This window comes from Rutidosis leptorrhynchoides, chromosome 1 (genome assembly GCF_046630445.1).
Source record: "Rutidosis leptorrhynchoides isolate AG116_Rl617_1_P2 chromosome 1, CSIRO_AGI_Rlap_v1, whole genome shotgun sequence".
Lineage (NCBI taxonomy): Eukaryota > Viridiplantae > Streptophyta > Magnoliopsida > Asterales > Asteraceae > Rutidosis > Rutidosis leptorrhynchoides.
The window spans coordinates 271,600,825-271,745,003 of record NC_092333.1 but is presented as its reverse complement, the minus strand read 5'-3'; positions in this window follow the sequence as shown (position 1 = coordinate 271,745,003).

Genomic DNA, 144,179 nt, shown 5'->3' with positions numbered 1-144,179 from the left:
CATTGCGTCTAAAGGAATTAAAGCTTAAAAGGAATTTTATATCCAAAACGGCAATAACTTAAATAGGCACTAAAATCTATTGAATATTAAAGCGATAAGCGACGTCGTAAAATTTAAAGCGCCTAAGTCTTAATCTAAAGAAAAAGCACTTAAGGGATTTTACGGCAAATCCTAAGAATCTAGAAATATAAATTAACTACGACAAAAGCTAATCTTTATACTAATTACGAACGAAAAATATACAAATTACGAATAAACAATAAAAATATAAAATTTATAAAAAGGAAAAAAATATATGATAAAATTACTTATTTTTATAAAAATATTATTTTTATATTATTATTTTATAAAAGTATTAATTTATATAATTATTAATAATATTAAAACTTAATATTACTAATTATAAATTTAAACTAAAAACTAAATACTAATTAAATAAATCAAAACCTAATTATGTTAATAATAATTAATTAAATTATTAAAACCCTAATCAATAATTAATACGTACAAGGTTGCAGGTGTCAGACATCTTCGCGAGTGCGGATGCTTGATGCCCAAAAAGCTCCGCGAGTGCGGAGAATGCAGGTTAAAATTGAGTGCAGACTCAAAAATCGCAGGTTCAGTTTTCCTTTTTTTTTTTTTTTTTTTCACTTTGTAACTCTTACAAAATTTAAAATATAAGTGATATTTAAAATTATATTTTTAAGAACTGAAAAAAATACTTTTATACTTTATATAAGTTATATAAAATATATTTTCTTTTAATTTAAACACTTAAATAGATATATATACTTTTTTTTTTATATTTTTGTATTTTTTTTCAAACTTATATATAATTATATTTTTACAAATATAGATTTAAAAATATAGTGTTTCGCCGATTCCCTGGCAGCGGTGCCAAAAACTTGATGTGTGCAGCGGTGTATACGAAATAGTATTATTTTTAATATGAAATACGGCGAAATATGATACAAGTTTTATTTATTTATATAGAATGGGATATACCTAAACCTTGCTACAACACTTATAGGCAGTGTACCTAATCGTAGAGTAGTGTAGTTTTTAGTAAGTTCGGTTCGTTCCATAGGGAGCTAGCTAAGTTTAACGCTATATATATATATTAAACTATATTTGTATAAAAATATACATAATGTCAGTCTTTGAAAGTGCGCTGTTTTACCCTGTTTTACATATGATAAACTACAAACATATATACACATACTTTTACATATATATGTATTTTTTTTATAAAACCTTTATTTATTAAAACAATTTAAATGAATAAATTTTTTTTTTAAATTTTGTTTCCTTTTACTTTAGGTACTTTCGGTATGTTTACCAAGTCTGTCCCTCGACAAAATTTAAAATTTGTCGTTAAAGCGATTGTTTTAAAAGCAAATATTTTTGGGTTTTTTTTTTTTGGTATACTTTAGATCAATAAAATCAAAAATAATGATAACAAAATTTTTCGCCCCGCCTTAGGGTAAAGCAATTTCGGTTCCATGACCTAGTCTTCAACTTACGATGAATTTTAGAAATCATTTTTTTAAACTTAATGAAATAAAGTAATTTTTGTTTTTTTTTATCACACAAAAATTAAATTTAAAAATGCAAATTAATTTCATACAAAACCTACAAAACAAAAAAAAAATTCAGAATGGGGGGAGAAAACTAGTTCTTTAGTGTCTGCTAGTGGAAAAGATCAATCGGATTCCATTCTCGGAACTACACGAGAACATAACAACTAACTCTAGACAGCATTTTCTTTTTAGAACTTCTGAATCTCCCCACACTTAGGTAGCTATGGTGTAAAAATTGTGATTAACTTCATCGTCAATTTCTTTTGGACCATAATCAACTTGCATATCTGTGACTTTTGCTTTAAGCCATTGGTCGGATTCCTGTGTAATATCCACAAATTCAACGAGTTTCGCCTTTTCTTTAGGTGATAGATTGGATACTAACCAGTTACATAACTTAAAGTTTCCCTTGGTTCTAGCATCGCGAATCCGTTTAATAAGTTTCTTCATTGAACTGTTAATAACGGGGTCATTTAGTTTTGTATCAACAACGGGGTTCTTTGTTATCAGGTCATCATTAGGTGTTACTTCATCTTCCCCACACTTAGGCATTTTATTATTGCTAAGCACTATCGTTGGAGTTGGTAAAACAATATGGTTCATATCAATCGTTTTTGTTGTTTCAACGATTTTGGTTGGTGGAGATTTAGACTTGCGACTCACAAAGGTGATCGATTTTTCATCATTACTAAGTGTCATTCTACCTTTTCTTACATCAAATAACGCCCCGGTGGACGCTAAGAATGGTCGACCTAAAATTAGAGGAATGTTTGAGTCCTCTTCTATGTCAATGACAATAAATTCGACTAAAAAGGTTAAATTACCCACTTGAATGGGTAGGTTGTCAGCAATTCCAACTTGGTGCCTAATGGTTTGATCAAAGAGTCGAACACTCATCTCTGTTGGACTTAACTCACCTACTCCTAATCTCTTATATAATGAAAGAGGCATAATACTCACACTCGCACCTAAATCTGCTAGTGCATCATACATGACACAATCACTAAGTAGACAAGGAACAATAAATTTACCCGGATCACCCAACCTGGGTGGAGGTTTTGGTGGATCTATCTTCACTGGTTTTATCTTTACGGTTTTTGTTTCTTGTACTTTCTTATTCTTCTTCTTCTTTTTTCCAAAGGTATCACAAACTTTATTACCCATCACTTGCTCATACTCAACTCCTTTTCTTGGAAACGGGATGGGTGGTCTGTATGGTGCCACCACAGGCTTTACATACTCGGTTGGTTTTGGTGTTGTAACTTCTTCATTGTTACTCACATCAAAAACCTTATCATCTTCTGATGCTGGTTTTTCAGAATTTGTTGACACCATATTAACATTCTCATTCTGAGGATTTACTTCAGTATTACTCGGTAGCTTTCCTTTTTCACTCTAACTCATCATGCTAGCAAGAGTACCTACGTATTTTTCTGGATTCAAAATGGAAGCTTGTTGAGTTCTTAATGACTGATCAAACCTCTCATTTGTTTGGGTTTGAGATGTAATAAATTGTGTTTGAGATTCCAGTTGCTTTGCCATCATTTCTTCCAGATTTAGCTTTTTCTCTTCGGTTTATTGTGGTAGTTTATACAAGCTAGGTCTTTGTTGATTGAAAGTGTTGTTTTGAGTTGGTTGGTTATTCGGACCATGTTGGTTATACGAGTTATTGTTGGGTCCATTTGGATTGTAAAGAATTTTTTGATTTCGATTGAAGTTTGGCCTTGGCGGTTGATAATTATTTTGATAATTATTTCCCGGCCTTTGGTTCATGTTGGAAACATTCTTACGTTGTTCCATCGTTTGCTCAATGTGACAATCTTTCATTAAGTGTGGTCCACCGCATTGCTCACCACTGATTCATATTGCGTGAATATCTTTATTCATCTTTTCCATTCGTCTTTCGAAAGCATCTATTTTTGCGGAAATAGAATCTAAGTCATGGCTAGAATCGGCTCTAGCCGCTTTAGATGAACGAAAGATATCTTTTTCTTGATGCCACTCATGTGAGTAGGAGGCTGTGTTATCAATGATTTTATGAGCTTCGGTTGCGGTTTTCTTCATAATGGAACCACAAGCTATTATGTCGATGTCTTTTCGTGTAGCAACGTCGACACCTTGATAGAATATTTGTACTATTTGATAAGTGTCTAAGCCGAGTTGAGGACATCCTCTCAACAACTTTTCAAATCTTGTCAGCGCCTCATATAATGTTTCATTTGGCTTTTGTGCGAACGTAACAATTTCTCCTTGAAGTCTCAAGGCTTTATATGCCGGAAAGAATCTTTTAAGAAATTTCTCAATTAAAACATCCCATGTATCAATCGCCCCTTCAGGTAACGATTCTAAGCAATCTTTGGCTTCTCCCTTTAAAGTCCAGGGAAATAACATGAGATAGATCTGTTCATCCTCAACTTCTCTGATTTTAAATAGAGTACAGATCCTATTAAAGGTTCGAAGATGTTCGTTTAGATCTTCTTTTGGCGTACCACTATATTGGCATTGATTAGTTACCATGTGTAGGATTTATCCTTTGATTTCATAATCTGGCGCATTAATGTTTGGCTTAATAATGGCGTGGCCTTGGCCCGTGCGTGTGGCTCTCATTCGGTCTTCCATACTTAGAGGTTCCGTTACTTCCATAATTGAAATTGTTGAATACGAATCACTAGAGGATTCTGATTTAACGGTTTGTGGTTCAGGAGGAATGATTAGTGGTTCTGGATCTTGGAATTGTCCTTGAATATCCTCCGGGTTTTCAATTTTGAAGTCGGGTTCAAAAAATGGATTATCGGAAATTTGAGTTGGAGAACTTGTTCGACTAGATGATGATTCTAAAGAAAAATCAACGGCGATAATATTGGCTAGATGTCTTGATCGAGTTACAGGTGGTGAACGTATGAAAGGTGGTGAACGTTTTGCTCGATGCATTCACTGAATATCCTATTAGTTATAAAAAAAATTATTTAAGTTATCAAATTAATAGACTTTTCTGAGTTTACCCACGTTTCGAATAGCCAATAGATGCAGCAGGTAGCCAGGACCCTTTAAATCGGAAGCCAACAACTCGCCACTAACAAATCCAACTATTACTACGAACCAGAAAATTTTAGATGTCTATCAATTTAACCGCTTAAAATAATTTTTCGTCAAAATTTAAAGAAAAGAAAGAAAATTATATGTCCTAAAAACTAGAACGTCGAGAAATAAGAAAGAAAAAGAGTGCGTCGTAAAACGTTGAAAAATAAAAGGTCGAAAAATAAGAAAGTAAAACGTTGAAACTTAAAAGTCTAAAAACTAAAAATTAAAAATTGCATCTAAAGGAATTAAAATTTAAAAGGAATTCTATATCCAAAACGGCAATAACTTAAATAGGCACTAAAATCTATTGAATATTAAAGCGATAAGCGACGTCGTAAAATTCTAAAGCGCCTAAGTGTTAATCTAAAGAAAAAGCACTTAAGGGATTTTACGGTAAATCCTAAGAATCTAGAAATATAAATTAACTACGGCAAAAGCTAATCTTTAAACTAATTACGAACGAAAATATACAAATTACGAATAAACGATAAAAATATAAAATTCATAAAAAGAAAAAAATATGATAAAATTACTTATTTTTATAAAAATATTATTTTTATATTATTATTTTATAAAAGTATTAATTTATATAATTAATAATAATATTAAAACTTAATATTACTAATTATAAATTAAAACTAAAAACTAAATACTAATTAAATAAATCAAAACCTAATTAGGTTAATAATAATTAATTAAATTATTAAAACCCTAATCAACAATTAATGCGTACAAGGTTGCAGGTGTCAGACATCTTCGCGAGTGCGGATGCTTGATGCCCAAAAAGCTCCGCCAGTGCGGAAAATGTAGGTTAAAATTGAGTGCAGACTCAAAAATCGCAGGTTCAGTTTTCTATTTTTTTATTTTTTTTTATTTTTTTTTACTTTGTAACTCTTACAAAATTTAAAATATAAGTGATATTTAAAATTATATTTTTAAGAACTGAAAAAAAATACTTTTATACTTTATATAAATTATATAAAATATATTTTCTTTTTATTTAAACACTTAAATAGATATATATACTTTTTTTTATATTTTTGTATTTTTTTCAAACTTATATATAATTATATTTTTACAAATATAGATTTAAAAATATAGTGTTTCGTCGATTCCCCGGCAGTGGCGCCAAAAACTTGATGTGTGCAGCGGTGTATACGAAATAGTATTATTTTTAATATGAAATACGGTGAAATATGATACAAGTTTTATTTATTTATATAGAATGGGATATACCTAAACCTTGCTACAATACTTATAGGCAGTGTACCTAATCGTAGAGTAGTGTAGTTTTTAGTAAGTCCGGTTCATTCCACAGGGAGCTAGCTATGTTTAACGCTATATATATATATTAAACTATATTTGTATATATATATATATATATATATATATATATATATATATATATATATATATATATATATATATATATATATATATATATATATATATATATATATATATATAAGTAGTATTATTATTATTATTATAAAAGGGGGGTTTTACCGTTTAGTGACCGGTTTGTCAATTTTAAATAAAGCGTAAAGATAAATGACGATAATTAAAATGCGTAAAATAAATAACAATGACGATATATAAAATTGCGAATAATAAAATGACAGTAATTAAAAGTACGATGAGAAATACGATAAAAGAATTATGCTTATTTAAACTTCCGTAATCATGATGTTTGACATTTTGATTTTAATTTATTACTCTGGGTTAATTGTCCTTTATCCTGGATTTATTTGATACCTATCTAGTTTTTGTCCATAATAGTCCATCGGTCATAATTATAAAATGCTCATCAAATTAACCTTATTCTCGAAGTCAAATATTCCAACTAATTAGGGATTCGAACTGTAACAAGGTTTTAATACTTTGTTTAATGATTACACCAGGTTATCGACTACGTATAATCCAAGGTTTTAATACTTTGTTAACAATTACACCAATTACCCTTGAATGTAATCCACTCCTGATTTAATGAGATATGAATATTAATTTACCCACTTGATCAGTTTGAATAATCAATTACCCAACCTAAATAATTAATTAAATGATTGTAACAGATGTCGTATAAACATCACTAAATAGAACATTAATAATCATTTAATAATTATTAGATTAACTAATTTGAAAATACGTTCGACGGATTCCAACGAGTTGTCATTCGTTATTACACAATACCCCTCATCTATTAATAGTCCATAGTCCAATGTTCACAAGTATCGGTATTTTGTCCAAACCCAAATTATGGTACAAAATTCAATAACCCCGTCTTTCATATTTAGTCTAACATCACGATTACTTCGGCTCAAATAAGTATAATAATAACTTAGTTACGAGACATTAATTTAAAAAGGAAGAACATAGCTTATAGTGGTGATTAATCACGTAGCGTTACACGGACAGAGTTCTGACTTAAAACCCGTAAAACATTCTTACAATAACCTTATTATTATTAACTTAAATTAAAATTAAAATTATAATTATAAAGATAAATATAAATACATATATAGAGATTGATAGAAAAGGGATGCATGAATTGAGCAGAATTCATTGGATTTTATAGGCCCACTTTGAACTGTACAGCTCTACGAGTGCGGAGGTTTTGTGCTTCACAGCTCCGCGAGTGCGGAGATTCGGATTCCAGCTAACCAAATGAATTAAACGTGGGCTGCTTTGATTAAAATAATATATAATATATATATAATTAATTATATATAATATTATATTCTTGTGCATAGTTGACTTGTAATTTTAGCTCCGTTGAGTCACACGTTGATAGTTGGTTCATGTCTCGGTTCCGGATTTTCGAATGCCTTTTCGTATAATTTAATATCTTGTACTTTGCGTTTTGCGGCTTGTACTCTTGTAATTTCTAGACGTTTCTCATCAATAATTTGAACCACTTGGATTGTACTTTGTACTTTTTAGCTTTTGGGTCGTTTGCGTCTTCAAATCATCATTTTCTTCTTTTGTCTTCGCACTTATTTATTTAAACGATTATTACATAAAAATAGAACAATAGTAACTAAAAGCTTTACATATTGGAATGATATTGATACTAAATATATGTTCCTTTTAAGCATTATCAGATATTAAGATATATTCATACACCATGTTATCATGATAACATAACAATTTAACATCTCATTTAGGTATAATAACAATGGATTAATTACATTTAACAAGATCGTTAACTTATAGATTCCAAAACAACACTTACATGTAATGACTCACGATGACTTAACGACTCAGTTAAAATGTATATACATGTAGTGTATTGATACACTTTTGAAAGACTTCATGACACATATCAAAGTACTTCTACTTAACAAAAATGCTTACAAATACATTCTCATTCATTTTCATCAACAATTCTACTCGTATGCATCCGTATTCGTACTCGTACAATACACAGCTCCTAGATGTATATACTATTGCTATATACACTTCAATGATCAGCTCTTAGAAACCTTAATGAGTCACCTAAACATGTGGGAACCATCATTTAATATCTAGCATGAAATATCTAACAAAAATACAAACTAATGGAGCCTATATGGAGACCTTAAGATCACGTCTACCATCACTCATCATAAACACATTTCAATTCCAATTTTTATGCATCAAACTACTCTCTCAAGTTCTCTCTTGGTGTTCTAAGTGTTCTTCATCATTTTCTTCATAATCTAGCTCAATCTAGTTAACCTAGATCAACTTACAAAACAACTACTCAAGAACACATCAAGAACACTTTCAAGTTTGCAAGTCCTCTTCCAAGCTTTCTAATCCATTCCATGCAATCATCTAGGATCAAGAAAAATTTGTTATTTACAGTAGGTTATCTCTATAATTCAAGGTAATACTCATATTCAAACTTTGATTCAATTTCTATAACTATAACAATCTTAATTCGAGTAGAAATCTTACTTGAATTTGTTTTCGTGTCATGATTCTACTTAAGGAACTTTCAAGCCATCCAAGATCCTTTGAAGCTAGATCATTTCTTGTCACTTCCAGTAGATTTACCTACTATACTTGAGGTAGTAATGATGTTCATAACATCATTCAACTCATATATATATATATATATATATATATATATAACTATCTTATTCGATGATTTAAACTTATAATCACTAGAATATAGTTTAGTTAATTCTAACCTTGTTCGCAAACAAAGCTAATCCTTCTAACTTAACTTTTAAAATCAACTAAACACATGTTCTATATCTATATGATATGCTAACTTAATGATTTAAAACTTGGAAACATGAAGAACACTGTAAAACCGGACATACGCCGTCGTAGCAAAACAGGGGGCTGTTTTGGGTTAGATAATTAAAAACTATGATAAACTTTGATTTAAAAGTTATTCTTCTGGGAAAAATGATTTTTCTTATGAACATGAAACTATGTCCAAAAATCATGGTTAAACTCAAGGTGGAAGTATGTTTTTCAAAATGGTCATCAAGACGTCATTTTTTCCGACTGAAATGACTATCTCTTACAAAAATGACTTGTAACTTGTATTTTCGACAATAAACTTATAATTTTTCTATTTAGTTTCATAAATTTCAGTTCATTATGAAATCATAGCAACTTGATTCACTCAAAACGGATTTGAAACAAAGAAATTATGGGTAAAACAAAATTGGATATTTTTCTTGTTTTAGCTACGTGAAACTTTGTAACAAATCTATACTAACTATAACTTAACTAACTTATATTGTATTATACATGTATTCTAACATATATTATGTAATCTTGATAGACCATAGACACGTATACAATGTTTTGACATATCATATCGACGTCATCTATATATATATTATTTAGAATAATCATAGACACTCTATATGAGGTAATGCTCAAGTTAGCTATACAGAGTTGAGGTTGATTCCAAAATAATATATATACTTTAAGTTGTGATCAAGTCCGAGACTTGTATACACTGGGTCATGGATTGATTCGAGATAATATATATTGATTTATTTCTGTACTACTAACCGTGGACAACTAATTGTGGACTACTAACGTTGGACTGTTAACTTAACAAACTTAAATCGTTAAAACGAAATAAAATATGTTGTGAATATATTTCGATCATACTTTGATATATATATATATTTGTTATAGGTTCATGAATCAACCCGTGGCCAAGTCTTATTTATCCGATGAAGTGAAAATTCGTGAAAGTGAGTTATAGTCCTACTTTTAAAATCTAATATTTTTGGGATGAGAATACATGCAGTTTTATAAATGTTTTACAAAATAGACACAAGTACCTGAAACTACATTCTATGGTTGAATGATCGAAATCGAATATGCCCCTTTTTGCTTGGTAGCCTAAGAATTAGGGAACTGGCCCCTAATTGACGCGAATCCTAAAGATAGATCTATTGGGCCAACAAGCCCCATCCATTGTTGCGGATGCTTTAGTACTTCGAAATTATCATGTCCGAAGGATGTCCCGGAGTTATGGGGATATTCTATATGCATCTTGTTAATGTCAGTTACCAAATGTTCACCATATGAATGATTTTTATGCAGATTGATATATGCATGCATGTTGTTTATGAGAAATGAAAATATGAAATCTTGTGGTCTATTATTACGATTTGATAAATATATAGATTATACCTATAACTCACCAACATTTTTGTTGATGTTTTAAGCAAGTCTATTCTCAGGTGATTGTTAAGAGCTTCCGCTGTTGCATGCTAAATAAAGACAAGAATTGGAGTCTGCATGCTTGTATAATATTGTTTAAAAACTGCATTCGAAGAATTAAATCGATGTGTAATATTATTGTAATCCATTATGTATTGGTCGTGTGTAGAACGTTATATTTTAGATTATCATTACTTGATAATCTATGTTATGTTTATAAACCTTTATCAACAAAATAAAGGTTATGGTTTGTTTTTAAAATCAAATGCAGTCTTTGAAAAATGTCTCATATAGAGATCAAAACCTCGCAACGAAATCAATTAATATGAAAGGTTTATAATCGATATGAACGGGACATTTCACTTTGTGCGGCAGCCAAAAGTTGTTGAAATTGGACAGAAGTTAAAGTGACGTTGGGAGTTGTGTTGCTTGATTCGCCACTAGCAATGTTTCTTCAAAACATAGTTAGGTTGGCGTTAGGCAAAGGATAAGGCAAGCAAAAAGAAAGTACTTAAAACTAGGCAAGAATATAGACAAATAAGAAAGGTACTTAAACTAAGCCAGGAAAGGTTATAGTACTAAAGATTGCTAAGTCATCCTAACTAACACATAAAGCACACATAAAATGCAATCCTGGTTCTATATAACAACCTGGCTCTGATACCAATTTGTCACACCCCCTAAATGGGACCTCGGGTCATATGTGACTAACCAATATAAAATCACAAGTGTAAAGCGAGAACGACTCTAAATGAGACATTTTTATTAAAAACCAATGTATTTAAAGCAGCAAAAATAAATAGTCATTACAAATGAAATCCCAAAATGTAAATTTAAACATAAATGTTCTAATGCAATGATATAAAATGCGGACTCCAAAAGCAGCAAAGTCCAAATAGCAATTATTCTCTAGCAATCTTCACCTGAGACAAAACATGCTTAAAGTGTCAACCAAAAATGGTTGAGTGAACAACATAGGTTTATAATTGTTTTTAGACCACAATATTTAGTTATCAAGTTTGATGTAGCAACATCGTTCAAAAGTAGTGCTGAAGTTATGATATCGAACTAAACAAAGTTACCCTATGACACCTTGAACTGTCAGCGTCATTGAAATCATTATTATGTAACCAAAGACCAATGGTCAACTGGTTAGAGACGTCGCTCTCAATAAGCCTACTTAAAATAACTAAGTTTTCATTATGCATAGCAATTAACGATATCATGGCAGGGATTTAGCATGAAACAAAGCATGGCAGCACAGTTAAACAGTTTTCGAGTACTTGTGTCCAAGCGTAAAACATGTAGTGATCTGAACTTTTCCATGTTTATATATGTTAAATGAAATTAATATTTACATGATTAAATATTTCCAACATGTTAAGCAATCAAACTTGTTAAGACTTGATTAATTGAAATAGGTTTCATATAGACAATTGACCACCCAAATTTACGACAATTCACGAACGTTACAAATTCGTAAAAACTATATGATGTTATATATATAGACATATATATGGTTAACATGAAATTATGATAAGTAAGTATCTCACTAGGTATGTTAACAATGAGTGATATACATAAAAATGAGTTTATTGAATCAAGAAACTCGAAACGATATATATATAACGATTTTCGTTATAACAACGTCATACTAAATACATATGAATCATATTAAGATATTGTCACACTATGTTTAAATATGATAAATGATAAGTAAACATATCATTAAGTTTATTAACAATGAACTACATATGTAAAAAAACAAGATTACTAACTTAAGGATTTCGAAACGAGTCATATATGTAACGCTTATCATTGTAATGACATTTAAATGTATATATATCATTTTAAGATATATTAATACATTATAATATCATGATAATGTAATAATTTAACAACTCTTTAGATATTATAAAACAATGGATTAACAACATTTAACAAGATCGTTAACTTAAAGGTTTCAAAACAACACTTACATGTAACGACTAACGATGACTTAACGACTCAGTTAAATGTATATACATGTATTGTATTATACTGTAATAATACACTTTTGGAAGACTTCAAGACACATATCAAAGTACTTCTATTTAACAAAAATGCTTACAATTACATTCTCGTTCAATTTCATCAAAAATTCTACTCGTATGCAACCGTATTCGTTCTCGTACAATACCCAGCTCCTAGACGTATAGACTATTGGTATATACACATCATAATTCAGCTCTTAGTATCCCTAGATAGTCAACAAACATGTGGAACCAATAATTAGACAACTAGCATGACTTATGAGCAAGGAAACAAAAACAAGAACTCCTTTTAACCCCACTCACCTTCACCACTCACCACCTACTCCATTTCACTTTCAATTTTCTTCCCAATTCTCTCTTAAAACACACACACTCTTCCATGAACGTCTAAGTTACTATTTTTCCAGCAAAAATCATCAAATACAAGCTTTGGTTATTACCTATAATCATCATAAAAACAATTACTCAAGAACACATCAAGAACACTTCCAAGTTTACAAGTTTACTTCCAAGTTTCCTAATCCATTCCAAGCAATCATCTAAGATCAAGAAACCTTTGTTATTTACAGTAATTTATCTTTCTAAATCAAGGTAATATTCATATTCAAGCTTTGATTCAATTTCTATAACTATAACTATCTTAAATCGAGTAATAATCTTACTTGAACTTGTTTTTATGTCATGATTCTATTTCAAGAACTTCCAAGCCATCAAAGATCCTTTGAAGCTCAAGTTATTTTTTCATCATTTCCAGTAGGTTTACCTACTAAACTTGAGGTAGTAATGATGTTCATAACATCATTCGATTCATATATGTATAACTATCTTATTCGAAGATTTGAACATGTAATCACCAGAACATAGCTTAGTTAATTCTAAACTTGTTGGCAAACAAAAGTTAATCCTTCTAACTTGCTTTTAAAATCAACTAAACACATATTCTATATCTATATGATATGCTAACTTAATGATTTAAAATCTGGAAACACGAAAACACCGTAAAACCGGACATACGCCGTCGTAGTAACACCGCGTGCTGTTTTGGGTTAGTTAATTAAAAACTATGATAAACTTTGATTTAAAAGTTGTTCGTCTGGGAAAATGATTTTTCTTATGAACATGAAACTATATCCAAAATCATGGTTAAACTCAAAGTGAAAGTATGTTTTTCAAAATGGTCATCAAGACGTCGTTCTTTATACTGAAATGACTACCTTTACAAAAATGACTTATAATCTATATTTCTGACTATAAACTTATACTTTTTCTGTTTTGATTCATAAACTTAAGTTCAATATGAAACCATAGCAACTTGAATCACTCAAAACGGATTTAAAACGAAGAAGTTATGGGTAAAACAAGATTGGATAATTTTACTTGATGTAGCTACGTGAAAATTGGTAACAAATATATATTAATTATATCCTAGGTAACTTATATTGTATCATACATGTATTCTAATATATTATGTAATCTTGGGATACCATAGACACGTATGCAAATGTTTTGACATATCATATCGACCCATGTATATATATTATTTGGAACAACCATAGACACTCTATATACAGTACTTATTGAGTTAGCTATACAGGGTTGAGGTTGATTCCAAAAATATATATACTTTGAGTTGTGATCTAGCCTGAGACGTGTATACACTGGGTCGTGGATTGATTCAAGAAAATATATATCGATTTATTTCTGTACATCTAAATGTGGATAACTAGTTGTAGGTTATTAACGCGGACAGCTGACTTAATAAACTTAACACATTAAAACGTATTAAAAATGTTGTAAATATATTTTGAACATACTTTGATATATATATATATATATATATATATATATATATATATATATATATATATATATATATATATATATATATATATATATATATATATATATATATACATATTTGTTATAGGTTCGTTAATCGACCAGTGGCCAAGTCTTACTTCCCGACGAAGTAAAAATATGTGAAAGTGAGTTATAGTCCCACTTTTAAAATCTATTATATTTTTTTTTGGATGAGAATACATGCGATTTTATAAATGTTTTACAAAGTAGACACAAGTAATCGAAAATACTTTCTATGTTGGATTATCGAACCGAATATGCCCCTTTTTAGCTTGGTAGCCTAAGAATTAGGGAAATGGCCCCTAATTGACCCGAATCCTAAAGATAGATCTATTTGCCCCAACAAGCCTCATTCGAGTTACGGATGCTTTAGTACTTCGATTTATCTTATCCGATGAGAGTCTCGAAATGATGGGGATATTCTATATGCATCTTGTTAAGGTCGGTTACCAGGTGTTCAACATATGAATGATTTTTATCTCTATGCAGTTTGCGAAATGTCTGATATGACATGTGTTATAAAAATGAAATCTTGTGTTCTATTATTATGATTTGATAATATGTAGATTAAACCTATAACTCACCAATAATTTTGTTGACGTTTTAATCATGTTTATTCTCAGGTGATTATTAAGAGCTTCTGCTGTTGCATACTAAAATAAGGACAAGATTTGGAGTCTATACGTGTATGATATTGTGTAAAAACTGCATTCAAGAAACTTATTTTGATGTAATATATTCTTATTGTAAACCATTATGTAATGGTCGTGTGTAAATGGTATATTTTAGGTTATCATTATTTGATAATCTACGTAATGCTTTTTAAACCATTATCGATAAAATAAAGGTTATGGTTGTTTTAAAAATGAATGCAGACTTTGAAAATCGTCTCATATAGAGGTCAAAACCTCGCGACAAAATCAATTAATATGGAACGTTTATAATCAATATGAACGGGACATTTCAGTTGGTATCCGAGCGTTGGTCTTAGAGAACCAGATTTTTTGCATTAGTGTGTCTTACCGAGTTTGTTTGGATGCATTAGTGAGTCTGGACTTCGACCGTGTTTTTCTTCAAAAATGATTGCTTAACATTTTTTGTTGGAAACTATATATTATTAACATGTAAATATTATGTGATATAGTAATCTCTTAACGTGTTTGATATTGTGTGATAGATGTCTACCTCTAGTACAAATCCCATCGACTCACCTAATAATAATAACGAGTTGAATATATTTTGGGAAGATTCACAAATTCCCGAAGAGGAACCGGAAGAAGAGGAACCGAAAGAAGAGGAACCGGAAGAAGAGGTTCTGGAGGAGGAAATATTAGGAACCACAGAAAAACAGATAAATAAAAGAAAATCCTCAACCAATGGACCAAAGTTAATAATGGTCAATGGTGTTTCCGCCAAGGAAGCAAAATATTGGAAAGATTACTAATTTTTCGATGAATCGGATCCCGATGAGGATTCCGATGATGTTATAGAAATTACCTCGACCCAATTTAATACAGCAAAATAAAATAATAACGGAAAAGGTATAAAAATAGAGAAACCTGATTCCAACCCCGATGAACTTTATATGTATCGGCAACATCCGTATTTCCTAAATTGTAACAATAACTAGGGAACCTCTAAACCACCAGGTTTTTTTAAACCATTGTGTAAAACGACGACTCGTATTAGAGGAATACCATATATCCCTAGAAAATTAGGAAAACGAACCAAGTCCAAAGAAGAAGAAACCAGCGATTCAGATTAGAGGGTTGTAATCATGTTGTGTATTATATGTATTGTAGTGTGCTTGTACTTTTATGTTCTATGTAAAAATTGCTTGTATTGTTTGTTAATTATCTTTTACGAATCTAATTCTTGTCTATTTTACAGTATAAAAACACAAAATGGACGTTAAGTGTAGATAACCGAATATTTTAGAAGACCTACCAGAGGATATGATTGATGAAATCTTGTCTAGAGTTGGTCAGAATTCATCAGCACAATTAGTTATGGCGAAATTAACTTGTCAAACATTTGAAAGACTTTCCAGAAATGCCTTAGTTTATAAAAGGTTTTCCTTTGATAGGTGGGGTATATCACATTGGGGAGACCGTAAGTTACGCCGTGTTTTCTTTAAAGCGTTAAGTGCGGGGAACCCAAATGAAATTTTACGCTACGAGTTAAGAACCTATTTTGACTCATCATATCCCAACATAGGATTTCGTGAGTTAGAAAGAGCTTCTAATATGCAACATAAGGAAGCATATTATGCTTACGGGTTAGTGACGTTTGCTTCTCACCAAAGTGAGAAAAAGAACATTGGATTACAACTTTTAAATAAAACCTTTCCACAAGTGACGGATTCAGTAGTTGGAGCGAGAAACAAGGTTTTTAGATTATTACGGGACTGTTGGACATTACGAAACCCTCGTCCCTTTGACGACATTACAACATGTTGTCTTGTCAACGGTCACAACGGTTATGTTCCACAAGACCAAGGATGGGAAGTAGTCTTAGTAAAACCAGAATGCATGACTTGTTTCTGAACGTCTGAATTACGTGTCTTTATTGCCTTTGTTGAACGACTTGCGTATTAACTAGAATTGTCTTCGCAACTGTTTTGTATCAAAGTTTGTATGTGCTATATTTCATGCTATATGTAAAATAGCGGTATTGTAAGTTTGCAAAATATTGTATAAAAGTTTGAATGTGAAATATTATTATAATCAGTTTTTCATAAAGAATTGTAGTAGTTGAATTGTATGATAGCTACTAAGTATGAACTTAACGGGTAGGTATTACCCGAATTAAAACTTATAAAATGCTAATATGAAGAAGAAGCTTTTATAAATGAGTTCATATTATGCTACAGAATACTATTGACTACTCTTAATATTCTATATGATTAACTTAATTCTTTTGGCTATTTTTGAAGGAAATGGCACCGACTACTCGTCAGAACTTGAACATGAGTGAGGAAGACTTCCGTGCTTTCCTTGCAGCAAATATAGCCACAGTACAGGCTGCAATGCAAAACAATAATAACTCAGGGTCTAGCAGTGGAGTTAACTCCACAGGAAACCGTGTAGGATGCTCCTACAAGGCTTTCACTGCCTGTAAACCTCTGGAATTCGATGGAACTGAAGGACCAGTCGGACTGAAAAAATGGACCAAAAAGGTCGAATCTGTGTTTGCTATAAGAAAATGTGATGAGGAAGATAAGGTAAAGTACGCCACGCATACCTTCACAGGTACTGCGTTAACATGCTGATATACCTATCTCGAACAAGTGGGACAAGATGCTGCTTACGCACTACCGTGGTCAGCATTCAAACACTTGTTGAACGAGCAGTACCGTCCCAGAAATGAAGTCAATAAGCTCAAGACATAGCTTAGAGAATTACGAACGAAGGGATTCGATATCACCACATACGAATGACGATTCACCGAGTTGTGTTTATTGTGCCCAAGAGTGTTCGAAGATGAAGAAGAGCAGATCAATGCGTTTGTAAAGGGGTTACCAGAGAGAATTCAGGAGGATGAGAGTGCAAGCGCGCCCACTTCAATGCTAAAGGCAAGCCGAATGGCTCACAAACTTATAAACCAAATCGAGGGAATGATTAAAGAGCAGGCGGCTGAGGAGGCCAAAATGAAACAAGTCAAGAGAAAGTGGGAAGAACCCAGTGACAAGAGTCACAATTTCAACAATCAACACCACAATCACAACCACAATCGCACCATTTTTTGCAACAACAAACGCAACAAAAACCATTCCAACAACAACAACTACAACAATCATCCCAACAACAATACCAACCGCAACAACAACAATCTCAATAACAACATTGTTAATCAAAATCAAAAAATTCCGTGTCTAAGGTGTGAAGGGTACCATCCAACTACTTTTTGTCCAGCAACATGTACCAAATGTAATAGAAAGGGTCATGATGCAACGAAGTGTGAAATTTATGGACCATCGGGTAAAGGAACAAGTAATGCCCGCATTATTTGTTATGGATGCGGGAAGAAGGGCCACTACAAAACTGCTTGTCCAAACCAGGGAAATAATAATGGGCAAAGCCGTGGGAGAGTTTTTAACATTAATGCGGAAGAAGCACAGGAAGACCCGGAGCTTGTTACGGGTACGTTTCTTATCGATGAAAAACCTGCTTATGTTTTATTTGATTCGGGTGCGGATAGAAGTTATATGAGTAGAGATTTTTGTGCTAAATTTAGTGGTCCATTGACGCCTATGAATAATAAATTTTTACTCGAATTAGCAAACGTTAAATTAATTTCGGCAGATAAAATATGTCGGAATCGAGAAATTAAACTGGTTAGCGAAATGTTTAAGATCGATTTGATCACAGTAGAGTTAGGGAGTTTTGATGTGATAATCGGCATGGACTGGTTGAAAAAGGAGAGAGCGGAAATTGTATGTTACAAAAATGCAATTCGCATTGTACGAGAAAAATAAAAACCTATAATGGTGTACGGAGAAAAGAGCAACGCGAAGCTAAATCTTATTAGTAATTTGAAGGTGCAAAAACTAATAAGAAAAGGTTGCTATGCCGTTCTAGCACACAACGAAGAAGTTAAACCCGAAGAAAAGAACATCAATGATGTTTCCGTCATAAAAGAATTTCCCGATGTATTTCCGAAAGAATTACCGGGACTACCTCCACATCGATCTGTTGAATTTCAAATAGATCTCGTACCAGGAGCTGCACCAATAGCTCGTGCTCCATACAGACTCGCACCCAGTGAAATGAAAGAACTCCAAAGCCAACTACAAGAACTTTTAGAGCGTGGTTTTACACAACCAAGTACATCACCATGGGGAGCTCCTGTTTTTTGTCAAAAAGAAGGATGATACATTCAGGTTGTGTATCGACTACCGAGAGTTGAACAAACTTACCATCAAGAATCGTTATCCACTACCAAGAATCGACGACTTATTTGATCAACTACAAGGCTCGTCAGTGTATTCGAAGATTGATTTACGTTCTGGGTATCATCAGATGCGAGTGAAGGAGGATGATATTCCGAAGACTGCTTTCAGAACGCGTTACGGTCATTACGAGTTTATGGTTATGCTGTTTAGGTTGATTAACACACCAGCTGTGTTCATGGACCTCATGAACCGAGTGTGTGGACCATACCTTAACAAGTTTGTCATTATTTTTATCGATGACATACTTATTTACTCAAAGAATGATCAAGAGCCCGAAAAACATTGGAGAAAAGTGCTAGAGTTGTTGAGGAAAGAAAACATGTACGCCAGATTTTCAAAGTGTGCATTTTGGTTGGAAGAAGTTCAATTCCTCGGTCACATAGTGAACAAAGAAGGTATTCAGGTAGATCCGGCAAAGATCAAAACCATTGAAAAGTAGGAAACCCCGAAAACTCCGAAGCATATACGTCAATTTTTAGGATTGGCTGGTTACTACAGAAGATTCATCCAAGATTTTTCCAAAATAGCAAAACCCTTAACTGCATTAACGCATAAAGGGAAGAAATTTGAATGGAAGGATGAGCAGGAGAAAGCGTTTCAATTATTGAATAAAAAGTTAACTACGACACCAATATTGTCATTGCCTGAAGGGAATGATGATTTTGTGATATATTGTGACGCCTCAAAGCAAGGTCTTGGTTGTGTATTAATGCAATGAACGAAAGTAATTGCTTATGCGTCTAGACAATTGAAGATTCACGAGCAAAATTATACGACACATGATTTAGAATTAGGGGCTGTTATTTTTGTATTAAAGACTTGAAGGCACTACTTATATGGGGTCAAAAGTATTATATATACCGACCACAAAAGTCTCTAACACATATATAATCAGAAACAACTGAACAAGAGGCAGCGTAGGTGGATTGAATTGTTAAATGATTACGACTTTGAGATTCATTACCACCGGGGAAGGCGAATGTGGTAGCCGACGCTTTGAGAAGAAAGGACAGAGAACCTATGCGGGTAAAAGCTATGAATATAATTATTCGTACTAACCTTACTACTCAAATAAAGGAGGTGCAGCAGGGAGTTGTAAAAGAAGGAAAGTTGAAGAATGAAATACCCAAAGGATCGGAGAAACATCTTAATATTCGGGAAGACGGAACCCAGTATAGGGCTGAAAGAATTTGGGTACCAAAGTTTGGAGATGTGAGAGAAAAGGTACTTAAGGAAGCACATAAAACCAGATATTCAATACATCCCGGAGCGGGGAAGATGTACAAAGATCTCAAGAAACACTTTTGGTGGTCGAGTATGAAAGCCGATATTGCTAAATACGTAGGAGAATGTTTGACATGTTCTAAGGTCAAAGTTGAACATCAAAAACCATCAGGTCTACTTCAACAACCTGAAATCCCGGAATGGAAATGGAAAAACATTACCATGGATTTCATTACTAATTGCCAAGAACCGCAAGTGGTTATGATACAATTTGGGTAATAGTCGATCGTCTTACCAAGTCAGCACACTTTCTGCCAATGAGAAAAGATGATAAAATGGAGAAGTTGGCGCGACTATACTTGAAGGAAGTTGTCTCCAGACATGGAATACCAGTCTCTATTATCTCTGATAAGGATGACAGATTTATCTCAAGGTTTTGGCAAACGTTACAACAAGCATTGGGGACTCGTCTAGACATGAGTACTGCCTATCATCCACAAACTGATGGGCAAAGTGAAAGAATGATACAGACCCTTGAATACATGCTACGAGCATGTGTTATTGATTTTGGAAACAGTTGGGATCGACACCTACCGTTAGCAGAATTTTCCTACAACAACAGCTACCATTCAAGCATTGAGATGGTGCCGTTTGAAGCACTTTTTGGTAGAAAGTGCAGGTCTCCGATTTGTTGGAGTGAAGTGGGGGATAGACAGATTACGGGTCCGGAGATAATTCAAGAAACTACCGAGAAGATCATCCAAATTCAACAACAGTTGAAAACCGCCCAAAGTCGACAAAAGAGTTACGCGGACATTAAAAGAAAAGACATAGAATTTGAAGTTGGAGAGATGGTCATGCTTAAGGTTTCACCTTGGAAAGGCGTTGTTCGATTTGGTAAACGAGGGAAACTAAATCCAAGGTACATTGGACCATTCAAGATTATTGATCGTGTCGAACCAGTAGCTTACCGACTTGAGTTACCACAACAACTCGTGGCTGTACATAATACTTTCCACGTCTCGGATTTGAAGAAATGTTTTGCTAAAGAAGATCTCACTATTCTTCAAATCAATGAAAAACTTCAATTCATCGAAGAACCCGTCGAAATAATGAATCGTGAGGTTAAAAGACTTAAGCAAAACAAGATACCAATTGTTAAGGTTCGATGGAATGCTCGTAGAGGACCTGAGTTCACCTGGGAGTGTGAAGACCAGATGAAGAAGAAATACCCGCACTTATTTCCAAAAGATTCGTCAACACCTTCAACAGCTTAAAATTTCGAGACGAAATTTATTTAACGGGTAGGTACTGTAGTGACCCGAACTTTTCCATTTTTATATATGTTAAATGAAATTGATATTTACATGAATAAATATTTCCAATATGTTAAGCAATCAAACTTTTCAAGACTGGATTAATTGAAATAGGTTTCATATAGATAATTGACCACCCAAATTGACCGGCGATTCACGAACGTTACAAATTCGTAAAAACTATATGATGTTATATATATAGACATATATATGGTTAACATGAAATTATGATAAGTAAGTATCTCACTAGGTATGTTAACAATGCGTGATATACATAAAAATGAGTTTATTGAATCAAGAAACTCAAAACGATATATATAACGATTATCGTTATAACAACGTCTTACTAAATATATACGAATCATATTAAGATATTGTTACACTATGTTTAAATATGATAAATGATAAGTAAACATATCATTAAGTGTATTAACAATGAACTACATATGTGAAAAAACAAGACTACTAACTTAAGGATTTCGAAATGAGTCATATATGTAACGATTATCGTTGTAACGACATTTAAATGTATATATATCATATTAAGATATATTAATACATCATAATATCATGATAATGTAATAATTTAACATCTCATTAGATATTATAAACAATGGGTTAACAACATTTAACAAGATCGTTAACTTAAAGGTTTCAAAACAACACTTACATGTAACGACTAACGATGACTTAACGACTCAGTTAAATGTATATACATGTAGTGTATTATGTTGTAATAATACACTTTTGGAAGACTTCAAGACACATATAAAAGTACTTCTATTTAACAAAAATGCTTATATTACATTCTCGTTCAATTTCATCAACAATTCTACTCGTATGCAACCGTATTCGTACTCGTACAATACCCAGCTCCTAGACGTATATACTATTGGTATATACACATAATAATTCAGATCTTAGCAGCCCTAGATAGTCAACAAACATGTGGAACCAATAATTAGACAACTAGCATGACTTATGAGCAAGGAAACAAAAACAAGAACTCCTTTTAACCCCACTCACCTTCACCACTCACCACCTACTCCATTTTACTTCCAATTTTCTTCCCAATTCTCTCTCAAAACACACACACTCTTCCATGAACGTCTAAATTACTATTTTTCCTGCAAAAATAATCAAATACAAGCTTTGGTTATTACCTATAATCATCATAAAAATAATTACTCAAGAACACATCAAGTACACTTCCAAGTTTATAAGTTTACTTCCAAGTTTCCTAATCCATTCCAAGCAATCATCTAAGATCAAGAAACCTTTGTTATTTACAGTAGGTTATCTTTCTAAATCAAGGTAATATTCATATTCAAGCTTTGATTCAATTTCTATAACTATAACTATCTTAATTAGAGTAAAAATCTTACTTGAACTTGTTTTTGTGTCATGATTCTATTTCAAGAACTTCTAAGCCATCAAAGATCCTTTGAAGCTCAAGTTATTTTTTCATCATTTCCAGTAGGTTTACCTACTAAACTTGAGGTAGTAATGATGTTCATAACATCATTCGATTCATATATGTATAACTATCTTATTCGAAGATTTGAACATGTAATCACTAGAACATAGTTTAGTTAATTTAAACTTGTTCGCAAACAAAAGTTAATCCTTCTAACTTGACTTTTAAAATCAACTAAACACATATTATATATCTATATGATATGCTAACTTAATGATTTAAAATCTGGAAACACGAAAAACACCGTAAAATCGGACATACGCCGTCGTAGTAACACCGCGGGCTGTTTTGGGTTAGTTAATTAAAAACTATGATAAACTTTGATTTTAAAGTTGTTCTTTTGGGAAAATGATTTTTCTTATGAACACGAAACTATATCCAAAAATCATGGTTAAACTCAAAGTAAAAGTATGTTTTTCAAAATGGTCATCAAGACGTCGTTCTTTCGACTGAAATGACTACCTTTTTATAAACGACTTGTAATCTGTATTTCTGACTATAAACTTATACTTTTTCTGTTTTTATTCATAAACTTAAATTCAATATGAAACCATAGCAACTTGAATCACTCAAAACGGATTTAAAACGAAGAAGTTATGGGTAAAACAAGATTGGATAATTTTACTTGATGTAGCTACGTGAAAATTGGTAACAAATCTATATTAATCATATCCTAGCTAACTTATATTGTATCATACATGTATTATAATATATTATGTAATCTTGGGATACCATAAACACGTATGCAAATGTTTTGACATATCATATCGACCCATGTATATATATTATTTGGAACAACCATAGACACTCTATATGCAGTAATGATTGAGTTAGCTATACAGGGTTGAGGTTGGACCAAAAATATATATACTTTGAGTTGTGATCTAGCCTGAGATGTGTATACACTGGGTCGTGGATTGATTCAAGATAATATATATCGATTTATTTCTGTACATCTAACTGTGGACGACTAATTGTAGGTTACTAACTAGGACAGCTGACTTAATAAACTTAAAACATTAAAACTTATTAAAAATATTGTAAATATATTTTGAACATACTTTGATATATATATACATATTTGTTATAGGTTCGTGAATCGACCAGTGGCCAAGTGTTACTTCCCAACGAAGTAAAAATCTATGAAAGTGAGTTATAGTCCCACTTTTAAAATCTATTATTTTTTGGGATGAGAATACATGCGATTTTATAAAAGGTTTACAAAATAGACACAAGTAATCGAAAATACTTTCTATGTTGGATTATCGAACCGAATATGCCCCTTTTTAGCTTGGTAGCCTAAGAATTAGGGAAATGACCCCTAATTGACGCGAATCCTAAAGATAGATCTATTTGGCCCAACAAGCCTCATCCGAGTTACGGATGCTTTAGTACTTCGATTTATCATATCTGATGAGAGTCCCGGAATGATGGGGATATTCTATATGCATCTTGTTAAGGTCGGTTACCAGGTGTTCAACATATGAATGATTTTTATCTCTATGCAATTTGCAAAATGTCTGATATTAGATGTGTCATAAAAATGAAATCTTGTGGTCTATTATTATGATATGATAATATGTAGATTAAACCTATAACTCACCAACAATTTTGTTGAAGTTTTAAGCATGTTTATTCTCAGGTGATTATTAAGAGCTTCCGCTGTTGCATACTAAAATAAGGACAAGATTTGGAGTCCATACGTGTATGATATTGTGTAAAAACTGCATTCAAGAAACTTATTTTGATGTAATATATTCTTATTGTAAACCATTATGTAATGGTCGTGTGTAAACGGTATATTTTAGGTTATCATTATTTGATAATCTACGTAATGCTTTTTAAACCATTATCGATAAAATAAAGGTTATGGTTGTTTTAAAAATGAATGCAAACTTTGAAAAACGTCTCATATAGAGGTCAAAACCTCGCGACAAAATCAATTAATATGGAACGTTTATAATCAATATGAACGGGACATTTCAAAATAGTTTTTAAAGCATGCATGTGTCTCACCCCAAAAGTGTAAAATAAGTATAAAGAAAGTTAAAAAGTGGGGCTAGAGATATAATCGGAGATCTCAACCTAGAAGTATGAACGGAGTATGTAATCGGAGATCTCAACCTAGAAGTATGAACGGAGTATGTAATCAAAGATCACAACCTAGAGATATAACTTTTGATTAGTTAATGTCTAACAGACATATTGTATGTTTATTAATATATAAACTATATTAACAGTGACGGTTTTCGAGAAAAGTTCCTATTTCTCAAAAGTTTCTAATTTTGGAAACCTATATGGAAAGCTTCCACTTATAGTAAGTTTCTATTTTAGGAAGTTCGGGTTATAATCCTTCACAAAGACGTTGTACAACTTTGCCGGAACTTCGTTGCTATCAATTAAGTCGGGAATGACCAGAAGTAACCAAAGACTCAGGACTCTTGACCAGAATCTAAGTCATGGCACTCGAGATCCACAAGCTACCCCCATAAATGGCAACCTAGACATCATTCACTTACGACCGTGAGTAGTGGTGAAGTTCGTATAAATCGTACGTTATTCTTTTAATTATAACCTTCACGTTATAGGTGTATACACACAACGAATTATTAATGTACTTAATAATTATATATGTGATAATATAACTTAGTGTAATTAAGGCGTTACCATATAGATAGGTTTATAAGTTATAGTAATAATATTATTATCCTTTAATTAATCAATCTTCGTTATAGAAGCTTATCATGTTTTGTACATACATATAATATAATCTTTGTACGCGTTACATACATATAGTCGTACATGTGTTACATATATATATCTATACCCGTATATGATACATACATATACATTCTTTATTCTTATATTATATGTATATGTTCATAGCTAATATATATATATATATATATATATATATATATATATATATATATATGTATATATATATATATAGGGAAGTAACCAATCGGGGGAAGCAAAAACTTTTTTTTTTCATTTTTTGAAAAAACTTTGTTCACGAACATTATAGATGATATGAAAATATGAAATTTAGTAAAGACACTTTGTGATAAATGTTTTTATTTTGGCGGAAAAACGCTCGAAGAGTAATATATAACAATTATCGTGTTTTACGAGCGTATATTGAGGTTTTAGCTATTGGGGTTTAGATATTAGGGTTTAGATATTAGGGTTTTTAGGGTTTAGATATTAGGGTTTAGAAATTTAGGGTTTAGGGTTTAGATTTAGGGTTTAGATATAGGATTTAGATTGTGTTTTTAACACGAACGGTTTAGAGTTTAGGGTTTACGGTTTTAACCCTAAACCCTAAACTCTAAACTCTAAATCGGGCTAAATTTTACTTCACAAAACATGAAAAAAAACGTTCATATTCTTCACGAACAATATTATCTTGAATGTTATTTTAGTCGATAGTTTTCCCGCCTAAATAATAACATTCATCACGAAGTGTCTCTTCTAAATGTTCATATTTTCGTGTGATCTTGATGCCGAAAAAAAATTCCAAAAAAAATGAAACATTTTTTTTTTGCTTTCCCCCGCTTCCCCCCGATTGGTTACTTCCCCATTGATCCTGCCCCTATATATATATATATATATATATATATATATATATATATATATATATATATATATATATATATATATATATATATATATATATATATATATATATATATATATATTTATATATATATATGTATATATATTTTTATATATGTATATATATATATATGTATATATATATATGTATATATATATATATGTATATATATATATATGTATATATATATATATATATATATATATATATATTATGTAAGTGTTAAATATATTTTAATCAAAAGTGATACATATAAATACATACATACTATGACCTATCAACTTTTATAATCACCTATAATATATACATATATTCATATACACAATACATATACATTCTTATCTTACTTTTCTTTATGTGTTTTATCAATTTCATAAACCTACTCATACACACACACTCATACATACACACACGTACATATACATACATACATATACATGCATGTATATATATACATATATAAACACACATATACCTACCATATATACATGTACATACGTACATATACATGCATGCATCATTATCATTATTCATTAATCAATATCACATAAAATCATAACTTTTTATTTACTAAACCTATTCAAGTTTATAATCACAATACTTAATCTTCTATCCTTAACCCTAATCTTAATTCATGCACATAAAATTCTATTCAAATTCATAACCTCTTTAATCACAATAGTTAATCATAATCTAATAACTTTTAACCTTATTCATTCTCTCAAAAATATTCATAATACTTTATCTACATAATTAACAACTTATTAATAATTCATATTCAAAATTCTTGATCATAATCCATATTCATAATCTTTTAACATTATCATTATCTTCATACACAATATTCATGATCATACTTAATCTTATTAACTAATTCATATCTTAATAATTATTCATGCATCATACATAATTAAAACATAATAACTAAAACAAATTTATAAGTATGATTAACATTAGGGCTCAGGTATACCTTAGGAGATTAAGACCAAGAAAAGATGATGAATATGAACTGAAACTGAAACTGATTTACAGCAGAAAAATGCAGCAACAATCAAGAACAAAAAGGTGGCAAAACGGGTTGTTTCTTGGGTCTCCTTGGTCATGACAGCAACAGCAGAAAACACCACAAACCAGTCAACTTTAGGGCTGTTTTTTATCACGAATAGCATAAGGGAACATGCAGCAAAAACGCAGCTACACAGGTGACCAACTAGCAGCTTTTTGGGTCTGTTTGGGTGTCAAAACCTTGTAGGAAGAAGGGCTGTTGGTGGCGGTTTTGGGACTATTTTGGTTAGCGATTAGGAGGCTTGTGATGGGTGATAAATTGCAACAGGAGAGGGGAGGTTGTTGGTGGTGTTTGAGGGTTGTTGGATGTCGACTAAAAGGAGGAAAGGGGTGAACAAAAAACTACCGAATATAAACAAGAGAATGGGAGAGTTTTGTTGAGTTGAATTTGTGATGAAGGTTATAAATGATGAAACAAGAGGTTAATGGTTCTTTTATAGGCCAAGAGTTAGAATTCTAATCATACTAGGATTATTAGGAATTACTTGGTGATCAATGATTAGGGTGGAAGTGTTAGGATTAGATTAAGATTTGTTGTTTACTTGGCATTTAAGTTCCTTTCTTTTCTTTTATTTTTTTAAAACCGTCCCACTTTTAATAATATTATTATTATTTTATTTTATTTATTTAATTCGGCCTATTTAATTATTATATATATATATATATATATATATATATATATATATATATATATATATATATATATATATATATATATATATATATATATATATATATATATATATATATATATATATATTTTAAATGTTACTTTCATTTAAAATACATTTAATCATTTTACATTATTTGTCCAATGTCTTTTATTAAATTTTATTTAGTTCTCACTAGTTTTAATCTATATAAATTGTCACATTTAAATTATTACATATTGTTATATATATAAAAATATCACATAATACATAAACTTATATTAACAGGGAATATTGATCAAAATTTACTATTTAATCAAAGTGTTGTTAAATAAAGTTTACGAGCACATAAAGTCTTAACAGTAAAATAGTATAAACAGAAATGGAAAAATGAGGGTCGTCATACCTTTTCGGAGTATGACCTGATCGAGCTCAAGCCAGTAGACATGTTATATGTTTACAACTGGTTGAGAAACAAAATTAGAAAGACTTGGGTAATTGAAACAGCAATTGAGAGGATAAGAAGGTTCATGAATGAAAGAATCAAGCTGTGACGCCCCGTACAAAATCAACGTGTACGGATCATCAACAACAGGATTATTACACGGTTACAACACTATATGCTGTTTAAAAACAAGTTTTGCATTCATGAAAAGACAACGTTTTTACCAACGTCAATTATTTTACAACAAGTAACATCTTTACCAATGTCAAATGTTTTACAAAAGGTAACGTCTTTACCAACGTCAAATGTTTTACAAAAGATAACGTGCTTCTATGAATAGAAAGCATTAACATAAGTACGTGACACAAAGGTCATTACAAAACCATTGTTCAAAAGTAACATAAGTTGTGAATGCAAAGTAAAAGTTCCATGATTGAGACATCTCTAAACATAGCGAGTCTGTAACATAGCGAGTCTGTAACAGCAAGTCTATAGCACCATGACTATAACAGTAAGTCTAACAGCGGAAGTAACAACGTCTAAGCACCTGAGAAATACATGCTTCAAAATGTCAACACGAATGTTAGTGAGCTATAGTTTGATTGTAAACAACAATGTAATGTAGACCTCGAGATTTCGTATTCAAAACAGTATCTCAAATCTGTATGATAAAGTATATGCTTATCCGTGGGCACTCGGTAACTAACTTAACGTAAAATAATATATCACCCCCTAAAAGTACACTTGGAAAGTGCGTATATTTTCAAAGTATTAAACACCCGTTAAATGCTAGCACGACTAGCCCAAGTGGGGATGTCAAACCCTATGGATCCATATCTAAGATTCACGCTCACCGGTTCATAAACCAATGACTAAACGTTACCGAGCTAAGGGGAAAATTTGTGCCATTATGTCAACCACACATATATAAAGTTTAAGTACTCGTGTCTAGTATGTAAAACATAAAAAGCGCATGTATTCTCAGTCCTAAAAATAGTTAAAGTAAAAGGGGAGCAATAACTCACAGTGAAAAATGCGGTAAAAGTCGATATGAAAAGTATGCAAGTAGTAAGTCGGTCCGAAAGGTCCTCAAAATAAGTCAAAGGACTAAGTTAATATATTGTCCTAAAAAGTTTAAAAGTAAATAAGTTAAGTCTTAAGTATCATCACTCCAACAAATCGGAGACCTGTACTTTCTACCATAAAGTGCTTCAAACGGTGCCATCTCAATGCTTGAATGGTAGCTGTTGTTGTAGGAAAATTCTACTAACGGTAGGTGTCGATCCCAACTATTTCTGAAATCGATAACACATGCTCGTTGCATGTCTTCAAGGGTCTGTATCGTCCTTTCACTTTTCCCATCAGTTTGTGGATGATAAGCAGTACTCATGTCTAGACGAGTCCTCAATGCTTGTTGCAATGTCTGCTAAAATCTTGAAACAAATCTGTCATCCCTATCTGAGATAATAGAGACTGGTATTCCATGTCTGGAGACAACTTCCTTCAAGTATAATCGCGCCAACTTCTCCATTTTATCATCATCTCTCATTGGTAGAAAGTGTGCTGACTTGGTAAGATGATCGACTATTACCCAAATTGTATCATAACCACTTGCGGTCCTTGGCAATTTAGTAATGAAATCCATGGTAATGTTTTCTCATTTCCATTCCAGAATTTTAGGTTGTTGAAGTAGACCTGATGGTTTCTGATGTTCATCTTTGACCTTAGAACACGTCAAACATTCTTCTACGTATTTAGCAATATCGGCTTTCATACCCGGCCACCAAAAGTGTTTCTTGAGATCTTTGTACATCTTCCCCGCTCCGAGATGTATTGAATATCGGGTTTTATGTGCTTCCTTAAGTACCTTTTCTCTCACATCTCCAAACTTTCGTACCCAAATTCTTTCAGCCCTATACCGGGTTCCGTCTTCCCAAATATTAAGATGTTTCTCCGATCCTTTGGGTATTTCATTCTTCAACTTTCCTTCTTTTACAACTCCCTGATGCGCCTCCTTTATTTGAGTAGTAAGGTTAGTACGAATAATTATATTCATAGCATTTACCCGCATAGGTTTTCTGTCCTTTCTACTCAAAGAGTCGGCTACCACATTCGCCTTCCCCGGGTGGTAACGAATCTCAAAGTCGTAATCATTCAATAATTCAATCCACCTACGCTGCCTCATGTTCAGTTGTTTCTGATTAAATATGTGTTGGAGACTTTTGTGGTCGGTATATATAATACTTTTGACCCCATATAAGTAGTGCCTCCAAGTCTTTAATGCAAAAACAACAGCGCTTAATTCCAAATCGTGTGTCGTATAATTTTGCTCGTGAATCTTCAATTGTCTAGAATAAGCCATTACTTTCGTTCGTTGCATTAATACACAACTAAGACCTTGCTTTGAGGTTTCACAATATATCACAAAATTATCATTCCCTTCAGGCAATGACAATATAGGTGCCGTAGTTAACTTTTTCTTCAAAAATTGAAACGCTTTCTCCTGCTCATCCTTCCATTCAAATTTCTTCCCTTTATGCGTTAATGCAGTCAAGGGTTTTGCTATTTTGGAAAAATCTTGGATGAATCTTCTGTAGTAACCAGCCAATCCTAAAAATTGACGTATATGCTTCAGAGTTTTCGGGGTTTCCCACTTTTCAATGGTTTCGATCTTTTCCGGATCTACCTGAATACCTTCTTTGTTCACTATGTGACTGAGGAATTGAACTTCTTCCAACCAAAATGCACACTTTGAAAATTTGGCGTACAGTTTTTCTTTCATCAACAACTCTAGCACTTTTCTCAAATGTTCTTCGTGCTCTTGATCATTCTTTGAGTAAATAAGTATGTCATCGATAAAAACAATGACAAACTTGTCACGGTATGGTCTACACACTCAGTTCATGAGGTCCATGAACACAGCTGGTGCGTTAGTCAACCCAAACGGCATAACCATAAACTTGTAATGACCATAACGCGTTCTGAAAGCAGTCTTCATAATATCATCCTCCTTCACTCACATCTGATGATACCCAGAACGTAAATCAATCTTCGAATACACTGACGAGCCTTGTAGTTGATCAAATAAGTCGTCGATTCTTGGTAGTGGATAACGATTCTTGATGGTAAGTTTGTTCAACTCTCGGTAGTCGATACACAACCTGAATGTAACCATCCTTCTTTTTGACAAACAAAACAGGAGCTCCCCATGGTGATGTACTTAGTCGTATAAAACCACGCTCTAAAAGTTCTTGTAGTTGGCTTTGGAGTTCTTTCATTTCACTGGGTGCGAGTCTATATGGAGCACGAGCTATTGGTGCAGCTCCTGGTACGAGATCTATTTAAAATTCAACAGATCGATGTGGAGGTAGTCCTGGTAATTCTTTTGGAAAAACATCGAGAAATTCTTTTGCGACGGAAACATCATTGATGTTCTTTTCTTCGGGTTTGACTTCTTCGATGTGTGCTAGAACGGCGTAGCAACCTTTTCTTATTAGTTTTTGCACCTTCAAATTACTAATAAGATTTAGCTTCGCTTTGCTCTTTTCTCCGTACACCATTATATGTTTTCCTTTTTCTCGTACAATGTGAATTGCATTTTTGTAACATACGATTTCCGCTCTCTCCTTTTTCAACCAGTACATGCAGATTATCACATCAAAACTCTCTAACTCTACTGGTATGAAATCGATCTTAAACATTTCACTAACTAGTTTAATTTCTCGATTCCGACATATTTTATCTGCCGAAATTAATTTACCGTTTGCTAATTCGAGTAAAAATTTATTATTCATAGGCGTCAATGGACCACTTAATTTAGCACAAAAATCTCTACTCATATAACTTCTATCCGCACCTGAATCAAATAAAACATAAGAAGGTTTTTCATCGATAAGAAACGTACCTGTAACAATATCCGGGTCTTCCTGTGCTTCTTCCGCATTACTGTTAAAAACTCTCCCACGGCTTTGCCTAATATTATTTCCCTGGTTTGGACACGAAATTTTGTAGTGGCCCTTCTTCCCGCATCCATAACAAATAATGTGGGCATTACTTATTTCTTTACCCGATGGTCCATAAATTTCACACTTCGTTGCATCATGACCCTTTCTATTACATTTAGTACATTTTGCTGGACAAAAAGTAGTTGGATGGTACCCTTCACACCTTAGACACGGAATTTTCTGATTTTGATTACCAGTGTTGTTATTGAGATTGTTGTTGGGATTTTTGTTGTTGCGGTTGGTATTGTTGTTGGGATGATTGTGTAGTTGTTGTTGTTGAAATGGTTTTTGTTGCGTTTGTTGTTGCGAAAAATGGTGCGATTGTGGTTGTGATTATGGTGTTGATTGTTGAAATTGTGACTCTTGTCACTAGGTTCTTCCCACTTTCTCTTGACTTGTTTCATTTTGGCCTCCTCGGCTGCCTGCTCTTTAATCCTTCCCTCGATTTGGTTTATAAGTTTGTGAGCCATTCGGCTTGCCTTTTGCATTGAAGTGGGCGCGCTTGCACTCACATCCTCCTGAATTCTCTCTGGTAACCGATTTACAAACGCATCGATCTGCTCTTCTTCATCTTCAAACACTCTTGAGCACAATAAACACAACTCGGTGAATTGTCGTTCGTATGTGGTGATATCGAATCCCTTCTTTCGTAATTCTCTAAGCTCTGTCTTGAGCTTATTGACTTCGTTTTTGGGACGGTATTGCTCGTTCATCAAGTGTTTGAATGCTGACCACGGTAGTGCATAAGCAACATCTTGTCCCACTTGTTCGAGATAGGTATTCCACCATGTTAACGCAGTACCTGTGAAGGTATGCGTGGCGTACTTTACCTTATCTTCCTCAGCACATTTTCTTATAGCAAACACAGATTCGACCTTTTCGTTCCATCGTTTCATTCCGACTGGTCCTTCAGTTCCATCGAATTCCAGAGGTTTACAGGAAGTTAAAGCCTTGTAGGAGCATCCTACACAGTTTCCTGTGGAATTAACTCCACTGCTAGACCCTGAGGTATTGTTGTTTTGCATTGCAGCCTATACTGCGGCTTTATTTGCTGCAAAGAAAGCACGGAAGTCTTCCTCACTCATGTTCAAGTTCTGCCGAGTAGTCGGTGCCATTTCCTTCAAAAATAGCCAAAAGAATTAAGTTAATCATATAAAATATTAACAGTAGTCAATAGTATTCCGTAGCATAATATGAACTCATTTATAAAAGCTTTTTCTTCATATTAGCATTTTATAAGTTTTAATTCGGGTAATACCTACCCGTTAAGTTCATACTTAGTAGTTATCATACAATTCAACTATTACAATTCTATATGAAAAACTGATTATAATAATATTTCACATTCAAACTTTTATACAATATTTTGCAAACTTACAATACCGCTATTTTACATATAGCATGAAATATAGCACATAAAAACTTTGATACAAAACAGTTGCAAAGACAATTCTAGTTAATACGCAAGTCGTTCAACAAAGGCAATAAAGACACGTAATTCAGACGTCCAGAAACAAGTCATGCATTCTGGTTTTACTAAGACTACTTCCCATCCTTGGTCTTGTGGAACATAACCGTTGTGACCGTTGACAAGACAGCATGTTGTAATGTCGTCAAAGGGACGAGGGTTTCGTAATGTCCAACAGCCCCGTAATAATCTAAAAACCTTGTTTCTCGCTCCAACTACTGAATCTGTCACTTGTGGAAAGGTTTTATTTAAAAGTTGTAATCTGATGTTCTTTTTCTCACTTTGGTGAGAAGCGAACATCACTAACCCGTAAGCATAACATGCTTCCTTATGTTGCATGTTAGCAGCTCTTTCTAACTCACGAAATCCTATGTTGGGATATGTTGAGTCAAAATAAGTTCTTAACCCGTAGCGTAAAATTGCATTTGGGTTCCCCGCACTTAACGCTTTAAAGAAAACACGGCGTAACTTACGGTCTCCACAATGTGATATACCCCACCTATCAAAGGAAAGCCTTTTATAAACTAAGGCATTTCTAGAAAGTCTTTCAAATGTTTGACAAGTTAATTTCGCCATAACTAATTGTGCTAATGAATTCTGACCGACTCTAGACAAGATTTCATCAATCATATCCTCTGGTAGGTCTTCTAAAATATTCGGTTGTCTACCCTTAACGTCCATTTTGTGTTTTTATACTGTAAAATAGACAAGAATTAGATTCGTAAAAGATAATTAACAAACAATACAAGCAATTTTTACATAGAACATAAAAGTACAAGCACACTACAATACATATAAAACACAACATGATTATAACTCTCTAATCTAAATCACTGGTTTCTTCTTCTTCGAACTTGGTTCGTTTTCCTAATTTTCTAGGGATATATAGTGTTCCTCTAATACGAGTCGTCGTTTTCCACAATGGTTTAGAAAAATCTGGTGGTTTAGAGGTTCCCGAGTTATTGTTACAATTTAGGAAATACGGATGTTGTCGATACATATAAAGTTCATCGGGGTTGGAATCAGGTTTCTCTATTTTTATACCTTTTCCCTTATTATTTTATTTTGCTTTATTAAATTGGGTCGAGGTAATTTCTATAACATAATCGAAAATTGGTAATCTTCCCAAAATTTTGCTTCCTTGGCGAAAACAACATTGACCATTATTAACTTTGGTCCATTGGTTGAGGATTTTCTTTTATTTATCTGTTTTTCTGTGGTTCCTAATATTTCCTCCTCCGGAACCACTTCTTCCAGTTCCTCTTCTTCCGGTTCCTCTTCTTCCGGTTCCTCTTCTTTCGGTTCCTCTTCGGGAATTTGTGAATCTTCCCAAAATATATTCGACTCTTCATTATTATTAGGTGAGTCGATGGGATTTGTACTAGAGGTAGACATCTATCACACATAATATTTACAAGTTAATAATATATAGTTTCCAACAAAAAATGTTAAGCATCGTTTTTGAAGAAAAACACGGTCGAAGTTCAGACTCACTAATGCATCCTAACAAACTCGGTAAGACACACGAATGCAAAAATTCTGGTTCTCTAAGACCAACGCTCGGATAGCAACTGAAATGTCACGATCATATTGATTATAAACGTTCCATATTAATTGATTTCGTCGCGAGGTTTTGACCTCTATATGAGGCATTTTTCAAAGTCTGCATTCATTTTTAAAACAACCATTACCTTTATTTTATAGATAATGGTTTAAAAAGCATTATGTAGATTATCAAATAATGATAACCTAAAATATACCGTTTACACACGACCATTACATAATGGTTTACAATAAGAATATATTACATCAAAATAAGTTTCTTGCATGCAGTTTTTACACAATATCATACACGTATGGACTCCAAATCTTGTCCTTATTTTAGTATTCAATAGCGGAAGCTCTTAATAATCACCTGAGAATAAACATGCTTAAAACGTCAACAAAATTGTTGGTGAGTTATAGGTTTAATCTACATATTATCAAATCATAATAATAGACCACAAGATTTCATTTTTATAACACATCTCATATCAGGCATTTCGCAAACTGCATAGAGATAAAAATCATTCTTATGTTGAAACCTGGTAACCGACCTTAACAAGATGCATATAGAATATCCCCATCATTCTGGGACTCTCATCGGATATGATAAATCGAAGTACTAAAGCATCCGTAACTCGGATAAGGCTTGTTGGGCCAAATAGATCTATCTTTAGGATTCGCCTCATTTAGGGGCCATTTCCCTAATTCTTAGGCTACCAAGCTAAAAAGGGGCATACTCGGTTCGATAATCCAACATAGAAAGTATTTTCGATTACTTGTGTCTATTTTGTAAAACATTTATAAAATCGCATGTATTCTCATCCCAAAAAAAATAATAGATTTTAAAAGTGGGACTATAACTCACTTTCACAGATTTTTACTTCGTCGGGAAGTAAGACTTGGCCACTGGTCGACTCACGAAAGTATAAAAAATATGTATATATATATCAAAGTATGTTCAAAATATATTTACAACATTTTTAATACATTTTAATGTTTTAAGTTTATTAAGTCAGCTGTCCTCGTTAGTAACCTACAATTAGTTGTCCACAGTTAGATGTACATAAGTAAATCGATATATATTATCTTGAATCAATCCACGACCCAGTGTATACACGTCTTAGGCTAGATCACAACTCAAAGTATATATATTTTTGGAATCAACTTCAACCCTGTATAGCTAACTCAATCATTACTGCATATAGAGTGTCTATGGTTGTTCCAAATAATATATATACATGGGTTGATATGATATGTCAAAACATTTGCATACGTGTCTATGATATCCCAAGATTACATAATATATTAGAATACATGTATGATACAATATAAGTTAGCTAGGATATGATTAATATAGATTTGTTACCAATTTTCACGTAGCAACATCAAGTAAAATTATCCAATCTTGTTTTACACATAACTTCTTCGTTTTAAATCCGTTTTGAGTGATTCAAGTTTCTATGGTTTCATATTGAACTTAAGTTTATTAATAAAAACAGAAAAAGTAAAAGTTTATAGTCAAAAATACATATTACAAGTTGTTTTTGTAAAGGTAGTCATTTAAGTCGAAAGAACGACGTCTTGATGACCATTTTGAAAAACATACTTTCACCTCGATTTGGTTTATAAGTTTGTGAGCCATTCGGCTTGCCTTTTGCATTGAAATGGGCGCGCTTGCACTCACATCCTCCTGAATTCTCTCTGGTAACTCCTTTACAAACGCATCGATCTGCTCTTCTTCATCTTCAAACACTCTTGAGCACAATAAACACAACTCAGTGAATTGTCGTTCGTATGTGGTGATATCGAATCCCTTCTTTTGTAATTCTCTAAGCTCTGTCTTGAGCTTATTGACTTCGTTTTTGGGACGGTACTGCTCGTTAATCAAGTGTTTGAATGCTGACCACGGTAGTGCATAAGCAACATCTTGTCCCACTTGTTCGAGATAGGTATTCCACCATGTTAACGCAGTACCTGTGAAGGTATGCGTGGCGTACTTTACCTTATCTTCCTCAGCACATTTTCTTATAGCAAACACAGATTCGACCTTTTCGTTCCATCGTTTCATTCCGACTGGTCCTTCAGTTCCATCGAATTCCAGAGGTTTACAGGAAGTGAAAGCCTTGTAGGAGCATCCTACACGGTTTCCTGTGGAATTAACTCCACTGCTAGACCCTGAGGTATTGTTGTTTTGCATTGCAGCCTATACTGCGGCTATATTTGCTGCAAAGAAAGCACGTAAGTCTTCCTCACTCATGTTCAAGTTATGCCGAGTAGTCGGTGCCATTTCCTTCAAAAATAGCCAAAAGAATTAAGTTAATCATATAAAATATTAAGAGTAGTCAATAGTATTCCGTAGCATAATATGAACTCATTTATAAAAGCTTTTTCTTCATATTAGCATTTTATAAGTTTTAATTCTTGTAATACCTACCCGTTAAGTTCATACTTAGTAGTTATCATACAATTCAACTACTACAATTCTATATGAAAAATTGATTATAATAATATTTCACATTCAAACTTTTATACAATATTTTGCAAACTTACAATACCGCTATTTTACATATAGCATGAAATATAGCACATAAAAACTTTGATACAAAACAGTTGCGAAGACAATTCTAGTTAATACGCAAGTCGTTCAACAAAGGCAATAAAGACACGTAATTCGGACGTCCAGAAACAAGTCATGCATTCTGGTTTTACTAAGACTACTTCCCATCCTTGGTCTTGTGGAACATAACCGTTGTGACCGTTGACAAGACAGCATGTTGTAATGTCGTCAAAGGGACGAGGGTTTCGTAATGTCCAACAGCCCCGTAATAATCTAAAAACCTTGTTTCTCGCTCCAACTACTGAATCTGTCACTTGTGGAAAGGTTTTATTTAAAAGTTGTAATCTGATGTTCTTTTTCTCACTTTGGTGAGAAGCGAACATCACTAACCCGTAAGCATAACATGCTTCCTTATGTTGCATGTTAGCAGCTCTTTCTAACTCACGAAATCCTATGTTGGGATATGTTGAGTCAAAATAGGTTCTTAACCCGTAGCGTAAAATTGCATTTGGGTTCCCCGCACTTAACGCTTTAAAGAAAACACGGCGTAACTTACGGTCTCCACAATGTGATATACCCCACCTATCAAAGGAAAGCCTTTTATAAACTAAGGCATTTCTAGAAAGTCTTTCAAATGTTTGACAAGTTAATTTTGCCATAACTAATTGTGCTAATGAATTCTGACCGACTCTAGACAAGATTTCATCAATCATATCCTCTGGTAGGTCTTCTAAAATATTCGGTTGTCTACCCTTAACGTCCATTTTGTGTTTTTATACTGTAAAATAGACAAGAATTAGATTCGTAAAAGATAATTAACAAACAATACAAGCAATTTTTACATAGAACATAAAAGTACAAGCACACTACAATACATATAAAACACAACATGATTATAACTCTCTAATCTAAATCACTGGTTTCTTCTTCTTCGAACTTGGTTCATTTTCCTAATTTTCTAGGGATATATAGTGTTCCTCTAATACGAGTCGTCGTTTTCCACAATGGTTTAGAAAAATCTGGTGGTTTAGAGGTTCCCGAGTTATTGTTACAATTTAGGAAATACGGATGTTGTCGATACATATAAAGTTCATCGGGGTTGGAATCAGGTTTCTCTATTTTTATACCTTTTCCCTTATTATTTTATTTTGCTTTATTAAATTGGGTCGAGGTAATTTCTATAACATAATCGAAAATTGGTAATCTTCCCAAAATTTTGCTTCCTTGGCGAAAACAACATTGACCATTATTAACTTTGGTCCATTGGTTGAGGATTTTCTTTTATTTATCTATTTTTCTGTGGTTCCTAATATTTCCTCCTCCGGAACCACTTCTTCCAGTTCCTCTTCTTCCGGTTCCTCTTCTTCCGGTTCCTCTTCTTTCGGTTCCTCTTCGGGAATTTGTGAATCTTCCCAAAATATATTCGACTCTTCATTATTATTAGGTGAGTCGATGGGATTTGTACTAGAGGTAGACATCTATCACACATAATATTTACAAGTTAATAATATATAGTTTCCAACAAAAAATGTTAAGCATCGTTTTTGAAGAAAAACACGGTCGAAGTTCAGACTCACTAATGCATCCTAACAAACTCGGTAAGACACACGAATGCAAAAATTCTGGTTCTCTAAGACCAACGCTCGGATAGCAACTGAAATGTCACGTTCATATTGATTATAAACGTTCCATATTAATTGATTTCGTCGCGAGGTTTTGACCTCTATATGAGGCATTTTTCAAAGTCTGCATTCATTTTTAAAACAACCATTACCTTTATTTTATAGATAATGGTTTAAAAAGCATTATGTAGATTATCAAATAATGATAACCTAAAATATACCGTTTACACACGACCATTACATAATGGTTTACAATAAGAATATATTACATCAAAATAAGTTTCTTGCATGAAGTTTTTACACAATATCATACACGTATGGACTCCAAATCTTGTCCTTATTTTAGTATTTAATAGCGGAAGCTCTTAATAATCACCTGAGAATAAACATGCTTAAAATGTCAACAAAATTGTTGGTGAGTTATAGGTTTAATCTACATATTATCAAATCATAATAATAGACCACAAGATTTCATTTTTATAACACATCTCATATCAGGCATTTCGCAAACTGCATAGAGATAAAAATCATTCTTATGTTGAAACCTGGTAACCGACCTTAACAAGATGCATATAGAATATCCCCATCATTCTGGGACTCTCATCGGATATGATAAATCGAAGTACTAAAGCATCCGTAACTCGGATAAGGCTTGTTGGGCCAAATAGATCTATCTTTAGGATTCGCCTCAATTAGGGGCCATTTCCCTAATTCTTAGGCTACCAAGCTAAAAAGGGGCATACTCGGTTCGATAATCCAACATAGAAAGTATTTTCGATTACTTGTGTCTATTTTGTAAAACATTTATAAAATCGCATGTATTCTCATCCCAAAAAAAATAATAGATTTTAAAAGTGGGACTATAACTCACTTTCACAGATTTTTACTTCGTCGGGAAGTAAGACTTGGCCACTGGTCGACTCACGAAAGTATAAAAAATATGTATATATATATCAAAGTATGTTCAAAATATATTTACAACATTTTTAATACATTTTAATGTTTTAAGTTTATTAAGTCAGCTGTCCTCGTTAGTAACCTACAACTAGTTGTCCACAGTTAGATGTACATAAGTAAATCGATATATATTATCTTGAATCAATCCACGACCCAGTGTATACACGTCTTAGGCTAGATCACAACTCAAAGTATATATATTTTTGGAATCAACCTCAACCCTGTATAGCTAACTCAATCATTACTGCATATAGAGTGTCTATGGTTGTTCCAAATAATATATATACATGGGTTGATATGATATGTCAAAACATTTCCATACGTGTCTATGATATCCCAAGATTACATAATATATTAGAATACATGTATGATACAATATAAGTTAGCTAGGATATGATTAATATAGATTTGTTACCAATTTTCACGTAGCAACATCAAGTAAAATTATCCAATCTTGTTTTACACATAACTTCTTCGTTTTAAATCCGTTTTGAGTGATTCAAGTTTCTATGGTTTCATATTGAACTTAAGTTTATTAATAAAAACAGAAAAAGTAAAAGTTTATAGTCAAAAATACATATTACAAGTTGTTTTTGTAAAGGTAGTCATTTAAGTCGAAAGAACGACGTCTTGATGACCATTTTGAAAAACATACTTTCACCTCGATTTGGTTTATAAGTTTGTGAGCCATTCGGCTTGCCTTTTGCATTGAAGTGGGCGCGCTTGCACTCACATCCTCCTGAATTCTCTCTGGTAACTCCTTTACAAACGCATCGATCTGCTCTTCTTCATCTTCAAACACTCTTGAGCACAATAAACACAACTCGGTGAATTGTCGTTCGTATGTGGTGATATCGAATCCCTTCTTTCGTAATTCTCTAAGCTCTGTCTTGAGCTTATTGACTTCGTTTTTGGGACGGTACTGCTCGTTAATCAAGTGTTTGAATGCTGACCACGGTAGTGCATAAGCAACATCTTGTCCCACTTGTTCGAGATAGGTATTCCACCATGTTAACGCAGTACCTGTGAAGGTATGCGTGGCGTACTTTACCTTATCTTCCTCAGCACATTTTCTTATAGCAAACACAGATTCGACCTTTTCGTTCCATCGTTTCATTCCGACTGGTCCTTCAGTTCCATCGAATTCCAGAGGTTTACAGGAAGTGAAAGCCTTGTAGGAGCATCCTACACGGTTTCCTGTGGAATTAACTCCACTGCTAGACCCTGAGGTATTGTTGTTTTGCATTGCAGCCTATACTGCGGCTACATTTGCTGCAAAGAAAGCACGGAAGTCTTCCTCACTCATGTTCAAGTTCTGCCGAGTAGTCGGTGCCATTTCCTTCAAAAATAGCCAAAAGAATTAAGTTAATCATATAAAATATTAAGAGTAGTCAATAGTATTCCGTAGCATAATATGAACTCATTTATAAAAGCTTTTTCTTCATATTAGCATTTTATAAGTTTTAATTCTTGTAATACCTACCCGTTAAGTTCATACTTAGTAGTTATCATACAATTCAACTACTACAATTCTATATGAAAAACTGATTATAATAATATTTCACATTCAAACTTTTATACAATATTTTGCAAACTTACAATACCGCTATTTTACATATAGCATGAAATATAGCACATAAAAACTTTGATACAAAACAGTTGCGAAGACAATTCTAGTTAATACGCAAGTCGTTCAACAAAGGCAATAAAGACACGTAATTCAGACGTCCAGAAACAAGTCATGCATTCTGGTTTTACTAAGACTACTTCCCATCCTTGGTCTTGTGGAACATAACCGTTGTGACCGTTGACAAGACAGCATGTTGTAATGTCGTCAAAGGGACGAGGGTTTCGTAATGTCCAACAGCCCCGTAATAATCTAAAAACCTTGTTTCTCGCTCCAACTACTGAATCTGTCACTTGTGGAAAGGTTTTATTTAAAAGTTGTAATCTGATGTTCTTTTTCTCACTTTGGTGAGAAGCGAACATCACTAACCCGTAAGCATAACATGCTTCCTTATGTTGCATGTTAGCAGCTCTTTCTAACTCACGAAATCCTATGTTGGGATATGTTGAGTCAAAATAGGTTCTTAACCCGTAGCGTAAAATTGCATTTGGGTTCCCCGCACTTAATGCTTTAAAGAAAACACGGCGTAACTTACGGTCTCCACAATGTGATATACCCCACCTATCAAAGGAAAGCCTTTTATAAACTAAGGCATTTCTAGAAAGTCTTTCAAATGTTTGACAAGTTAATTTCGCCATAACTAATTGTGCTAATGAATTCTGACCGACTCTAGACAAGATTTCATCAATCATATCCTCTGGTAGGTCTTCTAAAATATTCGGTTGTCTACCCTTAACATCCATTTTGTGTTTTTATACTGTAAAATAGACAAGAATTAGATTCGTAAAAGATAATTAACAAACAATACAAGCAATTTTTACATAGAACATAAAAGTACAAGCACACTACAATACATATAAAACACAACATGATTATAACCCTCTAATCTGAATCACTGGTTTCTTCTTCTTCGAACTTGGTTCGTTTTCCTAATTTTCTAGGGATATATAGTGTTCCTCTAATACGAGTCGTCGTTTTCCACAATGGTTTAGAAAAATCTGGTGGTTTAGAGGTTCCCGAGTTATTGTTACAATTTAGGAAATAAGGATGTTGCCGATACATATAAAGTTCATCGGGGTTGGAATCAGGTTTCTCTATTTTTATACCTTTTCCCTTATTATTTTATGTTGCTTTATTAAATTGGGTCGAGGTAATTTCTATAACATAATCGAAAATTGGTAATCTTCCCAAAATTTTGCTTCCTTGGCGAAAACAACATTGACCATTATTAACTTTGGTCCATTGGTTGAGGATTTTCTTTTATTTATCTGTTTTTATGTGGTTCCTAATATTTCCTCCTCCGGAACCTCTTCTTCCAGTTCCTCTTCTTCCGGTTCCTCTTCTTCCGGTTCCTCTTCTTTCGGTTCCTCTTCGGGAATTTGTGAATCTTCCCAAAATATATTCGACTCTTCATTATTATTAGGTGAGTCGATGGGATTTGTACTAGAGGTAGACATCTATCACACATAATATTTACAAGTTAATAATATATAGTTTCCAACAAAAAATGTTAAGCATCGTTTTTGAAGAAAAACACGGTCGAAGTTCAGACTCACTAATGCATCCTAACAAACTCGGTAAGACACACGAATGCAAAAATTCTGGTTCTCTAAGACCAACGCTCGGATAGCAACTGAAATGTCACGTTCATATTGATTATAAACGTTCCATATTAATTGATTTCGTCGCGAGGTTTTGACCTCTATATGAGGCATTTTTCAAAGTCTGCATTCATTTTTAAAACAACCATTACCTTTATTTTATAGATAATGGTTTAAAAAGCATTATGTAGATTATCAAATAATGATAACCTAAAATATACCGTTTACACACGACCATTACATAATGGTTTACAATAAGAATATATTACATCAAAATAAGTTTCTTGCATGCAGTTTTTACACAATATCATACACGTATGGACTCCAAATCTTGTCCTTATTTTAGTATTCAATAGCGGAAGCTCTTAATAATCACCTGAGAATAAACATGCTTAAAACGTCAACAAAATTGTTAGTGAGTTATAGGTTTAATCTACATATTATCAAATCATAATAATAGACCACAAGATTTCATTTTTATAACACATCTCATATCAGGCATTTCGCAAACTTCATAGAGATAAAAATCATTCTTATGTTGAAACCTGGTAACCGACCTTAACAAGATGCATATAGAATATCCCCATCATTCTGGGACTCTCATCGGATATGATAAATCGAAGTACTAAAGCATCCGTAACTCGGATAAGGCTTGTTGGGCCAAATAGATCTATCTTTAGGATTCGCCTCAATTAGGGGCCATTTCCCTAATTCTTAGGCTACCAAGCTAAAAAGGGGCATACTCGGTTCGATAATCCAACATAGAAAGTATTTTTGATTACTTGTGTCTATTTTGTAAAAAATTTATAAAATCGCATGTATTCTCATCCCAAAAAAAATAATAGATTTTAAAAGTGGGACTATAACTCACTTTCACAGATTTTTACTTCGTCGGGAAGTAAGACTTGGCCACTGGTCGACTCACGAAAGTATAAAAAATATGTATATATATATCAAAGTATGTTCAAAATATATTTACAACATTTTTAATACATTTTAATGTTTTAAGTTTATTAAGTCAGCTGTCCTCGTTAGTAACCTACAACTAGTTGTCCACAGTTAGATGTACATAAGTAAATCGATATATATTATCTTGAATCAATCCACGACCCAGTGTATACACGTCTTAGGCTAGATCACAACTCAAAGTATATATATTTTTGGAATCAACCTCAACCCTGTATAGCTAACTCAATCATTACTGCATATAGAGTGTCTATGGTTGTTCCAAATAATATATATACATGGGTCGATATGATATGTCAAAACATTTGCATACGTGTCTATGATATCCCAAGATTACATAATATATTAGAATACATGTATGATACAATATAAGTTAGCTAGGATATGATTAATATAGATTTGTTACCAATTTTCACGTAGCAACATCAAGTAAAATTATCCAATCTTGTTTTACACATAACTTCTTCGTTTTAAATCCGTTTTGAGTGATTCAAGTTTCTATGGTTTCATATTGAACTTAAGTTTATTAATAAAAACAGAAAAAGTAAAAGTTTATAGTCAAAAATACATATTACAAGTTGTTTTTGTAAAGGTAGTCATTTCAGTCGAAAGAACGACGTCTTGATGACCATTTTGAAAAACATATTTTCACTTTGAGTTTAACCATGATTTTTGGATATAGTTTCATGTTCATATGAAAAATCATTTTCCCAGAAGAAAAACTTTTAAATCAAAGTTTATCAAAGTTTTTAATTAACTAACCCAAAACAGCCCGCGGTGTTACTACGACGGCATATGTTCGATTTTACGGTGTTTTTCTTGTTTCCAGATTTTAAATCATTAAGTTAGCATATCATATAGATTTAGAACATGTGTTTAGTTGATTTTAAAAGTTAAGTTAGAAGGATTAAATTTTGTTTGCGAACAATTTTAGAATTAACTAAACTATGTTGTAGTGATTACATGTTCAAATCTTCGAATAAGATAGTTATACATATATGAATCGAATGATGTTATGAACATCATTACTACCTCAAGTTTAGTAGGTAAACCTACTGGAAATGATGAAAAAATAACTTGAGCTTCAAAGGATCTTTGATGGCTTGGAAGTTCTTGAAATAGAATCATGGCACAAAAACAAGTTCAAGTAAGATTATTACTCGAATTAAGATAGTTATAGTTATAGAAATTGAATCAAAGCTTGAATATGAATATTACCTTGATTTTGAAAGATAACCTACTGTAAATAATAAAGGTTTCTTGATCTTAAATGATTGCTTGGAATGGATTAGGAAACTTGGAAGTAAACTTGTAAACTTGGAAGTGTACTTGATGTGTTCTTGAGTAATTATTTTTATGATGATTATAGGTAATAACCAAAGCTTGTATTTGATGATTTTTGCTGAGAAAATAGTAACTTAGACGTTCATGGAAGAGTGTGTGTGTTTTGAAAGAGAATTGGGAAGAAAATTGGAAGTGAAATGGAGTAGGTGGTGAGTGGTGAAGGTGAGTGGGGTTAAAAGGAGTTCTTGTTTTTGTTTCCTTGCTCATAAGTCATGCTAGTTGTCTAATTATTGGTTCCACATGTTTGTTGACTATCTAGGGCTTCTAAGAGCTGAATTATTATGTGTATATACCAATAGTATATACGTCTAGGAGCTGGGTATTGTACGAGTACGAATACGGTTGCATACGAGTAGAATTGTTGATGAAATTGAACGAGAATGTAATTGTAAGCATTTTTGTTAAATAGAAGTACTTTGATATGTGTCTTGAAGTCTTCCAAAAGTGTATTATTACAACATAATACACTACATGTATATACATTTAACTGAGTCGTTAAGTCATCGTTAGTCGTTACATGTAAGTGTTGTTTTGAAACCTTTAAGTTAACGATCTTGTTAAATGTTGTTAACCCATTGTTTATAATATCTAATGAGATGTTAAATTATTACATTATCGTGATATTATGATGTATTAATATATCTTAATATGATATATATACATTTAAATGTCGTTACAACGATAATCGTTACATATATGACTCCTTTCGAAATCCTTAAGTTAGTAGTCTTGTTTTTTTACATATGTAGTTCATTGTTAATACACTTAATGATATGTTTACTTATCATTTATCATATTTAAACATAGTGTAACAATATCTTAATATGATTCATATGTATTTAGTAAGACGTTGTTATAACGATAATCGTTATATATATCGTTTCGAGTTTCTTGATTCAATAAACTCATTTTTATGTATATCACTCATTGTTAACATACCTAGTGAGATACTTACTTATCATAATTTCATGTTAACATGAGTATGTCATCTGAATATATACAGAGTATGTCATCTGAATATATACAGAGTATGTCATCTGAATATATACAGAGTATGTCATCTGAATATATACAGAGTATGTTAACATGAGTATGTCTCTTGACCTTAGAGATCAACAAATTAATTTTGTTTCTTGTTAACATGAGTATGTCATCTGAATATATACCCGTAAAAGGAAAGATTGTGTTTTTAGCCTTACAGGCATCTTCAGTAAGCTGGATGCATGAAATGCACCATGAATGTTACCAAACTCATCTAAAACATTGAGCGGTCATGTCGAAATATAAAGCTTACAGATAGAATGGAAAACATGGTGATCACAACCATGCGATTTGGTGTCTGGATAGTGTTAGCCACGGATTTTACTAACCTCTTAATTTTGGAAGGAGACCATAGTTGCAACTAAAGAAGGAAGAAATATATAGAGTAACCACATCAGTGTTATAGATGTTTTAAGTAGTCCCTTCCAAGAGGATAACAAGATTCATAGATTTTTAAAGTATTTTACATCACATTTCCGAAAGAAAATCACACGAAAGGTGTGATCTTTGAACGAGAGTGAACTCTTCGTACAACGAGCGAGTTAATTTGAATTTATCCTTATACTTAAGGAGATGCATGGATGAGAAGATACGTGAACCCTTGGTCATAAAGAATGGTTTACTCTAAGTGAAAAGAATCTCAAAAATGATTTCTTGTACCTCAACATACTGATTCATAGAGATCATGTTTACGAGGGTGTTGCGATTAGCCGTGAAATATTGAGAGTAGAAACCCACCTAGTGCCTTTCCTACAATAGGGTGACCACTGAGTGTACCCTAGAAAACTGATTTAGCGGCCCGCGTTTTTGCCATGTCTAACCTTAAAAGGAATATTTTATGAGCGCAAAGACTTCCTAACAAATTTTATAAAACTGCCATCCAAAGTGTCTCAAGAGTTTTTAACAAAGATCTTATTAGTAAGCTTCATACATAAACGGAGGACGAGAAGAAGTGTGATCCATACATGGTGTAGACTAATTCAGACACCTTTAATAAAATCAACCAAGGAAGTTTTGAAAAATCTTTAAACGTTTGATGAGACAACATAAGCGGAGCGAAGTTCTTAGTAATTTTAGAAGTATGTACAACGTGTATCATTTTGCACAAAACTATTTGACTTAAGTTAAACAACTCAATAAAGGAGCGATTTTTAAATAATTTGAAGGTATAACTTAGTATGTACTAACCCAAAACAAGTAAGGGTAAATTTATTAACTTAATTATATACATACATATATGATTTTTATAAATCGTATAAGTGACAGAAAAATTTTATTACTTTCATTTTGAAATGTCACATTCATATCGATTATAAACGTTCCATATTAATTGATTTCGTTGCGCGGTTTTGACCTCTATATGAGACGATTTTCAAAGACTGCATTCGATTTTAAAACAAACCATAAACTTTATTTTATCGATAAAGGTTTAAAAATATTACGACGATTATCAAATAATGATAATCTAAAATATAGCATTTTCACACGATTATTACATAATGATTTACAATAATATTACACATCAATTTAAATCTTCGAATGCAGTTTTTAAACAATATTATAAAAGCATGCGGACTCCAACTCTTGTCCATAAATTAGCATGCAACAACGAAAGCTCTTAATAATCACCTGAGAATAAACATGCTTTAAACGTCAACAAAAATATTGGTGAGTTATAGGTTTAACCTATATATTTATTAAATTGTAATAATAGACCACAAGATTTCATATTTCCATTTTTCATAAACATCATCCCATACATAGAGATAAAAAATCATTCATATGGTGAACACCTGGCAACTGACATTAACAAGATGCATATAGAATATCCCCATCATTCCGGGACTCCCTTCGAACATGATAAAATCGAAGTACTAAAGCAGTTCAAATTCTCTGACTGGGGCTTGTTAGTGCCCATAGATCTATCTTTAGGATTCGCGTCAATTAGGGTGTTTGTTCCCTAATTCTTAGATTACCAGACTAAAAAGGGGCATATTCGGTTTAATAAATTCAACCATAGAATGTAGTTTCACGTACTTGTGTCTATTTTGTAACACATTTATAAAACTACATGTATTCTCATCCCAAAAGATATTAGATTTTAAAAGTGGGACTATAACTCACTTTCACAGATTTTTACTTCGTCGGGAAGTAAGACTTGGCCACGGGTGTAACGACCCGAGAATTTCCGACTAAATTTAAACTTAATCTTTATATGATATCGATACGATAAGCAATGTATGTAATGTTGAGTCTAGAAAATCTTGAAACGATGTTCATATATTCAATTGAATTTCGACTGTTCCCGATGATTCACGAACCATTGCTTTTAAATATGTGGATATATATAAATATGTGTATATATAAATATATGTTATAATAACATGAACATTAATAAACTATTATATACATTTATTGTTATAAATAAATATGTACAATAAAATACATTGTAATAAAACTATTATTTTATATGTATATTCCTTGTATATATATATATATATATATATATATATATATATATATATATATATATTGTAATATTTAATTTAATCATTTAATATATATTTATGTGCGTAGTAAATTTTGTTATTTAAAACTGTTTATATATATACATAGTGTATATTAAATATAATTAATTTTGAGCTTAAATGGTAAATGTCTGTAACTTTCGGTTGACGTTTAATTATTTTTAAAATAGGTCTAATATATATATAAGAAGTTTTAAAATAAAAGTTGTTCCAAAATTTGATTAAAAAGATAATAGTTTTGATAAATATTTTTTTACCATTTTTGAACTTTTTTGATCAGGTTTCAAACAGGTAATGAGTGAAATAATTAAATATATTTAATCTGAAAATTTGGGATTGTTAGGAACACTTTTATATGTTAACTGTTTAGCATTGGACACGATATATTACCTCGTGAAATAGTGTTGGTAGATATTTTAAAAGTGTCGGCATATAGTAGTGGTGGCTATACTGTGTTGCACGTTTCAATTGAGAATTCATGATATATTACTACTATATTTATTATTTTATTATATATATTTTCATCAATCAATATATACACTTATGCATATGGAATGCATATCACTGATCACTCTCTTCTCTATGATCAACCAACATCTCCGGCATTCCATCACCACACATATGCCACCTCACCCTCTTCAACAACCACTAGCCACCATGAAACCATCAAAGATCACCACTTCAACCAAGACCATCGAAACTCATTAACTTTCTGTTTCTATTTTCTGATCGAAGCAAGAACACCATCATGAAGCAACCTACTTGTTCTTGTGTATATCTCAATCAAACATATACAGCTTCATTACTATCCTTTTCACCACCCCTCAAATCATTACCATCGTTATCCTTGCTGATTTTGCTAACCGAGGTTATCATCATCAAAACCACACATACATACATATTATATTAGAATCGGTACGTACTTTGTCTCTTGTTTTTTTTTACTCGACCCAAGATCATAGTCATAACCATGACCACAAATCACCTACAACCGACTCCTCATTACTATCTTCAAACCGCCACCATCGTTGCCACCATCAATCCACCATGTAACCCATTTAACCAACATCTCTCTAACCCTCTTCTACATGTTAACAACCATCGTTGGCCACTGTTACTGTATATACTCATACCATGTTCGAAAGGTAATTTTTTTTTTTTTGCGGTTACCGTCGCCTATAAACCACCAATACACCTTTGAGTACATGATTCCTTCTTCTACTATTTCCCCTCATTAACCAAATCAAAAACTTCAGCTGCGTAGAATATTTTTTTTCTTTTTCTTTCTTCCAAACTTTCACAACAAAATAATGATTAAGATGATATTAAAAGCATTGTAAAGCAAAAATGAGTACTTTATTTTTTATGGCCGACCAAGTGGACAGTTTTAAGGAACGTTTTATATGATTATGGAATTATAATCTTATAATAAGGATAAAGTGATGGTGGGGTTTAAATGTCAAGTTGGACGTTTTTTTTTTAGCTGCAAAAATGTTAAACAAACATCAAATTGAGGTTGGGCTTAGTATTATGTCAATGGACATGTAATTGAATTGTTGGGCATGTGTTTTGTTAATATGGGCCGAAGGTTTAATGAATACACAAGGAAGTCAAGTGGACAATTCTGGTATGTGTTTCCAAAGTCACAGCAATATAAATATTTATATGATGACGAGGAGTTGTGATTTTATGTTGGTGACGATCCACGAAGAATAAAGTGATGATACTCGTAATTTTACAATAATGAAGACGAGATGATATTATGTTAATAATAAATCGGAGATGATGTCTCTGTAAGAATGAGTATGGAGTGATGGTAATAAATTGAAGAAGATGGGTTTAGTTTGTGAAGGAGAAGGTAAAACAGAACCACGAGTTATATATATTTAGAATATTACAATTTCAAAATTACGAAATGGTTCAGCTGGTTGAGTGTGTGTTGATTTGAACGAGAGGTCATGGGTTCAATCCCTGACTTTGACAATCTTTTTGGAAAAAGAAAACTGTATTGGGCTGGTTGAATTATTTACTGCAGCTGGGCGTATTTGATCCAACTAACAACATAATTAGACTTAAAGCTTGGGCATTTATTCTTGGGCTTCATGTATCAATAGGTTAAAAGAATTAAGTATAGGTCTCAATTCAGGAATCATAAGATAGATCATTGGTTACTAGCGTAATTGTTAATCTTGGGTTCTCAAGTTCGAGCCCGGGCAGGAGCATTATTTTTTAGGCCTATTCTTTGAGGTATTTATTATTGTTATTATTATTGTTATTATTATTATTATTATTATTATATTATTATTATTATTATTATTATAATCATTACTTTATCAAATAAATATAATACATAAAAATATATTTTATACATAATTAAATTAGTAGCACATAAAATCTTGGAATAAACATACTAACATTAATTATATAAATATTACATACAACAAATCTCGATTACTTATATGTATTTTAATGAAACTATATGAATAAATATTAATTTTTATATATAACTTATAATTTAAGATAAATAAAATATATAATGGGATTTAGTAAAAATTCAATATAAACTATAAACAATAAATATATAAACATTATATAATTAATAGGTGAAATTATTTGGTTACAAATACATATGTTCTAATATTTATATTACTAAAATAGGTTCGTGAATCCGAGGCCAACCCTGCATTGTTCAGTTGTTCAATACCGTCATGTGTATTTTTACTACAAAATACAATAAGTGAGTTTCATTTGCTCCCTTTTACTCTTTACGTTTTTGGGCTGAGAATACATGCAAATGCTTTATTAACTGTTTTACAATATTTATATGCGTGAGTTTCATTAATCCCTTTTTAAATGCTTTTGCAATATATATTTTTGGGACTGAGAATACATGCGCTGCTTTTATATCTGTTTTACAGAATAGACACAAGTACTTAAAATTACATTCTATGGTTGGATTATTAAACCGAATATCGCCCTTTTTAGTCTGGTAATCTAAGAATTAGGGAACAGACACCCTAATTGACGCGAACTCTAAAGATAGATCTATCGGGCCCAACAAGCCCCATCCAAAGTACCGGATTCTTTAGAACTTCGAAATTTATATCATGTCCGAAGGAGGATCCCGGAATGATGGGGATATTCTTATATGCATATTGTGAATGTCGGTTACCAGGTGTTCAATCCATATGAATGATTTTTATCTCTATGTATGGGCTGTATATTGAAATATGAAATCTTGTGGTCTATTAAAATGATGGAAATGATTATTTATGTTAAACTAATGAACTCACCAACCTTTTGGTTGACACTTGAAAGCATGTTTATTCTCAGGTACGAAAGAAATCTTCCACTGTGCATTTGATCATTTTAAAGATATTATTTGGAGTCATTCATGACATATTTCAAAAGACGTTGCATTCGAGTCGTTGAGTTTATCAAGATCATTATTAAGTCAATTATAGTTGGATATATTATGAAATGGTATGCATGTCTGTCAACTTTAGATGAAATGAAAGATTGTCTTTTCAAAACGAATGCAATGTTTGTAAAATGTATCATATAGAGGTCAAGTACCTCGCGATGTAATCAACTGTTGTGAATCATTTATAATCGATATGGACTTCGTCCGGATGGATTAGGACGGGTCCTTTCAACGGGTTGATTCACGAACCTATAACAAATGTATACATATATATCAAAGTAAGATCGAAATATATTCACAACATTTTTTATTACGTTTTAATGATTTAAGTTTGTTAAGTTAGCTGTCCAACGTTAGTAATCTACAACTAGTTATCCACAGTTAGAAGTACAGAAATAAATCAATATATATTATCTCGAATCAATTCACGACCCAGTGTATACAAGTCTTAGGCTAGATCACAACTCAAAGTATATATATTATTTTGGAATCAACCTCAACCCTGTATAGCTAACTCGAGCATTACTGCATATAGAGTGTTTATGGTTGTTCCCAAATAATATATATAGATGGGTCGATATGATATGTCATAACATTATATATGTGTCTATGGTATTCCAAGATTACATAATATATATTAGAATACATGTATAATACAATATAAGTTAGTTAAGTTATGATTTGTATAGATTTGTTACAAATTTCACGTAGCCACAACAAGTAAAATTATCCAATCTTGTTTTACCCATAACTTCTTCGTTTTAAATCCGTTTTGAGTGATTAAAGTTGCTATGGTTTCATAATGAATTAAAATTTATGAAACTAAATAGAAAAAGTATAAGTTTATAGTCGGAAATATAGGTTACAAGTCACTTTTTAAAGAGGTAGTCATTTTCATCGAAAGAACGACGTCTTGATGACCATTTTGAAAAACATACTTCAACTTTTTGTTTAACCATGATTTTTGGATATAGTATCATGTTCATATGAAATATTATTTTTCCAGAAAACAAACTTCCAATTCAAAGATTAAGATAGTTTTTATTTTTCTAACCCAAAACAGCCCCCGGTTTCACTACGACGGCATATGTCCGGTTTTACGGTGTTTTTCGTGGTTCCAGGTTTTAAATCATTAAGTTAGCATATCATATAGATATAGAATATGTTTTTAGTTGATTTTAAAAGTTAAGTTAGAAGGATTAACTTTGTTTGCGACCAAGTTTAGAATTAACTAAACTATGTTCTAGTGATTACATGTTCAAATCTTTGAAAAAGATAGTTTTATATATATGAATCAAATGATGTTATGAACGTCATTACTACCTAAAGTTTAGTAGGAAAACCTACTGAAAGTGACAAAAATTGAACTAGCTTTAAAGGATCTTGGATGGCTTGAAAGTTCTTGAAGTAGAATCATGACATGAAAATAAGTTCAAGTAAGATTATCACTCGAATTAAGATTGTTATAGTTATAGAAATTGAATCAAAGTTTGAATATGAGTATTACATTTGTTTAGAAAGATAACCTACTGTAAATAACAAAGATTTCTTGAGATTGGATGATCACTTGAAATGGATTTGCAAGATTGGAAGTAAGCTAGTAAGTTTGAAAGTATCTGTGAAGTGTTCTTGATGTGTTCTTGAATGATGATGTTTCTTTATTGTAATTGAAGCTAGATTGACCTAGATGATCAATATTACTGAAGTATAGACATTCTTAAGCTTAGAGAGAGTTAAGATGGAGAGAATTTGGATTAGAAAATCAAAGAAATGTGATGTGTGTTGTTTGAAAAAAAATGCCTAATGCTTAGTCAATATAAGGTTACTAGTTTTTGTTTTCATGCTCATAAGTCATGCTAGTTGTCAAATGATGGTTCCCACATGTCTTGGTGACTCATAAGGGCTGCTAAGAGCTGATCATTGGAGTGTATATACCAATAGTAAATACATTTAGAAGCTTTGTATTGTACGAGTACGAATACGGGTGTATACGAGTAGAATTGTTGATGAAAATGAATGAGAATGCAATTGTAAGAATTTTTGATAAGTAGAAGTACTTTGATATGTGTCTTGAAGTCTTTCAAAAGTGTATGAATACATTTTAAAATACTACATGTATATACATTTTAACTGAGTCGTTAAGTCATCGTTAGTCGTTACATGTAAGTGTTGTTTTGAAACCTTTAAGTTAACGATCTCATTTAATGTAGTTAACCCATTGTTTATTATATCTAATGAGATGTTAAATTATTACATTATCATGATATTATGATGTACGAATATATCTTAATATATATATACATTAAAATGTCATTACAACGATAATCGTTACATATATGCCTCGTTTCGAAATTCTTAAGTTAGTAGTCTTGTTTTACATATGTAGTTCATTGTTAACATACATAATGATATATATAATTATCATTTTATCATGTTAAATATAGTGTAACAATACCTAAATATGATACATATGTATTTGTTAAGGCGTTGTTATAACGATAATCGTTATATATATCGTTTCGAGTTTTTTAACTTAGTAATCTCATTTTTATGTATATAACTCATTGTTAATATACCTAGTGAGATACTTACTTATCATAATATCATGTTAACTATATATATATATATATATATATATATATATATATATATATATATATATATATATATATATATATATATATATATATATCCATATATATATCATCATATAGTTTTTTACAAGTTTTAACGTTCGTGAATCGCCGGTCAACTCGGGTGGTCAATTGTCTACATGAAACTCATTTTAATTAATCAAGTCTTAACAAGTTTGATTGCTTAACATGTTGGAAACATTTAATCATGTAAATATCAATTTCATTTAATATATATAAATATAGAAAAGTTCGGGTCACTACAGTACCTACCCGTTAAATAAATTTCGTCCCAAAATTTTAAGCTGCTGGAGGTGTTGACGCATCTTCTGGAAATAGGTGCGGGTATTTCTTCTTCATCTAATATTCATGTTCCCAGGTGAACTCGGGTCCTCTAAGAGCATTCCATCAAACCTTAACAATTGGTATTTTATTTTGCTTAAGTCTTTTAACCCCACGATCCATTATTTTGACAGGTTCTTCGATGAATTGAAGTTTTTCATTGATTTGGATTTCGTCTAACGGAATAGTGAGATCTTCTTTAGCAAAAATTTTCTTCAGATTCAAGACATGAAAAGTATTATGTACCCCGGCGAGTTGTTGAGGTAAGTCAAGTCGGTAAGCTACTGGTCCGACACGATCTATTATCTTGAATGGTCAAATGTACCTTGGATTTAGTTTTCCCCGTTTACCAAATTGAACAACACTTTTCCAAGGTGAAACCTTAAGCATGACCATCTCACCAATTTCAAATTCTATATCTTTTCTTTTAATGTCTTCATAGCTCTTTTGTCGACTTTGGGCGGTTTTCAACCGTTGTTGAATTTGGATGATTTTCTCTGTTGTTTCTTGGATGATTTCTGGACCCGTAATCTGTCTATCCCCCACTTCACTCCAACAAATTGTAGACATGTACTTTCTACCATAAAGTGCTTCAAACAGTGTCATCTCAATACTCAAGTGGTAACTGTTGTTGTAGGAAAACTCTTCTAATGGTAGATGTCGATCCCAACAATTTCCAAAATCAATAACACATGCTCGTAGCATGTCTTCAAGTGTCTGTATCATCCTTTCACTCTGCCCATCAGTTTGTGGATGATAGGCAGTACTCATGTCTAGATGAGTTCCCAATGCTTGTTGTAATGTCTGCCAAAACCTTGAAACAAATCTACCATCCCTATCAGAGATAATAGAGACTGGTATTCCATGTCTGGAGACAACTTCATTTAAGTATAATCGCGCCAACTTCTCCATTTTATCATCTTCTCTCATTGGCAGAAAGTGTGCTGACTTGGTGAGACGATAAACTACTTCCCAAATAGTATCATAACCACTTGCAGCCTTGGCAATTTAGTGATGAAATCCATGGTAATGTTTTTCCATTTCCATTCTGGGATTTCGGGTTGTTGAAGTAGACCTGATGGTTTCTGATGTTCAGCTTTGACACGTCAAACATTCTCCTACATATCTAGCAATATCGGCTTTCATACCCTGCCACCAAAAGTGTTTCTTGAGATCTTTGTACATCTTTCCAGCTCCGGGATGTATTGAGTATCTGTTTTTATGTATTTCCTTAAGTACCATTTCTCTCACATCTCCAAACATTGGTACCCAAATTTTTTCAGCCCTATAACGGGTTCCGTCTTCCCTAATATTAAGATGTTTCTCCGAACCTTTGGGTATTTCATTCTTCAAATTTCCCTCTTTTAAAACTCCTTGTTGCGCCTCCTTTATTTGAGTAGTAAGGTTAGTACGAATAATTATATTCATAGCTTTTACCCGCATAGGTTCTCTGTCTTTTCTACTCAAAGCGTCGGCTACCACATTTGCCTTCCCCGGGTGGTAACGAATCTCAAAATCGTAATCATTTAACAATTCAATCCACCTACGCTGCCTTATGTTCAGTTGTTTCTGATTAAATATATGTTGGAGACTTTTGTGGTCGGTATATATAATACTTTTGACCCCATATAAGTAGTGCCTCCAAGTCTTTAATGCAAAAACAATAGCACCTAATTCCAAATCGTGAGTTGTATAATTTTGCTCATGAATATTCAATTATCTGGACGCATAGGCAATTACCTTAGTTCGTTGCATTAATACACAATCAAGGTCTTGCTTTGAGGCGTCACATGAAATCAAAAAATTATCATTCCCTTCAGGCAATGAGCATATAGGTGTCGTAGTTAACTTTTTCTTCAACAATTGAAACGCTTTCTCCTGCTCATCCTTCCATTCAAATTTCTTCAATTTATGCGTTAATGCAGTCAAGGGTTTTGCTATTTTGGAAACATCTTGGATGAACCTTCTGTAGTAACCAGCCAGTCCTAAAAATTGGCGTATATGCTTCGTAGTTTTCGGGGTTTACCACTTTTCAACGGTTTCAATCTTTGCCGGATCTACTTGAATACCTTCTTTGTTCACTATGTAACCGAGGAATTGAACTTCTTCCAACCAAAATGCACACTTTGAAAATTTTGCGTACAGTTGTTCCTTCCTCAATAATTCTAGCACTTTTCTCAAATGTTCTTCGTGCTCTTGATCATTCTTTGAGTAAATGAGTATGTCATCGATGAAAACAATGACAAACTTGTCAAGATATGGCCCACACACTTGGTTCATGAGGCCCATGAATACAGCAGGTGCGTTAGTCAATCCAAACGGCATAACCATAAACTCGTAATGATCGTAACGCATTCTGAAAGCAATCTTTGGAATATCATCCTCCTTCACCCGCATTTGATGATACCCGGAACGTAAATCAATCTTCGAATAAACTAACGAGCCTTGTAGTTGATCAAATAATTCATCGATTCTCGGTAGTGGATAACGGTTCTTGATGGTAAGTTTGTTCAACTCTCGGTAGTCGATACACAATTTGAATTTACCATCCTTCTTTTTGAAAAATAAAACAGGAGCTCCCCATGGTGATGTGCTTGGTCGAATGAAACCACGCTATAAAATTTCTTGTAATTGGCTTTGGAGTTCCTTCATTTCGCTGGGTGCGAGTCTGTATGGAGCACGAGCTATTGGTGCAGCTCCTGGTACAAGATCTATTTGAAATTCAACGGATCGGTGTGGAGGTAGTCCCGGTAATTCTTTCAGAAATACATCGGGAAATTCTTTTGCCACGGGAATATCATTGATGTTCTTTTCTTCGGTTTGTACTTTCTCGACATGTGCTAAAATAGCATAGCAACCTTTTCTTATAAGCTTTTGTGCCTTCAAATTACTAATAAGATTTAGATTCGCGTTGCTCTTTTCTCCGTACACCATTAAGGGTTTTCCTGTTTCCCGTACAATGCGAATTGCATTTTTGTAACATATGATCTCTGCTCTCTCCTTTTTCAACCAGTCCATTCCAATTATCACATCAAAACTTCCTAACTCTACTGGTATCAAATCAATCTTAAATGTTTCGCTAACCAGTTTAATTTCTCGATTTCGACATATATTATCTGCTGTAATTAATTTACCGTTTACTAATTCGAGTAAAAATTTATTATCCAAAGGTGTCGGTGGACAACTTAATTTAGCATAAAAATCTCTACTCATATAGCTTCTATCCGCACCAGAATCATATAAAACATAAGCAGATGTATTGTCAATAAGAAACGTACCCGTAACAAGCTCCGGGTCTTCCTGTGCTTCTGCCGCATTAATATTGAAAACTCTTCCGCGGCCTTACCCATTAGTATTCCCTTGGTTTGGGCAATTTCTAATAATGTGGCCCGGTTTTCCACATTTATAACAAACTACAGCGGCATTATTTTTTCCAGCATTATTTGTTCCTTTAATTATGTTGTTCTTCGGTCCGTAAATCTCACAGTTTTCCGCGCTATGACCATTTCTCTTACACTTGGTGCAAAATGTTGTGCAGAACACATTCGGATGGTACTCTGCACACCTTTGGCATGGTTGTTTCTGCTGTTTGTTGTTATTGAAATGGTTGTTGTTGCGATTGTTATTATTGTTGGGACGATTGTTGTAGTTGTTGTTGCGACGTTTGTTGTTGTTGCGGTTGATGTTGCGGTTGTTGGGATAGTTGTTGTGATTGTGGTTGTAATTATTGTTGTTGTTGTATTGGTGACCCTTGTCACTGATTTCTTCCCACTTTCTCTTGACTTGTTTCGTGTTGGCTTCTTCGGCCGCCTGTTCTTTAATTCTATCCTCAATTTGATTTATGAGTTTGTGAGCCATTCGACTTGCCTTTTGTATGGAGGTGGGTTCGTGTGAACTCACATCTTCTTGAATCCTTGCTGGTAACCCTTTTACAAATGCGTCAATCTTCTCTTCTTCATCCTCGAACGCTCTTGGACACAATAGGCACAACTCTGTGAATCGTCGTTCGTAGGTGGTAATGTCGAATCCTTGTGTTTGTAATCCTTTAAGATCTACTTTGAGCTTATTGACCTCGTTTCTGGGATGGTACTGCTCAGTCATCAGGTGTTTGAAATCTGACCACGGTAATGTACAAGCAGCATCTTGTCCCACTTGCTCGAGATAGGTATTCCACCATGTTAACGCAGTACCTGTGAAGGTATGCGTAGCGTACTTTACTTTGTCTTCTTCAGTACATTTACTTATGGCAAACACCTATTCAACCTTTTCGGTCCACCGTTTCAATCCGATTAGACCCTCAGTTCCATCGAATTCCAAAGGTTTACAGGCAGTGAATTCTTTGTAGAAGCATCCTACACGATTTCTTGTGGAATTAGTTCCACTGCTAGAACCAGAGTTATTGTTGTTATTTTGCATTGCGGCCTGTACTGCGGATATGTTCGCAGCAAGGAAAACAAGGAAGTCTTCCTCACTCATGTTCAAGTTCTGACGAGTCGTCGGTGCCATTTCCTTCAAAATAGCCAAAAGTATTGAGTTAATCATATACAATTTCAGAGTAGTCAATAGTATTTCGTAGCATAATATGAACTTATTTATAAAAGCTTTTTCTTCATATTAGTGTTTTATAGTTTTAATTCGGGTAGTACCTACCCGTTAAGTTCATACTTAGTAGCTACTATACAATTCAACTACGACAATTCTATATGAAAAACTGATAATAATATTTCGCGTTCAAACTTTTATACAATATTTTACAAAATTACAATACTGCTATTTTAAATATAGTATGAAATATCGCACACAATAACTTTAATACAAGGCAGTTGCGAAGACAATTCTAGTTAATACGCAAGTCATTCAGCAAAGGCAATAAAGACAGGTAATTCATAAGTCCAGAAACAAGTCATGCATTCGGGTTTTACTAGTATTATTTCCCATCCTTGGTCTTGTGGAAAATAACCGTTGTGACCGTTGGCTAGGCAGCATGTTGTAATGTTTTCAAAAGGACGGGGGTTACGTAATGCCCAACAGCCCCGTAATAATCTAAAAATCTTATTTCTCACCCCAACTACTGAATCCGTCACTTGGGGTAATGTTTTATTTAGTAGTTGCAATCCTATGTTCTTTTTCTCAATTTGGTGAGAAGCGAACATTACTAACCCGTAGACATAACATGATTCTTTATGTTGCATGTTTAAAGCTCTTTATAAAGAACGAAGTCCTATGTTGGGTTATGTAGAGTCAAAATAGGCTCTCAACCCGTAGCGTAAAATTACATATGGGTTCCCCGCATTCAATACTTTACAGAAAACACGGCGTAACTTATGGTCTCCCCAATGTGATATACCCCATCTATTATAGGAAAGCCTTTTATAAACTAAGGCATGCCTGAAACGTCTTTCAAATGTTTGACAAACTAATTTTGCCATAAATAATTGTGCCGATGAACTCTGACCGACTCTAGACAAGATTTCATCAATCATGTCTCCGGGTAGGTCTTCTAAAATATTCGGTTGTCTATCCTTAACGTCCATTGTATGTTTTTATACGGTAAAATAGACGAGGATTAGATTCGTAAAAGATAATTAACAAACAATACAAGCAATTTTAACATATAACATGAAAATACAAGCATACTACAATACATATATTACAAAACATAATTACGACTCTTTATTCCGACTCACTCGTTTCTTCCTCTTCGGACTTGGTTCGTTTCGCTAATTTCCTAGGGATATATGGTGATCCCCTAATACGAGCCGTTCTTTTCTCAAATTGTAGTGACCTGGAAAATTTCAACTAATTTAAACCAAATTCTCGATACGATTTAATATTTTTGACACGATAAGCAAAGTCTGATAGGTTGAGTCTCAAAATTTTTGAACTATTTATATGAACTCAGTTAACCTTTGACTATTCCCGACGATTCACGAACAATTGTTTATAAATAAATATATTTATATATAATTTATCATGTAAGTATATATATAATAATATTTGGAAATAATAAACTATAATTTAAACATTAAAATTTAATATGTAAAATAAGGTATAAAACAAATAAGTTGTAATTAAAATGAATTTATATGTAAATGTATGCTTTTTACATATAATTATTATTATATGTATATTGTATTATATGTTAAAATGTATAAAAATTTATTACTCAATATAAGTTATCATGTAATGTATATTATATAGTTATATTACATAATCAATGATATGTAATATTAATATATTAAATTTAATTATAAATATAATTGTTATAATAATATTGTCAATACTTTCAATATTAATATCCATACTAATGTTATTAATATCATTTTCAATATATAATCTATATATACGAATTTGATATATATAAATTGTTATAGTATTATTACTAATTTTATTAGTATCATTAATAATATTATTATTATTATAATTTGTATTATTATTATTATTATTATTATTACTATTAATATTGTTGTTATAAATTTTATAGTTATTATTATCATATTCATTAATAATAATATTATTATGATTACTAGTATATTAATATAAATTATTATTATTATTATTATTAAGTGTATTATTATTATAGTTATATTTATTAATTAATAAGATTAATCATAATATGTAAATACAAATATATACATATGGATATATAAATAAAAGTATATATACCGATATATAAAATAAAATATATATATATATATATATATATATATATATATATATATATATATATATATATATATATATATATATATATATATATATATATATATACTGATATATATATACAGATACATTATACAAATCAACATTTTTGTATTAACATTATAATTATTAAATTTAGATTAAATACGAATTAAAATATAGAATCAAATCTGTTTCACGTTCCTATCATCTTTATCCAATTTTTGTTTCATGTCTCTACAAGAGTTAAACAACCAAATCGATCGTACCATTCTGTTTCCTATCACAATCGACTTTTACAAAATTTCTTCATCTTCTGCTCATGATTTGTACTATATCTGATTCGTATCGATCTCCATTCGCAGATACAAAACAAAATTTGTTAAATATCAATGTTATAAAATGTACGAATCTGTTTCATGTAACTATCACACTGTATTTGATTTGCAAAATTCGTACAAATCACAATTTAATCAAAAGAACAATCCAAGAACACCTTATAACATCAACTATCATGCTCTAGAGAACACCTTATTGCTACCTTCACTATCATTACTTTGTCACCTCAACTATCGTGAACCCACCTTGAAACACCACCCTCATGAACCCAAGATCACCAAGATAACATCTGTCATTTCAGACTGATTCTGTTTCAAATCATCACTGCAGCCACCTCTATACTTCTGTTTTGAATCGAAAAACAACCAACGTACAACCACTTTCGATTGCAGCAACTATTTTTCTCTCTCACTTGTTACGGCCTCCTGTTTTTCTGTTTACAAACAACCCTCGCAAACTACCTTTAACTACAACTGCAGCTTCTGTGTTTCTGTTTTCCTGTTCGAACGACCCAAACAAACCCCACACGACATCTATACCAATCTGTCACTCTTCTTCTTTTTGTCACCCAAGATCCACCCCACAGCCACTATTGTAAACCATCTCGTCTTCCTCTTCTACTTCTTCTATTTCGATGACAACACAAACACCACCCACTAACTCTTTATCTCCCTCTTATCTCTCTCATCTTCTCTCTTTTTCTTGCAGCTATCTGTTTCGAAAATAATTGCTGCAAGTGATTTTCTTTTATGAACGAATGATAACTTGTTTATATGCTATAAGTGAATGAACGGATATACATATATATTCACAGTTAAGATATGAGTTGGAATGCATTAAAGACACTTTATAAAAAGAATTCTAGACATGTTGTCATGTGGGACAAACTCCACAATTTATGGCCAACAATTAGGGATAACAAGTTGAATTGGAGAATTTAGGATGTACAGCTACGTGTCCTTCATGCTTTCTTTTACTTCTAGTCGACAAAAAAAAACAACAATATGTATCTAGTTAGGCCTGTGTTGGACGAAAGTAATTTGGGTTGTGACCCAACTCAGTTTTCTGATGGGCTAGGGAATCAATTTCTATTTTTCTGGAATGAAACGAAACCCATGGATGGTATCATGGTGATAAGATGATGATGATCATATTTTAATGATATTGATGATGATTCGAATAGAAGAATATGATGACAATGTCGTGATAATAATCAAACTGACGATGATGACGATCATGGTGATTATGATATCATGATAATAGGGAGGGTTATGATATAGGATTAATGTTGATGGTTGTCGAAGTTGAGGTTATTGACCGTGACTGATTTGTTACTAGTAGTGGTTTCTTTATATATAAGTCGATGATGGTGATGATATACAAGAAGGTTCCAATGAATAATTGATAAAGATGATGATGAGGATGAAGCGAAGAACCTGTCTCGTTCGTTGCTTACTGTTAACGTTCTAAATCTCAGAACCCTACACCAACGAAACCTTGCAAATGTTAATTGATATGCTAGTTGGATTTTCTGTTTGGCCGAGATAAGTGGGCTCGAGAAATTAAGCGATTGGGCTGTGAATATGTAGCATTCGTTGGGGCTTGACCCAGTTGAGGTTCTCTGTTGGGAGAATTAGATGAATAATAAAATTAAGGAAATGGAAATAGAATATTAGGGGATATAAGGTTATAAATATTTCGGTTGGGTTTATATCCAGAAAAACAGAATGGGACGAATGGTTTGGAGGTTGAGTGTTTAAGCGAGAGGTCTTGAGTTCGAGCCCGGGCATTGACAATTATTTTTAGGCTTGGTATGTTGAGGTAGCCTATTTATTATTATTATTATTATTATTATTATTATTATTATTATTATTATTATTATTATTATTATACTTATTAATATAAATATTAGTATTATTATTAGTTGTAAAATTATTATACTAGTATTATTATCATTATAATCAAAAATAACTTTTATTATTATTATTGATATTATGTTACCAAATAAACATTTTGTATATAAAAATATACTTTTAGTAATATTACATACAAGTATGTATTAATCATATAAATAATTTTTTATAACAAATTAAGTATATTTTTTTATATTAACCAAACATATAATAATATAACTATATAAATATTAGTCATTATAAATGCATATACACAAAATTAAATATATATAATATACAAAAAAAGTTATAAAATGCGAAATTGTTCAACTACGAATGATATAGGTTCGTGAATCCGAGGCCAACCCTGCATTGTTCAGTATCGTCGTATGCATATTTTTACTACAAAATATCGTACAGTGAGTTCATTTGCTCCCTTTTACTCTTTACATTTTTGGGACTGAGAATACATGAGCTGATTTTATAACTACTTTATTAAATGCTTTTGAAATATATTTTGAACTGAGAATACATGAAATGCTTTTATAAATGTTTGATAAGATAGACACAAGCAAAACATTCCACGAATGAATTATTATGCAGACAGAAGAGTTGTGGATTATTATTGAATTAGTTGGACATGATAATTGCCACTAATTATTGTGAATATTTCCCCTGATTATTATTGCTTGGTAACCTAAGAATTAGAATCGGGTATGGCCCTAATTCACGCGAATCCTAAAGGTAGCTACCGGGTTTAACTCCCCCACCCAGAATGTTCACTAGACGGAAGAGCTAGTGGGCGTGGTGTTTAGTACTTCGAAGTTCATATATTTTACAGACGAGATATTCTATTTTGGGGATATTATTGATGCGCATTATATGTTAAGGTCGGTTACCATGTTGAGCAATGAAATCGAAATGAATGTTATGTATCGAGAGAATGATTTTTATACACAGGTTATGTGTATTAGTTTTGTGCACGAGATATGTGCACGATTATTTAAAAATCGCGAGGCAACCTACGGAGGAGAAAAGGATACGAACCTACTCTGCTAAGCATTATGAAAACTGGTTTCGTACACGAGATAGGTGTACTGTATTTGAATCTTATGGTCTATCAAAATGATGAATTTAATTGTTTACGATAAACTTATGAACTCACCAACCTTTTGGTTGACACTTTAAAGCATGTTTATTCTCAGGTGTGAAAGAAATCTTTCACTGTGCATTTACTCATATTAGAGATATTACTTAGAGTCGTTCATGACATACTTCAAAAGACGTTGCATTTGAGTCATTGAGTTTATCAAGATTATTATTAAGTCAATTATAGTTGGATATATTATGAAATGGTATGCATGCCGTCAACTTTCGATGTAATGAAAGTTTGTCTTTTAAAAACGAATGCAATGTTTGTAAAATGTATCATATAGAGGTCAGGTACCTCGCGATGTAATCAACTATTATGAATCATTTATAATCGATATGAACGGGGCATTTCAGTTGGTATCAGAGCGGTGGTCTTAGCGAACCAAGTCTTGCATTAGTGTGTCTAACAGATAGTCGTTAAGATGCATTAGTGAGTCTGGACTTTGACCGTGTCTTCATGTCAAAAGTTTTACTTATCATTTCTAGTTGGAAATCATCTATTTACCATCCTAAGAAAATTACCTGCTTATCATTCTTAGTCTAGACACATCTTACTGCATTGACTGCATGAATAGTGTATAGACAAAGTTCATATCTTAGCGTATCTGCTAATTCATATCTTAGCATATTTGTTACTGTAAACTTTACCTGGCATATTCCGTAAATTCCTCCGTAATCTATGAAATCTTTTGTTCTATATATATATATAGATATTCTATATAATTAGAATACCACCCGATAGCCGGAAATCATTTCATATCGAAAATTCCTTTATTCAATCGTACGAAATGGAACTAACCACTAGTTCAAGTTCTTTGGAATCCGATAGCTATTCCGATATGGAAATACATTTGAGCTCCGAAAGCAGTATAACCAGAATGGATCAACAAATCAGTCATCACCAATTCTGGATGAATTGGGGATGGGTTCGTAGTCGACTTAATCAATGGAGACGCGAAGAAGGCGATCCCTTCCACTAACTGAATTCACCTCTTGGTGAAGAAAATGATGCACTTACCGGCGAACCTGTCTGAAACACCATATTCACCGCCATATCCAGGATATCTCGCGATGGTTATATGATATCCCAAATTCTGAACCTTATTCATCCGCTCGTTCCGACCGACAATCAATCCGAAATAATAGAAGAAGTCAAAGAGCTTCACGCTTGAGTAATCAATTTAGAAAATATGGTGCAAAATGTACCAGCTTCAGCAACATCACCGGCATCAACAGCACTTGTACCATCAACAACGCAAGCCTCAACATTTCACGCCTCAACATCACAAACTATACATCAAAAATCTTCGTTCTACATCTTGTTTTACATCGATTATTTTCGTTCTACATATCGTTCTACATCATTTATCTTGGTTCTACATGGCGATTATGTAAACTCTAATGTTTTAGAGATTATGTATTCTAGTTCTAACGGTAAATCAAATGAGTTTAATATTATATTGACTCATTAAATCTATGATTACATCTGAAGAAAATATATATGTATATATATTTTTATAAAGATTGTAATTAAAAATTCTTTTGTACTAACTGTTAATGGTGAAAATATTTTAACGGGTAGGTAATACCCTAGGAATATTTAGATTTCACATTAATAGGTTACACTGTACACTCTTCAATTTAGATTCAGCAGATATTAACAATATTGCCTAAATCCACACGTATACATATCCGTTCATCAAAGAATAACCATTTTCATTCCAATTAAATTTCATATTCGAATTTTGACCAATCATAATCTAAGTCAAGATTTAACATGTGGCATAATGAAGAAATTATTGACAGAATAAAAATTGATTAGAAACAATCTAATTAACTATATGAAATTTTGCTAAGAATCTACGCTAACAATATCTTAGCTAACTATTCCTATATCCGTTATGACTATTTCCTTATAATATACAAGTCTTGGTTAAACTATTGGAATATTGGACTACTAACATAGGATAATTAAAAAAAGTATTAAAATATTGATTATAATATACTAGACTAAACATTTCTTCAAGTTTTCCACTTGATTTCATCTTAAACAATCTTTTGTATCTTGACGATTACAATCTGCGTTCAAATTCTTCAAAATTTTTTGAAAACACCTCGGATCAATAACCAATGATTCAGATTCGTTAACCTTAAGAATACTGATAAAGCAGCAAAAGCTATAGATGGTCTTAATGGCCAAAAGCTTGATACTAAAGAATGGCATGTTGAAAAGGCTCAGATTTGGAACAGAAAAACGGATTGATCAAACCATGAAGGAGACCGAAGACAAATATAAGGACCAAACCCTATATTCAAAGAATCCAGATAATTATGTATCCGATGAAATCTTTAGAGAATATCTTGCTCTGTACTCATGTTAAATCTTGTGGAAAATATTTCTTTATCAACCGTCGATCTTAGAAATTCTGAAAATATCATCATAAATATCTTCGATATTTCTGAGGATATTTTCATAACTCGTCTTGTCCGAAATTAGTTATCTCCTTTTACTATCTATGTTATATCATAAAAGAAACTGTTTTAGTTTCTTTTCATATATAAAATTTGAGTTTAAATTATGAATGATTTTTGAAGAAGTGTTGGGAATTGAAGCATGAATTAGTATAATATAATGACGCCCGACCAACGTGATTATATTACAGTAAGTCATGCTGAATTTCTAATGAAACGTGATGGTTCACAGATCTTACCCTCATCATGTGCCATGTTACACGACTCTTTCATTCTACTTAATTTCTAAGCATATCACGAAAATATTTCCTTGATATTTATGTTCTTCTATAATTCCAACAGTTTGCTAATAAATTGTGCTATTATATTTTCTTTCTGATTAGAAGTTTTCTTTAAATTCCTTGAATTCTGGAATTCAACAGTGACTACGTCAAAAGTTAAGACGAATCTCTATTTCTTTATATCAATCTTTTGCGACAGCTTCACTCGTACGTTTCACATAATCGAATCGTTTTATCTATATTAATCATTAATGATAAAACCCTATTTTATCAACTCTTATTCGTCATGAAAACATTCTTATTGTTAGCCGTGACGACCTCGATCAAATTTCAGGACGAAATTTCTTTAACGGGTAGGAACTGTAGTGACCCGGAAAATTTTGACTAATTTTAAACCAAACTTTCGATACGATTTAATATTTTTGACACGATAAGCAAAGTCTGATAGGTTGAGTCTCAAAATTTTTGAACTATTTATATGAACTCAGTTAACCTTTGACTATTCCCGACGATTCACGAATAATTGTTTATAAATAAATATATTTATATATAATTTATAATGTAAGTATATATATAATAATATTTGGAAATAATTGATAATGCTAAAAATGAACATATATTTCATAGCATTATCCCTCAAGAAAGACAAGCTTTTAGTTGCAATTGTTCTATTTACAAGTGATATTCGTTTAAATAATAAAAGGTGAAGACAAAAGACAGATTCGACGAATTGAAGACGCAAATGACCAAAAAGCTCAAAAGTACAAAATACAATCAAAGAGGTTCCAATTATTGATAAGAAACGTCTCAAAATTACAAGAGTACGAGATTCAAAACGCAAAGTACAAGATATTAAATTGTACGCAAGGACGTTCGAAAATCCGGAACCGGGACCAGAGTCAACTCTCAACGCTCGACGCAACGGACTAAAAATTACTAGTCAACTATGCACATAAATATAATATAATATTTAAATAATTCTTAAAAATTATTTATATATTATATTTATATTTAAATACCGTCGGCAAATTAAAAGACAAACTTGTGTGAGCTGGTTTTACTAACTCCGCGACTTGCGGAGTTTGTAGTGAAAAAAGGTCGCGACTCGCGGAGTCCCCAATTCTGAAACTGCCTATAAAAGCCAACGCATTCGACGAGTTTTAAATATCCTTTTTCTTCTTCTCTCATAAAACGTATTATTTATATATATTATAATTTTAATTTTAATTTTAATTCTAATTCTAATAATAAGGGTATGTTAGCGAATGTTGTAAGGGTATAAGTCGAAATTCTGTCCGTGTAACGCTACGCTATTTTTAATCATTGTAAGTTATGTTCAACCTTTTTAATTTAATGTCTCGTAGCTAAGTTATTATTATGCTTATTTAATACCGAAGTAATCATGATGTTGGGCTAAAAATATTAAAATTAGGTAATTGGGCTTTGTACCATAATTGGGGTTTGGATAAAAGAACGACACTTGTGGAAATTAGACTATGGGCTATTAATTGGTTTTATATTAACTAAACAATACCTTGTTAATTTAATATACAAACTTATAATTTGACGTACTTATATATAACCACATACGCTTGACTGGGTACGGTGGGCGGGATATCTATAAATACCAATAATTATTCATTTTACCGGACACGGAACTGGATTAATAGTTAATAGACTTGTTGAAACAGGGGAGAATTTCATTCAAGGGTAATTGGTGTAATTGTTAACAAAGTAGTAAAACCTTGGTTTACACGCAGTCGATAACCTGGTGTATTCATTAAACAAAGTATTAAAACCTTGTTACAATTCGAATCCCCAATTAGTTGGAATATTTGACTTCGGGAATAAGAATAATTTGACGAAGGCTTTCGCTCTTTATATTTATGACTGATGGACTATTATGGACAAATCCGTATGGACATATTAAATAATCCAGGACAAAGAACAATTAACCCATGGGAATAAACTAAAATCAACACGTCAAACATCATGATTACGGAAGTTTAAATAAGCATAATTCCTTTATTTTTATATTTAATTGCACTTCTAATTATCGTACTTTTATTTATTATTATTGTATTTAATTACACTTTTAATTATCGTACTTTTTAATTATCGCAATTTTATTTTATCGCATTTTTATTTATCGTTATTTACTTTACGCTTTAAATTAAGTCTTTTATTTATTTAATATTTTACATTAAGTTTTAACTGCGACTAAAGTTTTAAAAATCGACAAACCGGTCATTAAACTAGTAAAAAAACCCCCCTTTAAAATAATAATATTACTTATATATATATTTGTATTTTTATAAATTAAAACTAATATAGCGTTAAGCTTTGTTTAAAGATTTTTCCCTGTGGAACGAACCGGACTTACTAAAAACTACACTACTGTACGATTAGGTACACTGCCTATAAGTGTTGTAGCAAGGTTTAAGTATATCCATTCTATAAATAAATAAATATCTTGTGTAAAATTGTATCGTATTTAATAGTATTTCCTGCTAAAATTTAATAGTATTTTATACCCCTTAGCTTTAACTATCAAGTATTTTTGGCGCCGCTGCCGGGGAACAAAATCTAGCTTCAAAGCCGGAAGCACAACGCTAAATATAAAAAAAAAAAATTTTATTTTTAGTTTACTTTTATAAAAATACGTTTTAAATATTCGAAAATATAAAAAGAAAAACAAAAATATAAATATTTTTAAGAGTTTGTTAAATATTTAAGTTTTATAAAATTTTTGTATTTCTATTTTTATTTTAGTTATTAAATGTCATAACCCGTCCTTAACCATAAGAACGTGTTAGATAACGTATGATTTCATAACGAGGTATTGACCTCTATATGCGATATTTTTAAAAGAACAACTGCATATATTTTACATTACAAACCATAATTCTTATTTTTGATACAAGCTTTAGACAATAAAAAGATGATTATCGTTTAGCGATAATCTTAGACTTACAAACTTTACATATGATGATAACAACACGATTTCTAGCATATTTTACAATACAAATCCTCGGATATGCAGTTTTGTTTTTGACACAAATATGAGTACGCAAGATCCTGCTTAAATTCAACATGTTGCAGCGGAAGCTTCTAATTATCACCTGAGAATAGACATGCTTAAAACGTCAACATAAATTTGGTGAGATATAGGTTTAATGCCGACAGCAATATATATATATAGACCACAAGATTTCATATATAAACGTTTTAATAAAAATATTCTAAGTGGTTGAGCACTTGGTAACCATACTTAACATTTAATCACGTCGCATATTCCCTTTATTATGAAATCTTACTACATCGTACCAAGTGTAGTCACAAAACGAAGTACTGTGCAACCGTTGAATACTGGTCGTCCAGTCCGGTTGGGGTTGTCAGGCCCGATAGATCTATCAACAGGATTCGCGTTTACAATACCGCTGTAAATAACAGTTACCAAGCTACAGGGAAGTATGCCAGTGGTACAACTCAACGTAGAATATATTTTTCAGTTACTTGTGTCCATAACGTAAAACATAAAATACATGTATTCTCATCCCGAAATACTTAGAGTTTAAAAGTGGGACTATATACTCACTTTCGTCTTGAAGATATGTAATTTTGACTTGGTCTCCGATTGATATCACGAACCTATCCATATATAATATATCAATACCTTTTCTTTTTAAACAAACGTCACATATATATACTTATAATACTTTTAATACTTTTAATAATTCCTTAGTCCGTAGTTAGCAGTCCAATGTTAGTAATTCAATTTTAATGGTTCATTTTTAGGTGTTTAATAAACCCCCAATGAAATAAATAAAAACCCCCATCGTATATGTATTGGTCGAGATTAATCTTGACCCACGGTACCGGTGTTGTCAAATGACGTGTTGCGTACATAAAGTACCGGTGTTGTCAAATGACGTGTTGCGTACAATCATGGGATCTTATGATTAATATTCTCGTATTGTTTACGGGTGATCCTGAACCATATAAAATTAAATTATGAGTACATATATATAAAATATCATGTTATTTTAAAAAGATGTGATTTATTTAATTTTCTCCAATTATTTTCGTAGCTAAACTAATCTTAGATATCCGATCTCGTTTTGGTCATAGTTTCTTCGTTACAACTCCGTTTTCGTTGATTCAACTTGCCACTTCCTTGGATCGAGTCCCTCTTTAAGACTATGAACTGTAAATACCTTAGTTTGTATTCGAAATCACAGGTCATAGGTCAAACTTTAGTGAAACTTATGAAGTTAATCATTTTCCATCATGTAAACAACCTTAAATGATTATTTTTCTAAAAATACTTATACTTTGAGTTAAATCATGAAATTTTTATGTGTTATCATATTCATAGTAAAAATCATTTTTCCAGAAAATAAATCTCCAATTCAAAGTTTAAGATGGTTTTTAATTATCCAACCCAAAACAGCCCCCGGTTACACTCCGACGTCGTAAATTCAGTTTTTAAGGTGTTCTTTGAAAAACCAAGTTATACCTTGTTAAATTAGCATATATTTATGATATATTACAGGTCTTGAAGTATTTTAAAAGTTAAGTGAGAAGGATCTATTTAGTTTGCAAACAAGTTTGAAAACATTCAAACTATGTTCTTGTTGTTTAAAATTTTATACCACAAAATAAGATAGCTATATATATATATATGAATCGAATAAGGTTATGAACAAAGTTACTACCTCAAGTTACTTGGACAAGATTGCTCTAAAAGAGAAGTAAAAATCTAGAACCAAAAGAGTGATGGAGTTGGATGAAAGATTGGAAGTAAACTTGTGTTCTTGAAAGGATTCTTGAAGTGTTTTTGTAAGGTTTTTCTTATGGTGTTTAAGTGATGTTTTTATGGCTAGATCTTCATGGATACTAGCTGAATGGTTATGGAGTTTCTTAAGAGTGTGTTTTAGTTAAAGGAAATGTGTAGTAAAATGAAAATGGAATGGAGTATAAATGGTGGTGTAAAAGGTGTATAAGTTTCTAATTTTGTGAAAAAAATCTTTTAATCATGTGAAATTGTCATACTAGATAACAAAAGTAGTTACCTTATACATAAGGCATTGAAAAAGGGCTGGTTGGTGGTGATTTGATGTGTATATACCAATAGTAAATACATATAGAGGTTAGGTATGATACGAGTACATGTACTCTAGATATACGTATAGAAATCTTGTGAAAAATGGAATGAGAATTCAAATATAGCTATCTTTTGTGAATATACTTATATTGTTTTATGTATTTAAGTCCTTAAAAGTGATTAAATACATTACTTATACGATATATGTATAAATATTATAGGTCATAAGTATTTATGTCAAATAACGTTACGTATGGTTATCGTTTTGAAAACTTAGGTTAGTAGTTTCAAAATATACTTGTAACTTATTGTTATTAATACAAAATGAGGTGTTAAAACATTCTTAGATCATGTTAAATATGTATATATACATATATATACACAAACGTATAATTATCATATGTTATATAGTTCGTGATATCATCGGTCAAACTAGACGGTCAAACGTTGTGTAAAACTCTTTTCGAAGGCATAAGTCTCAACAATTTGGATTGCTTATCATGTTGGTAAGGTTTAATTTATGTAAATATTAATCTTATAAGTATAGAACGATCGAAAAAGTGCGGGTCATTACAGTACCTACCCGTTAAATAAATTTCGTCCCGAAATTTTAAGATTGTACCTATTTTGCGTCATCGAGAAACAAGTGTGGATACTTTTGTTTCATCTGATCCTCCCGTTCCTAAGTAAACTCGGGACCTCTTCGAGCATTCCAATGAACCTTAACGATCGGTATGTTGCTCTGCTTGAGCTGTTTAACTTCACGGTCCATGATTTCGATTGGTTCTTCGACGAATTGTAGTTTCTCGTCGACATGGATTTCTTCAAGAGGAATGGTGAAATCTTCCTTTGCAAGACACTTCTTAAGGTTTGAGACGTGAAAGGTATTATGTACTCCGGCGAGTTGTTGCGGTAACTCGAGTCGATAAGCTACCGGTCCAATGCGTTCCATAATCTTGAACGGGCCTACATATCTTGGGTTCAGTTTACCCCTTTTTCCTAAGCGTATTACACCTTTCCACGGTGACACCTTTAACATAACCATGTCCCCGATCTGAAACTCTAATGGTTTTCTTCGTACATCGGCGTAGCTCTTTTGGCGACTACGGGCCGTTCTCAATCTCTCCTTGATTTGTACTATCTTTTCAGTAGTTTCATGTATGATCTCAGGACCAGTTAATTGTCGATCTCCTACTTCATTCCAACAGATAGGAGATCTACACTTCCTTCCATACAGTGCTTCGAATGGTGCAGCTTTAATGCTCGCATGATAACTATTATTATACGAGAATTCTGCTAACGGTAAATACTTATCCCATCCGTTTCCAAAATCGATCACACATGCCCTAAGCATGTCTTCAAGAGTCTGAATTGTTCTTTCACTCTGCCCGTCAGTTTGCGGATGATATACGGTACTCATATCCAAACGAGTTCCTAGTGCCTCCTGTAGTGATTGCCAGAACTTTGAGGTAAATCTACTATCACGATCAGATATAATGGAAATAGGTATTCCATGCCTTGAAACTATTTCCTTTATATATAATCGTAATAATTTCTCCATTCTATCTGTTTCCTTTATAGGCAAGAAATGTGCAGACTTGGTGAGACGATCAACAATCACCCAAATGGTGTCGTATCCCCAGGCAGTCTTTGGTAACTTCGTGATGAAATCCATGGTAATACCATCCCATTTCCATTCTGGGATTTCTGGTTGTTGAAGTAACCCTGACGGCTTCTGGTGTTCTGCTTTGACCTTAGAACAAGTTAAACACTCCCCAACATATGTTGCAACGTCTGTCTTTAAATTAGGCCACCAATAACGTGTCTTAAGATCTTGGTACATCTTTCCAACTCCAGGATGTATCGAGTATCTTGTCTTATGTGCCTCGTTCAATATCAACTTCCTTAATCCACCCAACTTCGGTACCCAAATACGATTTGCAAAATATCGAATTCCATCTTCCCGTATAACGAGTTGCTTCTCATACTTCTTCATTATTTCATTTCTTATGTTTTCTTTAGTAAGTGCTTCTCGTTGAACTTCTTTGATTTGTGAGTTGAGATTCATGCGAATTTTTATGTTCATCGCTCGTACTCGAATTGGTTCTCGTTCCTTTCTGCTTAATGCGTCAGCCACCACATTCGCTTTCCCGGGATGATAACGAATTTCACAATCATAGTCGTTTATTAACTCGACCCACCTACGTTGCCTCATGTTCAGCTGTTTCTGATCAAAAATATGTTGAAGGCTTTTATGATCAGTAAACACAGTGCATTTAACTCCATACAAGTAGTGTCTCCACATCTTCAATGCAAACACGACTGCTCCCAATTCTAGATCATGCGTCGTATAATTTCGCTCGTGAATCTTCAATTGTCGGGATGCGTATGCAATAACTTTCTTCCGTTGCATAAGAACGCAACCAAAACCTTGTCGCGAAGCGTCACAATATATTTCAAAATCATCGTTCCCTTCTGGTAACGATAAAATAGGCGCCGTAGTTAACTTCTTCTTCAGTAATTGAAATGCACTCTCCTGCTCAGAGATCCATTCATATTTCTTCCCTTTTTGCGTTAACGCTGTCAACGGCTTAGCTATTCGGGAAAAATCTTGAATAAACCGTCTATAATAACCGGCTAAACCCAAAAATTGGCGTATCTGCGTTGGTGTCTTAGGAGTCTCCCATTTTTCAATGGCTTCAATTTTTGCTGGATCAACCTGAATTCCTTTGCTACTAACAACGTGGCCAAGAAATTGCACTTCTTTCAACCAGAAAGCACATTTAGAAAATTTAGCATATAGCTGTTCTTTTCTCAACAACTCTAATATCAACCTTAAATGATGTTCATGCTCTTGCTCACTCTTGGAATAGATAAGAATATCATCAATGAAAACGATAACAAACTTATCTAAATATGGACTACAAACTCGATTCATGAGGTCCATGAATACAGCTGGCGCATTCGTCAATCCAAACGGCATGACCAAAAATTCGTAATGACCATAACGTGTCCGAAAAGCAGTTTTCGGAATGTCCTCTTCTTTGACACGTAATTGATGATAACCCGATCTTAGGTCGATTTTCGAATAAACACATGATCCTTGCAGTTGATCAAATAAGTCATCAATTCTCGGTAGTGGATACCCATTCTTGATAGTTAACTTATTTAATTCACGATAATCTATACACATCCTAAAAGATCCATCTTTCTTCTTAACAAACAAAATTGGAGCTCCCCACGGTGAAGTGCTTGGTCGTATGAATCCACGGTCCAGTAATTCTTTTAACTGAATTTGAAGTTCTTTTAACTCGGACGGTGCAAGTCTATATGGAGCACGAGCCACTGGTGCAGCTCCTGGTACTAAATCTATTTGAAATTCTACAGATTAAATGGAGGTAATCCCGGCAACTCTTCCGGAAAAACTTCAGGAAAATCTCTTGCCACAGGCACGTCGTTGATGCACTTCTCTTTTTCTTTATTTTCGACTTTATTAACATGTGCTAGAATAGCATAACATCCCTTTTCTAAACACTTCTTGGCTTTCAAACAGCTAATGAGTTTTAGCTTTGAGTTACCCTTCTCTCCATAAATCATCACCGGCATTTTATCCTTACAAGGAATGCGAATTTCCTTCTTGGCACACACAACTTCAGCTCCTACTTTGGACATCCAGTCCATGCCGACTATTACATCAAAACTTCCTAATTCTACGGGTATCAAGTCAATTTTAAACGTTTCTCCGGCTAAATTTATTTTACAATCACGACAAATTTTATCGGCTTTAATTAGTTTACCATTAGCTAACTCAATCATGTACTTAGCATCTAGAGGTAATGATGAACAATTCAATTTAGCTTGAAAGTCTCTACACACGTAACTTCTATCAGCACCAGTATCAAATATAATAGACGCTGATAAGTTATTAATGGTAAACGTACCCGTAACAAGCTTTGGGTCTTCACGTGCCTCTCTAGCATTAATAATAAATGCTCTCCCACGTGCAGGTCCGACATTCTTCTCTGAATTCGGGCACTGGCTCTTATAGTGACCTTGTTTTCCACACCCAAAACAAGTAACGGTAGCCAAAGCAGTTCTATTTGCATTGGTGGCAGGAGTCTTGGTACCATTTGTATTTGTAACGAGAGCCCTACAATCTTCAGCAAGATGACCCTGTCGATTACACTTGTTGCATACCACACTACAGTAACCAAAATGATGTTTGTGGCATCGGTTGCATAAAGGACTTTGTCCTTTGTAACCAAAACCTGAACCACTACCCGCACCTTTCGTGTTTTCTTGTTTCTTAAAAGATTGTTGTTGGTTACCTCGATCATAATTTCCATTCCACTTTCTTTTGTTACCCAATACCTTCACATCAGTATTGGATGATTTCTTATCCAAGATGACCTGATCCATTAGCTCGTTTGCCATGGTTATAGCTTCATGAATTGTCTTAGGTCTCGATGCTGTAACATTTGCCTTGACCTTTGTGGGCAAACCATCTTTGTACATTTCAATCTTCCGTTCTTCGGTTGGAACCAATTCAGGACATAGCAAAACTAATTCCATGAATAGCTGATTGTAGTTGGTGATTTCAGTACCAACAACCTTCAGACTTCGTAATTCATCTTCCAACTTCCTAACCTCGTTCCTTGGACAATATTTGTTGATTAACATTATTTTAAATTCTTCCCATGGAGTATCATAAGCTACATCTCCTCCTACAGCCTTCACATAATTTTTCCACCACGTGAGTGCACTATCTTGTAAAGTGCACGATGCATACTTGGTCATGTCCTTTTCAACACAACCACTGATTTTAAACACAGTCTCCATCTTTTCTATCCACCGGGTTAAACCGATCGGTCCTTCTGTTCCACTGAATGATGAGGGCTTGCAAGCTTGAAAAGTTTTGTAAGTGCACCCCACACGAGGATTTGGGTTAACTGCAGCACCTCTTGCAGCCTCGACCCATAACATTCTGTCGTTCACTCGCTGATTGATGAGTTCCTGGATTTCTTGTTCCGTCATTCGGTTCAATCGCGCCATATTCTTCTATAAGAATGAAAAGAAAATAATTATTCACATGGAATATTATAGATGTAGTGTATATTTACAGTACATTATAGCTTATTAATAATATGAACTAGGTATTATTATAAAAGCCTTTTCTTCTTATTAGCGTTTTATAATAATATCTAGGGTAGTACCTACCCGTTAATGTTCATATACTTAATAGCTTAGTACAGAACCAATTACTACAATCTAAATAATACTTAACCATGGAAAATTATTGCATTTCATACTTCACTATTTTACATATGCTTATCTTACATCGAACATTAAGCAAACCACTCTAATAATATTATACAAAACATTATATGATCCCATGGTTTAATACGGCAGCGCATCGTTTGGTCTATTTTCTAGGACGTTTAGGTTCAAGGAATGGCCTAACGCTTATCCTAGCTGTCTGCCTATATTTTGGCGGTGGGGCTGAAGAACTGGATGCCGGGATAGAACGAATAGGTATAGCGGGAATAGGGGTGGTAGTGTTTAGTGGAGTTGGTGCCACATCATCCTCACTAAACTCGGGATTTGAATTTTCTAATTCATTAGCCTTTCGTTTCTTTCCTTGTTCAAACTTGTCTTTCGTAATTTCCTGTATTTCTTCCTCAGGTTCACTTTCCTCCTCGGGTTCACTTTCCTCCTCGGGTTCACTTTCCGGGTTCCCTATAGTTGGTTCATCCGGAATTTGTGAGTCTTCCCCAAAGATATTATTTTCGTCATCGGATAGGTTAATGACTGAAACGCCATCTGAAGATTCTGGTTCGGAGTCGCTAAATGTGATAACAAGTTTTGAGCCCGACATCTATCACACAACAACTAACCCATTAGTACTACATAATATTTACATATAAATTTTAACCAACAATGATAAGCAATGGTTTTTAAATCAGACCCGGTCAAAGTCCAGACTTACTAATGTATCCTAACGACTTATCAGTTAGACACACTAATGCAAACCTGGTTCGCTAAGACCACCGCTCTGATACCACATGTCATAACCCGTCCTTAACCATAAGAACGTGTTAGATAACGTATGATTTTATAGCGAGGTATTGACCTCTATATGCGACATTTTTAAAAGAACAACTGCATATATTTTACATTACAAACCATAATTCTTATTTTTGATACAAGCTTTAGACAATAAAAAGATGATTATCATTTAGCGATAATCTTAGACTTACAAACTTTACATATGATGATAACAACACGATTTCTAGCATATTTTACAATACAAATCCTCGGATATGCAGTTTTGTTTTTGACACAAATATGAGTACGCAAGATCCTGCTTAAATTCAACATGTTACAGCGGAAGCTTCTAATTATCACCTGAGAATAGACATGCTTAAAACGTCAACATAAAGTTGGTGAGATATAGGTTTAATGACGACAGCAATATATATATATAGACCACAAGATTTCATATATAAACGTTTTAATAAAAATATTCTAAGTGGTTGAGCACTTGGTAACCATACTTAACATTTAATCACGTCGCATATTCCCTTTATTATGAAATCTTACTACACCGTACCAAGTGTAGTCACAAAACGAAGTACTGTGCAACCGTTGAATACTGGTCGTCCAGTCCGGTTGGGGTTGTCAGGCCCGATAGATCTATCAACAGGATTCGCGTTTACAATACCGCTGTAAATAACAGTTACCAAGCTACAGGGAAGTATGCCAGTGGTACAACTCAACGTAGAATATATTTTTCAGTTACTTGTGTCCATAACGTAAAACATAAAATACATATATTCTCATCCCGAAATACTTAGAGTTTAAAAGTGGGACTATATACTCACTTTCGTCTTGAAGATATGTAATTTTGACTTGGTCTCCGATTGATATTACGAACCTATCCATATATAATATATCAATACCTTTTCTTTTTAAACAAACGTCACATATATATCCTTATAATACTTTTAATACTTTTAATAATTCCTTAGTCCGTAGTTAGCAGTCCGATGTTAGTAATTCAATTTTAATGGTTCATTTTTAGGTGTTTAATAAACCCCCAATGAAATAAATAAAAACCCCCATCGTATATGTATTGGTCGAGATTAATCTTGACCCACGGTACCGGTGTTGTCAAATGACGTGTTGCGTACATAAAGTACCGGTGTTGTCAAATGACGTGTTGCGTACAATCATGGGATCTTATGATTAATCTTCTCGTATTGTTTACGGGTGATCCTGAACCATATAAAATTAAATTATGAGTACATATATATAAAATATCATGTTATTTTAAAAAGATGTGATTTATTTAATTTTCTCCAATTATTTTCGTAGCTAAACTAATCTTAGATATCCGATCTCGTTTTGGTCATAGTTTCTTCGTTACAACTCCGTTTTCGTTGATTCAACTTGCCACTTCCTTGGATCGAGTCCCTCTTTAAGACTATGAACTGTAAATACCTTAGTTTGTATTCGAAATCACAGGTCATAGGTCAAACTTTAGTGAAACTTATGAAGTTAATCATTTTCCATCATGTAAACAACCTTAAATGATTATTTTTCTAAAAATACTTATACTTTGAGTTAAATCATGAAATTTTTATGTGTTATCATATTTATAGTAAAAATCATTTTTCCAGAAAATAAACCTCCAATTCAAAGTTTAAGATGGTTTTTAATTATCCAACCCAAAATAGCCCCCGGTTACACTCCGACGTCGTAAATTCAGTTTTTAAGGTGTTCTTTGAAAAACCAAGTTATACCTTGTTAAATTAGCATATATTTATGATATATTACAGGTCTTGAAGTATTTTAAAAGTTAAGTGAGAAGGATCTATTTAGTTTGCAAACAAGTTTGAAAACATTCAAACTATGTTCTTGTTGTTTAAAATTTTATACCACAAAATAAGATAGCTATATATATATATATATGAATCGAATAAGGTTATGAACAAAGTTACTACCTCAAGTTACTTGGACAAGATTGCTCTAAAAGTGAAGTAAAAATCTAGAACCAAAAGAGTGATGGAGTTGGATGAAAGATTGGAAGTAAACTTGTGTTCTTGAAAGGATTCTTGAAGTGTTTTTGTAAGGTTTTTCTTATGGTGTTTAAGTGATGTTTTTATGGCTAGATCTTCATGGATACTAGCTGAGTGGTTATGGAGTTTCTTAAGAGTGTGTTTTAGTTAAAGGAAATGTGTAGTAAAATGAAAATGGAATGGAGTATAAATGGTGGTGTAAAAGGTGTATAAGTTTGTAATTTTGTGAAAAAAATCTTTTAATCATGTGAAATTGTCATACTAGATAACAAAAGTAGTTACCTTATACATAAGGCATTGAACAAGGGCTGGTTGGTGGTGATTTGATGTGTATATACCAATAGTAAATACATATAGAGGTTAGGTATGATACGAGTACATGTACTCTAGATATACGTATAGAAATCTTGTGAAAAATAGAATGAGAATTCAAATATAGCTATCTTTTGTGAATATAGTGATATTGTTTTATGTATTTAAGTCCTTAAAAGTGATTAAATACATTACTTATACGATATATGTATAAACATTATAGGTCATAAGTATTTATGTCAAATAACGTTACGTATGGTTATCGTTTTGAAAACTTAGGTTAGTAGTTTCAAAATATACTTGTAACTTATTGTTATTAATACAAAATGAGGTGTTAAAACATTCTTAGATCATGTTAAATATGTATATATACATATATATACACAAACGTATAATTATCATATGTTATATAGTTCGTGATATCATCGGTCAAACTAGACGGTCAAACGTTGTGTAAAACTCTTTTCGAAGGCATAAGTCTCAACAATTTGGATTGCTTATCATGTTGGTAAGGTTTAATTTATGTAAATATTAATCTTATAAGTATAGAACGATCGAAAAAGTGCGGGTCATTACATTAAAACATAAGTTTTTATTTAATTAATATAAATAAAAAAATAGAAAAATAAAAAAAAATAAAAAAAAAACCGAAACCCGTCGAAACATGACCTGTTTTTGAACTGAAACTACACCCTCCGCGACCCGCGAAGTTTTTTGAACTGGGTTCATCGCGACTCGCGGAGCCACCCTGACAAGCGTGTCCAGAACCCTAATCTGCATTTAATACGGAGTAATTAATTATTATTATTATTTTAACCCTAATTAGTTTTATTATTATTATAATTTAGTTTAAGTTTTTAATTAATATTAATTAGTTTAAGTTATAATTTAATTAGTATAATTAATTATAATTAGTTTTAATATATATAAAAATTAAGGCTTTTATAAAATAATATAAAAATAATATTTTTATAAAAATTATACTTTTTACAACTTTTAGTATATTTTTATATTTTGTATTTTTTTAATTGTTTTAGCGTAATTTTTTGTATTTTTCGCTCATATTTAGTTTTAAGTTATAGTTTTTGCCATAATTATTTTTATTTCTAGATTTTTAAGCTTTGCCGTAAAATCCCTTAAGTGTTTTCTCTTTAGACTAAGATTTAGGTGCTTTAGAATTTTGCGACGCCTTTTTAAGTTTTAGTACCTTTTTAAGATATTGTCATTTGGGATATAGTTTTTCTTGTAAGCTTTAATATTTTTAGACGCAACTTTTAATTCTTAGTTTTTAGTTCCTTTTTAAGTTTAGACGCGCTACTTTCTTATTTTTATTTTTCGACGCCTTTTACCTATGTATCAATTATCACTCCAATTAGTAATCTCAATTTGCAATTCTAATTTTAAGTTTGTGATAATAATAAGGTTGGGTTAGTCGAGTGTTTTAAAGTCTTATAAGTCGCTCTTTTTCTTTCTTATTTTTCGACACCTTTTATTTTTCAACCCTTTTCTTTTTCGACCTTTTTCGACGCGCTCTTTTTCTTTCTTATTTCTCGCAATTCTAGTTTTAGGACATAGATTTTTATTCTACTTCTTATCTAAATTTCTTAAAATTACGAAAATTTATTTTAAGTGGTTAAATTGATCGACGTCAAAATTTTCTGGTTCGTAGTAATAGTTGGATTTGTACGTGGACCGGGTTATTTGAGCCAAACAGTACTCAATTATATTGAGACCAAACGAATCCTGCCCCTCTGCTGCATCTTTTGGCTATTCGAAACGTGGGCAAAATCAGAAAAGTCTATTAATTGGATAACTTATATAATTTTTATTTTCTTTTAAAAACTAATAGGATATTCAGTGAATGCACCGAGCAAGACGTTCACCACCTTCTGTACGTTCACCACCTGTAACTCGATCAAGACATCTAGCAAATATTGCCGCCGTTGATTTTTCTTTAGAATCGTCATCCAGTCGACCAAGTACTCCAATTCAAATTTCCGATAATCCATTTTTTGAATCCGACCTCACAATTGATAATCCGGAGAATATTCAGGGATGATTCATAGATCCTGAACCATTAATTTTTCCTCCGGAACCACCAATTATTCAAACAGAGATTGTTGAGGAACGAACCATTAAATCAGAATCCTCTAGTGATTTAGATTCAACAAATTCAATCATGGAGAATCTGGAACCTTTAAGTATGGAAGACCGAATGCGAGCTAAACGCACTGGCCAAGGTCACGCAATTACTCATCCAGACATTAATGTGCCAGATTATGAAATCAAAGGACAAATTCTACACATGGTGACTAATCAATGCCAATTTAGTGGTGCGCCGAAGGAAGATCCAAATGAACATCTTCGTACCTTTAATAGGATCTGCACACTATTTAAAATAAGAGAAGTTGAGGATGAACAGATATATCTCATGTTATTTCCCTGGACTTTAAAGGGAGAAGCCAAAGATTGGTTGGAATCGTTACCTGAAGGGGCGATTGATACATGGGACGTTTTAGTTGAAAATTTTCTTAAACAATTCTTTTCGGCATCTAAAGCCGTAAGACTTCAAGGAGAAATTGTTACGTTCACACAGAAACCAAATGAAACTCTATATGAGGCGTGGACAAGATTTGGAAAGTTATTAAGAGGATGTCCGCAACATGGTTTAGACACCTGTCAAATAGTACAAATATTCTACCAAGGATGCGACATCACTACAAGGAAAGACATCGACATAGCAGCTGGTAGTTCCATTATGAAGAAAACCAAAACTGATGCTTATAAAATTATTGATAACACTGCTTCCCACTCACATGAGTGGCACCAAGAAAAAGATATCGTTAGATCATCTAAAGCAGCTAGAGCCGATTCTAGCCATGACTTAGATTCCATTTCAGCAAAGATAGATGCTGTCGAGAGACGAATGGAAAAGATGACTAAGGATATTCACTCAATACGAATTAGTTGTGAGCAGTGTAGAGGACCACATTTGAAAAAAGATTGTCTCAGTATTGAACTATCAATGGAACAAAGAGAGAATATTTCATACATAAACCAAAGGACTGGAAATAATTATCAGAATAATTGTCAACCGCCAAGACCAATTTACAATCAAAACCAGAATTATAATCGAAATGTCCATACAACAATCAACAAGGTCCTAGCAATCAACAAGTATCCAATAATACTTACAACCAGCAAAGACCTAATTTTCAAAACAAACCACAAACCGATGATAAAAAGCCAAATTTAGAAGATATGATGACGAAGCTAGTTGAAACTAAAACGCAGTTTTTCACATCTCAGAAACAAACTAATGAACAAAATGCTCAAGCATTTAGAAATCAACAAGCTTCTATTCAAAATTTGGAACAAGAAGTAAGTAACCTAGCAAGGTTAATAGGTGAAAGAAAACCGGGAAGTTTACCTAGTGATACAAATGCTAACCCCCGGAATGAAACAGCTAAAGCCATTACCACAAGAAGTGGTACAACACTTAAACCACCCGAAATACCTGTAATTTCTGATGAAGCTATTCCTACTCCACAAGAACCACAACCTGAGCAAGATAAAGAAAAAGAACCGGTAGTTGAAAAGGTTAATGAAGATAACACAGTTAAGGCTAAACCTTATGTTAAACCATACCAACCACCACTTCCTTACCCGAGTAAAATGAAAAAAGAGAAACTTGAAGCCGAGCAATCCAAATTCTTGGATATGTTTAAACAGATAAATGTAAATCTTCCTTTCATTGATGTAATTTCAGGAATGCCTAGATATACTAAATTTCTGAAAGATTTAATCACAAATAGAAAAAAAATGGAAGAACTCTCGGTCGTTACTATGAATGCTAATTGTTCAGCAGTGCTGTTGAATAAGATACCAGAAAAATTATCTGATCCAGGAAGTTTCACAATTCCATGTTTTCTGGGTAGTCTTAGTTCAATAGAAGCATTGACAGACTTAGGTGCTAGTATAAATTTAATGCCGTATTCACTATACGCTAAACTAGACCTTGGAGAATTAAAACCAACAAGAATAAGCATACAACTAGCTGATAGATCAATAAAATATCCTAGAGGGATAATGGAGAACATGCTAGTTAAAGTTGGTACTTTAGTATTATCAGTAGATTTTGTTGTTCTGGACATGGAAGAAGATTCTCAAGTTCCTCTCATATTAGGAAGACCATTCTTAAACACGGCTAAAGCAATGATAGACGTGTTCGGTAAGAAACTGACCCTAAGTATAGAGGATGAGAGTGTTACCTTTTCAGTTGATAGAGCAATACAACAACCACAATCTGCAGATGATACATGTTATTATATTCAAACTATAGATTCACATGCAGAATTGTTAGAAGAATTTCCAGAATTACAAGGAACAGGAGAATGTTCTTTAGGAGAAGGAACTGAACCAATTGATGAAACTGAAATGTTAGCTACACTAATAGCTAATGGATATGAACCAACAACAGAAGAAATTCAAATGTTAAAAGAAGAAGACAGATATCGATATAAATCATCGATAGAAGAACCTCCGACATTAGAGTTAAAGCCACTTCCAAACCATTTGGAATACGCTTATTTACATGGTGAATCTGAATTAACTGTAATAATATCGTCTTCACTTACTGAAAATGAGAAATCACAACTCATTTCTGTGTTGAAAGCTCATAAACCAGCTATTGCATGGAAAATTCATGATATTAAAGGAATAAGTCCTTCGTATTGCACACATAAAATCCTTATGGAAGAAGGTCATAAAACATATGTGCAACGCCAACGAAGACTAAATCCTAATATGCAAGATGTAGTTAAGAAAGAAATTATTAAACTGCTAGATGCAGGTTTAATTTATCCAATTTATGATAGTCCATGGGTAAGCCCAGTTCAATGCGTGCCTAAGAAGGGTGGCATGACTGTCATTACAAATGAGAAAAATGAGCTTATTCCTACTAGGACTATAACAGGATGGCGTGTATGTATTGATTATAGAAAATTAAATGATGCCACCAGAAAAGATCACTTTCCCTTACCTTTCATTGATCAAATGTTGGAAAGATTAGCCGAAAATAGTTACTATTGTTTTCTTGATGGATTTTCCGGATATTTTCAAATTCCAATAGCACCCGAGGACCAAGAGAAAACCACATTCACGTACCCTTATGGTACTTTTGCTTACAAACGCATGTCATTTGGACTTTGTAATGGCCCTGCAACCTTTCAAAGGTGCATGATGGCGATTTTTCACGACATGATAGAAGAATGCATGGAAGTTTTCATGGATGACTTTTCAGTCTTCGGTGATACATTTGAATCATTTTTAGTTAATCTTGAACGAATGCTTATTAGATGCGAACAATCAAATCTGGTTCTTAATTGGGAGAAATGCCATTTCATGGTTAAAGAAGGCATCGTTCTTGGACATAAAATTTCAAAGGAAGGAATTGAAGTGGATAGAGCTAAAGTAGATGTAATTGCTAAACTTCCACATCCCACCAATGTTAGAGGAGTTAGGAGTTTTCTAGGGCATGCCGGTTTTTACCGACGTTTTATAAAAGATTTTTCTAAAATTGCCACTCCTATGAATAAACTCCTAGAAAAGGATGCTCTATTCATCTTTTCAGATGAATGCATCAAATCTTTTAATATTCTTAAAGAGAAACTCACTAATGCGCCGATCATGATAACACCAAATTAGAATCTACCATTCGAACTTATGTGCGATGCAAGTGATTTTGCAATGGGAGCCGTTTTAGGACAAAGGATTGAAAAACTATTTCAACCTATTTATTACGCTAGTAAGACGTTACAAGGAGCACAAACAAATTACACAACTACTGAAAAAGAACTCCTTGCTATTGTCTTTGCTTTTGACAAATTTCGATCATATCTCGTTCTAGCTAAAACGGTGGTCTATACCGACATTCTGCTCTTAGATACCTATTTTCGAAACAAGATGCTAAACCAAGATTAATCCGTTGGATCTTAATCTTACAAGAGTTTGATATTGAAATCCGAGATAAAAGAGGAGCAGAAAATCTCGCCGCTGATCATCTTTCTCGTCTTGAAAATCCCGAATTAGAAGTTCTAAATGAATCGGCCATACAAGACAACTTTCCTGATGAATATATATTGAAGATAGATTATAATGAAATACCATGGTTTGTAGACTATGCAAACTACTTAATTTGTGGATTCCTTGAAAAAGGATTGTCATACCAAAAACGAAAGAAATTCTTTAGTGATATAAAACACTATTTCTGGGAAGATCCACATCTGTTTAAAAGTTGTCCAGATGGAATAATACGCCGATGTGTATTCGGAGATGAAGCTAGTAAAATCTTAAACCATTGTCACACAGGACCAATAGGAGGGCATTATGGTCCTCAACCCACAGCAAGAAAAGTTTACGATGCTGGATTCTATTGGCCTACAATTTACAAAGACACACACCTTCTTTGCAAATCCTGTGATGCTTGTCAATGGGCCGGAAAAATAAGTCAACGTGATGAAATGCCACAAAATGTCATACAAGTATGTGAAGTATTTGACATTTGGGGTATTGATTTTATGGGTCCATTTCCAAAATCTCATAATAATCTATATATTCTCGTAGCCATTGATTATGTATCTAAATGGGCGGAAGCACAAGCTCTCCCAACTAATGATGCACGAGTTGTAGTCAACTTTTTAAAATGTCTTTTTGCAAGGTTTGGAACACCGAAAGCTTTAATAAGTGATCGGGGAACTCATTTTTGTAATAATCAACTTGAGAAAGTTCTCAAAAGATATGGAGTAACTCATAAAATCTCCACCGCATATCATCCATAGACAAGTGGACAAGTTGAAAATACCAACCGAGCATTAAAATGTATTCTAGAGAAAACCGTAGGATCAAATCCGAAGGAATGGTCCATAAAATTAGAGGATGTGAAGGTATTTCGTATGCCCGAGAGACATACTAAATTAATGTGGCTGACGTGTTATGATCCAAGTCGGGTCATACCCAATAACAAACTTACCGACACCTTATTTGTATTTGATTTTAACGATTGGTTCATTGATCAAATACGCGACACTTGAACTTTAAGAAAAATGGTTTTCTTAAATATTACTTGATGTGTATTATATATAAATTATGGAATAATTTATATATTATGGATTTAATTATTTATAGGTTAAATAATTAATTTATTTATGTTACATTTTATATATAAATTGGTTTTATATAATAAAATGTGTATATAAATTAAAATGGAAGTTTTATAGAATAGTTTTATAAAATTTATATTTTATAAAACTTATTTTAAAAACAACTAGTTAGTTGCCTTGGAGTCTTGAATAACACATGCTAAAGATGGTTAAGCTTTTCCTTTAATCAAGATACTTGTTCATTGACTCCTTGGGAGACTACTAGAAAAAGATACACATGCAAATACACTTTCAAGTGATCAAAAAAACTGCATTATTTCTCTCCTTGCTGCTGCTGAAAACCGTAGGTATTGGGGGGCAAGAAGGGATCATAATTTGGTTTTTGGCAAGCTAAATTCAAGTGCAATAAAATCCTAACCAAAGCTAGGTGTTGGTGCACAAGTTTGGGGTATTTCTCCTTGAGGTTTCATCCATTTGAAGCTCCATTCAACATCATCATCTTCATCTCTTTCAACTAGCTTGGAATAGGTATAACATCTTATTCTTGCTTGTAGTTTGTAAGTATATATCACAACTTGATCCTAATTGGGATTTAACTTTAATTGGCTTAAAGTTTAACAAGTCTAAAATTGGTAATTAACATGCTTCCGCTTTCTTAATTCTTAAAATGGTTTAAGTATATTATGAACTTGTTAAATCCCACAATGGTATCTAGAGCCGAAGTTTTTGAAATATGCTTCGAGATGGTTATTAAACCCACTATAATTTTGCATTTTATGAACATGCATGAAGTAGAATGTAAAATTTTCGGTTTTGGGTGGTTTGTCTTTTTGGCCAAAATCACTTGTGATTATGCATTCTGTACTGCCAATCACTTGTGATTCTGTACTGCAAATCACTTGTGATTCTGTACTGCCAATCACTTGTGATTCTGTGTTGCCGATCACTTGTGATTCTGTATTGCCAATCACTTGTGATTCTGTGTTGCAGATCACTTGTGATTCTGTGTTTCCAATCACTTGTGATTCTGTATTGCCAATCACTTGTGATTCTGTGTTGCAGATCACTTGTGATTCTGTGTTTCCAATCACTTGTGATTCTGTATTGCCTTCACTTGTGTAGTTAATGTTCACAATCTAAGCCTTGACCTTGTGTTTGGTTGCATGCATGGTTGATTGATATTTATTCAATTGGTTTGTAATAATATTTATTCATTTGGCATGTAATAATTCATTTGGTTATGTAATTTATTTTATATTTGGTATGTAAAATAGATTAGGTTGTAATTTCATTTTTTAGACAAAATGTATTAGGATATATTTTGTAAAATGATGAAGAATGATGAAGACTTGAAGAACACATGAAGAAGCATTTGGATGCAAGGTTAAGTGGGAGATTTGAAATCTCCTACTTTGTGTAATTACCCCTTATCCGGTGGCATTTGTTTTCGGCTAAACAAATGTCTACCAATATGGCTTGATTGTGAACATATGATTTTGCATGCGTGGTTGTTTTGTATGATTATGTGGATTGTATGTTTGTATGCTACAAGTTAATCACACAAGTTAACAACAAGCAAAATGGAAATTTAATTGGTTAAATTATACATTAATTAACAACATGCAAAACGACAATTTAATTGGTTAAATTAAAAATGGCTAAAAGGACATTAATAAACGGTTATTAAAATCATGATTAGGATCATATATATAAAATGGTTTATAGACATGAAAATGGATTTTCATAAGAACCATACACTAAATGCATGTTAGTGTATGGCATAAAAGTTTTCTCAAACTAGAATTTATGAAAACTTAAAATCCCTTAACTAAAACAAGGTAAACAAGTTAAACGCCATCCTTTTGTGGAAACACTTAGACATATTAGGAATCTCTTGATGGGATAAAGGTCACCTAACCGTCATGAGTGAACTAATATGAATAAGGTACACTTCACATACATGTGGGATAAAGGTCACCTAACCACTTGTATATTAAGTCTACATGTTTACACAAGTAGGACGACTTGATTTAGGAATCATGAACTTAGGGTCACCGAAGCATGAGGAACAAATAGGCGTTGATGGGATAAATATGCCATGCAAAAGGATTGCATGATCCCATAACTTAGAAGTTGCAAAAGGATTGCAATTGTCACATAAATGACCACCTAGCTAAATCAAATGACGGGATAAAGGTCACCTAACCGAAATTTGGTTTACCGTTGGATTCTAAGATTTAATAAAACAATTAAAAATAAAAGGGTATTGTTTATTAAATTTAAAATCGATACTTAAAAGGACTTTGTTAAATTTTGTAGATGGCCGCAAATAACAACAACATGCAAAATGCACCACTTAACCTAAACAACCTATCATTAAGGTCTCTCCTCGAGAAAGACAAACTCAACCATACGAACTTTATGGATTGGTTCCGTAATCTTAGGATTGTCCTCAAACTTGAGGACAAAGCGTATGTGTTGGAGGACCCTATTCCCGACCAACCGGATGAGGAAGATATAGAGGGCATGGCTTATTATGACAAGTATTGCGCCGATTCGGTGCAAGTCGCTTGTCTAATGCTTGGGACTATGATACCCGAACTCCAAAAGGATTTCGAACATCATAGTGCATATGACATGATTACGCAATTGAAGGAGATGTTCCTTCAACAAGCACGTGTCGAGCGCTTCGAAACGGTTCGAGCGCTACATGCATGTCGTATGGATGACACCCAATCCATCTCCTCTTATGTCCTCAAAATGAAGAGCCTTATTGATCGTGCTAACCGTCTTAACCTAAACATATCAAATGAGTTAGCCACCGATCTTATCCTTAATTCCCTATCAAAAAGGTTTGATCAATTTGTAATTAATTACAATATGAATGGGATGGATAAGAGCATAGGTGAGCTTCACGGTATGCTTAGAACGGCGGAAACTAGCATGGGAAAAAGGGCTTTACCCGTGTTAGCAATCGATCAAGGTGGGTCCAAAAGTAAGACCTCTAAGCCAAAGGTGGCTAAGAGAAAAGGACCCGCCAATCAAGGCAAAGGGAAAGGGAAGATGGTTACCCCAACCATCAACAAGGCTAAGAAGCAAAAGGTAGCCGAGAAGGCAAACCCCAAGGAAGACCCATGTTTCGGTTGCGGTGAGATGGGTCATTGGAAACGAAACTGTCCGGTCTACCTTAAGGAGTTGAAGGACAAGAGGGATGCAGGGCAAACCTCAGGTAATATATATATGGTATATATAGAGCTAAGTATTACTTCTTCTAATACATGGGTATTAGACACTGGATGTGGAACTCATATTTGCAATTCTTTGCAGGGGTTCAAAAGAAGTGATCATAAGGCGGGAACATCAAGTCTCTATATGGGCAATGGTGCAAAGGTGCATGTTAAAGCTCAAGGAGATTTTATTTTGAAGCTTCCAAGTGGATTGGAACTTATTTTAGAAAATGTTTTGTATGCTCCGGATTTGTGTAGAAACATTATTTCTATTTCTCGCTTAAAACAATGTGGTTACGTTGTTAATTTTATTGATGATGATATTCATGTTTCTAAAGATAATGTATTCTATTTCAAGGCTTCGCCTTCAAATGGAATTTATGAATTGGTTCATGATGACACATCTTCTAGTAGCTCAATGTACCATACAAGCACCAAGAAACTCAAAAGGGATTTGAGTGATTCCTACTTATGGCATTGTCGCCTTGGTCACATAAACAAGAACCGAATACATACACTTCAAAAGAATGGACTTTTGAAATCAAATGAAATGGATTCGTTTGAAGTATGTGAATCTTGTTTACAAGGCAAGATGACTAAAGCACCTTTCAAAGGGACCTATGAAAGGGCTAAAGATTTATTGGGATTAATACATTCGGATGTATGTGGACCCTTTAAACCCATGACTAGGAAAGGTGAAAGATACTTTGTTACTTTCATTGATGACTTTAGTCGTTTCGGATATGTCTACTTATTAAGACACAAGGACGAAACGTTTGAAGCATTCAAAGAATATCAAAACGAAGTACAAAATCAACTCAATAAGACAATTAAGGTACTACGTACCGATAGAGGAGGTGAATACCTAAGCGATGCCTTCCAAGATCATCTTAGGAGTTGTGGGATTATCTCACAACTTACTCCACCCGGAACACCCCAACTTAATGGAGTTTCCGAAAGGAGGAACCGAACCCTAATGGATATGGTTCGATCTATGATGGCAAGAAGCTCGTTACCTCTGTCATTTTGGGGTTATTGTCTAAGCTCCGCGGCTCGTATTTTAAATATGGCCCCAACCAAGAAAGTGGAACGAACTCCTCATGAGATGTGGTTTGGAAAACCTCCTTCTCTATCATACTTAAAGGTATGGGGATGTGAAGCTTATCCTAAGCGTTACGTCCCTAATAAGTTGAATGCTCGATCCACGAAGTGTATCTTCATAGGATATCCTAAGGATGATATGGGATACTATTTCTATGATCCATACGAGCAGAATGTATTTGTTGCTCGAAAGGCGGAATTCCTTGAAACTAAGTTCCTAATGGAAGGAAATAGTGAAAGGAAGATAGATCTTGAAGAGGTTCAAGATCAAGTAGATGATACACAATTGGTTGACACTAGCACTCAACATGAAAATGTTGATAGTGATCAAATGAATGATCAAAATACACAAGGCATTCGTAGATCTGGTAGGATTAGCAATTCTCCTGAGAGATATGGGTTTCTCATAGATGGTTGCTATACGGTTGATTTGGATGAACCGACAAACTACGAAGATGCTTTATCAAGGATCGATAAAGATAAATGGCAGGAAGCCATGAACGCTGAGATGCAATCCATGTATGAAAACCAAGTTTGGGAACTTGTTGTGCAACTTCCTAGCTCCAAGCTAGTTGATTGCAAATGGCTTTTCAAGAAGAAAACCGACATACATGGAAACTTGGATACATATAAAGCTAGACTTGTTGCAAAAGGTTTCACTCAAACTCAAGGGGCTGATTATGATGAAACTTTCTCGCCTGTGGCAATGCTAAAGTCTATTAGGATATTATTTGCCATTGCTGCTCACTACGACTATGAAATATGGCAAATGGATGTCAAAACCGCCTTCCTAAATGGATATCTTATGGAAGATGTCTATATGGTCCAGCCTGAAGGTTTTGTTGATCCAAAATATCCTAAAAGTGTATGCAAGTTAAAGAAGTCAATCTACGGATTGAAACAAGCATCTAGAATGTGGAATCATCGTTTTAATGAGGAAGCCGAGAAATTTGGCTTCATTAAAAATGGTGATGAAGCTTGTGTATATAAGAAAGCTAGTGGGAGCTCTACAATGTTCCTTGTGCTATATGTGGATGATATATTATTATTTGGGAATGATATTACCACAATGCAAGGAGTCAAAACTTGGCTAAAGAGTTGCTTCTCCATTAAGGATCTTGGAGACGCACAATACATATTGGGGATAGGGATCTATAGGAATAGATCCAAGAGATTGATAGGTTTAAGTCAAAGTACATACATTGATAAAATCTTGAAAAGGTTCAAGATGGAAAACTCTAAGAAAGGTTTGGTACCTATTCAAAGAGGAACCGTTCTCAATTCATCTCAGTGTCCTACCACGAAAGATGAACAAGAGAGAATGAAGAAAGTCCCATACGCATCTGCTATTGGGTCTATCATGTATGCGATGATATGTACTAGACCGGATGTGTCATGCGCTCTAAGCTTGACAAGTAGATACCAGAATAACCCAGGAAACAGTCATTGGATTGCTGTTAAAAGTATATTGAAATACCTTAGGAGAACTAAGGATATGTTTCTAATATATGGGTCTGGTGAGGAGGAACTCGCCGTAAAAGGTTACGTGGACGCGAGTTTCCAAACTGATCGAGATGACTCTCGATCACAATCCGGTTATGTCTTCATGTTAAATGGTGGTGCGGTCTCTTGGAAGAGTTCGAAACAGGAGGTTGTTGCGTTATCCACTACAGAGTCGGAGTACATTGCCGCCTCACTGGCAGCTCAGGAAGCTGCATGGATGAAGAAATTCATCGACGACTTAGGAGTGGTCCCTTCCATTCAGGACCCTCTTGAGATCTTTTGTGACAACGAGGGTGCGATTGCTCAAATCAAGGAACCTCGTGCTCATCAAAAGACTCGTCACATTGAGCGGAGATTCAACTACATCAGGGATGAGGTTGAAAAGGGAAAGATATGTATTCACAAAGTTCACACAGATCATAATGTTGCGGATCCACTCACGAAGCTTTTACATGGGCCAAAACATGAGGGACATGTTTGTGCGTTAGGGCTTCGATATTCTAGTGATTGGAATTGATCTACTTTATGTATTGTAACGGAACGAATTAGTTCAAACTCATTAATATAATTATGGTATTAATTTAATTATGAGTCATGTTCCTATTTTGCATATTTCATCCATGAATAAGCAACTATTCTAAATTTCCGTAGTCGATCACATTTGTGGGAACAAGTGTGAGGTTTAGACTATTATGAACTTGGATTGGTATACATTCATAGGTTGAATGTGGGGCAAGGTTGCAACCAAGGTTCATAGATATTTGTGGGAAACAAATATTGGAAGACCCGCTCTCAAGAATTACTGTATAGAGCCTTTGTGGTTGATCACATGTAATCTTGAGTAAAGGCGAATATCATTGTATCCTCTGACCTGAGATACATATTGGGTTCGGATATTCACCAAGTACTGTGCCTTGATTCTTTCCTTCGCTATTCTGAAACATGGTAGTACATAAGGAAGAACTCAGGTATATTACAAAGTGTATATCTAGGACGTATGTAGTCAAGATGGAATTTGTCCCTCTTATTCGTTGAGAGTCAGATGTCTAAGGCCTGAAAAGTTAAATCTATAAGAGAGTGATCACTCTGTATCTCTTGGATTTAACATGACATCTAGGACGAAAGGAAATAATGAAAGATTCACCTAATCATATTCGAGATGGGAACTCGAAAGGGATGATGTTATTGAATGGCACAAAGTCATAACATATTAGGGGTGATGGACGGTGTGTTAGGCTGTATCCATCACTTGCATTAATTTCTTATGTTTCTCGTGCAAGTGGGAGATTGAAGGTATTTCGTATGCCCGAGAGACATACTAAATTAATGTGGCTGACGTGTTATGATCCAAGTCGGGTCATACCCAATAACAAACTTACCGACACCTTATTTGTATTTGATTTTAACGATTGGTTCATTGATCAAATACGCGACACTTGAACTTTAAGAAAAATGGTTTTCTTAAATATTACTTGATGTGTATTATATATAAATTATGGAATAATTTATATATTATGGATTTAATTATTTATAGGTTAAATAATTAATTTATTTATGTTACATTTCATATATAAATTGGTTTTATATAATAAAATGTGTATATAAATTAAAATGGAAGTTTTATAGAATAGTTTTATAAAATTTATATTTTATAAAACTTATTTTAAAAACAACTAGTTAGTTGCCTTGGAGTCTTGAATAACACATGCTAAAGATGGTTAAGCTTTTCCTTTAATCAAGATACTTGTTCATTGACTCCTTGGGAGACTACTAGAAAAAGATACACATGCAAATACACTTTCAAGTGATCAAAAAAACTGCATTATTTCTCTCCTTGCTGCTGCTGAAAACCGTAGGTATTGGGGGGCAAGAAGGGATCATAATTTGGTTTTTGGCAAGCTAAATTCAAGTGCAATAAAATCCTAACCAAAGCTAGGTGTTGGTGCACAAGTTTGGGGTATTTCTCCTTGAGGTTTCATCCATTTGAAGCTCCATTCAACATCATCATCTTCATCTCTTTCAACTAGCTTGGAATAGGTATAACATCTTATTCTTGCTTGTAGTTTGTAAGTATATATCACAACTTGATCCTAATTGGGATTTAACTTTAATTGGCTTAAAGTTTAACAAGTCTAAAATTGGTAATTAACATGCTTCCGCTTTCTTAATTCTTAAAATGGTTTAAGTATATTATGAACTTGTTAAATCCCACAGGATGCACTCTGGGCTTCTAGAACAGCCTACAAAACTCCAATTGAAACCACACCTTTTAAACTCGTTTACGGAAAAGCATGTCATCTTCCATTAAAAATTGAACACAAAGCATTTTGGACTTTGAAGACATGTAATCTTGATTTACATGAAGCTGGACGTCTACGGTTAAGTCAATTAAACGAATTAGAAGAATTAAGACATGAAGCATATGAAAATTCGTTAATCTATAAAGAAAGAACGAAGAAATGGCATGATAAAAGAATCAGAAGTTCAAAAGAATTCAAAGAAGCAGACAAAGTTCTTCTTTTCAATTCTCGATTCAAGCTATTTCCTGGAAAATTGAAATCAAGATAGTCTGGACCATTCATAGTCAAAAGAGTTTTCCCATACGGAACAGTAGAATTAATAAATTCAAATGGGATTGAATTTAAAGTTAATGGTCATAGAGTTAAACATTACATACATGGTCCGACGGAAGTTGACAATGATGTTAATCATAATTTCACCACCCAAGAAAACCTTCAAAATAAAAACATAAATATGTTATCAACAACATATGAAAAATCAAAATTGGAATATAGGGAGGAGTCAAATTTGAGTGATGAAGAAGAATTCTTATACAAACCTCCCATTCTAAGAAACGAAGAAAAATGTGAACAAGAAGTTCAAATAGAAGTGAAAGAACTAAGAAAAGAACACCCGAAAAAGGTTTACAAACCAACTCGACTTGCAAATATTATGCCTCTTTCCTTATACAAAAGATTAGGCATGGGTAAATTAAAACCAACCAAAATAGGTGTTCAATCATTTGACCAAACCATTAAACACCCGGTTGGAATAGCAAATAATTTACTTGTTAACGTAGGAAGTTTGACCTTTGTTGCAAACTTCATAGTGATTAATATGGAGGAAAACCTTGATATTCCTCTAATTCTAGGTCGCCCATTTTTAGCAACCACCGAGGCATTCATTGATGTAAGAGAAGGTAGAATGACACTTAGGGATGGTGATACATCGATCACCTTTGTGAACCGAAAGTTTAGATCTCCACCAACCAAAACTGTTAGACCAATAAAAACGCATAAGTGTGGGGAAGATGAAGAAACACTTAATGATGATCCAATCACAAAGAATGCCGTTGATGATACGAAATTAGATGAACCCATTTTTAACAGTTCAACGAAGAAACTTTATAAACGGATTCACGATGCTAAGATTAAAGGAAACTTTAAGTTATGTAACCGATTAGTATCCAATTTATCGCCAAAAGAAAAGGCGATGTTAGTTGAATTTGTGAAAGTTACGGAGGAAATCAACAAATGGATTGAAGTAAAAGTCAAAGATATACAAGTTGTTGATGATTCAATTGAAAATAATGTTAATCACAATTTCAACTAAGTGTAGGGAGGTTTATGTATTTCTGTTAGAGTTAGATTTTCTATTTTCGTGTAGTTCTCGAAATTGGAACCCGAATGGTCTTTCCCTAGCAGACCCTAAAGAACTAGTCTTCTCCCCCCATTCTGAATTTTTTATTTTTTTAGGTTTTTTCGAAATGAAGACTTCCTGTTGTAGCGACCCGACAAAATCGTCATTGACGGCGCCGTCTACTTAGGTCCCGTTACGTGGTCATAAGTCCTTAAGATGACGTTTGACCAAAAAAAAATATGTCGCATTCATTTCAAATGTAAAGGATGTTTCAAGTTTACAAAAGTAGTTCAACGACTAGTTACATTACAATGTTTAACGTACAATTGAAACCTATGCGACACAATTTAAAAGCAAGTCAAGGGCTCCAAATATGCATGTATACTCGACATCAAAGCAAGTATCAAAAAGAGTGCGGAAGCATGTATCATATAGCATTGAGGGACCTGAGAAAACATAGAGAATCTGTCAACGAAAACGTTGGTGAAATCATAGGTTTAGTAAATGAGTATGTAAGTAAAATAAGTTGAACCACAAGTTATAGTATAAGTCGATTTTCCGAATCGTTTGAATTCCATAAGTATTGTTGTTTACCGAGCACCCAATTATCAAAGCTTAACCGTATCATTTACCTCAGCATAAAAGTGTTAGAACATACACCGTACCAGAATATATTTCATTCGCTTAACGGTAGCGAACCGTCCGAATGAGGGTTAGTCAAACCCGTATGGATCCACACAACATAGTCTCGCTTACACCATCTGATGTAATTAATGATAATTGAATTGAGGGTTTTCGTTCAAACTCGTCCGTATCTTTGTATTCGTATCCGTGTTCGATGTATAAAAGTATGAAAGGTATATATACATATGAAATGTATATAAGTATGTAACGTATATGTTTCTCAGCCCACGATTTAAAAATATAAAAGTTGTTGAAAAAGTGGGACTATGATCTCACCTTGAGTGCACGAGTAGTAAAGTACTTCAACAAGTAAACGTGTGCAAAGAACAATGCTAGTCTTGACCTAAACAATAGGTTGTATCAATAACGGTAAACACGATAGGTCAAAAATGTTCAATTAGTCCTATGGCTCGTTACGACTCGAATACTACAACATGTGAGTCAAATTTTCATGTTTCATGCAAGATACGAGAATAAAAGCATGTTAGAAAGATTGCATAAGTATTCGGTTAAGTTTGGCTAAAAGTTAAACTTGGTCGGGTCAAAGTTAACGAAAAAGTCAACACGTTCGGGTCGGGTCCCGAACTATTTTTATGAGGTTTTCAATCATATATAAGCATGTTGGTCAAGTTTCTTGTTAATCGGAGGTGCGTAGCATAGTTAGAATTAAACGAAAAACGACCAAATTGGACAGCACCTGATAGGCCATCTGGACGGCGTCCAAAATGGCTGGACGGCGTCCAGTATTGAAGGCCTGGACGGCGTCCAAAAGACTGGACGGCATCCAAGTCTGAAGGTCTGGACGGCGTCCAAGAATCTGGACGGCGTCCAGGTCTGTATCCAGGCCCTGTTTTGCTGCAACAAAGAAATGCACGAACCAAAACTCAAACAATCCCAATTTATGACCCGCAAACAATCAAAACATGTATCCTATATCATCGGGAAAGTATTTTGACAAAGGATACAACTAACCACCTATCATCAATCGTGTTTATCACTTACAACAACAAAAACCTCATCAAATGATCGTTAATTGTTTATAATCAAAGCTTCAAGTTCTAAAAACGCATTTCATGATTCGGGAATCCAATTTATACATATGATATGCCATTTTGAAGGTAATGAAACATACAATACAACTAAACACTTACTAACAATGTTTCATGGCATTCAAATCATCAAAAGTTCATTTTAAAGTTCATCAAACCCTAATTAAGAATCACAAAATCAATAATCATGTTAACGCAAGGTTTTCATATCATCCAACCTACCAAAACGAAACTAACGATGCTAGTAACACTTTTAACACAATGGGTTTAACATCTAACAACATTTAATCAATCAAAATCAAAGATTAAACTAACCCATTTCAAGTGTTCATGCTAGTTACACCAAATAACAAGATCGAGCATTCAAATTACATACACGACATTACAATGAGCCATAGACACTAACTAACACCATTTCAAGTCAAAAACACGAATTTAGAGAAATCTAGAGTTTTAGAAATGTTACCCAAACGAGATGAAGTTGGTACCAAAATGTTTAGGATGAAGAGAGGATCACGAATATGTAATTTATTTTGTTGTAAGCCTCCTAGATCGAATTTAGATGATGATTGAATGAATTTGGTAAATGTGTGTGTGTTCTTGCAGGAGAGAAAGAGAGAGAGATAGAGATGATTGAATGGTGGTGATTGGGGTGGACTAGTTGACCTAGTCAACTAGTTTGCCCCGTGTCAATTTTAGTCCCTCGAGTTTAGAAGCGGGTGCGGGATTTTACCGAACGAATATTTTGAAAACGCTCGATTAAATGAGTGATGTTATAATTAAATAACGAAAATATTATGAACGTTAGTCAACGGAAGCTACGAATTTAGATAACGGAAGATATTATCTAAAAAAAAAAGACGGTCGTTAAAATAATTTAACGGAAAAATGCGGGATGTTACATTACCTACACCTTAAAAGAAATTTCGTCCCGAAATTTAGTTGAATTCCTTCATCGAGATCGTGCGTTGCCCATTCTACGGATAAGTGAAAGTACTTCTTTGGGCATTTCAACGAACTTTGACAGTCGGGGTTTTACGTTGTTTCAGAGTTTGGTTTCATGATTCAAAATTTCAACCGGTTCTCCTAGGAAGGAAAGTTTGTCATCGATAGTAGGTTCGTCGAAGAGGGTAACAAGTCCTGGTTTCGCAAGGCACGTCTTTAAGTTTGATACGTAGAATGTGGGATGTACGGAGACTCGAATGATTTGAAAAATCTAAACGGTTAGTAACGGGTCCGAAACGCTCCAGGATTTTAAAAGGTTTTGTGTATCGCGGATTTAGCTTTCTACGTTTCCCGAAACGGATTGCACCTTCCTAAGGTACGACTTTTAACGTTACGCGGTTACCCACTTGGAATTCGAGAGGTCCACATCTAACATCGGTATAGCTCTTTTGGCGACTACGGTCCGCCTTGAGCCTTTCTTGGATTTGAACGATCATAACGGTTATCTCATGAATGAGTCCGGGTCCGGTGGTTTGCATGTCAAATACTTCGGTTCAACAATTTAGAAAATGACAATTTTTGGCTATATGAGTCCTCGAAAGGTGTGGCGTTAATACTCGGATGAAAATTATTGTAGTACTAGAATTCGGCTAAAGGCAAATACTTTTCTCAAGTAAATTTGAAGTTGATAACGCAAATTCGTATTACGGTTTTCAAGGTTGAATTGTACATGTGCTTTGTTCGTCAGTTTGTGGATGATACGCGGTACTCATGTCTAAACGTGGTCCCGAGACTTTTGTAAGGCACTCCTAAATCTAGAAGTGAAACGAGGATTTCGATCCGAAACGAGGTACATTTCCTTAAGATAAATTTGAATAAGTTTGTTAGGACTTGAAAACTTTAGTTAGAACAAGTTTCTGTTTCTCAAGAATTTCGCGCCGCGAAAGATTTATTGGATTTCGAAAACGTTTGTTAGGACTATTCACCCTCGTGGTGAATACTAGTATAACATGAAGAGTCTCTCTCTCCATTGAGAGTTTAGAATAACTATTTCCTTAAACGGAAGTACGAAAGAAAAGATAGGAGTGAAATGAGAACTTAGAACAGGATGAGTTTACGTCTTGAGGTAGCCACATCGCACATCTGGTGGTCAAATGTTGAGACGGGGTGGGAAACGAGATAGTACACGTAGTTGTATAGTTCGGAGTTGAGTAGTAATACTATACGGTAATGGTGAAATAACAGAGTTATGTAATGTGGTACGTGATGACGAGAAGATTGATCGGATCTATAAATAAGTATTCGAATTTTTTTTTTTTTTTTTTTTTGAAATTCAGTTTCCGTGATCTCGAGTCGAGAGAGTATGCCTTTCCGGCGTTCAAGTAGAAATATTTCCATTTTTGGTTCCATCTTGTGCTATACGAATCTAGCTAGCAAAGTTGGTGTGAATAATCACGGTCAAGGTTCGGGAATGGAGAGGTTTAAATTTCTCTTAGTGAGTTAACGAGGTTAAAGATCGTACAACGCGAGAAGAAGTCGGAAATGAATCTTTGGTAATAACCAGCGAGATCTAAGATTTTACGAATACAAGTCAGAGTTGTGAGGGTTTTCCGATTACGTGTGGCTTCGATTGCGAGATTTATTGTAATACCCTGACCACTAACAACATGGTCTAGAAATTGGACTTTGTTTAACCAAAGTTCACACTTGGAGATTTTGATATAGAGTTGCTCTTTCCTCAAGAGTTCAAGCGTAAGACAAAGATGTTGTTTGTTTTCTTCTTTGCTTGAATTGAATAGGTTAAAACATCACCTATGAATATGATGACGGATCTGTCTAGATAAGTTTACATATGCGACCCATCAGGCCCATGAATACGGAGGAAGCCTTTGTTAAACTGAACGACACTATAAGAAATTCATAACTATCGTAACGAATTTTGAAAACCGTTTTGGAGATAACCGGAATGGGGGTCGATTTTGGAATACACACGGAATTCTTGTGATTGATCAAGAGGTCATCGGTACGGGAAAGAGAATATCGGTTCTTAACCGGAAATTATTTAGTTCACGATAATCTATACACATGTAAGGGATCATTTTCTTCTTAACGAATAGGTTTTGAGTTCCCTAGTTCTATAGGTGTCAAGTCAAAATTCAATTTCTCCACCCAAAAAGTTTAACGTAATAGTTTTCCGTCAGTCACTTGAATGGCATAGGTAGTGTCTAGGGGATATGGTGGTGTGCAAAGAGTACGAGTCAAGGCCTTGGTTATAAAACGTCTAACGGTACCCGAATTGAATAAACATGAAATATAAGGGTTGTTGAGAAGAAACGTACCCGTGACTAGTTGTCATCTCGGGCTTCCTCGGTGTTAATGTTGAAAGCTCGGCCGCGTGTATTGGCTTTTGTCTTCTTTTCCGGGCATGCATTCTTAAAATGACCCGGTTGGCCGCATTCGAAACAAACGCCCGTCCGGTGTGCATTGGGCGCCTTTTGGGCAACGGGGGCGACACTCCTACAATCGTTGGCCGTATGACCACTTCCTTGGCACCGGTGGCAAGTTAACTTACCACATTCACCATAATGACGGTTGCGACATTTGTTGCAAAATGGTTTGCTACATTCGCCATAATGATGTTTGTGGCACTTGTTGCAAGATGGTAGACTTCCGGCATAGCCTTTCTTGTCGTTGGAGGTGAAAGGCTTCTTGGCGGGGTTGTTGTCGTAGTTGCTCAATTCGGGGGCTTCCCATTTTCTTTTGTTGCCACCCGACTTATCCTCGGTTTTATATGCCGACACCTCAATTTCGTTCACCGTTTCGATCAATTGGCGGGCCATGTTCAAAGCCTCTTGGTGATTAGCGGGTTTGGATGACATTACTCCTTGTTTGATGCTCTTAGGAAGACCATCCATGTAAAGCTCAACCCTTAGAGACTCGGTACTCACGAGATTTGGGCACATCAAGGCTTGCTCAGAAAATCGTTGATTATAGGCCTTTAGGTCATTCCCGACCGCTTTTAAAGTTCTTAGCTCGTTTTCAAGCTTGCGGGTCTCTTCGCGCGGGAAGTATTCGGTGATCATCTTTCCTCTTAAGTTGGCCCAAGAGAGAGCGTGGGCTTCGTGGATACCCACCGATTGTACATACGTATTCCACCATGTGAGAGCGATACCGGCGAAGGTGTGAGTGGAAAATCTGACCTTGTCTTGGTCCCGACAACCGCTTATACTAAAGACGGCTTCCGTTTGCTCAAACCATCGGGTGAGCACTACTGGTCCCCCGGTTCCATCAAAAGTGTGAGGTTTGCACCCCATGAAGTTCTTATAGGAGCACCCTTCGTTTGAATTACCGGCTCCATTGTTGTTGTTGTTGTTGTTGTGATTGTTGTTATTGTTATTGTTGTTGGAAGAGTGACCGGCCATGGCCGCATCCACGGCGGTGGCTATCATTCGTTGTAGAGCTTGTTCGGGAGTTTCGGGAGGAGCGCGTCGACGAGCCATCGTTCCTTCAAGACACAAGAATATCGTTGGTTAGTATTCTCAATAATACCAACCGTGATATGGAATAAGGATAAAGAGAAAATTTCCTTAACTCGCCTTAAATTCTTTATGTCATAATGTCGAAACGTCCATGTGAACCACCGTAATATAATCCCGGAAATTATATTACCCTGATTCACATGTGCATTTAACATTACTTCATAAAGTCAAGGTGGCGTGTCAATCAAATTTAACAACGTGATATCAAGATCGAATAAGAGTTACATATGATAGGAGAGTTCGAGTATAATGCACAAATAGTCAAGTAGTTCCTACTTCAGTCTATATGCCGGTTGTAGTCTAGATTCACTAATGTACCCTATGACTCGGGGTCGACACCAATGAACTCTAAATCCCTACAACCAACGCTCTGATACCATCTGTAGCGACCCGACAAAATCGTCATTGACGGCGCCATCTACTTAGGTCCCGTTATGTGGTCATAAGTCCTTAAGATGACGTTTGACCAAAAAAAATATGTCGCATTCATTTCAAATGTAAAGGACGTTTCAAGTTTACAAAAGTAGTTCAACGACTAGTTACATTACAATGTTTAACGTACAATTGAAACCTATGCGACACAATTTAAAAGCAAGTCAAGGGCTCCAAATATGCATGTATACTCGACATCCAAGCAAGTATCAAAAAGAGTGCGGAAGCATGTATCATATAGCATTCAGGGACCTGAGAAAACATAGAAAATCTGTCAACGAAAACGTTGGTGAAATCATAGGTTTAGTAAATGAGTATGTAAGTAAAATAAGTTGAACCACAAGTTATAGTATAAGTCGATTTTCCGAATCGTTTGAATTCCATAAGTATTGTTGTTTACCGAGCACCCAATTATCAAAGCTTAACCGTATCATTTACCTCAGCATAAAAGTGTTAGAACATACACCGTACCAGAATATATTTCATTCGCTTAACGGTAGCGAACCGTCCGAATGAGGGTTAGTCAAACCCGTATGGATCCACACAACATAGTCTCGCTTACACCATCTGATGTAATTAATGATAATTGAATTGAGGGTTTTCGTTCAAACTCGTCCGTATCTTTGTATTCGTATCCGTGTTCGATGTATAAAAGTATGAAAGGTATATATACATATGAAATGTATATAAGTATGTAACGTATATGTTTCTCAGCCCACGATTTAAAAATATAAAAATTGTTGAAAAAGTGGGACTATGATCTCACCTTGAGTGCACAAGTAGTAAAGTACTTCAACAAGTAAACGTGTGCAAAGAACAATGCTAGTCTTGACCTAAACAATAGGTTGTATCAATAACGGTAAACACGATAGGTCAAAAATGTTCAATTAGTCCTATGGCTCGTTACGACTCGAATACTACAACATGTGAGTCAAATTGTCATGTTTCATGCAAGATACGAGTATAAAAGCATGTTAGAAAGATTGCATAAGTATTCGGTTAAGTTTGGCTAAAAGTTAAACTTGGTCGGGTCAAAGTCAACGAAAAAGTCAACACGTTTGGGTCGGGTCCCGAACTATTTTTCTGAGGTTTTCAATCATATATAAGCATGTTGGTCAAGTTTCATGTTAATCGGAGGTGCGTAGCATAGTTAGAATTAAACGAAAAACGACCAAATTGGACAGCACCTGATAGGCCATCTGGACGGCGTCCAAAATGGCTGGACGGCGTCCAGTATTGAAGGCCTGGACTGAAATGTCCCGTTCTTATTTATTAAAAACGTTCCATATTAATTGATTTCGTTGCGAGGTTTTGACCTCTATATGAGACGTTTTTCAAAGACTGCATTCATTTTTAAAACAAACCATAACCTTTATTTCATAAATAAAGGTTTAAAAAGCTTTACGTAGATTATCAAATAATGATAATCTAAAATATCCTGTTTACACACGACCATTACATAATGGTTTACAATACAAATATGTTACATCGAAATCAGTTTCTTGAATGCAGTTTTTACACAATATCATACAAACATGGACTCCAAATCTTGTCCTTATTTTAGTATGCAACAGCGGAAGCTCTTAGTATTCACCTGAGAATAAACATGCTTTAAACGTCAACAAAAATGTTGGTGAGTTATAGGTTTAACCTATATATATCAAATCGTAACAATAGAACACAAGATTTCATATTTCAATACACATCCCATACATAGAGATAAAAATCATTCATATGGTGAACACCTGGTAACCGACATTAACAAGATGCATATATAAGAATATCCCCATCATTCCGGGACACCCTTCAGATATGATATAAATTTCGAAGTACTAAAGCATCCGGTACTTTGGATGGGGTTTGTAAGGCCCAATAGATCTATCTTTAGGATTCGCGTCAATTAGGGTGTCTGTTCCCTAATTCTTAGATTACCAGACTTAATAAAAAGGGGCATATTCGATTTCGATAATTCAACCATAGAATGTAGTTTCACGTACTTGTGTGTGTTTTGTAAATCATTTATAAAACCTGCATGTATTCTCATCCCAAAAATATTAGATTTTAAAAGTGGGACTATAACTCACTTTCACAGATTTTTACTTCGTCGGGAAGTAAGACTTGGCCACTGGTTGATTCACGAACCTATAACAATATATACATATATATCAAAGTATGTTCAAAATATATTTACAATACTTTTAATATATTTTGATGTTTTAAGTTTATTAAGTCAGCTGTCCTCGTAAGTAACCTACAACTAGTTGTCCACAATTAGATGTAGAGAAATAAATCGATAAATATTATCTTGAATCAATCCACGACCCAGTGTATACGTATCTCAGTATTGATCACAACTCAAACTATATATATTTTGGAATCAACCTCAACCCTGTATAGCTAACTCCAACATTCACATATAGAGTGTCCATGGTTGTTCCGAAATATATATAGATGTGTCGACATGATAGGTCGAAACATTGTATACGTGTCTATGGTATCTCAAGATTACATAATATACAATACAAGTTGATTAAGTTATGGTTGGAATAGATTTGTTACCAATTTTCACGTGGCTAAAATGAGAAAAATTATCCAATCTTGTTTTACCCATAACTTCTTCATTTTAAATCCGTTTTGAGTGAATCAAATTGCTATGGTTTCATATTGAACTCTATTTTATGAATCTAAACAGAAAAAGTATAGGTTTATAGTTGGAAAAATAAGTTACAAGTCATTTTTGTAAAGGTAGTCATTTCAGTCGAAAGAACGACGTCTAGATGACCATTTTAGAAAACATACTTCCACTTTGAGTTTAACCATAATTTTTGGATATAGTTTCATGTTCATAATAACAATCATTTTCTCAGAATAACAACTTTTAAATCAAAGTTTATCATAGTTTTTAATTAACTAACCCAAAACAGCCCGCGGTGTTACTACGACGGCGTAAATCCGATTTTACGGTGTTTTTCGTGTTTCCAGGTTTTAAATCATTAAGTTAGCATATCATATAGATATAGAACATTTGTTTAGTTGATTTTAAAAGTCAAGTTAGAAGGATTAACTTTTGTTTGCGAACAAGTTTAGAATTAACTAAACTATGTTCTAGTGATTACAAGTTTAAACCTTCGAATAAGATAGCTTTATATGTATGAATCGAATGATGTTATGAACATCATTACTACCTTAAGTTCCTTGAATAAACCTACTGGAAAAGAGAAAAATGGATCTAGCTTCAATGGACCCTTGGATGGCTCGAAGTTCTTGAAGCAGAATCATGACACGAAAACAAGTTCAAGTAAGATCATCACTTGAAATAAGATTATTATAGTTATAGAAATTGAACCAAAGTTTGAATATGATTATTACCTTGTATTAGAATGATAACCTACTGTAAGAAACAAAGATTTCTTGAGGTTGGATGATCACCTTACAAGATTGGAAGTGAGCTAGCAAACTTGAAAGTATTCTTGATTTTATGTAACTAGAACTTGTAAAATATATGAAGAACACTTAGAACTTGAAGATAGAACTTGAGAGAGATCAATTAGATGAAGAAAATTGAAGAATGAAAGTGTTTGTAGGTGTTTTTCGTCGTTGGTGTATGGATTAGATATAAAGGATATGTAATTTTGTTTTCATGTAAATAAGTCATGAATGATTACTCATATTTTTGTAATTTTATGAGATATTTCATGCTAGTTGCCAAATTATGGTTCCCACATGTGTTAGGTGACTCACATGGGCTGCTAAGAGCTGACCATTGGAGTGTATATACCAATAGTACATACATCTAAAAGCTGTGTATTGTACGAGTACGAATACGGGTGCATACGAGTAGAATTGTTGATGAAACTGAACGAGGATGTAATTGTAAGCATTTTTGTTAAGTAGAAGTATTTTGATAAGTGTCTTGAAGTCTTTCAAAAGTGTATGAATACATATTAAAACACTACATGTATATACATTTTAACTGAGTCGTTAAGTCATCGTTAGTCGTTACATGTAAATGTTGTTTTGAAACCTTTAGGTTAACGATCTTGTTGAATGTTGTTAACCCAATGTTTATAATATCAAATGAGATTTTAAATTATTATATTATCATGATATTATCATGTATGAATATCTCTTAATATGATATATATATATACATTAAACGTCTTTACAACGATAATCGTTACATATATGTCTCGTTTAAAAATCATTAAGTTAGTAGTCTTGTTTTTACATATGTAGTTCATTGTTAATATACTTAATGATATGTTTACTTATCATAGTATCATGTTAACTATATATATATCCATATATATGTCATCATATAGTTTTTACAAGTTTTAACGTTCGTGAATCACCGGTCAACTTGGGTGGTCAATTGTCTATATGAAACATATTTCAATTAATCAAGTCTTAACAAGTTTGATTGTTTAACATGTTGCAAACATTTAATCATGTAAATATCAATCTCAATTAATATATATAAACATGGAAAAGTTCGGGTCACTACATGGACGGCGTCCAAGTCTGAAGGTCAGGACAGCGTCCAAGAATCTGGACGGTGTCCAGGTCTGTATCCAGGCCCTGTTTTGCTGCAACAAAGAAATGCACGAACCAAAACTCAAACAATCCCAATTTATGACCCGCAAACAATCAAAACATGTATCCTATATCATCGGGAAAGTATTTTGACAAAGGATACAACTAACCACCTATCATCAATCGAGTTTATCACTTACAACAACAAAAACCTCATTAAATGATCGTTAATTGTTTATAATCAAAGCTTCAAGTTCTAAAAACGCATTTCATGATTCGGGAATCCAATTTATACATATGATATGCCATTTTGAAGGTAACGAAACATACAATACAACTAAACACTTACTAACAATGTTTCATGGCATTCAAATCATCAAAAGTTCATTTTAAAGTTCATCAAACCCTAATTAAGAATCACAAAATCAATAATCATGTTAACGCAAGGTTTTCATATTATCCAACCTACCAAAACGAAACTAACGATGCTAGTAACACTTTTAACACAATGGGTTTAACATCTAACAACATTTAATCAATCAAAATCAAAGATTAAACTAACCCATTTCAAGTGTTCATGCTAGTTACACCAAATAACAAGATCGAGCATACAAATTACATACACGACATCACAATGAGCCATAGACACTAACTAACACCATTTCAAGTCAAAAACACGAATTTAGAGAAATCTAGAGTTTTAGAAATGTTACCCAAACGAGATGAAGTTGGTACCAAAATGAAGAGGATGAAGAGAGGATCACGAATATGTAATTTATTTTGTTGTAAGCCTCCTAGATCGAATTTAGATGATGATTGAATGAATTTGGTAAATGTGTGTGTGTTCTTGCTAGAGAGAAAGAAAGAGAGATGGAGATGATTGAATGGTGGTGATTGGGGTGGACTAGTTGACCTAGTCAACTAGTTTGCCCCGTGTCAATTTTAGTCCCTCGAGTTTAGAAGCGGGTGCGGGATTTTACCGAACGAATATTTTGAAAACGCTCGAGTAAACGAGTGATGTTATAATTAAATAACGAAAATATTATGAACGTTAGTCAACGGAAGCTACGAATTTAGATAACGGAAGATATTATCTAAAAAAAAAAGACGGTCGTTAAAATAATTTAACGGAAAAATGCGGGATGTTACACCTGTGAACTAAACCATGGTCTAATGCTACACGCTTTGATCACTAAACGAAATAATGACACACTTCCAAGTGAAATAGTATCATTAATCAGAGGTAAATTGGACGGAGTAAGAAAAGAATCCAGATGCGAAGATAATAAGTTACAATTTGGTAAAGGAAAATCAAAATCCGCAGTGAAAAGAAGAGCACGACACCTTGAAAGATGTCACAAATGCGGAAAATGGTCACACGAAGGTAAATGTTCAAATAATCAAACCTATTCAAATACCGAATTTGTTACTTTATGCAGAGACGGATCGTTCATATGTTTAGAAGAAAAAATATTAAATGCTCGAGGTTACGCCTATGTAGCCATGGAAAACCAATTAGTCCGACTATCTTATGAGTGGGCTAGAGCATATCACTAAGAAATCTATTTCACATGTAAGTTTGTACAGTTTTTATTTTTTATTTTTATTTTTAGTTTTAACCTTTTGATAATAAACGCTAATTTGTTCCCTATAAAGTATTAAATTGGTATTTAATAAAATTAGGTCTTGCGACCAAAATTATTGATATCATTCAAAAATTTATTAGGTCATGGAACCGAAATTACTTTACCGAAAAGAGGGGCGCATATTTTTGATAATATTTGATTGATTAAAGTGGGATAAAAGCCAAAAAGATTTTTAATTTTATTTTTACTTTGTTTTTAAAATTAATATTAAAATAATATTGTAAACTTGTTAAAATTAAATCAATATATTTAAAATTGTAAATATTTGAAAAATTAATATTTTTAATATAAGTTTGTATGTATAAAAACAAAAATATAATTTAAGTTTGGTGTGAATTTTTAATTTTATGCATTTTAAATTTAAGTTTGGTGTGAATTTAAAAACAAAAATTTACTTTATTTCGCTAAGTTAAAAATATGATTTTTAAAATTCGTCGTGAGTTGAAGACTAGGTGGTTGAACCGAAATTGCTTTACCCGAGGGAGGGACGAGAACTTTTATTATCATTATTTTTAATCTTATTGAATTAAAGTATGCCAAAAACATTAAAAAAAACCCCAAAAATCTTTGCTTTTAAAACCGCGCTTTAAATTGACAAATTTTAAAATTTTATCGAGGGACGGACTAGGACATCGTTCCGAAACGACCTCGTCCTAAATAACAAGGAAAACAAAATTTTAAAATTAATTAATTAATTGTTTTATAAGTTAAGTTTTTTATATAAAAAAAAATCAAACTCCGCGACTCGCGGAGTTTGAAAAGGAAAGTACCGCGACTCGCGGAGTTTGTAAATTCCTGAAAAAAATAAAACGTAAAAACAGATCAGTCCCCAACACAACCACACCACAAAACTGCGAAAACACAGCGAAAAACACACACAAAAATCGAATTTTTTCACCATTTTTCATCAAATCTTTCAAAAAATCATGTTGAGAAGGATGCTATCAAGGAATTACTCAAGGAAAACGGTAAATTTCTACACCAAAACACCCTTTAATCCGAAAATTTAGTGTTCTTGAGCGATTTTATACCCAATTCGATTTTGATGCTTTTTAGTGTAATTATACTTAAATTGTTTATGTATTATGCTTGTATAACCTAGATTGATGCTATTTAACATGATTAGAAGCCTTAAACTTCAAATTTTGAGTAATCTAGGATTTGTGTTCTTGAGCAATTTGGGGCTTTTTGATATAAACAGGTTATGGCCGATTTTTGTCATGAATTATTGCTAAATTAAGTAGTGTAACATGTTTAGGTAGTTAAATGATCCAAACTTTGAGCCTAAACATGATTTTTAAGAATCAAAGTGGACTTTTTCAAATCTAAAATTCATGAACTTGATTTTTGAGAGATAATGCCATTTGAAACTTGTTTAATTGATAATAATGATTATTTTGACATGATATTTGAGTTGAATGCTTATGAACTTGGCGAACATTTTCGTATATGCTTATTTGAAAAAGTATAGATTCGATAAAAATATGAAAATGAGGAACAACAGGATGTGTTTTGATGTGTTTTGCTGACACTAATGCATATTTGGATGCACAAAAATTGTGTTTGATGTGTTTTGCAGATTGAAAGGGGTGAATCTTCATCCCAAGCTCGCATTGCTCCTCCTGAGAATGCGGAACAACAGGATGTTGATAACCATTACAAACAAGATATACCTCATCCAGTTATGAAATTTTCAGATATGCACGTGGAAAAGTTGCACCCGAACTTGAGAATAGACAGACGTTGGATAGATTATCCAAAATACCAAAGGAGCTTGCACACTCTTCATTCTAAAGCTGTTGAAGTACCTAGGATCATAGAATGGGAACCGTTAGAAGCCGTAGGATTGGCCGAACGGATTAGAGAATTACTTACACAGAGGTATGGTAATTCTACTTTTAACGATTGGGTACAATTATTCAACATGCGTAGACCTGTATATAAAGTATGGTGTGAAGAATTATTGTGTAGTATAGAAATAAATGATCGGGTAGCTAGTTTAACCGATCGAACTTTTATTAGATTTTTGTTAGGAGGTTCGATGCGCCACATATCTCTACTAGACATGGCTCAGGCCTTACGTATATATACGCCTGAGGAGCTAGCATCTGCCGATTGTCGAGGGTTGATATTAAATGGTAGGAAGATTGATGAAAATTTTGATACGCATGGTGTATGGAGTCAAATGACTAGCCATCACCGATTTAAAGGGGGAAATTACTCTTATTTGGATATAGATAGAGCTGAGTTAAGAGTAATTCACAGGTTTCTAGCGAACTCGATTACACAGCGAGGTAAAAATAAGGGAAAGGTAAATGAGCAAGATTTATTTTACCACATGTGTATTCGAGACCCACAAAGCGCTGTAAATATACCTTATTGTGTGGGTTATTATTTATCAGCTATGGTTAGTGGGATGAGACCGCACAGTATAATAGGAGGTGGTATATTTATTACATTAATTGCTGAGTATCTCAATGTAGATATAAGTCGAGGGGGATTATTAATCGAAGAACCAGAACCCCACGATACAATTGGTTTAAATGTATATCATGGTGCTAAGGTTTTGAAGAGGCGAAATAATGCCGCAGTAGCATATAATGGAAGACATCCACAGGTTGAGAGAAATCAACAGCCAGGTAATGTGGGAGGGGGAAATGAAATGACAGAAATGCAAAGGTTTATAGCTTCACAAGAGTATGAAAATGCTAGACATCGAGCATTTGAAGATTGGCAAGTTCATCAAAACCACATCATAGCTCATTGCCAACATATAGGTAGAAACTATATTCCTACTCCAAAGCCCGTATTTCCTCCCTGGTCTATAGAGATCCAACCACCGTATCCTACTTATAACCCAGCTGAAGCATTTTATAACACATACGGTTATGCATGGAACCCCTACTGGTATCAGTAACAACCCTAGTTTATTTAGTTTTATTTATTTTATTTTTGTAATGTTACTACATTTAGCACTTATGTTGATATTGTAATAGTTTTTATAATTTTCTAACTTTTATTATTAGATTTTAATAATTTTTGAATGTGGGGTAATATACCAAACTTCAAAAATATGTATATATATTTGCAGTTTATCTTATGTACACAACAGGGTAAAACAACGCATTTTCAAAGACTGGCATTAAGTTCAGCAAAAGCAACTAATTTTGACGACAAGATGTAAAATATATGTGAAATAACAACAAGACGGAATGAACAGATGATATGCACCATTTATCATTCAGCAAACAAACACCAATATGTTTGGAAACTTTGGTAAAATTTAATCATTTTTCTACGCTAATCACCCTCAATAATTTAAATTGTTACTGATTTCTTGCAAATGAGGGCATTGCAAGATCTTAAGTGTGGGAAGGGTTAAATTCTTTCGGATTTTAAAATTTTTACTTTATACACTTTGTTACCATTAGAAATACTAGTAAAGCAGTAGTTGTATTAGAATCTAGTGCTCTCTGATAATAAAGAACAACCCTAGTCTTATATACTGACTACCCAATTCTATTAAAAAAAATTCAAAATTTTCAATTAAATGAACTCAAAATCATGTTTATACATATTTATGAACGATAAAACTAGGTGTTAACACCGAAATTATTGTTACCTCGGAAAGGACATAAATTGAGAAACAAACCAAAATGTTAGAATTCATTTAAAATGGAATAGAGGAGAACAAAAAGGAAAAATAAAAGCCAAGTGTGGGAAAATTCACCAAGTAATTTTAAACATATGTCACATATTTCTGTAACAAATAATTGAAGATACTTTTGTTTTGAACTAATCTAATCAGTTTTACCCGATTTACTGTAAGAAAGATGGATCTACACGATGAATCAATTCCATCATTAAAAGGAAGTAAAGTCTTCCGAAAAAGAAACGCGCTTCTTGATTTAGGTCATGAAGTTGTCGTCCAGACCAGCTGTAGGTTGACGAAAAATCTAGAAAAGTCATCACTAAAATCAGCAGGAAATCCACGGACCTCAGCATAAAACAGGGTCGCCATGTGGTCAGACTTATCCTAACCATGAGAGGATCTGTCTCGTACAATGGGGGGCACCGTGAAAATTAGCTTGATAAGACTAATGAATCAGACCCCCAGAAAGGATAATCTCCTTAAATATTAAAAATCAGCCTTTAAGCCTGATATTACTCAATCCTTGAGATTGACCTTAAAGATTGAGAATTACAAACTCATGAAATTCGATGATATCTAAACTCGAGCTTGAACGAGAAAATATTTTGATCAAAATTATAAACCGATTTGTTTTCTAAAAACCCATTTTCAATGCGTTCATTACCATTGAACGTAAAATCCTAGGAATTCACCTGGAATTCATTAGGTCACCTGAACCAAATCGGGTGTCAACCGTAAGAACGGTGGTTTCATAGCATGGTCAAAGACAGGACCTTGTGCCAGACCGAAAAATTATAAGGGTGAGCTTTACTATTGCTCCTACCAAGGATAGTAATTGCGTCCGACACGTTATAGACCATAATTAAAAGCATGTCAGGGGACATTGCCTTAACAGTTGCTTGTTCAACGCTTTCGTTTACAACCGGACGGTAGTTTACCGAAAGGTAATATACGGAGCAAGTATACTGGACGTGTTGCTTTCCTAATACAAGGTTAGCAAGTGGGTGACACAAAACCACAAGTTTTGAGCTAAAAATTTCAAATCTGAAACCCACCAAACCCACAAAAAGAATTTGCAAACACCGGTGAAGGGTTATTCCAGAAAACTTATCTAGGGTAAAAGCTAGATTTAATTTTCAAAAGATCAAATGTTTTCATAAAGATCCAATTTCCTTAAAGGATCTAAATTTTATAGTCATGTGGGACTGTAAACCACATCGTTACTACCATTGTTTATACCGCCGTTAATAAATCACTGATGTACAAAGTGTGAAGAATAAAGAAGTGATTCTAGTATTTCAAGACTATATTGCTTGAGGACAAGCAACGCTCAAGTGTGGAAATATTTGATAATGCTAAAAACGAACATATATTTCATAGCATTATCCCTCAAGAAAGACAAGCTTTTAGTTGCAATTGTTCTATTTACAAGTGATATTCGTTTAAATAATAAAAGGTGAAGACAAAAGATAGATTCGACGAATTGAAGACGCAAACGACCAAAAAGCTCAAAAGTACAAAATACAATCAAAGAGGTTCCAATTATTGATAAGAAACGTCTCAAAATTACAAGAGTACAAGATTCAAAACGCAAAGTACAAGATATTAAATTGTACGCAAGGACGTTCGAAAATCCGGAACCGGGACCAGAGTCAACTCTCAACGCTCGACGCAATGGACTAAAAATTACGAGTCAACTATGCACATAAATATAATATAATATTTAAATAATTCTTAAAAATTATTTATATATTATATTTATATTTAAATACCGTTGACAAATTAAAAGACAAACTTGTGTGAGCTGGTTTTACGAACTCCGCGACTTACGGAGTTGTAGTGAAAAAAGGCCGCGACTCGCGGAGTCCCCAACTCTGAAACTGCCTATAAAAGCCAACGCATTAGACGAGTTTTAAATATCCTTTTTCTTCTTCTCTCATAAAACGTATTATTTATATATATTATAATTTTAATTTTAATTTTAATTTTAATTCTATTAATAAGGGTATGTTAGCGAATGTTGTAAGGGTGTAAGTCGAAATTCTGTCCGTGTAACGCTACGCTATTTTTAATCATTGTAAGTTATGTTCAACCTTTTTAATTTAATGTCTCGTAGCTAAGTTATTATTATGCTTATTTAATACCGAAGTAATCATGATGTTGGGCTAAAAATATTAAAATTGGGTAATTAGGCTTTGTACGATAATTGGGGTTTGGATAAAAGAACGACACTTGTGGAAATTAGACTATGGGCTATTAATGGGTTTTATATTAACTAAACAATACCTTGTTAATTTAATATACAAACTTATAATTTGACGTACTTATATATAACCACATACGCTTGACTGGGTACGGTGGGCGGGATATCTATAAATACCAATAATTATGCATTTTACCGGACACTGAACTGGATTAATAGTTAATAGACTTGTTGAAACAGAGGGGAATTACATTCAAGAGTAATTGGTGTAATTGTTAACAAAGTAGTAAAACCTTAGTTTACACGCAGTCGATAACCTGGTGTATTCATTAAACAAAGTATTAAAACCTTGTTACAATTTGAATCCCCAATTAGTTGGAATATTTGACTTCAGGAATAAGAATAATTTGACGAAGGCTTTCGCTCTTTATATTTATGACTGATGGACTATTATGGACAAATCCGTATAGACATATTAAATAATCCAGGACAAAGAACAATTAACCCATGAGAATAAACTAAAATCAACACATCAAACATCATGATTACGGAAGTTTAAATAAGCATAATTCCTTTATTTTTATATTTAATTGCACTTCTAATTATCGTACTTTTATTTATTGTTATTGTATTTAATTGCACTTTTAATTATCGTACTTTTTAATTATCTCAATTTTATTTTATCGCACTTTTATTTATCGCAATTTCATTATCGTTATTTACTTTACGCTTTAAATTAAGTCTTTTATTTATTTAATATTTTACATTAGGTTTTAACTGCGACTAAAGTTTTAAAAATCGACAAACCGGTCATTAAACGGTAAAAAACCCCCCTTTAAAATAATAATATTACATATATATATTTGTATTTTTATAAATTAAAACTAATATAGCGTTAAGCTTTGTTTAAAGATTTTTCCCTGTGGAACGAACCGGACTTACTAAAAACTACACTACTGTACGATTAGGTACACTGCCTATAAGTGTTGTAGTAAGGTTTAAGTATATCCATTCTATAAATAAATAAATATCTTGTGTAAAATTGTATCGTATTTAATAGTATTTCCTGCTAAAATTTAATAGTATTTTATACCCCTTAGCTTTAACTATCAATAATAAACTATAATTTAAACATTAAAATTTAATATGTAAAATAAGGTATAAAACAAATAAGTTGTAATTAAAATGAATTTATATATAAATGTATGATTTTTACATATAATTATTATTATATGTATATTGTATTATATGTTAAAATGTATAAAAATTTATTACTCAATAAAAATTATCATGTAATGTATATTATATAGTTATATTACATAATCAATGATATGTAATACTAATATATTAAATTTAATTATAAATATAATTGTTATAATAATATTGTCAATACTTTCAATATTAATATCCATACTAATGTTATTAATATCATTTTAAATATATAATCTATATATACGAATTTGATATATATAAATTGTTATAGTATTATTACTAATTTTATTAGTATCTTTAATAATATTATTATTATAATTATTATTATTATTATTATTATTATTATTATTATTATTATTATTATTATTATTATTATTATTATTATTATTAATATTGTTATTATAAATTTTATAGTTATTATTATCATATTCACTAATAATAATATTATTATGATTACTAGTATATTAATATAAATTATTATTATTATTATTATTAAGTGTATTATTATAGTTATATTTATTAATTAATAAGATTAATCATAATATGTAAATACAAATATATACATATGGATATATAAATACAAGTATATATACAGATATATAAAATCAGAGATATATATATACTGATATATATATATATATATATATACATATATATACAAATACATTATACAAATCAATATTTTTGTAGCAACATTATAATTATTAAATTTAGATTAAATACGAATTAAAATACAGAATCAAATCTGTTTCACGTTCCTATCATCTTTATCCAATTTTTGTTTCATGTCTCTACAAGAGTTAAACAACCAAATCGATCGTACCATTCTGTTTCCTATCACAATCGACCTTTATAAAATTTCTTCATCTTCTGCTCATGATTTGTACTATATCTGATTCGTATCGATCTCCATTCGCAGATACAAAACAAAATTTGTTAAATATCAATGTTATAAAATGTATGAATCTGTTTCATGTAACTATCACACTGTATTTGATTTGCAAAATTCGTACAAATCACAATTCAATCAAAAGAACAATCCAAGAACCTGTTAGCCATCTAAACCACCTTCACTTCACCTTGATCTCTGATAGATATCAAATTGAGATAAATACAAACTATAGGGACTGAATTATTTCATTCAGTTAGCAATCGCATCAGCTTTATCAAATCTTTTTCTTTCTCTTTGTTTTCTTCTTCCTGGCTTGAATAACTCTGTCGACACCACAATTCACTTAGTGAGATTCTTATTCTCTTGCTCTCTATTTAATTATATAAGTACATATACACTTATATGAGTTATAGGAAACCAATCACCAATCCATTCTCCTTCGTGAACCCCATTGAAACAACCTTCAAACACGATCACCACCACCTTAACACTCTACAACACCTTTCAGCCACCACTTTTTCATCACCATCAAAAATCAACAAACCACCATTCTCATCACTCGATTACTAGAGAACACCTTATTGCTACCTTCACCATCATTACTTTGTCACCTCAACTATCGTGAACCCACCTTGAAACACCACCCTCATGAACCCAAGATCACCAAGATAACATCTGTCATTTCAGACTGATTATGTTTCAAATCATCACTGCAGCCACCTCTATACTTCTATTTTAAATTGAAAAACAACCAACGTACAACCACTTTCAATTGCAGCAACTATTTTTCTCTCTCACTTGTTACAGCCTCCTATTTTTCTGTTTACAAACAACCCTCGCAAACCACCTTTAACTACAACTGCAGCTTCTATGTTTCTGTTTTCCTGTTCGAACAACCCAAACAAACCCCACACGACATCTATACCAATCTGTTACTCTTCTTCTTTTTGTCACCCAAGATCTACCCCACAGGCACTATTGTAAACCATCGCGTCTTCCTCTTCTACTTCTTCTATTTCGATTGAAATGTTCCGTTCATATTGATTATAAACGTTCCATATTAATTGATTTCGTTGCGAGGTTTTGACCTCTATATGAGACTTTTTTCAAAGACTGCATTCATTTTTAAAACAACCACAACCTTTATTTTATCAATAAAGGTTTTAAAAACATTACGTAGATTATCAAATAATGATAATCTAAAATATACTATTTACACACGACCATTACATAATGGTTTACAATAGAAATATATTACATCGTAATATGTTTCTTGAATGCAGTTTTTACACAATATCATACAAACATGGACTCCAAATCTTGTCCTTATTTTAGTATGCAACAGCGGAAGCTCTTAGTATTCACCTGAGAATAAACATACTTTAAATGTCAACAAAAATGTTGGTGAGTTATAGGTTTAACCTATATATATCAAATCGTAACAATAGACCACAAGATTTCATATTTCAATACACATCCCATACATAGAGATAAAAATCATTCATATGGTGAACACCTGGTAACCGACATTAACAAGATGCATATATAAGAATATCCCCATCATTCCGGGACACCCTTCGGATATGATATAAATTTCGAAGTACTAAAGCATCTGGTACTTTGGATGGGGTTTGTTAGGCCCAATAGATCTATCTTTAGGATTCGCGTCAATTAGGGTGTCTGTTCCCTAATTCTTAGATTACCAGACTTAATAAAAAGGGGCATATTCGATTTCGATAATTCAACCATAGAATGTAGTTTCACGTACTTGTGTCTATTTTGTAAATCATTTATAAAACCTGCATGTATTCTCATCCCAAAAATATTAGATTTTAAAAGTGGGACTATAACTCACTTTTACAGATTTTTACTTCGTCGGGAAGTAAGACTTGGCCACTGGTCGATTCACGAACCTATAACAAATATGTACATATATATCAAAGTATATTCAAAATATATTTACAACACTTTTAATACATTTTGATGTTTTAAGTTTATTAAGTCAGCTGTCCTCGTTAGTAACCTACAACTAGTTGTCCAACGTTAGATGTACAGAAAAAAATTGATATATATTATCTTGAATCAATCCACGACCCAGTGTATACATGTCTCAGGCTAGATCACAACTCAAAGTATATATATTTTTGGAATCAACCTCGACCCTGTATAGCTAACTCCCACATTACTGCATATAGAGTGTCTATGGTTGTTCCAAATAATATATACACATGGGTCGATATGATATGTCAAAACATTTGCATACGTGTCTATGATATCCCAAGATTACATAATATATTAGAATACATGTATAATACAATATAAGTTAGCTAGGATATGATTAATATAGATTTGTTACCAATTTTCACGTTGCTACAACAAGAAAAATTTATCCAATCTTGTTTTACCCATAACTTCTTCATTTTAAATCCGTTTTGAGTGAATCAAATTGCTAAGGTTTCATATTGAACTCTATTTTATGAATCTAAACAGAAAAAGTATAGGTTTATAGTTGTAAATATAAGTTAGAAGTCATTTTTGTAAAGGTAGTCATTTCAGTCGAAAGAACGACGTCTAGATGATAATTTTAGAAAACATACTTCCACTTTGAGTTTAACCATGATTTTTGGATATAGTTTCATGTTCATAAGAAAAATCATTTTCCCAGAAGAACAACTTTTAAATCAAAGTTTATCATAGTTTTTAATTAACTAACCCAAAACAGCCCCCGGTGTTACTACGACGGCGTATGTCCGGTTTTACAGTGTTCTTCGTGTTTTCCAGGTTTTAAATCATTAAGTTAGCATATCATATAGATATAGAACATGTGTTTAGTTGATTTTTAAAGTCAAGTTAGAAGGATTAACTTTTGTTTGCGAACAAGTTTAGAATTAACTAAATATGTTCTAGTGATTACAAGTTTAAACCTTCGAATAAGATAGCTTTATATGTATGAATCGAATGATGTTATGAACATCATTACTACCTCAAGTTTTCTGAATAAAGCTACTAGAAATGAGAAAAATGGATCTTGCTTCAAAGGCTCCTTGGATGGCTTGAAAGTTCTTGAAGTAGAATCATGACACGAAAAACAAGTTCAAGTAAGATTTCCACTCGAAATAAGATTGTTATAGTTATAGAAATTGAATCAAAGTTTGAATATGAGTATTACCTTGTATTAGAAAGATATCTTACTGTAAATAAGAAAGATTTCTTGAGGTTGGATGATCACTCTACAAGATTGGAAGTAAGCTAGCAAACTTGGAAGTATTCTTGATTTTATGAAACTAGAACTTGTAGAATTTATGAAGAACACTTAGAACTTGAAGATAGAACTTGAGAGAGATCAATTAGATGAAGAAAATTGAAGAATGAAAGTATTTGTAGGTGTTTTTGGTCGTTGGTGTAAGGATTAGATATAAAGGATATGTAATTTTGTGTTCATGTAAATAAGTCATGAATGATTACTCATATTTTTGTAATTTTATGAGATATTTCATTCTAGTTGCCAAATGATGGTTCCTACATGTGTTAGGTGACTCACATGGGCTGCTAAGAGCTGATCATTGAAGTGTATATACCAATAGTACATACATCTAAAAGCTGTGTATTGTACGAGTACGAATACGAGTGCATACGAGTAGAATTGTTGATGAAACTGAACGAGGTTGTAATTGTAAGCATTTTTTCTAAGTAGAAGTATTTTGATAAGTCTCTTGAAGTCTTTCAAAAGTGTATGAATACATATTAAAACACTACATGTATATACATTTTAACTGAGTCGTTAAGTCATCGTTAGTCGTTACATGTAAGTGTTGTTTTGAAACCTTTAGGTTAACGATCTTGTTAAATGTTGTTAACCCATTGTTTATTAAATCAAATGAGATGTTAAATTATTACATTATCATGATATCATGATGTATTAATATATCTTAATATGATATATATACATTAAATGTCGTTACAACGATAATCGTTACATATATGTCTCGTTTCAAAATCATTAAGTTAGTAGTCTTGTTTTTACATATGTAGTTCATTGTTAATATACATAATGATATGTTTACTTATCATAATATCATGTTAACTATATATATATATATATATATATATATATATATATATATATATATATATATATATATATATATATATATATATATATATATATATATATATATATATATATATATATATATATATATCCATATATATATGTCATCATATAGTTTTTACAAGTTTTAACGTTCGTGAATCGCCGGTCAACTTGGGTGGTCAATTGTCTATATGAAACCTATTTCAATTAATCAAGTCTTAACAAGTTTGATTGCTTAACATGTTGGAAATATTTAATCATGTAAATATCAATTTCATTTAATATATAAAAACATGGAAAAGTTCGGGTCACTACAGTACCTACCGGTTAAATAAATTTCGTCCCGAAATTTTAAGCAGTTGGAGGTGTTGACGTATCTTCTGGAAATAAATGCGGGTATTTCTTCTTCATCTGATCTTCACACTCCCAGGTTAACTCGAGTCCTCTACGAGCATTCCATCGAACCTTAACAATCGATATCTAGCTTTGTTTAAGTCTCTTAACCTCACGATCCATTATTTCGACGGGTTCTTCAATGAATTGAAGTTTTTCATTGATTTGGATTTCGTCCAACGGAATAGTGAGATCTTCTTTAGCAAAAAATTTCTTCAAATTCGAGACGTGGAAAGTGTTATGTACATTCGCAAGTTGTTGAGGTAACTCAAGTCGGTAAGCTACTGGTCCGACACGATCAATAATCTTGAATGGTCCAATATACTTTGGATTTAATTTCCCTCGTTTACCAAATCGAACAACACCTTTCCAAGGTGCAACCTTAAGCATGACTATCTCTCCAATTTCAAATTCTATGTCTTTTCTTTTAATGTCAGCGTAGCTCTTTTGTCGACTTTGGGCGGTTTTCAACCGTTGTTGAATTTGGATGATCTTCTCGGTAGTTTCTTGTATTATCTCTGGACCCGTAATCTGTCTATCCCCCACTTCACTCCAACAAATCGGAGACCTGCACTTTCTACCATAAAGTGCTTCAAACGGTGCCATCTCAATGCTTGAATGATAGCTGTTGTTGTAAGAAAATTCTGCTAACGGTAGATGTCGATCCCAACTGTTTCCGAAATCAATAACACATGCTCGTAGCATGTCTTCATGCGTTTGTATCATCCTTTCACTCTGCCCATCAGTTTGTGGATGATAGGCAGTACTCATGTCTAGACGAGTTCCTAATGCTTGCTGTAATGTCTGCCAGAATCTTGAAATAAATCTGCCATCCCTATCAGAGATAAAAGAGATTGGTATTCCATGTCTGAAGACGACTTCCTTCAAATACAGTCATGCTAACTTCTCGATCTTGTCATCTTCTCTTATTGGTAGAAAGTGTGCTGACTTGGTGAGACGATCAACTATTACCCAAATAGTATCATAACCACTTGCAGTCCTTGGCAATTTAGTAATGAAATCCATGGTAATGTTTTCCCATTTCCATTCCGGGATTTCAGGTTGTTGTAGTAGACCTGATGGTTTTTGATGTTCAGCTTTGACCTTAGAACATGTCAAACATTCTCCTACATATTTAGCAATATCGGCTTTCATACCTGGCCACCAAAAATGTTTCTTATGATCCTTGTACATCTTCCCCCTTCCAGGATGTATTGAGTATCTGGTTTTATGAGCTTCTCTAAGTACCATTTCTCTCATATCTCCAAATTTTGGTACCCAAATTCTTTCAGCCATATACCGGGTTCCGTCTTCCCGAATATTAAGATGCTTCTCCGATCCTTTGGGTATTTCATCCTTTAAATTTCCCTCTTTTAAAACTCCTTGTTGCGCCTCCTTTATTTGAGTAGTAAGGTTAGTGTGAATCATTATATTCATAGATTTTACTCGAATGGGTTCTCTGTCCTTTCTGCTCAAGGCGTCGGCTACCACATTTGCCTTCCCCGGGTGGTAACGAATCTCAAAGTCGTAATCATTCAACAATTCAATCCACCTACGCTGCCTCATATTCAGTTGTTTCTGATTAAATATGTGTTGAAGACTTTTGTGATCGGTATATATAATACTTTTGACCCCATATAAGTAGTGACTCCAAGTCTTTAATGCAAAAACAACCGCGCCTAATTCCAAATCATGCGTCGTATAATTTTGCTCGTGAATCTTCAATTGTCTAGACTCATAAGCAATCACCTTCGTCCGTTGCATTAATACACAACCGAGACCTTGCTTTGATGCGTCACAATAAATCACAAAATCATCATTCCCTTCAGGCAATGACAATATAGGTGCCGTAGTTAGCTTTTTCTTCAATAATTGAAACGCCTTCTCTTGTCCATCATTCCATTCAAATTTCTTCCCTTTATGCGTTAATGCAGTCAAGGGTTTTGCTATTTTGGAGAAATCTTGGATGAATCTTCTGTAGTAACCAGCCAATCCTAAAAATTAACGTATATGCTTCGGAGTTTTTGGGGTTTCCCACTTTTCAACGATTTCGATCTTTGCCGGGTCCACCTGGATACCTTCTTTGTTCACTATGTGTAATGACCCGGACTTTTTCGATCGATCTATACTTATAAGATTAATATTTACATAAATTAAAACTTACCAACATGATAAGCAATCCAAATTGTTGAGACTTATGTTTTTAAAAAGAGTTTTACACAACGTTTGACCGTCTAGTTGACCGATGATATCACGAACTATATAACATATGATAATTATACGTTTGTGTATATATATGTATAAATACATATTTAACATGATCTAAGAATGTTGTAATACCTCATTTTGTATTAATAACAATAAGTTATAAGTATATTTTGAAACTACTAACTTAAGTTTTCAAAACAATAACCATACGTAACGTTCTTTGATATAAATACTTATAACCTATAATGTTTATACATATATCGTATATGTAATGTATTTAATCACTTTTTAAGGACTTAAATACATAAAACAATATAAGTATATTCACAAAAGATAATTATATTTGAATCCTCGTTCCATTTTCACAAGATTTCTATACGTATATTTAGAGTATATGTACTCGTATCATACCTAGCTTCTATACGTATTTACTATTGGTATATACACATCAAATCACCACCAACCAGCCCTTGTTCATGCCTTATGTATAAGGTAACTCTCTTGTTCATGCCTTAAGTATAAGGTAATTACTTTTGTATGATAGTATGACTAATTACACAAAATTACAACATAAATTTTGTCCATGATCTTCATCATTCACGTCACCATCACCACCATATATACTCCATCCATTTTCAATTTTGCTACATCATTTTGCTAGTTAGGAATACACTTTCAAGAGCCTTAAAACCCTTAACCATCTCAGCCCACAACCATGAAGATCTAGCTTCAAAAACATCACTTAATCACCATAAGAAAACCCTTACAAAAACACTTCAAGAATCCTTCCAAGAACACAAGTTTACTTCCAATCTTTCATCCAACTCCACCACTCTTTTGGTTCTAGGTTTTTACTCCTTTTTTACAGCAATCTTGTCCAAGTAACTTGAGGTAGTAACTTTGTTCATAACCTTATTCGATTCATATATATATAGTTATCTTATTTTATGGTATACAATTTTAACAACAAGAACATAGTTTGAATGATTTCAAACTTGTTTGCAAACTAAATAGATCCTTCTAACTTAACTTTTAAAATACTTCAAGACCTGTAATATATCATAAGTATATGCTAACTTAACAAGGTATAACTTGGTTTTTCAAAGAACACCTTAAAAACTGAATTTACGAAGTCGGAGTGCAACCGGGGGCTGTTTTGGGTTGGATAATTAAAAACTATTTTGAACCTTGAATTGGAGGTTTATTTTCTGGAAAAATGATATTACTATGAATATGATAACACATAAAAATTTCATGATTTAACTCAAAGTATAAGTATTTTTAGAAAAATAATCATTTAATGTTGTTTGCATAAGGGAAAATGATTAACTTCATAAGTTTCACCAAAATTTGACCTATGACCTGTGATGTCGAATACAAACTAAGGTATTTGCAGTTCATATTCTTAAAGAAGGACTCGATCCAAGGAAGTGGCAAGTTGAACCAACGAAAACGGAGTTGTAACGAAGAAACTATGACCAAAACAAAATCGGATATCCAAAACTAGTTTAGCCACGAAAATAATTGGAGAAAAATTAAATAAATCACATCTTTTTTAAAATAACATGATATTTTATATATATGTACTCATAATTTAATTTTATATATTTCAGGATCACCCGTAAACAATACGAGAAGATTAATCATAAGATCCCATGATTGTACGCAATACGTCTTCTATACAATATAGGTACCATGGGTCAAGATTAATCCCGACCAATACGAATACGATGGGGGTTTTATTTATTTCGATGGGGGTTTTATTTATTTATTAAACACCTAAATATGAACCATTAAAATTGAATTGCTAACTACGGACTAAGAAGACATTAAAAGTATTATAAGTATATATACGTGACGATTGTTTAAAATGAACATATATTGATATATTATATATGGATAGGTTCGTGATATCAACCGGAGACCAAGTCAAAATATATATATCTTCAAGGCAAAAGTGAGTATATAGTCCCACTTTTAAACTCTAAGTATTTCGGGATGAGAATACATGTATTTTATGTTTTACGTTATGGACACAAGTAACTGAAAAATATATTCTACGTTGAGTTGTACCACTGGCATACTTCCCTGTAGCTTGGTAACTACTATTTACAGCGGTATTGTAAACGCGAATCCTGTTGATAGATCTATCGGGCCTGACAACCCCAACCGGACTGGACGACCAGTATTCAACGGTTGCACAGTACTTCATTTCGTGACTACACTTGGTACGGTGTAGTAAGATTTCATAATAAAGGGAATATGCGACGTGATTAAATGTTAAGTATGGTTACCAAGTGCTCAACCACTTAGAATATTTTTATTAAAATGTTTACATATGAAATCTTGTGGTCTATATTTATATCGCTGCCGGCATTAAACCTATATCTCACCAACTTTATGTTGACGTTTTAAACATGTCTATTCTCAGGTGATAACTAAAAGCTTCCGCTGCAACATGTTGAATTTAAGCAAGATCTTGTGTACGCATATTTGTGTCAAAAACAAAACTGCATATCCGAGGAGTTGTAATGTAAAATATGCTAGAAATCGTATTGTTATCATCACATGTAAAGTTTGTAAGTCTAAGATTATCGCTAAACGATAATCATCTTTATATTGTCTAAAGCTTGTATTATCATAAGAGTTATGGTTTGTAATGTAAAATAAATGCAGTTGTTCTTTTAAAAATGTCGCATATAGAGGTCAATACCTCGCAATGAAATCATACGTTATCTAACTCGTTCTTATGGTTAAGGACGGGTTATGACATGTGGTATCAGAGCGGTGGTCTTAGCGAACCAGGTTTGCATTAGTGTGTCTAACTGATAAGTCGTTAGGATACATTAGTAAGTCTGGACTTTGACCGGGTCTGATTTAAAAACCATTGCTTATCATTGTTGGTTAAAATTTATATGTAAATATTATGTAGTACTAATGGGTTAGTTGTTGTGTGATAGATGTCAGGCTCAAAGCTTATTATCACATTCAGCGACTCCGAACCAGAATCTTCAGATGGTATTCCAGTCATTAACCTATCCGATGACGAAAATAATATCTTTGGGGAAGACTCACAAATTATGGATGAACCAACTATAGAGAACCCAAAAAGTGAACCCGAGGAGGAAAGTGAACCCGAGGAGGAAAGTGAACCCGAGGAGGAAGATATACAGGAAATTACGGAAGACAAGTTTGAACGAGGAAAGAAACGAAAGGCTAATGAATTAGAAAATCCAAATCCCGAGTTTAGCAAGGATGATGTAGCACCAACTCCACTAGACACTACCACCCCTATTCCCGCTATCCCTATTCGTTCTATCCCGGCATCTAGTTCTTCGGCCCCTCAGCCAAAATATAGGGAGACACCGCCAAAATATAGGCAGACAGCCAGGATAAGCGTTAAGCGATTCTTTGAACCTAAACGTCCTAGAAAATAGACCAAACGATGCGCTGCCGTATTAAACCATGGGATCATATAATGTTTTGTATAATATTATTAGTGTGGTTTGCTTAATGTTCGATGTAAGATAAGCATATGTAAAATAGTGAAGTATGAAATGCAATAATTTTCCATGGTTAAGTATTATTTAGATGGTAGTAATTGGTTCTGTACTAAGCTATTAAGTATGGACATTAACGGGTAGGTACTACCCTAGATATAATTATAAAATGCTAATAAGAAGAAAAGGCTTTTATAATAATACCTGGTTCATATTATTAATAAGCTATAATGTACTGTAAATATACACTACATCTATAATATTTCATGTGAATAATTATTTTCTTTTCATTCTTATAGAAGAATATGGCGCGATTGAATCGAATGACGGAACAAGAAGTCGAGGAATTCATCAACCAGCGAGTGAACGACAGAATGTTATGGGTCGAGGCTGCAAGAGCTGCTGCAGTTAACCCAAATCCTCGTGTAGGATGCACCTACAAAACTTTTCAAGCTTGCAAGCCCTCATCATTCAGTGGAACAGAAGGACCGATCGGTTTAACCCGGTGGATAGAAAAGATGGAGACTGTGTTTAAAATCAGTGGTTGTGTTGAAAAGGACATGACCAAGTATGCATCGTGCACTTTACAAGATGGTGCACTCACGTGGTGGAAAAATTATGTGAAGGCTGTAGGAGGAGATGTAGCTTATGATACTCCATGGGAAGAATTCAAAATAATGTTAATCAACGAGTATTGTCCAAGGAACGAGGTTAGGAAGCTGGAAGATGAATTACGAAGCCTGAAGGTTGTTGGTACTGAAATCACCAACTACAATCAGCGATTCATGGAATTAGTTTTGCTATGTCCTGAATTGGTTCCAACCGAAGAACGGAAGATTGAAATGTACAAAGATGGTTTGCCCAAAAAGGTCAAGGCAAATGTTACAGCATCGAAACCTAAGACAATTCATGAAGCTGTAACCATGGCAAACGAGCTAATGGATCAGGTCATCATGGATAAGAAAGTATCCAATACTGATGTGAAGGTATCAGGTAACAAAAGAAAGTGGAATGGAAATTATGATCGAGGTAACCAACAACAATCTTTTAAGAAACAAGAAATCACGCAAGGTGCGGGTAGTGGTTTAAGCTTTGGTTACAAAGGACAAAATCCTTTATGTAACCGATGCCACAAACATCACTCTGGCTACTGTAATGTGGTATGCAACAAATGTAATTGAAAGGGTCATCTTGCTGAAGATTGTAGGGCTCTCGTTACAAATACAAATGGTACCAAGACTCCTGCCACCAATGCAAATAGAACTGCTTTGGCTACCATTACTTGTTATGGGTGTGGAAAACAAGGTCACTATAAGAGCCAGTGCCCGAATCCAGAGAAGAATATCGGACCTGCACGTGGGAGAGCATTTATTATTAATGCTAGAGAGGCATGTGAAGACCCGGAGCTTGTTACGGGTACGTTTACCATTAATAACTTATCAGCATCTATTATATTTGATACTGGTGCCGATAGAAGTTACGTGTGTAGAAATTTTTACACTAAATTGAATTGTTCATCATTACCTCTAGATGCTAAGTACATGATTGAGTTAGCTAATGGTAAACTAATTAAAGCCGATAAAATTTGTCGTGATTGTAAAATAAATTTAGCCGGTGAAACGTTTAAAATTGACTTGATACCCATAGAATTAGGAAGTTTTGATGTAATAGTCGGCATAGACTAGATGTCCAAAGTAGGAGCTGAAGTTGTGTGTGCCAAGAAGGCAATTCGCATTCCTTGTAAGGATAAAATGCCGGTGATGATTTATGGAGAGAAAGGTAACTCAAAGCTAAAACTCATTAGCTGTTTGAAAGCCAAGAAGTGTTTAGAAAAGGGATGTTATGCTATTCTAGCACATGTTAATAAAGTTGAAAAGAAAGAAAAAGAGAAGTGCATCAACGACGTGCCTGTGGCAAGAGATTTTCCTGAAGTTTTTCCGGAAGAGTTGCCGGGATTACCTCCATTTAGATCTGTAGAATTTCAAATAGATTTAGTACCAGGAGCTGCACCAGTTGCCCGTGCTCCATATAGACTTACACCGTCCGAGTTAAAAGAACTTCAGAGTCAGTTAAAAGAATTACTGGATCGTGGATTCATACGACCAAGTACTTCACCGTGGGGAGCTCCGATTCTATTTGTTAAAAAGAAAGATGGATCTTTTAGGATGTGTATAGATTATCGTGAATTAAATAAGTTAACTATCAAGAATCGGTATCCACTACAGAGAATTGACGACTTATTTGATCAACTGCAAGGATCATGTGTGTACTCGAAAATTGACCTAAGGTCGGGCTATCATCAATTACGTGTCAAAGAAGAGGACATTCCGAAAACTGCTTTTCGGACACGTTATGGTCATTACGAATTTTTGGTCATGCCGTTTGGGTTGACAAATGCGCCAGCTGTATTCATGGACCTCATGAATCGAGTTTGTAGTCCTTATTTAGATAAGTTTGTTATCGTTTTCATTGATGATATTCTTATCTATTCCAAGAGTGAGCAAGAGCATGAGCAGCATTTAAGGTTGATATTAGAGTTGTTGAGAAAAGAACAGCTATATGCTAAATTTTCTAAATGTGCTTTCTGGTTGAAAGAAGTGCAATTTCTTGGCCACGTTGTTAGTAGCAAAGGAATTCAGGTTGATCCAGCAAAAATTGAAGCCATTGAAAAATGGGAGACTCCTAAGACACCAATGCAGATACGCCAATTTTTGGGTTTAGCCGGTTATTATAGAAGGTTTATTCAAGATTTTTCCCGAATAGCTAAGCCGTTGACAGCGTTAACGCAAAAAGGGAAGAAATATGAATGGACCTCTGAGCAGGAGAGTGCATTTCAATTACTGAAAAAGAAGTTGACTACGGCGCCTATTTTATCGTTACCAGAAGGGAACGATGATTTTGAAATATATTGTGACGCTTCGCGACAAGGTTTTGGTTGCGTTCTTATGCAACGGAAGAAAGTTATTGCATACGCATCCCGACAATTGAAGATTCACGTGCGGAATTATACGACGCATGATCTAGAACTGGGAGCAGTCATGTTTGCATTAAAGATATGGAGACACTACTTGTATGGAGTTAAATGCACTGTGTTTACTGATCATAAAAGCCTTCAACATATTTTTGATCAGAAACAGCTGAACATGAGGTAACGTAGGTGGGTTGAGTTAATAAACGACTATGATTGAGAAATTCGTTATCATCCCGGGAAAGCGAATGTGGTGGCTGACGCACTAAGCAGAAAGGAACGAGAACCAATTCGATTACGAGCAATGAACATAAAAATTCGCATGAATCTCAACTCACAAATCAAAGAGGCTCAACGAGAAGCACGTACTAAAGAAAATATAGGAAATGAAATAATGAAGAAGTATGAGAAGCAACTCGTTATACGGGAAGATGGAACTCGATATTTTGCAAATCGTATTTGGGTACCGAAGTTGGGTGGATTAAGGAAGTTGATATTGAACGAGGCACATAAGACAAGATACTCGATACATCCTGGAGTTGGAAAGATGTATCAAGATCTTAAGACGCATTATTGGTGGCCTAATTTAAAGACAGACGTTGCAACATATGTTGGGGAATGTTTAACTTGTTCCAAAGTCAAAGCAGAACACCAGAAGCTGTCAGGGTTACTTCAACAACCAGAAATCCCAGAATGGAAATGGGATGGTATTACCATGGATTTCATCACGAAGTTACCAAAGACTGCCTGGGGATACGACACCATTTGGGTGATTGTTGATCGTCTCACCAAGTCTGCACATTTCTTGCCTATAAAGGAAACGGATAGAATGGAGAAACTATTATGATTGTATATAAAGGAAATTGTTTCAAGGCATGGAATACCTATTTCCATTATATCCGATCGTGATAGTAGATTTACATCAAAGTTCTGGCAATCACTACAAGAGGCCCTAGGAACTCGTTTGGATATGAGCACCGCATATCATCCGCAAACTAACGGGCAGAGTGAAAGAACAATTCAGACTCTTGAAGACATGCTCAGGGCATGTGTGATCGATTTTGGAAACGGATGGGATAAGTATTTACCGTTAGCAGAATTCTCGTATAATAATAGTTATCATGCGAGCATTAAAGCTGCACCATTCGAAGCACTGTATGGAAGGAAGTGTAGATCTCCTATCTTTTGGAATGAAGTAGGAGATCGACAATTAACTGGTCCCGAGTTCATACATGAAACTACTGAAAAGATAGTACAAATCAAGGAGAGATTGAGAACGGCCCGTAGTCGCCAAAAGAGCTACGCCGATGTCCGAAGGAAACCATTAGAGTTTCAGATCGGTGACATGGTTATGCTAAAGGTGTCACCTTGGAAAGGTGTAATACGTTTTGGAAAAAGGGGTAAACTAAACCCAAGGTATGTAGGCCCGTTCAAGATTATTGAACGCATCGGACCGGTAGCTTATCGACTCGAGTTACCGCAACAACTCGCCGGAGTACATAATACATTTCACCTCTCGAACCTTAAAAAGTGTCTAGCAAAGGAAGACCTCACCATTCCTCTTGAAGAAATTCAAGTTGACGAGAAACTACAATTCATAGAAGAACCAGTCGAGATCATGGACCGTGAAGTTAAACGGCTCAAGCAGAGCAACATACCGATCGTTAAAGCTCGTTGGAATGCACGAAGAGGTCCCGAGTTTACTTGAGAGCGAGAGGATCAAATGAAACAAAAGTACCCGCATTTGTTTCCCGATGACGCAAAATAGGTACGATTTTAAAATTTCGGGACGAAATTTATTTAACGGGTAGGTACTGTAATGACCCGGACTTTTTTGATCGATCTATACTTATAAGATTAATATTTACATAAATTAAACCTTACCAACATGATAAGCAATCCAAATTGTTCAGACTTATGTTTTTAAAAAGAGTTTTACACAACGTTTGACCGTCTAGTTGACCGATGATATCATGAACTATATAACATATGATAATTATACGTTTGTGTATATATATGTATAAATACATATTTAACATGATCTAAGAATGTTTTAATACCTCATTTTGTATTAATAACAATAAGTTATAAGTATATTTTGAAACTACTAACTTAAGTTTTCAAAACAATAACGATACGTAACGTTCTTTGATATAAATACTTATAACCTATAATGTTTATACATATATCGTATATGTAATGTATTTAATCACTTTTTAAGGACTTAAATACATAAAACAATATAAGTATATTCATAAAAGATAATTATATTTGAATCCTCGTTCCGTTTTCACAAGATTTCTATACGTATATTTAGAGTATATGTACTCGTATCATACCTAGCTTCTATACGTATTTACTATTGGTATATACACATCAAATCACCACCAACCAGCCCTTGTTCATGCCTTATGTATAAGGTAACTCTCTTGTTCATGCCTTAAGTATAAGGTAATTACTTTTGTATGATAGTATGACTAATTACACAAAATTACAACATAAATTTTGTCCATGATCTTCATCATTCACGCCACCATCACCACCATATATACTCCATCCATTTTCAATTTTGCTACATCATTTTGCTAGTTAGGAATACACTTTCAAGAGCCTTAAAACCCTTAACCATCTCAGCCCACAACCATGAAGATCTAGCTTCAAAAACATCACTTAATCACCATAAGAAAACCCTTACAAAAACACTTCAAGAATCCTTCCAAGAACACAAGTTTACTTCCAATCTTTCATCCAACTCCACCACTCTTTTGGTTCTAGGTTTTTACTCCTATTTTACAGCAATCTTGTCCAAGTAACTTGAGGTAGTAACTTTGTTCATAACCTTATTCGATTCATATATATATAGTTATCTTATTTTATGGTATACAATTTTAACAACAAGAACATAGTTTGAATGATTTCAAACTTGTTTGCAAACTAAATAGATCCTTCTAACTTAACTTTTAAAATACTTCAAGACCTGTAATATATCATAAGGATATGCTAACTTAACAAGGTATAACTTGGTTTTCAAAGAACACCTTAAAAACTGAATTTACGACGTCGGAGTGCAACCGGGGGCTGTTTTAGGTTGGATAATTAAAAACTATTTTGAACCTTGAATTGGAGGTTTATTTTCTGGAAAAATGATATTTACTATGAATATGATAACACATAAAAATTTCATGATTTAACTCAAAGTATAAGTATTTTTAGAAAAATAATCATTTAATGTTGTTTGCATAAGGGAAAATGATTAACTTCATAAGTTTCACCAAAATTTGACCTATGACCTGTGATTTCGAATACAAACTAAGGTATTTGCAGTTCATATTCTTAAAGAAGGACTCGATCCAAGGAAGTGGCAAGTTGAACCAACGAAAACGGAGTTGTACGAAGAAACTATGATCAAAACAAAATCGGATATCCAAAACTAGTTTAGCCACGAAAATAATTGGAGAAAAATTAAATAAATCACATCTTTTTTAAAATAACATGATATTTTATATATATGTACTCATAATTTAATTTTATATATTTCAAGATCACCCGTAAACAATACGAGAAGATTAATCATAAGATCCCATGATTGTACGCAATACGTCTTCTAGACAATATAGGTACCATGGGTCAAGATTAATCCCGACCAATACGAATACGATGGGGGTTTTATTTATTTCGATGGGGGTTTTATTTATTTATTAAACACCTAAATATGAACCATTAAAATTGAATTGCTAACTACGGACTAAGAAGACATTAAAAGTATTATAAGTATATATACGTGACGATTGTTTAAAATGAACATATATTAATATATTATATATGGATAGGTTCGTGATATCAACCGGAGACCAAGTCAAAATATATATATCTTCAAGGCAAAAGTGAGTATATAGTCCCACTTTTAAACTCTAAGTATTTCGGGATGAGAATACATGTATTTTATGTTTTACGTTATGGACACAAGTAACTGAAAAATATATTCTACGTTGAGTTGTACCACTGGCATACTTCCCTGTAGCTTGGTAACTACTATTTACAGCGGTATTGTAAACGCGAATCCTATTGATAGATCTATCGGGCCTGACAACCCCAACCGGACTGGACGACCAGTATTCAACGGTTGCACAGTACTTCATTTCGTGACTACACTTGGTACGGTGTAGTAAGATTTCATAATAAAGGGAATATGCTACGTGATTAAATGTTAAGTATGGTTACCAAGTGCTCAACCACTTAGAATATTTTTATTAAAATGTTTACATATGAAATCTTGTGGTCTATATTTATATCGCTGCCGGCATTAAACCTATATCTCACCAACTTTATGTTGACGTTTTAAACATGTCTATTCTCAGGTGATAACTAAAAGCTTCCGCTGCAACATGTTGAATTTAAGCAAGATCTTGTGTACGCATATTTGTGTCAAAAACAAAACTGCATATCCGAGGAGTTGTAATGTAAAATATGCTAGAAATCGTATTGTTATCATCACATGTAAAGTTTGTAAGTCTAAGATTATCGCTAAACGATAATCATCTTTATATTGTCTAAAGCTTGTATTATCATAAGAGTTATGGTTTGTAATGTAAAATAAATGCAGTTGTTCTTTTAAAAATGTCGCATATAGAGGTCAATACCTCGCAATGAAATCATACGTTATCTAACTCGTTCTTATGGTTAAGGACGGGTTATGACACTATGTGACCGAGGAATTGAACTTCTTACAACCAAAATGCACACTTTGAAAACTTAGCGTACAGTTTTTCTTTCCTCAATACTTCTAACACTTTTCTCAAATGTTCTTCGTGCTCTTGATCATTCTTTGAGTAAATAAGTATGTCATCGATGAAAACAATGACAAACTTATCAAGATATGGCCCACACACTCGGTTCATAAGGTCCATGAACACAGCTGGTGCGTTAGTCAATCCAAACGGCATAACCATAAATTCATAATGACCATAACGCGTCCTAAAAGCAGTTTTTGGAATATCATCCTCCTTTACTCGCATTTGATGATATCCAGAATGTAAATCGATCTTCGAATAAACCGACGAGCATTGTATGTAGAGACCCGTCCTAATCCATCCGGACGAAGTCCATATCGATTATAAATGATTCACAACAGTTAATTACATCGCGAGGTATTTGACCTCTATATGATACATTTTACAAACATTGCATTCGTTTTTGAAAAGACAATCTTTCATTACATCGAAAGTTGACGACATGCATACCATTTTGTAATATATCTAACTATGAATGACTTAATAATAATCTTGATGAACTCAACGACTCGAATGCAACGTTTTTTGAAGTATGTCATGAATGACTCCAAGTAATATCTCTAAAATGAGCAAATGTATAGCGGAAGATTTCTTTCGTACCTGAGAATAAACATGCTTTCAAGTGTCAACCAAAAGGTTGGTGAGTTCATTAGTTTAACATAAATAATCATTTTATAATTTTAATAGACCACAAGATTTCATATTTCCATTTCTCATAACATACTTCCCATGCATAGAGACAAAAATATCATTCATATGGATTGAACACCTGGTAACCGACATTCACAATATGCATATAAGAATATCCCCATCATTCCTGGATCCTCCTTTGGACATGATATATATTTCGAAGTACTAAAGCATCCGGTAATTTGGATGGGGCTTGTTGGGCCCGATAGATCTATCTTTAGGGTTCGCGTCAATTAGGGTGTCTGTTCCCTAATTCTTAGATTACCAGACTTAATAAAAAGGGGCATATTCGGTTTAATAATCCAGCCATAGAATGTAGTTTTAAGTACTTGTGTCTATTTCGTAAAATAGTTATAAAGCAGCGCATGTATTCTCAGTCCCAAAAATATATATTACGAAAGCATTTAAAAAGGGATTAATGAAACTCACCTAATGTATTTTGTAGTAAAAATACATATGACTATAATGAACAAGTGCAGGGTTGGCCTCGGATTCACGAACCTATATCATTTATATATATATTAACACATATAATGGAAATCAAATAGTTATATATTATATCTTAGATTATATATATTATATATTTAATTTGTATTACTATTTATATAGTTTTATATATATATATATATATATATATGTATATGATTAATATTATAAAAAAAATCAATAATTTGTTATATGTAAATTTTAATTAAATAATTTTAATATATATAACTATATGTAATATTATGATAGTTGTAATAAATATACACTTATATAGAAAATATTTATTTGTAATAATAATATTGATAATATGAAAATAATATTAACAATAATAATAACAATAATAATAATAATAATAATAATAATAATAATAATAATAATAATAATAATAATAATAATAATAATAATAATAATAATAATAATAATAATAATACTACCTCATAAGAAAAAGCTCCAAAAAGAACTAACTATCATTGCCGGGAATCGAACCCACAACATCTTGATTAAACATCAACACCCTTAACCGTCTGAACTAATCTATTTTTATAAATTATAACCATGCGTAAATTTATTTAACCTGTTTAACTGTTTTCCTCCTTCTTATCTTATCACTAGGAATTTTATCATCATCGTCATCAATCAGAATCACCATATGATTATCATGTATCATAATCATAACAGTCGTCATTATTTCTATCTAATCCTATCGAATCATCTCTAATTGATCCATCAACATTTTATGTCTATTCATCATTACAATCATCATTTTATCATTTTCATAACTTAATGATCATCATAAATATAATCATCAACATCATCTTATATCATAGTTTCATCGTTATCAAGTACCTCACACATAAAATCACGATCATAAGCTTAAACATAGTATAACCCGTTCAACTTCATCGTTATTATTATCAAGCAATCATCATACCTCTTCGTTCCTGGAATAGAAACATTGAATTGTCGCTGCAGTAGCAGTCCACGAATTAATTTACAATCCCGGTTGATTTTTCTTCTTGAAGCCCAATGATCAACAGGGCCCAAAGGGAATTTATAAATGTTGTGGCCCAAAAATATAAACTCATCGGTCCAAACACTTACTTGTCTATCTTCTGTTATGTTATTAATCGACTAAAAGGAGATAAAAAAAAAAGACAGCTCATATCTTCAAGTGGAATTTTCTTTATGGTGTTTGTCGCCAAAAGGGTTTGTAAGTTGTCCTATATGTATATTATATTATGTCCATGAACATTCACGATTTGATTAAATTGAAAAAGGAACGAAGTACTTCCAGCTGTAGTCGATTACATCATCATTTATCATAATTCAACAAGTGGGTGGGGTTAGTTGCTTGAATATATATCGGCCATGATGAGAAACAAAGGAACATGCTAAAGCATATTTTAATTGATAAAGTTATTTATGTGGAGGTTTACATGTCTGCAGCGAAAAATAGAAAAGTAGTTGCAAGTTTTTGGAGTTCGTTGGAATAGCTAGACAAAACAGTGCAGTAGTATGTGAATTTCGAACATGAAGTAGAAGGGATAAGTTGCAGCATAAGTTGGGTTGTGTTTGGGTTTGTGAATTTTTTTATTTGTTGATGGGCTAAATATTTGGCTTGCTTGATATTGGGTCTCAACCCATCCTTGGCAAACAATAACCTAGTAACCGATCGTGATGAAAGTCGTAGCTGCAAACCCATTAATAACTCATGGGTGAGTGATCGAAGGTGATAATGGTTTTCATGGTTGTATCCGACTGAAACAGAAACAGAAACAGAAATAGGAGAGAAATATGATGAGAGAGAGAGGTGGTGTTCGGTTTGTTTGGCTCGAGTAGTAAACAGATACAAGGTAGTTGTAGCAGCAGGTAGCTACACAACAGCAGCAATACACAATGATGACGATGAATATGAAGTATAAACAGAAAGGAAAATAGTAGCGTAAAGAAGCGGTAAGTGGTGATTTCCATTGAGTTGGTTCTTGGGTTTGTGGTTTTGGGTTTGTGTTTCCTGACCAAAACAGAAACATGATTAAAACAAGAATGAGAAAAAAAAATATATATGGTCGTGATGTTGTGGTGATCTTGATGATATCATAGAGGTGAGCAAGAAAAGATCACGAAGATGGTTTGATGTGGGTGAACGGTTTCGGGTGATGATGGTTAACTGGGTGGAACTAAGGACCGAAGATGGTGGGTGATAGATGATGATTTTATGTTTGGGTTAGCGTATGTGTGTGTTGTGAGGTTTATACCGAACACATGAACCTATAGTTCATCGATTGCTAATGATGATCACTTAGTAACATGATGGTTGGAGAAATAGAAATGGAAATAGAAGATGAAGTGGATTTTTATTGTCCTCCAGCATGTAGTGTAGGTATATGTATATATATAATTGAATGAGTTAGTTGACACCCACTTTACATTACATCATGAATTCACTGGAATAATCATAATAATAATAGAACAATAATATAACTTAATAATTTAAAAACGTTTGATTGACAATTAGAAATAGTATGCAGCTATTACTTTGGAATCATCTACCGATAGTTTTTCCATGCAGTGCTATATCGTGTCCATTGCTAAACAGTTAATGTATAAAAGTGCTCCTAAAAATCCCAAACTTTTAGATTAAATATATTTAATTATTTCACTCATTAACTGTTTGAAACCTGATCAAAAAGGTTCGATAATTATTTATTTTCTGTTCCAATTTATATGTACGGAGTACTAGTATTTAGTCTTAAAAAGGTAAAAATATTTTCATGAAGCCTAAAATCTTCGTAATCGATTTACAGTTCAACTTTCATTTTAAATCTTCATACATATGTACTATATCATTATGAACACTAAAGAAATGTCAACCGAGTGTTACAGACGTTTGCAGAATAGGTCCAAAATCATATTTATTCAATATGCTCTTTATATATATAAGAACAGTTTTAAATAATAAATTTTTGCTAAGTAAATATATTTATTAATTATATATTTTAAACAATTAAATTTAATATAACAATATATATACACAAGTAATATTTATATATATACTTACACATATTTATATATATATATATATATATATATATATATATATATATATATATATATATATATATATATATATATATATATATATATATATATATATATACATACATACATATTTACAAACACTAGTTCGTGAATCATCGGAATTTGTCAAAGGGTAAATGAATACATGAACATAGTTCAAAATTTTTGAGACTTCAATATTACAGACTTTGCTTATCGTGTCGAAATCATATAAAGATTAAGTTTAAATTTGGTCAGAAATTCCCGGGTCATCACAGTACCTACCCGTTAAATAAATTTCGTCCCGAAATTTGAGTGAGGTGGTCATGGCTAACGATAAAAATGTTTTAATGACGAATATGAGTTGATAAATTGAGTTTTATCATCATTGAGTAATATGGATAAAAATAATTCGATTATTCGAAGAGTACGAATGAAGCTATCACCAAAGAGTGAAATAAGAAAGTAAAGATTCATCTTAACTTTTGACAGAGTTAGGGTTGAATTTTCGGAATTCAAGGGATTTAAAGAAAATCTTCGAAATCTAAAAGATTTGATTCTTCGGCGAGTAAGAAAATTAAGATCTCTATAATTAAATACGGTGATCTACCTCGATTACTCTGTCTGATTTTTCCATTATAAATTAAGCTCTTCTGTTTCATTGTTCTCACCATTCTTATACTTTCTTCCTTAGTTCATGCTTTCAAAAGATTGTGAAAATGCTTAATCCAGTTCCAATCCTTGTCCTTATTCTTATTATCGCAACAATCATTCTCCTTTTCCAACTTCCATCGGAGTAATCTGTTTTCTTCTACTGCACCCTTGGGGTTATAGTGTTTTTAATTCTCCCGTGTCTTTATGTTGTGATAAAAATTGATATACACGGTTTGTAGTTTCTGAGTTGTTGTTATGTTTTATACCTTCCCTTATATTTCAAAGTCCCTGCTTCTGTCTTCTATAATCATTGTCATCCACAGTTAATATTCCCTTCTATTTGCTGCGATTTATATTCCCATTTTCAATTCGGAGTTTCATTCTTTCGTTTTCTTCTTCTTGCGATTAAACATCTCTTGTAATGGTCCAGAATTCGCAGATATGAATTTCGGAATGAACATAGTTAATGTTCTAAGAAGGAAATTTGTAACGGCACGATCTTGATTTGTCAAATTACCAGAATTCAAGAGAAAAGTTTGAACTATCAAGAAAATTTGTTCTTGATATGTTTATAGATTAGATAGAATGTAAAAATCTTGTAACATGGCACATGATGACGGTATAGTCTGTGAATCATCACGTTCCATTAAAAACTCAGCATGACTTACTGTAATATAATCACGTTGATCAAGTGTCATTATATTATACTAACTCATGCATCAGTTCCCAACATTACTTCAATAACATTCATATTTTAAGCTCGAAAGTTTACAGAATATAGAAACTAACAGTTTCTATATGATGTAACACTGATAGCACGAAGAGATTAATGATTTCAGATATGATTAGTTATGAAAATATCTTCAGAAATATGGAGGATATTTATAATGAAAGATACGATGATATCTTGAAATTTCTAATATCGATGGATGATGAAGAAGATTTATCCGTAAGGGTTTAGATT